Source organism: Vulpes lagopus, chromosome 24, assembly GCF_018345385.1.
Source record: "Vulpes lagopus strain Blue_001 chromosome 24, ASM1834538v1, whole genome shotgun sequence".
In the NCBI taxonomy this organism is placed as follows: Eukaryota; Metazoa; Chordata; class Mammalia; order Carnivora; family Canidae; genus Vulpes; species Vulpes lagopus.
The window spans coordinates 54,197,110-54,339,459 of NC_054847.1; the positions used below are offsets into that span (position 1 = coordinate 54,197,110).

Here is a 142,350-nt window from a genome sequence, read left to right on the forward strand (position 1 = left end):
GTTTTCACTTTGCACATGCAACTAAAGCCCACTAACTCTGCAGCTCTGGGTGTGGCGGGCCCAGCGAGAGGGACCCAGGAAAGGTGGGGGGAGCGGCCGTGGCTTCCGTGGGGTGTGAGATCTGTGGCATTGGGCCTCCAGACCCTGTTGGTCACGGGTTGCCAGGTGGCGGCTTAGTTCTTCACTCCTGCTCCTGACACAGAGGGCTTCATTTTCACTTTGCACATGCAACTAAATTTCTAAAATGGAATTTCTGGGCCGAGGGGTATGTGTGCATTTTTTGTTATGGTACATATTGCCAAATTGACTCCATGAAAGTTGTACTGAGATACATTCTTACAGTAAAGTACGTTGACAACACCGGTCTCCCCTACTGGCCACCAATACGTGCATTGTCCTTCATTTTTGCCAACCAATGGGTGAAAATGGTTTAATTTGCCTACTTCTTAGCAATCAGGGTGAGAGCATTTTGTGCTTCCTTTTCAGTGAATGGTCAAGTTAATGTCCTTCGCTCACATTCCCATCAGATTGTTGGCCTTTTTTAAAAGATTTTATTTATTTATTCATGAGAGCCAGAGAGAGAGTGGGGGGGGTGGGCAAAGGGAGAAGCAGGCTCCATGCAGAGAGCCCAGTGTGATACTCTATCCTGGATCTCCGGGATCACGCCCTGGGCTGAAGGTGGCACTAAACCACTGAGCCACCTGGGCTGCCCTGTTGGCCTTTTTCATATTGCTTCATAGACACTCTTTGTTTTGTAAAGACATCATCCCTTGCTTTGACTGACTTCCTGGAGAGTGGACTCTGAGATGGAGGTTTGCAAGCAGGGATTTACTGAGGTGTGTGCCTGGGAATTACACCTCCATGGGCCTGAGGGAGATGGAAATCGTCCTGCCTTCCTTACAGAGGCCAGGGACTGGGTTTTGCGGATGCCCCTGCTCCCACTGACCGATCCACAGATGCTGTGCCTGGCACCTGGAAAAGCCATGGCAAAGGAGCTTCGGTGGGGAAGGACAATCCTGGGGGCACTGTCTGAGCCTTGACAGCAGCTGGAGCACAAGGCCCCCCCTTGCCCTCTACTCTCCTGACCCGTATGAACAACTGCAAATATGTTGCCCATTTTCTCATTTAACTTTTTTTTTCTAAAGATTTTATTTATTTATTCATGAGAGTTTCTCATTTAACTTTTAAATATTGCTCATATTTTGGGGGGATTTTCTTTTGTTTTTTTCTATGTGGATTTCTTTCAAGATAGTTAAATCTGTCACTTGTTCTTCCTACAGCCTCTGAGCTTTGGTCCAAACTCAGAAAGGCCTTCCTTACTCTTGAATAATATCTAAAAATTCTCCCAGTTTTCTTCTGGTACATTTAGGATTGTATTTATGAGTAAAGACTTGAGCCCTCTAGAATTTAGTCAGCAGTGAAGCAGGAGCAAATGCAATCATTTGTTGCACCTGGTTACCCGGTGACCAGCACTATTTTCCCACAGCCTGGCCACCTCCTGCCGGCCCTATAGCTACCTGTCTTTATGTCAGTCTCTGAAATTTAAAAAAATTCTATTCCTTTGCTCTTCAATCGGGGCAGGGATATATATATATTAGTAGAATTTTAACTTAGAAAAGTAATACATTAGGAAGAGATGGGGAGCCCAACATTGGCTCAGCAGACCGCTCCATCCATTAGACCCCCATTGTTGGTCATTTGCCAACAACCCATAGGGGCAGGCAACAGGCACAAATGACCACCACCCCCTCCACCAGTCCCTGCCCCCACTGAGCACATCCAGCCTGAGTGGCATGAAAGGGGTGACTAGGCCACATGAACGGGGTGCCACAGCACAGAAGGCAGTGGCAGCTCCAGAAAACAGTGTCTCTCAGCTCACGTGGTGGCTGCTGCTTACCTCTAAGTTGCTGTTCACTCTTTCTGCTCCACACTTGTTGACTCGCAAATCACACTTTGAAAAACAGTCAAAGAAATTACAGTCTTCATCTCCTGTGCAATTCTGCTCGAGAATTTCCCTCATTTTAGGTTCAAAAAAGGCCATGTCCACATCGATGGCCACCACCTGTAACCCAAACAGCACATGGCCATCAAAAGGACTCCAAGGCTCAGGGGAGTGGGAGCTGGCGCATCTCTGTTCCCACTTGCAGTGCAGGTGCCAGCAGGTTGCGGGATCACAGAACCCTACCTGCCGGAAAGAGAAGCCCAGGCCATGCTGCAGGGCTCTTGCTTTATTCACACAAGCACGTGGCATTGACCATATTGCAAGGCTTTTGTTGCAAAAAGAACTTTTGCTGGTGAAAGCCTAGATTTGGAACTATAGCTGGAAGTATCATTTTTCAACTTTAAATACTTTTTCGGCTTTAAAAGTAGAATCTCTGAGGGGCACCTGGGTGGCTCAGTCGGTTGAGTGTCCAACTCTTGGTCGGGTCATGATCTCGGGGTCCTGGGATCCAACCCCGGATCCAACCCACTCAGTGTGGAGTCTGCTTGAGGATTCTATCTCTCTTGCCCATCCCCTGGCTCTCTCTCTTTTTCTCTCTTTCACACACACATACACACACACACACACACGTATAAATGAATATTTAAAAAAAATAGAATCTCTGAAATGGCTTAAAAATAAATTCCTCCTCCATTGCTGTATCATTTGGGTCTCTGACCCTCAAGGATTAGCATTATAAAAGCTGTGAGACACAGATAATTTATCCCCATAAATATAAACAATGAAGGAACTGACGTCCCAGAGTCTGTAAGTGTGATGGTGAAAGTGGGTGGCAGGACCTATGCTGTCTACTTACAGTGTATCTGTGGCCCGAGTCAGCTGGTTTCCTACTGACTGGTTGGATGGACACATGGCTGCAAAAGGCAGCATCAAACCTCTTGCATGAGGGTTGATGCTTGTGGACCCTGATCCAACAGCATCAAATACTAAATACCACTGTCAATGTGAGCACGTGATCGACTCCCTGGAATTTCAGATTGATCTTCTTGGCTTCAAACCAACTAGGCTTCAAAACCAGTAAAAAGAATACCATCTACATTATGCAGATTTTCCTCCACCACCTGAATTTTTAAAAAATAATAATAATAAAAAGGATTATCTCAAACCTGATAAAACCTGGAGTCTGCCCAAATCAAGCAGTTCATAGCTTCAAGGTATTAAAAAAGCTTTCTGAAGACTTGATGAATTTTCTGGAGCTGGTGGTGTCTCACAAGCCTTCACAGGCCACCCTCCAAACGTGAGCCCTTCCTTCTGCCTTGGGTAGCATCTCAACGAGGGCTCCCTGGCTGGGGTCCATTTCCTCTGCAACTTGGCAGAGTTAGAAGCTACATTCCCCAGTTTGGGATTTTTGTTTTTCACTCAGGAGGGATGCCAGTCGGTAGTGAACTTCCTTGGGAATGATTCAGTAGAACAGAAGAGAGAAAATAATCTCTTTCAAAATATATGGAGAATAATGAAAATGAAGAACAGGGAAATTTTCCCTACTTAAGAGCTTTGTTTAGTTACTAATTCAGGCACAGCAAACAGAAATTACAATTTTAATCCATTTCTCCTATTTAGCCAAAAGAAATAGCTACGTTGGCTATTTACCTTAGCTAATACAGGAAAAATATACTAAGGCTGTGCTCATGAATCTATTGTCTTTTTTTAAAGATTTTATTTATTTATTCATGAGAAATACATAGAGACAGAGGCAGAGATACAGGCAGAGGGGAGAAGCAGGCTCCCTGGGGGGAGCCCGATGTGGGACTTGATCTCAGGACCCCAGGATCATGACCTGAGCCAAAGGCAGATGCTCAACCGCTGAGCCACCCAGGCGTCCCAGATCTATTGTCTATATAATTTATTGTCAGGGCTCCAAGGTTCCCTTCTTTCCATCCTTTCTGGCAACCTCCCATGGCCCCCACATGTCCTTTCAGCTCCTGTGACTTTTCTCTCCCGTTTCTGATCTTTCCCTTCTCATCTCCCAGGGAGAGCCAGATTTATTTTTTTAATTTTTAGCGTGCAGTGTAGAAGGGATTACAGCTATTGTAAGCATTAACTCTACGCATCTAAAATAAGAACAGGAACCAAGCCCACCATAAAACCTGCACAGGGTTTCTTCAATCATGTTAGGAGAATCAGCACATTCTTCCTGCAGGAATCACCTAACTCACATCTTCATCAGACTTTATGCTGGCATCCAGCTAGAAGGGGCTGATGAGAACTGTTTCCTCCTAAGTAGGAAACACGTCTGGCAAAAAGGAGCACCTGCTGGAGATGGTTTGGGGGCATGAAGCAAGGATGTTTCCCAGGTATTCCTTTACAACCACTGGGTAAATTCTCAGGACCTATAAGTGGGGACTTATAGAGAAAGTGAAGGACTGCAAGTCTCTGAGTCGTACCCCCAGAGTGTCGGACCCAGTAGATCTTGAGGGCAGGGGAGGGCAGACAGAGGCAGATAATTTGCATTTCTAACAAGTCCTCTGGTGATGCTCATACTGCTGGGTTTCACTTAAAGTCGTGAAATCATAGGTAAAATTAACTTCTTGAATGTCCACGTCTGTGAGGAGGTCAATGATGGTGGGGTTGGCCAAGGGGGATCTCTGTCCTTCCTCCCCCACAGCCACGCCCCCCCAGAAGAGCTCAGGCAGAGGAAGGGCCTGTGTGCCCCAGCACGGTCCACAGGGTACAGTCTGGGGCCAGGGCAAGAAGTGCAGCTATTATTTCACTGGACAAATATTTCGCATCCATTACGCACAAGACACTGGAAGGCATAACTCTAGGGCAGTGCACAAGCCAGCAACATGCCATGTTTCCCTTTCCCCAAGGAAGACCTGTCAGCCCCGCCGCCTTCCTACAGCCTTTCCCGGGAACTCAGCCCAGACAGCTTCACAATCCCCTCAACTGTTGCTGTGCCTGTTGAGTTCCACTCACTGACACTCCATGACACTTGTTGTCAGATGAGCCCTGGTCCTAGAACTGCCAGAGCGGACACACCACACTTCCTTTCCCAGGGCCCTGGGGTGCCCAGGTTCCCAGGACTTCACTGAGAAAGAGAACGGTGGTGCTTCGTGTCCATCACATAAACTTTCTGCTCATGAACTAGGGAAGCTTGGCTGGGACTTCACCTCGGAAAAATATGCTGGCGGGGTCCTGGGTGTCCCTCCCCTTCACAGCTTGGAGCATGGCTAGGGGTCTTGTGGAGCTCAGGATGTTGCAGACGGAGCTGAACTCTTCCAGAGCTCACCAGCCAGCGTGCAGACCCTCCAGGAACTTCCCAGAACCTTCTGGAACCTCTCAGCTCTTTCCCTTCCACACTTGGGGCCACCCCAGCTTATCAATCTCTCTGGAGCAGCCAGGGAGAAGGCGTCAGGACCAAGCAGTTTGGGCAACTTGCTGCCCCGCTCTTTATGGTGACAGAGGCTAGACTGGAGAGGGGTTTACACAGGGGGCAAATTTTGTTTCCTAGGTTTCAGGCTGTTGTAAGAAGGCATTCCTCTGCTACCTGCTGCGGTAGGTAGTACCAGTAGGTAGTACCTGGCCGGCAGTAACAGAACCCTCCCCCACAGCCGCCTTCCCAGGCCTACCCCACACCCACAGCTACTTCTTAAGGGGTCCCGACATGCACCCCGGCACAGGGTAAGGACACCTGTGTTAGGGCACCCAGATCGCCACGGCATTAACCTGACACTTGGGTTTAGCCTAGCTGGAAGGGATGGGGGGGAGCTGGGAATGACGAGGGAAATGGGAGGGGGTTAGCTCCTAATAAAACACTGGAGTCCCTCCTGCTGCTTCTCCACCACACTCAATTCCTTGTGCACCTGCATGGCCCAGAGGGGAGGCAGACTTCACCTACCCCACAGAGCAGCACAGAGGCAGACACCTCCCCCTAAGAGATCCCTCTTAGATCTTCTTAGATCTAAGAAGCTGCTACGCTGCTTTGGAGAAACCAGAACAGCCATTAGGGAGGACAAACCTGGCCCTGCAGGGTCCCCTGCCCCTGCCCCTGTCCCTGCCCCTGCCATAGGCGCCTTCACTATCATTCCTCACCCTGGGTGCTGCAAGGTACGCAGGTTCTTCAAATCCTCTCAACGCCCCCCAGGAAGGTGCTCTGGCGGGTCCGGGGTGTCCAGGCCGGGAGGTGGCACACGGTGGCAGCAGTCTCCCAGGATTGCAGACACCCCCTCCTAGATTCTCTGCCCACCCCCACCCTCCCGGAGCCACTCACCGTAAAGTCACTCCTGATGGCAAAGTTTTCGGGCTTGACATCGCACAGGTGCAGGCGGTGAGCAAAGTCATCCTCGAAGTGGCTCACCATGTCCAGGAAGCTGAGCGCCATGTCGCTGACGGCCCTGGCCTGGCCCCGGCCGCCCCGGGGGACCCCCGCGGCCCCCTCGAGCGGGAAGAGGGCCCGGTGGCGGGGGCTGCCCGCGGCCAGGTACTCCACGGCGTAGAAGTGGCCGCAGGAGCCCAGCACGGGCAGGGCGTGCCGGCTCAGGTCCTGCAGGAGGCTGAAGAGCACAAACTCCTCCTGCTGCAGCAGGGCCCACAGGCTGGCCAGCTGGCCCCGCCGCCCCCGGCCACGCCACCCCGGCCACAGCGGCCCCAGGCTGCCGCCCGACAGCTCCAGGCCCAGGGCGTTCCTGACCTCGCCGGCCACCAGCAGGTGCAGCTCTGCCTCCAGGGCGTCCGGGCCGCCCTCCTCGGCCGCGTCCTCGGGCAAGCTGAGCGGCTGGAAGCTGGAGAAAGCCTCCTCCTTGGACTTGAGGATGATGGGCCGGCCGCGCCAGGTGGCCTGCAGCACCTTCTTGCCCCGCTCGTAGTACAGACAGCGCTGGTACCGCAGCTGCCCCGCCACGCACAGGTCCTCGCAGAGGTCGCCCACCAGCACCCCGCCCTGGTACTCCTGGCACTGGAAGGAAGGGAACAGTGGGTCACAAGGCGGGAGGGGCCGAGTGGTCACTGGGCAGGGAGAGGTGGGTCCCTGCACACAGATGCTCCTTGGCAGCTGTTGAGACAAACCCCACGCGTGTGAACGTCATGGGCTGAGTAATTAAGTGGAATCATTCAAAGAGTGTTTTATATTTATCACATTATTTAAGCAGGCCCAGGTCTTCAGTATCAGGAGGCCCGGTGAGATGTGGGGCCCCCCCACCCCGTCCCCATTCTGGCCATGTGATGCCGGAAAGGCCTTTCACCAGCTGGTGTCACTTCCCTCAGCTGCAGAGGCAGGGCTGGCCAGGCCAGGATCTCGACGCTGGCCCCACCACCCGGCCTCCCTGGGGAGACTTGAACGGCCAAGTCACACCTTGGAAGGTGGGTCCCCAGCGAGCCTCACCTGGTGCCAGGGCCAGCCACGGCAACGACCCTCTGGGCAGGCAGCCCTTCGGCCTGCTGTTTGTGACACCAAGCGGTGTGGCCTATAAGGCCAGGGGATCTGGAAGGACTACAGGGGTTCAGAGGAGCATCCTCTATAGGGCACAGGAGTTAGAAGAGGCCTCGTGGCTGGTTGTGTCACCAACAACAGCTTTTCGGAACACAGGAGCCCTTCTGGAAGTGAAGGGCATGTTGAGTGCCTGGCGGCGGGGAGGAGGGTCCGGGGGCCCTCAGATGGGCTTTCTCCTAAGCTTCAGCAGCTCTCAGGATGGGTGCCACACAAGGGGACCCAGTGACTCCCACACACACAACCACCACCTATAAACATCCCTGAGAAGACAGTCAAGCCAGGCCCTGGCTGCTGGTCCTGCCAGGACGAGGACAGGAGGGAGGGCAGAGCTAGAGCAGAATAAAGTGAAATGGAGCATTGTTGCTCTGTTCTTTTTTTAATTTTTCAGGAAACCTAAGGGCACCTGGGTGGCTCAGTGTTGAGTATCTGCCTTTGGCTCAGGGCGTGATCCCGGGGCCCTGGGATCGAGTCCCTCATCAGGCTCCCTGCATGGAGCCTGCTTTTCCCTCTGCCTGTGTCTCTGCCTCTCTCATGAATAAATAAATAAAATCTTTAAAAAATATATTTCAGGAAACCTAAACTGCTAACCCCATTGTTATTAGGAGCTTCCCTCCATCTGTTCCCCCACAGATGTGTCTTTTCTTCCTAGAAGTTCTGCAGCACAGGAGACAGGGGCTCCCCTTCGTTCTCACCAGATGATAAGACAAAGGGAAGCCACCACGCTGTTTCCTTCACTCTATCTTGTGCGCTACAAGTGCCTTGAGTGACCAGCTGCAGCTGAAGAGCAGTAGAGACCATGGGATGTGGCCAAGAGTCACAAACCTGGATGTGGCCAAGAGTCACAAACCTGGATGTGGCCAAGAGTCAAAGCCAACCCTGGCCTGGCTCTGCCGTGACATCCTGAGCAAACTACTCCACCCCTCTGAGCCTCTGACTCCCTCCCTGCATCACCTGTCTGCCTCCCTTGCTCGGTTTTTGGACAGGCGGACTGAGAAAAGTATGTGAAAACCATTCATTTATTCAAGCACAAGGCATCACAACATGGCCCTCCAACAATGGCCAGCTATATGACTGCACGCTTTCCAGACACTCTGGTCCCTTCATGCTGGCCCCCTTTGTATCATAAGCAGCTCAAAGTCAGACAACATACTTCCAGTGCCAGGGTATATGAACAATTCCAAAATCCTAAAAGCTCTGAAAACTACAACTTTTTCATGACTCATTGAGACTCATGTGGTACCAAAGCCCAACTGAAAAGTTGCAAGTCTGTAGTCTGAATGTATTCAACTCGGTATGAATTTCCATACCTTACACTGCAGAATGATTCATTTGATTACTGGTTCTGCTTCATATGCAACATATAAAGTAAATGATTCATATTATTTTTCTAATGCCCAGAAAAGCCTGACTTCAAAAAACATGCCTGGTCCCCAAGTGTTAGAAAAAGGACTGTGGACCTTTCTAAATACTCTAGTTTAATTGTTCCAAGCAAGCATTACCAAAATGCTTATTTTTTGTATTTATTTATTCATGAGAGACAGAGAGAGAGAGGCAGAGACACAGGCAGAGGGAGAAGCAGGCTCCATGCCGGGAGCCCGACGTGGGACTCCATCCGTGGTCTCCAGGATCACACCCTGGTCTGAAGGCAGCACTAAACCACTGAGCCACCCAGGCTGCCCCCAAAATGCTTATTAAAAAGAAATACTCCTAGTTCTTAAAACAAGTATCTGGAATTTCGGGACCATTTCAGGCCTTAGCTGGACAAGAGCCGGAGAGACCCAGGCCACACCATCTCACCTGATCCTGAGGCTTTCTGCTGAAGGAGGCTCCCAGGAGCCATCTCTCCTCTGGGGGCTTTCAATCTTAGTATTATCACCTTGGGTGGTGGGGGTGTCACACTGACCAAACACAAGGATGTGCATGGTCATGAATCTGACCTGGAGCTTGGGAATGCTGCCTTGTTGTCTTTGGCAAACAGACCCCCGTGATTAAGCTGTGTTAATGAACACCCACAAAACTGCGTTAAACACACGTGATGCTGTGTTCATCTTGCAATTTAACGTAACACAATGCTGGTAAAATGCCATCCTTTTAATTCCAAGCTTTGGGGTCAAGAAATGAGTGTTGAAAAGATCAGGACCCTTTGAGTCACTCACTCTCTGCTCAGAATTGCTTCCATTTTGCCCCTTATAAGAAATAGCAGCTGACTCAGGCTCTCGGAGACCTCTCAGAATATTCTCAGAGGGAAGGTGGGGATGAAAAGGTGAAGTGTTCTAGATAAGCAGGAGCAAAAAAGATATGAATGATGGAAATAATGTGGGGGGGCATTCATTTCCCTTCCCTTGTTGGTAGTTTTTTTCCTACTCTATCTTGTATTCGCAGAGTCTCATATTTCTTTAGTAAAACAGATCAAAAAACATTTTTTAAAAAATTTCGGGGATCCCTGAGTGGCTCAGCGGTTTAATGCCTGCCTTTAGCCCAGGGCGTGATCCTGGAGACCTGGGATGGGGTCCTACTTCGGGCCCCCTGCATGGAGCCTGCTTCTCCCTCTGCCTGTGTCTCTGTGCCAATCTCTCTCTCTCTCTCTCTCTGGGTCTCTGTGCCAATCTCTCTCTCTCTCTCTCTCTGGGTCTCTGTGCCAATCTCTCTCTCTCTCTCTGGGTCTCTCATGAATAAATGGATAAAATCTTTAAAAAAAAAAAAGTCCTTATAAAGCCCCCAAATTCCTTTTTGCATGATTCCAAATCATTTGATTCAATTCCATAGACATTTTTGGAGTGTTGTCACATTTAAAGTCTAATAAAAAGTGCTTTTGTATGAAGTACAGAACAGGAAAAGAAAAGCAGGTGACAGAACCGGTCTGGTGGGAGGAGGTGAGTCCTGAGCCGAGAGCTTCAGAATCCTGGGAGAAGCCAGGGTAAGAAGGGAAGAGGCAGATGGGGTCCACCACACTGTAAGCGGGGACTATGGAGGCATCGATCACGACAGCCCAGGGCCTTTACTTTCATCCCTAACTGTGGCTGAAATTGCCACAGGAGAGACAACTGTGGGCTCATAAGACAGCTCCACTCCTCTGGGACCGGAAATGGACAAGGCCTTGCTGCTTGGGCCACACCTGGCCACCTTCAAATCAACAAAGTATCTCTCTCAAATTAACCTGGCCTATGTGAGCTGAGCCACTTTCCAACTACAGGTACCAAGCTCAGGAGCTCACAGAACAGAGGTGGTTGCCTTCCAAACTCATGAATGAGAGCTGAGTATGACCTGTACAGGGGTAGGTTCACAGCCACACTTGGCACTGGGCACACCGGGTTTGCCTCCCATCTCTGCAGACCTAGGAGCTGGTGGCTTCTGCCCAGGTCTGTAGCATGCTGATACAGGGTCACAGGAGACCTGTGAAGGTCAACCAAGGTCATAGATACAGAGGACTGGGTTGTCTCAGGGGATGCTACTTCTCTCCTACCCTCTGCAGCCCTGGCCATTAGAAGGCAGAGGGGGTGCGGGAGGGGGGAGGGCGGAAGGGGGTGCGGTGGGCAGGGAATCCTGTTCCTGGACAGATGCACCTGAGCCCAATTTTGAAAGCCTAATTGCAGTGTGCCTAGCAGATGCAGGGCAGGGGGGGCAGTTCCACTGCAGGAAACAAGCTGTGCAAAGAGCCAGAGTTGCAAAGTAGCCTGGTGTGTTCAAGGGCTTGGAAAGCACAGTTAGTACCAGTAACTGTGTGTGACAGACTGAGCTGTCCTATGAAAAACTGCCATGTCACTGCCAGATAAAAATGCTTCTACCCTGCAAGAGCCAGATCAACCTTCCCCAGGGGACAACCCACCTTCCCCAGGGGATCCTCATCTCTGTCCTCCACCCCCAGCTCCCAGTCCGACAGACTCACTTGCACTGTCCTCTCTCCCACCAGCTCCCCACAGCACAGTGTTTTCTACAAAACTATCCTGCATTGATGATATTGAGTTTAAATCAAATTAAAATCTATATGGTTTTGCCCCTGCAAATTTGGATGGCAATTCCCAACAGGAGTTACAAGATATTTTGAACAATGGTATCATCATCGAATTGATCATAGAGCCTATCACTTTTGGAGGGGAATGTTATTTGGGGTGTCTTTCTGAAGTTTAACACATTAAGGTATAAGTGCGCCTCCTGCATGGTTTATGGGGTGCAATGTCGTGCATCAGGAAGGCCCCAAGTGGAGGAAGGTGCCCAGAACCCCAGAGGGCCTGCCAGCTACCATAGGGGAGGTCTCAGGTTTATGACCAAACTTCTGGTACCCCGTCACCTCGTTCGTCATAGCGGGTAGTTTACACTAGAGCAGGGTATACACGGTGTGGTGATTACAGAGCTGCTCTCGTCACCATCCTTTTGGATGATGTGCTTTTGGCATTTCAGTTCCTACTCTCTTACAGAACGTAAAATTCACCCACTGCAGCTATGCTGGTTACCAGTGTTGGAATGAGTCTGCAGGATCTTTTTTGCATGTCTGTGCCTCCTAAACAGGGAGAAGAATTCACCTAGCATTTTTTAACAAAACAGTGAATTTAAAATACAAATTACAAGTTTATGAGCTAATTAAAAATTGCCATCATGGTAGAGACAATAGTGAACTTATTTTATGAGCAGCACATCCTCCTGAAGTAGCTATGTTTTAACTCAATAAAAGTGGTTTATGCACTTTAACTCCGTGTTTAAAATCACTTTTCTCTGAATACAAGGAGGAGCTGCCAGCATGAAGACACGTGCACTTCTGTGCCCGAATGTGTAGGCATACAAAATCCACAGGTATCATGTTTTAAAATAAACTGAAAAAAAAGTTAATAAAGTCTCCTTGAAGTTGACTGGCATTTTTTTAATTACTTAAACTCAGGGTGGATTTGTGTTTCCAGACTGTCTGCATGCACACAAACGCACACTCCTAGAATTCTCAATTCTGGTAGGAATGTCTTAGCGGCTGTTCCTAGAATCTTTCCAGCTTGTATCATGGTTCTCAGGCAAAAACAAAACCTGTCCACTGAGTCTGGGAAACTGTTAACAGGGTCTCAAAGGTCATGCCTAAGGGCTGGGTTTCCTTTTGTGTATTTGTTTTTGTTTTTAAGGAGCATGAAGTCTCTACGTGGTGAGCAACATAGCACAGGATAGAACTCCTTTCCTGAGCAGTTAGCTGTGCACTGCAGAATCTCTGAGCATTTAGCCAGTCTACTGTGCAACCCCTCTTGGCCCCTGGATGGCTTAGAAGATACGCATTACAAACATGGCCAGAGCACTCAGGAAAATAGAGTCATTCCCTGCTACAAAATCTTTCTGGATGCTGTAGTCCCCCTGGGGCCACGGGTTTCTACCACAGCAAAGAAAGATAAGCCTGCCCTATGAAAAAGCAATCTCCACTGGAGGCAACTAAATTAAATCACATCAAGACCTAAAGAGCCAAAAGGGAGTTAAGCCTTCTGACTAACAGAGCCTGTGAGCATATTTTTGAGATGCCCTGAAAATGATGTGTGGTGGAAGGATTAAAAATACCTCATTGTTACTCAGGGTTTTCATCATTGGGGAAGCCACCTATTGTCACGGAGTCTCTACTGTCACACTGGACAGGAGTCTCATACTGGCTGCACGACATACCAACTGTGTGAATCAGGATAAATGACGCTACCTCTCTGAGGCTCAGTTTTGCCATCTGTGGCATGAGGATCATGTAAGCGCATCCCTCGCAGAGGTTACTGAGGGGATGAAGTGAACAAACACAGGGAAAGTTACATAGCCCAGGGCCTGCCCAGAGTCAGCACAGCACAGCAGCAGCATCTATCTCTCTGCCTCTGTGTGACAAGCTCTGCCTGTAGAACCGGGAGCCAGGCTTGGTGAGTGTAACCCTCACCAGCCTGGGATGGGCCCTGACACAGCTCACTAGAAAGGAAGGGCTCTAGAAACCATACAGAGAAGTCAAAGATGGCTTACAGATGTCTTGAATATGAGATGGGCTGAGAAGCCACAGCACAAAGGAGCACAGCAGTCTGACTCAAAAAATCCAAAGCTAGAAGGTCCAGGGCTCAACTCCTTGGAAAAAGTCCTGTTGGCCCTTCCAACTCTCTCCTCTTCCAGGGCCACAAAGTGTGCTGAGCTCCCTGGGCAGCCAGGGTGCCGCGTGAGGCGGCGCCAGCAGGCCCGGCTCCCAGCTCCTGAAGCTCTGCACCTGTGTCTACAGGCTCCCCCTGGGCCACCGGTGGTACCTGTCACCTCGAGGCCCAAGACACCAGCAGGAGTTCAGGGCTCCCCCTGGCTCTGCCGGGGAGGGAGAGGGCTCTCTCTGGCTCCGCTGCAGTGACGCCCTCTGTGCTTGGTATTCAGAGGGAAAGCTAATGAGGGTCTGGAGAGCAGTCAGGAAAATCATGGCCAGTTTTCTTATTAAGGACAAAAGCCAGGCAGAATGAATTGAAAGTGCCTGGGAGCCTAGAGACAGAGGGTCGATTCAGCTTGAGTCCTGGGCAGCTACAATGCCAGCCTCTGCGTGGCAGCCAGGGCCCAGCAGCGCCTGGGTTGTGCAGACCGAGGTGCTGTTCAAACCCGCACTAGTTCACAGAGTGCTGGAACACAGTGAGCCAGGGTGCTGGGCAGAGCGAACACCCACAAATCCAGAATGGGGAAGGTGAAAGGGGACGAGGCAGGGAGAGAGGGAGAGAAAGCCAAGCCCTGAGCACTTGTGAGGAATAACGGCCTTGAACAGGGTGTCCAGATGACGCTCCTCAAAAAATCTGTTCACAGAGACAACACCAGATGATCTCCAGGAAGATAGACAGAGGCAGTATTTCAAATTGTTCTTTTGGCAATAGGCAAGATTGGGAGCCTTCGGAAGCAGAGCCCATATCTTCAGCTTCACGTCAGACTCAAAACAACCCCAGCTGGCTGCCATTAGAGATATATTGGTAGAGCCTCTAACCAGAATCGGGTTTAATTTATGAGCTAGAATGCTGGGAAAGTTATGATTAGCAATTACCTAAATTATATTAGGCCATATAATTTCCATTAGTCCTTTTCCCACTTCACCAAAGATAAATAAATGAAAATAGCATTTTTATTTTAATGTAAAAGATTATATTACTTTTGTAAACAGGTATTCCATCCTGGAGAAAAGCTGGAATTCCAGCCTGGAGAAAAAGCTATTTTTCTTCATTAAAATTAGTCAATCAGTCCCGCAAAAACAGAGGTGGGGAAAGCCTCGTAAAGAGAATTTTTGTATGGGTAGCTGAGAAAGTTGATGAATTGTTGCAAGGTAAAGAAAACTTGATAGAACTTCAGTGTCACAGTCCATAGATGATTGATAATAGATGACTGAGAGATAGGATGGAGGGGATCATTGATGAGGGTCCCACTGGCATTATGATCGGTTCACAATGACACATGTCAGACTCAATTAGGGAATGTCATTTCTTTTAGTTTGTATGTTTCACTCACTTCTTTAATCCTTCCAATCTCACTTAATTTTTTTTTAATTTTTAGGCTATGAGATTTTGAAAACCTACAATCTCAAAAACCCCACTCATACGTAAGCAATTGGACTGTGCACGTCCCATCGTTTTTTGAGGATTTCTTAGAAAACAGATCATTTTTCACAGCAAATGCTTCGATGGATGGTCACTGTCTTAGGAAGCGAATACTCGTGGTTGCCCCTGTCTTCACCTCTTCGGCTTTCCTTTCGGGGACTCCTACCTTTATCCCAGGCTCCTAAAGCGCATAATCTTGCGGACCAAACGGAGAGGCCGAGGAGCGGCCCCCGGTGGGACTGAGCGGAGGAGCATCGCGCCCAGTGCGCGGGGCAGCTGCCCGCCCCGCCCGGACCCTCGGCCCCCGCCTGCCGGGCCCCGCTCCCCGGGCGCGCTCTGCCTGGGGCCCCGGCGGCCGCGCTGGGTCAGGGGCGCCTGCACCCGTCTGCGCGGGGCTTGGCGAGGCGCGCCCGGGCTGGACTCCCGGAACCGCGGCTGAGCGAGGGCACGGCCGGGACGCCCGGAGCAGACCCGCAAACTTTCCGGGCGCGGCGCGGGGGCGCGGGGGCGCGGGGGCGCGGGGGCGGCGGGAGAGCAGTCGGGCAGGAGCAGTCTTGGGACAAAGGACCAGTTTTGGCGACAGGGAGAGACCCCTCCGCGCGCCCACGGACTCGCGGGCAAGAGAGCGGGTCGCACGCGCCGGGCATCCCGCGCGCCGTGTCCCCCCCGCCCCCGCCCCCGCCGGTGCCACGACCGCGCCCGACTGCCCCGCTCCGGGCCCGACTGCCCCGCTCCGGCGCCGCGCTCCGGGACCTACCAGCGCGGCCAGGATGCGCCGGCTCTTCTCATCCGTGCAGCGCTCGGAGAGGACGCCCGGGTGCGCGCGGAGCAGCAGCGCGGCCGCCAGCACCCAGCCCGCCGTGCACGCAGCGCAGGCCAGCAGCGCGCCCCGCCCGCCCCGCCCGCACCGCCCGCGCCGCCCGCCCGCGCCGCCCGCGCCGCCCGCAGCGCCCCGGCCGCCTCCGCGCCATCACCCGCCGCCCGCGCCCCGCGCTCTCGGGGCGGCTCCGCGGCCCGGCCGGCCCGGCGGGGGAGGGGGAGCCCGGCGGCCGGGGCGGGGGGGGGTGGGGCAGGGCGCAGGGGCCGCGCGCCCTGCTCCACCCGCCGCTCCCACCACCTTTCCCACTTTTTTTTGCACCTTTTTCCCCCAAGAAGACCAGTCCCCTCTCAAACAGAACCCGCAGAACCCGCGTGGATTTAAAAGCCCCCGCCCCGCCCCGCCGCGCCCCGCGGGTTCAGACTCCCGGCCCCCTAGTTAACACCCTTAATCCGGACAAGACCTCCGCCCCCTTCTCTGGGCGGCGAGCCCGAGCTCTCTACAGACCCCGCACCCCGGGTGCTCTCGGCTGCAGTCTACCCCCCCCACCCCATTGACCCCTCTCCGAGATTCCTCTCTCCTCTGAAACCAACTTGGGTCTCCTCCGGGCCCTCCAGGGGGTGACCCCCCCCCGCGGCGTGCCTAGAGCCAGGGTTTGGGACCTTGCGGACGTCTCGGCGACACCCCACACACATACACTTCCCGGGCAGCCTCCTAACCCACCGCGTGGCCCAGGATGCCAGAGGACGCCAGGGACGGCCAGTGCCACACTCTTGAAACGTTTCCGCTTACCCTGGCTGGGGGGGGGGGGGGGGGGGAGCAAGCGTTCACTAAACGCCGCTAAATCTGTATTTATGTATATTTGTAACATCATCTGGGGGGGCAGCTTCCATGTTCAAATCCCAGTCGTTATACAAAATAGGCGGGCGCCTCAGCCGACAGAGCTGTCTCTGGTTCTTGCCAGCCCTCTCCACCCCACCCTGGGCTGCTCCTCTGTTCCCTGGAAGGCTTTCTCCTCTAAGGAGGGTCCGAGGTGGGTGGTGTCCGAGGAGGTGAACTGCCACAGCTGAAGGCCTCTGGAAGCTGCACCCCCTGGGTGGCTCATGCATTCGCTGTGAAAGCTTATTCTTCGGTGGTTCCCTTCCAGCCCAGAGCAGATCACCCTCCTGCATGGTCTGTAACCGAATTTCCATTCCTGGGTGTAGGAATAACAGGAACTACTCCAGCCTGATAAAGCACTCAGTGATCATCCCTGGGGAACTGGCTTCTTAACCTTGCACATTCTGCAACTTACCGTTTAACCTTCATGGCTTGCTGGTAGAAGTCTCTAGAAATTGTGAAACATCAAAATAACAAAGGCCACCAAGTGAGCACTTTAGGTATAGGGCCAGTGTTCCCTGATGCAACAGACACTCAGATCTGGGGGTCACTTAGATAGCAGTGATGTGAGCCAGAGTCCCTCTCCTGCCACTGCCACCCTGCTTCCCAGGGTACACCCCAACAGAAGCCCTGCTGGGAGGATTTTGGTAAGCTGGCCATATCATTTCAAAATAATTGTGGAGCCCGGAAGACATCAGAGGCTATTGCTCTAAAATCTTGACCCAATGGTGCAAAGTCGATTCCTTTTCCCAAGAATCTGGAGTTCTGGGGCAGGAAAAGAAGGAAAAATGAGGTAAAGACGTGTGATCACTTATCCTTTACAACCTTGGGATCAAAATCACAGGAGGAAAACAGAACTTGAAATCAGAGTTAACAACATTGCGATTTGCAAAGGTAGCTTTTACTTTTGTTAAGGTTTTAAGAATGTCAATCACACTTCTTTTGGCGTTTTATAAAGAAGAAACGGAAGAACAAAATTATAACCCCACAATAAAGAGATCCTTTAAATATTCAGCATTGTTTTAACACAGAAGTTACAGTACTTGCTAGACCAAAATAAAATCCTCAGAATGCAGGACGATGGAGGCTGCCATCCTGCCGTACAGTTTGCACACTGCACAAAGCCATGGAGAGGTGGATGGCACTGAAGTCCACCAGAGCTCAGCCCCCCAAACCTTTTGTCCCCCAGGGGCCTCATGCAGGGACATGAAGCTATTGAATTACCTGTCCAAAGGGGGCTTTTTGGGGTATTCACATATAGGTGACTCATAGGCCAGCTGTACCCTTGATGCTAAAGATATTCCCCTAGAGCTGCAAAAAACAAACAAATACATCCATAATTGCGTTAACAACAGAATGTGAAGCTTTGGCTTCATGAACCAAGAAAAACAAGTTAGGTCTCATCTCCCAGAAGCCCTGCCTGCTGCACGTTGGTGCCATCAGCACGTCTCTGCAATTGTGCTGCATGATTCAGAATGACTGGCAGCCTTCGTGGGGTTGGCAGGGGGACCGCAGGTCAGGAATAGGGGTATGGGCAGAGCTGGGGAGTGGCTTGGCCCGGCGCCTGCTTCACATCAGATTGATTTGAATAGGCTCTGACTCCTTAAAAAAATTTTGTGAAATCCAAGAACTACTTCCACCTACTCCCTTACCTGAGCTATGAAAATGAGCCATAATATTAGAAATGGCTGGGCACAGCGATCCCTCTGGCCATGCTGCATTCACACGGAGTGGTTTTCCTCTGACTTGAAGGAGATGGAAATTTTGCTCCACATGCCACCCGAGAGAAAGGTCTGCAAGCAGATGACAGGCCACCCTGTCCTAGAGTCCAGGACCCATGCCCTGTGCCCAGGCCTCAGGCACCCACGGAGAGGAGGAAATGCAGCATGTGATCAGGGTTTGCTCATTTTAAATAAGAAGTTAGACTAGACTGTATTAGTTCATTTATTTCTTCCACTAGATTGGAGGCTACTTGAGGCTAAGCACTGTCTCATTTTATGTTGTAATCCCAGCACCTCATCTGGTACCCAATACAAAGGAATATCTATTTGCTGAAGAAAGGAGTGAAAGGTCAGAAAACTTTGAGATTCTCCATGGAATTCTTCTTGAAAAAGTTCTTTGAACACATAAATATTTCTTTCTGATTTCCTGAGGCTAAATTGAGCAATCCAGCACATCACAGGGTTAGGAATATGTTTGAACATATCCTTTGGGTTCTGAACTCATCTATTGACAGTTGAACTTGTCACCAAGAAAAAATATAAGCATTTTCACTTATAGGCCATTACTAGGGGAAAAAAGATAAAATTCTATAGTTTTCCGACTTTGATTATACTAGACAGACAGGTTTCTTAGTGCATGATTCTGCTACATTTCCATATACATTGAGCTTGTAAAAATATTTTTCTTCCTAAAAGGACTTGGATAACAACAAATATGCCTGTTTTTAATATAGTAATTGATATATTCACATACATTAGCTTATAGTATTCTCTGAGCAACCTGGCAGGTGGATCGTGTGAATGCCACTATGGAGTATTTCATAGAAAAGGGCATAACCTCTTTTATAGGACCTGTTAGTGGCAGTGACAGTGTTAGAGGCCACTCACCTGCTTCTAGGCTTGAGATCAATTCCTGTTTTGATGCTGGTTTTCTGGTCCTCTCTAAAAGTGAGAATGTAAAATGTTCTATATGTATCACAATTGTTTGTTGACATATCCTGCCACAGGCCAAGAAAGTTTCACACATTTTGTTGTCTTACCAGTCATTTGCAAAAGTTATCATTGGAACAAGGTTTTAACTCATGCCTTCCTACTATCTGTCTCTGTTTCCCATCCCAACAGTGGCTGCCATGTTTGCCCGATGGGGAACCACAGAAAAGGGGAGGCCACCCTTCAGAAGACGGCGTGTTTCTGTTCACTTGTTATCAGGTTGTGGGGTGAGGGAGGGTAAGTGTGAAGAAAAGAATGGATAGTCAGACTTCCGACTCCAATAAATCTCTCCTCAAATACGTTCCACACTTCAGAAAGGCAAACGGCACTATCATTTGGATTTTCCTGAATCCATGTACTTACTTTGCTCTTATCTGAAGTGAGATCAGCCCTAGTTTTAAAATGCAAGTTGTGTTTGGAGAGGAAGGAGAGGCGATCCTGTATCTGAGCCAGCCTGGGTTGGGGATCAGGGTTTAGGTATCTCTAGGAATCCTTTACAACCAGAGGCCAGGGTTCCAGAATGTGAAGGAATAGAAGTTAGGATGTTAAAAAAAAATTACGATCTTGCCTAGAGTCCTCAGATCATATGGTTTATAAAGCTCAATAACCATTTTACCACAACTTAGAATACAGCATTCTTGAATGCACTGGGCAAGGCTGATGCATCAGGATTTCCCTTACAATACACTTTATAATAATAACAAGTGGGAAGAAACCCCAATGTGGATAGTAGGGATCGGTTAGATAAGCTTCCTTCACCCCTAAGTGGAAAACATATGCCATCACCAGAACCTGGGACGTGAAGTCTATGTTGACAGGGGAGGGATCAGAGAAGAACTTCCCACTTTCCCCTCCCTTGTCAGCACACACTCCACATTTCTTCAGGGAATCAGCCCTCTCCTTCTCAGTCCCCAGGGTTGATGTCTACAGACAGTGGCAGGGGAGCCTGCTGAGGACAGCAGGCACCTTCTCCAAACAGAGGGGTGGAGCCCCAAAGGGCCACCAAGAGACAAGGGGACTCTGTTCTTGTTGGAACTGGTGGGAAAGAGAGAGCTTCTCCCCTCACCCCCAGGTGGTCAGGGTCTGTGGATGCAGGCACCAGAGACCACCCAGGAAGAACCTGCAGGAGAATGATCAGCCTCCAGGAAGGATTCCTGAGGACTTGATTTGAGCACCTGACTTTTCAGTTGCCCCTTTGTGGCTTAGCAAGCATGTGCTGGTTTTCTGTCATTTATGATGGAAAGAGTCTTGACCGGTACAGACGCTTATAAGATGTCACTGAATGAAGAAGCAGGTTTCAAAACATTATGTCCCATCCGGGGCACCTTTTAAAAATCCAAACCACATATTTTTGCATGTACACAAAAACTGATGGAAAGAGACACCAAATTGTTTACAGTATTATATCCAGATGGAGGAAGGACAGGTGCTTTTATTTTTTATGTCAAATTCCTAATTTGATTTTAAGACAACCGCCCATTACAAAGAGAGATAGTAAAAAAAAAAAAAAAAAGGCATTGTTATTTAAGATGAATCACTGCAGGAGAAGCCAATCTCAGAATTCTGGTATCCGAAGCTTCTGGTCTCATCAGCTGCTGTGATGCTAGACATCCGAGAACTACAGGCCTGGGCTACCCTGAACCACTTTAGAAGTGCAAGTTCTTCATCTTCTGTGATCTCACAGTCTTGCTCATTGTTCTGTAATAATGCTTAACATGGTAGGAGTTCATGCATTCATTCATTCACTCATTCATTCATTCTATAAGTGCCACTACTTTGGTGTCAAAGATGTAGAGGTGAAAGAGCAGGGTCTCAGCCCTCCTTTGGTGAAAACAGTTATTCTTCAACATGGGATTCTCTGCAGGAGGATATGCTGCTTCTCTGCCCTTCCCCATGCCCGCTGGCCACCCAGGACCCCCAAGGGTCCCTGCCAAAAGATGGCCCTCAGCTGTTGTTACCAAACCCCTGCTGATCCCAGGACCACCTGCTAGGTGTTGCACTCCAAGCATGCACAGTGACCCTGAAAAGGATGGGCTGTGAGCCATGGTGATGGAGGGGTTGCGGGCCAAGCCACAGAATTAAATCATTTTTTTCTGTTTCATGTCTGTCATCTTCCAGGGGCCAGAGGAAATCTCTTGTCATCCCCCCAGAAACTGGGGACAATGGCTCTTGCCCATATAAAGAGGGCAAACAGTTCCTTCTGTTCTAAGGGCGGGCAGCCTGCTAGACCAGACATCCTCCAGCCCATGTGGTCTCAGATTACTGGGTTCCAGTCAGCATCATTAGTCTTTAACAGATTTATTGAAGCATAATTTACATGCATAAACTCTCCTCAGTTTTAGGCATATAATTCAATGACTTCTGGTAAATTTACAATTGTGCAACCATCACCACATCCAGTTTGGAACATGTCTATCACCCCAGAAAGATCTCTCTTGCCTGTCTACCTTCACTGCCTGTTCCCAGCCCCAGCCCCAGGTGACCATGAGTCTGCTTCCACACATTTGTTTTTTTCTAAACATTTCATATAAATAGAATCGTTCAATAGGTATCTTTCCCCCCTAGTTCTTTGCACTTAATTCAGTTTTTCTGAGGTTCATCTATGTTATGAGGTATCAGTACCTCATTCCTTTGTACTCATGGATAGTATTCCATTCCACAGAGATTCACCATTTGATGGACATCAGAGTTGTTTCCACTTTTTGGCTATTGTGAATAATGCTGTTTTGAACATGTATGTCTGTGTCCTCACATGGAACATATGTTTTCATTTTCCTTAAATGCCTAAGCATGGCATTCGTGGGTCTTATGGCAAATTTATGTGTAGCTTAAGAAACTGCCAAGCTGTTGTTTAAAGTGGTTGCATCACTTTACATTCCCATCAGCGATACACAAGGGTTCCAGTTTCTCCCCATCCTGGCCAACAGCCGTGACGCTGGTGATGGCCATCGTAGTACATGTAAAGAGGCCTTTTCTTGTGATTTAAAAATGCTTTCCCCTAATCAAGACTCTTCATTTTTATTTTCAAGGACCAGAAGTGGCCTACGATGTATGCAACCGTGCCTTCATTGTCCTGCAAGTAGGTCCTGTGATAATAGAATCATATTCTGGAACCTGGAGTCCAGGTCCTCTCTTCTTCACAGCACTGCCTGGTTTGAGGTGGTGGAAAGAGCCTGCATGAGAGGGAAACCATGGCTTGTCATGGATTTGTCAGTGGACCTGAAGCCCGAGAACATGGAGCACCATGTCCTTTGTAGGTGCTGCAGAAATCCAGCTCTGGCGAACACACACGAGCAGTGTTGTTTTTTGGTCTTAGGACACCAGCGATATTGGTTAGTGAACTAAAAACGGACAGATGCTCAGCCTTATTTCATTATTTCCTATACTGTTTTTAACGTCATACATCCGGAACCACTTGCTGCAGCCTTTGCGGGGCCGTTTTGTTGAGGTCTTTGTTGTTCATTAAGGTTGGCCAGAAACCTTTGCACAAAATGAATCACGGTGTTCCTCACAGGGGTCACCTTGGTTTATAAGCCTCTGGGGTTCCCTAACCACCTACAGTTGCACCACATTGTTTGGGACAAACTTTAGGAAATGTCTAACCTTTTTTGGCATCTCTTCTCATATTTTCATTTCAACTCAAGACACAGCTGCTTGGTGGGATTTCCCTCCAGTGCAAGAGGGATGGGAGTAACCGTGCAGATGCTGGTCCTTCTCCCTCCTGCCCCGCACCTTTTGTCCAGCTGGCACTTGACACACAGACTGTCTTCATGTGAGCACATGTGAAAGATCCCTATCGAGCCCATTCTATTCACATGGAAGCACGTCCCAGGGAAAAAATGTATCATGCTACTTGGCACTGAGACTCTCACACAGGGGTCCTTAGCAAAGGGGGACATTCCGGAATTTGTTATTTCCCTTTTGGCAAATGACATGCAACTCTTTGCAGAGAGCAGTGTGCTTCTGTAAAGCAAACCCGAAATAGTCTGCAGCTCTAACTGCTCACCTAATTAAGTAGGTCTTTTTCACTGCAGATGAAAGGAGAAGGCTCTCAGCTCCCTGACGGGTCTGAGTTGTTAAAATCAGAGAAGTCGAAATGTTTTGGCTGCGGCTGCTTTGCCAAATAACCATCCTGAAAATACTGGTCATCCTGGAATTAGATTTTATTACCAAGGGTCACTAAGTGTCAGCAGGGAGCAGCCCAGGTGTCAGATCACCCCAACTTCCCCTCACCCCCATTAGTCCCAGCTCTCCAAGTTCCGCTGAAAGATAGTAGTGGCTTTCGCGCTATTACATAGAAGAGGTTGTGCCCTCTGAGCCCGCTCCCCAGAAAGCATCTCAGGGCCTTTGATCCGCTCAGATAACTTCCACCTTCTCTGGTCAGGACACTCCTCTGGGAGCTTAAATCCACCAATGATGTCACAGTCCACCCAGTTACCTCTTAGTCCAGAAACCCAGGGTGATCCTTGGTCCTACCCTTCTCTCACACCTAACACTGGATTTTTTTTTTTAACTAGACTATTTTTTAGAACAGATTTAGGTTCACAGAAAAAAATGACAGGTTTAGAGGTTTCTCTTGGATGCACAATCTCACACATTATCAAGAACCTGCCCCCACCCCAAGTGGTGGTACTTTTGTAACAATGGATGGACCTCCATGGACACATCAAAATTACCCACAACCCAAGGTTTACATTAGGGCTCACACTTTGTGTTGCACATTCTATGAGTTTGGACAAATGGACAAACAATGATCTGTATCTACAATTATGATACGGAACAGGGTATTTGCATTTGCATTTGCACTGCCCCAAAAATCCTCTGTGCTGCATCTATTCATCACTCCCTCTCCCCAATTTCTGGCAGCCACTGATCTTTTTACTGTCCTCATTGTTTTGCTTTTTCCAGAATGCCCAAGTTGGAATCATACTGTACACAGCCTTTTCTTATTGACTCCTTTCATGTACTACCGTGCATTTAAAGTTCCATCATGTCTATTCATGGCGTGATAGCTCAGGGATTTTTTTTTAACACTGATTACCCTTCCATTGTGTGGATGGACCACAGTTTATTTATCCATTCAACCTACTGATCCTCCTCTCCTGTCCACACCCTGCCACTGTCTAAATACCTTTCTGAGATACCTATCTGGTTGTGTGCCTATTCTACAAATCTGGTTCTTCCACTCCCCCGGGGACTTCTTGAGGGAAAAGCAGTGCTGTGTATCTTGAATTCCTCAGCTTCCAGCCCATGGCTCTGAGCAGGTCCTCGGATGTCAGTGGGGAAGTCCCACCAGCTCCTCTCCTTGACCCCACCTCGAGACTGGGAATCAGCAGAAGGTCCTTCGGAAGAATACTTTATAGACAGTGAACTTGTGGGAGACGGCACCCCAAAAGACGCTTAAGGGAAATGAAGCAGTTTCAGAAGTTGGCTAAAGAATTACAGCATTATTTCTGTACTGTCCCCGCAGATACATTTGCACAAACAAGACACAGAAACAAGAAACTTTCTCATTGTTTAAGGTTTCTTCTTCATATCCCACCACTAGCTACAATTTTTTACAGAACTAAACAGAACCTTAAAAAAGGCAGAAAAGGGAGCCATGAGATGATTCACTAAACAGCAGGTACCTTAATAAGTTTTTAAGCGAATTCTGGCACTGAATAAATAAGCAACAGAGAAAAATAGTTAAGGATAGACTATGAAAATGGTTCATAAATAGATTGATGGTATTATGTATTTTTCTTTGGTGATACTAATTTTTAACAATAAAACAAGTGCCTGAAAGATATGTGTTTTCCCATTAGAAAACATGATTTTTTAAAAAATTATGGTAAATATATAACATACAATTTGTCATTTTAACCATTTTTAAGCATGCAGTTCAGCGGCATTAAGTGCATCCACACTGCTGTGTGGCCATCCCCACCATCCATCTCCAGAACTTTCTGTCTTCCCAAACTGAAACTGTGTCCCTATTAAACACTAACTTTCCCCTCCCCCAGCCCCTGGCAATCTCTATCCGACATTCTGTCTCTAGAAGCTTGACTAATTGAGGTACCCCATAAATAGAATCATACAATTTTTGCCCTTTCGTGTCTGTCTTATTTCACTTATGTCCTTAAGATTCATCCATCTTGTAGCAAATGTCAGAATTCCCTTCCTTGTTAAGGCTGAAGAGCATTCTGTTGTATGGATAGACCACACTTTGCTTATCCATTCATCTATCGACACTCGGGTGGGATTTCATCTTTTGGTTCTTATGAATGATGCCGCTGTGAACGTGGGTATACAGAGATCTGCTTGGGTCTCTGCTAGAACACAGGATTGTTTAGTAAAGAAAAATATAAGCAATAATGAAAGAGAGCCTTCTGGTAATGCCTGGTTGCCTCTGTGAAGTCAGAAAATGGACTCTCTAAAGCATAGGGTATGGCTGTTCTGATTGCTATTAATATAGACCAGTGGTGCTTTCTTAAAAAGCTATAAAAACTGTATTTTACACGCCTGCCAATGCACAGGATTACTCAGGATGAAAATCGCGTATGACAAATGCCAGTCAATGCAAGTAATCAAGTAATTCCAGCCGGAATAAAAGTTGCCTTTCATCCCTGCAGGCCAATTAGCTCAACAGGGTCTTCACCCAACTCCCTGGCAGCCAGCCTTCCTCCCACGCTCCCCAGGCTCCCTTTCCAAGCTCCCTGCCAGGCTCTCCTCATTCCATCATCTAAGTTTTTCCCTTATTCACTCACTCCTCCTGCCAAACGCACTTAATCCTTCCTTCGCAGACTGCAGTTGTAATGGGAAAGGGTTGCGGAGTTGTCTATGCGCCTTCCGTGCCCTTTCACAAATGCTGTGGTTGTGGATCGTAAATTCCAAGGGGGCAGGGAGGGAGCTGGTTTGATCTGCTCTGAGCTGGGGAGTTGCCCGTGGGTCCTGCTCCTCTACAAGCAGGGAATGGACAGGGACATCCCAGAGCAGGTCCCGGCCCCCCACCCTTTGATGCACCTGTCCCATCAGAGGTCAGCATCTCATCAGCATAAAGAGCCCCAAAGGTCCTCTCACCAGGGGGTCACATCACAGATTTCCAGGTGTTGTCTTTTTGCTTTTTTCACAGCAATACCCCTGGCTCCAGACATTCTTGGCTATTCTCACAGCTTCATCACTTTCAGTGCCAAACAATAGCCTCCTTTCTAGGTGGTCAAGAGTCCTGTTTAACATTAGAGCTCCAGAGTTCATTCACTAAGTCTCTCCTTTCCTGGCTCAGGGCGGCCTCAGGCCAGAACATCTGCACGGAGGAGGGGCCTGTGATCTCTCCTCTTCCTATTTCTTAGTCCCCCTCCTCCCCAACTTGCAAATCAGGGTGCTTTGGTTTCCTTGCAATCCTTATGCGCCACCGCCCAAAACTCCTTTCAGGCTTTTCCAGAAGTGGTAGTAGTAGGCATCCATGTCTTGTTCCCACATTATTTTATTTCCTGTGACTTCGTCAAATGTTTTCTTTGTGTAACTGAAGAAATCGTACAAATGTTACTGGGAGCTGTAAGAAATTCTGCTCACATGAGGGACTTGCAGGGACTTAGGGTTTAAATAGCACAGGGAATGCTACATAATATTGCAACAACTTCGGATGGTGACAGATGGTAACCAGACTTATTGCAGTGACCATTTTGCAATGTATATAAATACCAAGTCACTAGGTGACACACCTGAAGCTAATACAATATTTATGTCATTTATTCTTCAATTAAAAAAATAAATTAAGAAAGTGCATGATAAGAATCATCCATACACGTCCTGATAATTAGCTTCTATTGTGTTATTTTTATTTTTTTTTTTAATTTTTATTTATCTATGATAGAGAGAGAGAGAGAGAGGCAGAGACACAGGCAGAGGGAGAAGCAGGCTCCATGCGCCGGGAGCCTGACGTGGGACTCGATCCCGGGTCTCCAGGATCGCGCCCCGGGCCAAAGGCAGGCGCCAAACCGCTGCGCCACCCAGGGATCCCCTATTGTGTTATTTTTAAAGGAGCAGACAAGACAGTAGAATCGACTCGTGTGAGTGTGTGTTCCATGCTATGAATTTAAGTACATGTATAGATTCACGCAGCCTTATGCACAGAATAATCCCATCATCCATGCCCCACCAACTGCCCTTCTACATTCGTCTCTACCTCCACCCCACCCCCTGGTAATCACAAAGTTTTGTCCTTTAGAGAATCACTGAATCTCACAATATAGATTCATCATGAGAGATCGGACTTTTTGAGAAGGTTGTAGAAATGGAACCATACATTTTTGAAACTGGCCTCCTTCACTCCAACATAATGTTTTGAGATTCATGTAAGTCTTTGCATGTATTAATAATGTATTCCTTTTTATTATTATGGAGTTGTATTCCACTGTATAAACGTACCACCGTTTGTTGAAGAATGTTTGTGTTGTTTCCAGTTTGGGGTGATTACGAACTGAGCTGCTGTGAATATTCGTGTCCAGGTTTCTGTGTAAAAACACATTTTTATTTCTTTAGGAATTTCATACCCAGCAATGGGATCACTTAACTTTCTTAGAAGCTGCCAAAATGCCTTCCAAAGTGGCTGTACCATTTTACAATCCCACAAGCAATGCTGAGAGTTCTAGTTGCTCTGTATCCTCACGAGGCATTGATGTTGTAAGTATTCTTTAATTCTAGCCATCCTGGCAGGTTAAATTCCCTGCCCTCTTGGAATTTGCTATCTAAGACAACATTGGTATGAAGGGGCACATGAGGCTTATAGACAGCAACTGTGGTTTTAATTTGCATTTCCCTAATATCTGATGATGTTGAACACCTTTTTATGTGCTTATTTGTCATCACATATTCTCTTTTGTAAAATGTTCAAGTCTTTGCCTGTGTTTTATTTGACTTTCTTACTGTTGAAGTGGAGAATTCTTTACAGATTCTGGATGAAAGTTCTTTACTGGAAATGTGGCATGTAAATATTATCTCTCAATAAAGAGCTTGTTTTTACCAGACAGCTGGTCTCACTTTTTAAGTTAATTTTGAATAAAGCCTGAGGAGGAAGATCCCTTTGCTGCATATGGACATCCAATTGTTCTAATTCCATTTGTTGAAAAAGGCTTCTTGATTTGAAATTTCCATTGAACTGCTTTTCTACCATTGTCAAAAATTTGCTTGGCCATATTTATGTGGATCCATTTCTAAACTCTATTCCCTTCCATTGATCTGTGCGTTTATTCCTTTGCCAATATATATTGTTATGATTACTATTGTCCTACAATAAGTCATGAAATTTTAAATTTGTCTTCACTATTTTAATTCTTTTGTCTTTCCATATAAATTTTAAAATTAGATCGTCTATATCTGCAAAGTAATCCTGCTTGGATCTTATTTGGAATTGGATTAAATCTGGAAATCATTTTGGGAAGAATTGACATATTTACTATTTTGAATCTTCAAATGTTGTTTTTCACAGGTATCATTTATCAAGTTAAGATGCTTTTTTAAAATCATCAATGGATGCTGATTTTATCAAAGGCTTTTCTCTACATGTATTGATATGGTCATATGGTTTATCTCATTTGATCTCTTAATGCAGTAAATTAAAAGTATAGATATGCAAATATCAAAAAATCTTTGAATTCCTCTGAATCCAATTTGATCATAGCTTATTATCTTTTTTATGCACAGTCAAATTTAGTTTGTTAATATTTTATTAGAACTTTTCATCTGTAATCATGGGTAAAATAAGTCTCTCATTTTCCTTTAATAAACTGATTTTTCTGGTATGGGCATCAAAATTATAGTGGCCGCATAGAATGATTTGAAGAGCACTTCCTATGGAGGAGTCTGTATAGGATTGGAATGATCTGTTTCTTGAAAATTTAGAAGACTTGTGTAAAATCTTCTGGACCTGATGTTCTCTTGTGTGAAGATTTTTAATTATACCTAACTTTCTGTAGTAGTTACAGGACTGTTTGGGTTTTCTATTTCTTATAGACTTCTATTTCTTCTTGAGTCACATGTAGTAAGAGTTTCTGATAGCTCCTCTATCTACTTCATGTCCTCTTTTTCATTTGTAATATTATCTACTTTTAACTGCTCCTCTTTTCTTTAAGTAATCTCCCAGAAGTTTAAAAGACCAACTTTTAGCTTGATCAGTCTTCTTATTGCTTTGTTTTCAATTTGGTAATATATAGTCTTTTTTTCATTATCTCCTTTTTTAGACTTTATGAAGCTCTTTTGTTCTTTTTCTAACTTCTTAAATTGGAAACTTAGTTCACTAATGTGATACTGATATGTCTTCTTTTTAAAAGATACAAGACTATTTAAGGCTATAAATATATAAATATTTATACAAATATATGATATAAATATAAAGTCTCTGAAAGGATCTTGTTCACACTACCTGCAACCTTACTGGGATAAATCCCACTCAGTTATGCTATATAATTGTTTTTATATATTGCTAGTTTCCACTGGCTGTTCTTTTGGGGATTTTTGTGTTAATATACTATCAGGCATATTGGTCTATGGTTTTCTTGTGCTCTCTGTCTAGTTTTGGTATCAGAATAATACTGGTTTCATAGAATGATATTGGAAGTATCTCCTGCTCTTCTATTTTTTGGAAGAGCCATGAAGGATTGGTATTAACTCTTCTTTTAATGTACGGTTGAGTTCACCAGTCAAGGTAACTGAGCCTAGGCTTTTCTTTGTGGAAAGTTTTTAAATTACTAATTCAGGGGGGATCCCTGGGTGGCTCACCTGCCTTTGGCCCAGGGCACGATCCTGGAGTCCCAGGATCGAGTCCCGCATCGGGCTCCCGGCATGGAGCCTGCTTCTCCCTCTGCCTGTGTCTCTGCCTCTCTCTGCCTTTCTGTCTATCATGACTAAATAAATAAAATCTTTAGAAAAAAATAAATTACTAATTCAATCTCTCTTTACTTGTTATTGGTAGATTCAGATCATTCTCACTGGTCTCTGTCTACCTAGGAATTTATCCATTCAATCCAGTTTATCTAATTTGTTGGCATACAATTATTTATAGGATTTCCTTATCATCATCATAAAAGAGTGGTGTCTCCTCTTTTATTCTTGATTTGAATAATTTTTATCATCTCTCTTTATATCTTGGTCAGTCCAGCCAAAGATTTATTTTACTGATCTTCCCACAGAAGCAACTTCCGGCTTTGTTATTTTTCTCTATGGTTATTTAATTATTCTTTTTAATGTTTTACTCTCTATTATTTCCATTCTCCTGCTTGCTTCAGATTTTTCTTTTTCTTATCTCTGAAGGTGGAAGATCAGGTTATGGATTGAGATCCTTTTTCCTTTTTAATATGGGCATTTATCACTATTAATTTCTCTCCAGTCACTACTTTAATTGCATCTCATAAATTTTGGCATATTGTGTTTTGGTTTTTTTTGGGTTTTTTTTTGTGTGTGTTTTGTTTTAATTCATCTCAATGTATTTTCTAACTTTGGCCAATTGTCCAATGTATTTCTTCTTTGGCCAATTGATTACTAAGGAGTTTGTTGATTTTATTTATTTTTTAAAAGATTTTATTTATTTATTTGACAGACAGAGAGAGAGCAAGAGAGCACAAGCAGGGGGAGTGGCAGAAGGAGAAGGAGAAGCAGATTCCCTGCTAGGCAGGGAGCCTGATGCAGGGCTCCATCACAGGACCCCAGGATCATGACCTGAGCCCAAGCCAGACCCTAAACTGAGTGAACCACCAAGTGCCCCTAAGGAGTTTGTTGTTTAATTTCCACATATTTGTGAGTTTCCCAAATCATTTTTACTTCTTGATTTTTTTACTTCATTCCACTATGATCAGATAACATACTTCATATGATTTCAGTCCTTTTAAATGTACTGTGGCTTGTTTTGTGTCTAAGATGTTATATCTTGGAGAGGGTTCCACATGTCATTGAGAAGAATATGTTTTCTTTGTTGTTAGAGACAGTGTTCTTCTACATGTCTGCTCAGTGTAGTTGGTTTTTGGTGATGCTCAAGTCTTATATTTCTTTATTGATCATGTAGCTGTTCATCCATCATTGAAAGTGGAAGATATAAGTCTCCAGCTATTACTATTGAATAGCCTGTTTCTCCCTTCAATTTTGTCAGTTTTTACTTCATGTATTTTGGGGTTCAGTTGTTAGGTACACATGCATTTACAGTGGTAACATCTTCATGATCATTTACCTTCTTATCACAGCCCTGGCCTGTGACATGAACTCCTGTCCTATTTATCTGTGTCCAGAAAGATAACTAATAGGCATCGCAAACCTAACCTGTCAAAAACTGAGCTCCTAATATTCCCTAACTATTCCTTCTGCACGCTTCTCAAGCTCAGTTAACAGCAACTTCATTCTTTGCATTGCTTAGGCTAAATTTCTTGGTGTCATCCTTGAATTATGTCTCTTACCCCCAAATTTAACCCATCATCAAATCCTGTTGGCTGTACCTCCACATATATCCAAGATTCAGTCGCTTACCATTGCCCTACTGTCACCCCAAGCTCCATCCATACCTCTACCTATAGCAACCTAACTCTTCACCCAGCCTCCATCTTGCCAGTTCATTCTCAAGAACAGATAAATATTTCTCTGCTCAAGGCCCTCAATGGATTTCCATCTTGCTTACATTAAAAATTAAAGCCTTACCTTATTCTACATGATGTGCTCTTAATCACTTCTCTGATCCCATTTCTTAATTCTCCTTCCCTTATTCTCTTTATGGTGGCTCCTCTGGCCTCTTGCTGTTCTTTGGATATACCAGACACATCTCCATCTAAGGATCTTTGCACTAGCTGCTCCCACTCACGAGTACATGGTTTGTTTGGTTTTTTTTCCATTTTGTCATTGCCATATCCAGTGTCTAGATTAGTGCTTAGAACATGGAAGACACCTGATAAATATTTATGGAGTAAATGAGTAGATGCATGGACTCCTCACTCAGCCTGGATTTGGTCCTGCCCTGATTTTACTCCTATGGACATCTAGATCATCAGTCTTGGACAATGATGATCCAAAGGCAATGACTGGGGCAAGAGCAGGGAGCTTACATGGGTTTTCCTTTCACCTATTCTCCCCTGGCCAACACCAGCCACCCTCTGTGGCTATAACCACACTCAACCTATTCCACTCCCACACCAGCCATGGGTCTCCCAGGGAATTTGCATTTGCTTATTTGTTGTTGTTTTGATTCCATGTTTCTCTCTATAATCCAAGGTTCGTTAAAGGAAAGAGTACCCAAAGTCCATGCTCAGCCTCCACATTAGCAGGAACTGGAAATTCCTCCTCCATTTGTTAGCTGGTGTTTCAGGACCTTACAGTTGTGGAACAGGAGATGGAAAAGAAGTGAGAAACAGTGCTACAGACTGTGCATTGCAAAACTCCGTAGGGTGACTTTCACATGCATATGGCAGCCTCTTGAGGATGCTTATGATTTGACACTGAAGTTCTCTATGTATGGCATATTTCAAATGCTGATTTCGTTTATTAAGAGAAGCGTTTATGAGCTCTTCAGAGATAACGTTCCCAGGGCTCTTACCTACAAGTTACTTGATTATCTGATGCTTTCTCTGACTGTCTGCACTTTGTGTTCTGCCCTTGCTCTGGGATCCCCTTCCCCACATGCTTCTCTTGGGTAGATTCTCACTCAAGATGATCCAGTCTGGTTCCCTCCTGCAGGATCCACATCTGGCCCACAGGAAACTATGGAAGCAGATCATTTCCATTCCAGCCACTTCCTCTAGTCTGCTTAGGGCAGCCAGTGCTGTAGGGATTGAGCCATAAGCTTTTCCAGCATGAATCAGACACTTACATCAGTAGACTCATGACAAGCTTTCCAAGTGGCTCCAGGTCTGTCAGGCACCACCTCTTCTCCTCAGTGGGGGAAGGGAGAACAAATATGCAGCACTCAAACAACGTACTCTAAAGAACTTCTCATCAACTCTCTCTTCAATCTCTCTGAACATCTTTGGCTTTGCCTGTGGAGGTGAGAAAGGACGAGGTTAATCTCGGTAGGGACTACTTTGGACACCTCCTGTGCAAGTCCTTGGCTGCAGTGGCCCCAACACCAGGGTGTTAGAATATCTGGACCTATTGCATTGTTCTCATCTTATAGGTTTACGTCACAACTGCAAAGACTATAGAAGAGTCACACTTGACATCTGATTACACACATAAAATAAGACAGTTATCAACAAAAGGAAGGTGGGAAAGAAAGGCTGAGCATTTCTACTGATGTGAGCAACCTGAAAAGGAAGCCTGTGACTAAGTCAAAACTCACCATGCAGAAACACAGACCCCAAAGTGTTCATCTGGGGCACTGCAGAGTTGGACTTTCCAGACGGGTGTTTGATTGGGGTTCATTCATTTCCCAAGAGACTCCTCCACTAGTAGTACCTGACACATGGGGGAAGCTGAATAATGACAGCCCCCAACAAAAAAGGCATCCACATCCTAATCTCTGAAACCTATGATATGTCACCTTATATAGTAAAGGAGACTTTGCAGGTGTGATTAAGGGAAGAAACTTGGAGAAGGGAGAAGGGACTATGAGCCAAGAGAGCACAAGGTGCCTCCAAAAGCTGGAAAAGGCAAAGATGTGGATTCTCCCCAGAAGCTCTCAGAAGAAACCATCCTGCTGACACCTTCATTGTAGACTTCTGACCTGAAACCTGTAGGAGAATGAATTGCTCCTGTTTTAAGTCACTAAGTTTTTGTTAACTAGTTACAGTAGCCACAGGAAGCTAATACACACGATTTTTACTGACCTGAAGGTAGGAATATTCTCAAGGCATCCCAGGCAGTTAGAGAATGGGCCATACCGATAGGACACCCCTTGCATGTGGATGCTGAATGCAAGTGGGTGTTCAGCTGTGTCCTACAGATTTCCAGCATACTCAGAAACCTGAGCATTGAGCCCTGAGCACAGTAGGCTCACTTAAGGATGAGTTCCTCACGTTCATAAAACCAGGCTCCAATTCCTTTTGTTTCTTTTTAGAACACAATGAATAATGACACTTGAATTGTGAGCGACAACAACTGTTTACAGTTTGAAAACCTGCAAAATAACCCATGAACAGATTGCGTCTCTGAACTCAATGCTTCATTTATCTTGCCTGCGTTCACCCAACGGGAAACAAATGTTTTAAAGGGGAATAAAACTTTGTTCAGTGTTCCTGGTAGCATGTAACAACTGAACCCCATCTGTTCAATAAAAGCTTTAATTGGAAACTCGTTGTCTTTACTTGTATTGAGGGAGTTCTCGAATCCACCAGATGGAAATGTCGCCCTATGCCTTGGGTCTTAGCACACTAGGATTACAAAACACGGACACAGCTCCTCTTTGTATTTAGTATTGTGGCACAATCCCCCACTCTGCTCAGTGCTATAAATCTGCCTACCCTATGGTGCCCCCAGTTGCTTTTCAGCATCTCTGATGGAGTGACCTAGGGCCCCCACTGTCCACTGGCTGCAGGCAGCACCCCAGACCCCTCAGCTCCAGCACCTGTTGCCCATAGAATCCCTCAGCAAACCCTTGCCCATCACGAAGACACCGAGGTCTCCTCCAGGAGCTGACGTTGGGGGCTCAGGTGCCGGGGTGCCACTGGCCTTGGGGAGCAGGCAGGAGAGTGGCTTCCACCCTGATCTGCAGCAGCATCTACAGAAAAGCAGTCCCCCCAGTCTAGCCCTTGTTCCACTCCACACAGGCGCTCACACCCCATCTCACCGCATCCCTCTACAGACATCTCATGCTCAGGGTCCGAAGGAAGTGCAGCAGGGATGAGATCCTCCTGCTGCCTATCTTCCCCGAGGTGCCCCTGGCTCCTTCACAGCCCATTACCCTCTGGAAAGTGCACAGAAGTCCCCTCACATCTTCCCTGGACAGCCTCTCCCAAGCACACAAGCACACTGGGTAGGCAAACTTGGATCACATCAGTGGCCCTTGACCCAGGAACCTTGGGAGCCTCAGGAATCTTGACGCTCAGGCTGCATCCCAGACCTGTCACACCAGAACAACTAGAAACCCTCAGGGACATGATCTGGTTTTTAAAGCTGCCCAGGGCCCAGGGGATTCTTCCAAGAGGGGAGGTAGTTCTCGAAGATAACCAAGAGCCCGAGCTACAAGTAATCCTGCGATAGGGGATACCGATGGTTTCTCCAATTTTATTTTCTGTAAAATTAAGTACAGTGAAAAGCTAAGTGGGCTTTCAAAATGAGGCAGCACACTACACATCACAAGGAGACAGCAGACGCCCCTGAAATGAAGCCCACATGTCTTCTGGAATGACCTGAGGCAGCAGCTGGGACCCAGAGCTGGGTGGGCCTTGGACGTTTTGCCTGGTGGTTCTGGGCAGCTCTACCATCCTTCATGAGCCCAGGCTAGACCCCAGTTTAGGGGGCCTGAAGTATTTCGAATTTACAAGTTCCCTGTAAGAAGACAGATACAAAATCACGAATAAAAACTCCCTGGGTTCTAGGAAGCTTCCCCTGCACTCACAGCTCTTCCCAGGAGTGCCTGGCCTGCTGCCCGCACAGCAGGGGATGGGAACCGTGGTTACTGCACAAGCCCCACATGATTCCACCCGAGTGAGGCCCCTGGAAAGCCCCATCCTGGCACTATTCCACCTATACTTTTGTGCCTCAGAGATGACCCCAGAGACAGCCTGTGGGCTGGCAAGTTGTGCCATTTCTCACTATCAGGCCAGCAGCTGCTTTGGCGCCATGAGGCAGCCTGACAGCCAGGGGTTTGCTTTGTCCTCTCCCTCCTCAGTGTCTCGTCTCCGTTAGTATTCCTCTCCCACCACTTTTTCCTTCTATCTGTCCTCCTATTTCCTCTTTCTCTTTCTCTTCTTCCTTCTGGAAGCACTAGTAGATGCCAGGAACTGCTCTGGATGCTGATCATCGGGGAGTCTGTTTGGCTGATTCTGTGGATTGACCTGCCAGAGGGATGGGAGCCATCGGGCAGAGGGGGAGACCTGGGGAATGGTCTGTACTGTGCACACGAAGGTGACTGCGAGGGGCACCCGGGTGGCTCAGCAGTTGAGCCTCTGCCTTCAGCTTGGCATGATCCCGGGGTCCTGGGATCCCACGGGGAGCCTGTGTCTCCGTCTGCCTATGTCTCTGCCTCTCTCTCTGTCTCTCATGAATAAATGAAATCTTTTTTAAAAACAAAGAAAAAAAAAGAATAAGAAAAAAAATAAAAACGAAGAAGAAGAAGAAGAAGAAGAAGAAGAAGAAGAAGAAGAAGAAGAAGATGACTGCAAAACGCACATTTACCAGGTTGCGTAGTGTCCCCCAAATTCATGTCCACTTGGAATCGCAGGGTGTGGACTTCATTGGAAACGAGATCTTTGCAGACTGGGAGGAGTTCTGACTGAAGGGGTGGGGGCGTCCTTATGAGAGAGGAGAGGACACACAGGTGGACACGGAGACAGAGGCACCCGTCGCAGTGGTGCCACTACAGCCAGGGAAAGGCCAGGACCACGCAGAGCCAGCAGATGCTGCAGGAGGCAGGGAGCCTCCTGCCCTGGAGCCTTCAGAGGGCTCACATCCCTGCCAAGGCCTGCACCTCAGACATTTGGGCTCCAGACCCATCAGGAGGCGGGTCACTCCTGCTACGTACGCGGTGTTCAGTGGCCCCAGGAAACTCACGAACAGGTAATTAAATGATTTGAAAACAACAGTCCCAAGATAAGACCCAAAGGCAAAGGGCAAGGGAGCAGTAACGCGGTAACACACTGCTTTACCCCAGACCGGCTCAAAAGGATGCTCCGAGCCCCGCGTGGAAACCTCACCTGGCCCCAGAAGTGACAGATATCTGACAGCAAACAGCAAATGCCATTCTCTGGGGTTTGGATATTTTCCTACGTCCAAAGAAAAGACAGGTTCGCCAGCGCCTTTGCAACTTTTGTGCGGTAAATACACAATGCACAGGATTGTGCATTTGCCTCCCTCCCAGCTCTTCGCCTCCAGCTCGTGGACAGATTGCTATCACCTAAAACACACAGAACTCTTGATATGTGCTGGAATGTTCAGCAGTTTCAACTTTCTTTTGCTTCGCCAAGGGTTTTAATGCTGTTTATATTCCGAAACAGGATAGGGTTGTTTTTTTTTTTCTCTCCCCCTCCCTCTTACATAAAATACAGGCCGGGAAAATAGCTTCAAACTGCCAGTGAAATGCCAACAAATGATGAATTTTTAAAGTCTCCCCAATACATGGGTTCCTTCTCAAATAAGACAAGGAAAGGTAACAGACGAGTCAGTTGATCACAAAATGGAAAACTGAACTCTTTATCTCCTCACCGTCCTTACATCATAAGAATAAACTGTACTGGCTTAAAAACAGGCAGAAATTTAAAGATCACAGACCACTAAATACAACTCGTGAGAGCTGTTTTGGCAGAAACGTACTGTGAGTTATCAGTAAGTGGGTATAATTTTTGTTGAGCACACATGTTTCTGTTATGTTTTATACCCTTTATTTTAAATCTAAAGTCAGCTGCAGTAAGTGTTGCATGCTTTTAATTAAATTCAGCATTTGGATCCTTTCTAAATAATCAGTGCAAGATGAGGAGTCGGGGGACATGCTGAAACATTGAAAAGTTCTTTCTTGATTAATCAAAATATAATCCTTATATATTTGGGTGTTCTTAAGTATCAATGAGAAGTAGATAGTGGTATTCTTGCAGCTGAGAGAGGATTATAAACCCAGGAGGCTCATCACCAGCTCAGAGGTGAGTCCAGACAATGGGCCACCTTACAAAGGATGAGAAATCCCAATTAGCATTATTAGTTGCAAAGCTCCAAAATCAGTTTGAAATTCTTACAGCATTTAGAGATTCATACAGGTGAGTAGAGTGGAATCAATGCCAAAGACTAAAATAAAAAATAGTTTTTATCCACATCAGTGTCATAATAAAGGTATATGTGTAAGCAGAATCCCGGCAAGTGAGCTTGATCACCTGTCTTCCTCATCCCTTATTCCAGACCTTTCTACTGTGGCAGAATGTGACAGAGCCACATGTTCTACCTCACCCCTGTGCCTGCGTGGGGGGTGAGTCTTGCAGGTCTCCAAACACTCTTCAGTTTTCCCTTCATTTGATGGGTCATCATGTAACCTCGACTCTCTCTCTACTTTTTCAGGCACACTCACAAATGCAATGCCACAGTTTTTGTTTCTCGGACAAGGTAACACTTTTCTCCCAAGTACAGAGAGAGAAGGACTTTGTGAAGTCTGCAGTTAAAAATGCCTGAGGTAATTAAAATACATTTTGGACTGTTTCCACATCTCTGCTGTTGTAAAGAATGCTCTATTGAACAGGGGAGCACAGATAACTTTTCAAGATCCTGATTTCAATTCTTTTGGGTAAATACCCAGAACTGGGATGACTGGATCCTATGGTAGCTCTAGTTTCAGTTTTTTGAAACAACCTAAATATCCACTGATGGATGAATAAATAAAGGAATGTGATACATACGTGCAGTGAGATATTACTCAGCATTAAAAAAGGGGGAATCTGGGGGCACCTGGGTGGCTCAGTGGGTTAAGCCTCCGACTTGATTTTGACTCAGGTCATGATCTTGGGGTTGTGAGATCGAGTCGCACATCAGGCTCCAGGCTCAGCATGGAGTCTGCTGGGGATTCTCTCCCTCCTCCTTTTCTCCTCCTGCTCATGTGCTCACTAGCTCTCCCTCTCTCTCTCAAATAAATAAATAAATAAATAAATAAATAAATAAATAAATAAATAAATCTTAAAAAAAAAAAAAGAAATCCTGCTGTTTGTGGCAACATGAATGAACCAGGAGGACATTGTACTGAGGGAAATAAGCCAGACACAGAAGCACAAGTACAGCTCAGTCCCTCTTACATGAGGGACTGAAAGTAGTCAGACCCACTGAAATAGGAAGGTAGGTTAGTAGATACCAGGGCCTACGGGAAGGGACTGGAAATCACTGCCCAGCAGTTAAAAGTGCCAGTGATGCCAGGTGAATAAGCCTTAGAGCTCCGTGGCCCATAGTTAGCAAAGCTGTAGAGCACACTTAAGAATTGATTCAGAGAGTAGATCTTCTCTTAAGTGTTCTTACCACAATAAAAAAGAAACTGGGAATTCTGTCAAAGTGAACTTTTTTGTATAAGACGCAGCTGTTTTCTAAAGGCAAAAATTCATGGATTCCATTGTCTTTAAGAGTTTTTTGCTAAGAAACAGGGTGATGCCATCACAACTGCAGACAGAAGGCATTGGCCTTCTTTGCCACCCCCACTCCACCCTCATCGCACATGATACATCACATTGAGAAAAAGGAATAGAAGGGTGGCGGGACACAGAGGGAGAAAATACTGTCTCACGGTGTGCTCTGAGGATCAGATGACCTAAGGAATGGAAATGGGCTCTGTGAACTATTAAATATGGCAAGTTTGGAAACAGTGCTTTCTAGTAGGGTTTCTGCATTTTCCCTATATTCAATTAACGCAAGAAACCCAAAGGGAAGTTACGACAATTTAGTTTCAGACTAAGTCTAAAGATCTAATTCAGCGATACCTGGAAACAGAAAACCATCTGGAAGCTATGTAAATACTGTCACACACCCAGCTGATAACTGCATCTCAAAACCTGTTAAGGAGAGGACTCCTGGGTGGCTCAGTGGTTGAGCATCTGCCTTTGGCTCAGGGTGTGATCCTGGGGTCCTGGGATTGAGTCCCACATCGGGCTCCCTGCATGGAGCCTGCTTCTCCCTCTGCCTGTGTCTCTGCCTCTCTCTCTCTCATGAATAAATAAATGAAATCCTAAAAAAACAAACAAACAAACAAACAAAAAAAAAACAAAAAAAAAAAACCCTCAACTCAACCCTGTTAAGGAATTGAGAAGGGGCCTTTTCCTCCTTCTGTCCAAGGACCATGTATATGCCAAAATTTTGGTTTGCGTTGAAATCTTGGGTGGGGGGGAGGTTGGGAGGATCTTGGACTTCCTCTTTGCCTTGTCTGGAATTGCCATAGCGTTAGATTGCCTACAGATATTTAAAACTTGCAAACGTAGGATTTTATGCATTTATTCCTAGGTCCAGCCTCCGATGATGAGTAAGCAACTGTGAGCTTGCATCTCAAGCCTTTCCAGTAAACATATAATTTTGCTTAACAAGGCAGGACAGCGAGGGGCAAGGGGGAGCGTTCTAACTTTTCTTCCAAATCAGTGCAGCTATAAAGTACAACTGTTGGAGAGCAATCCAAGGCAGGCGCGAGGAAAGAATAGTTTTATCCCTCCATTTGTCCAATCACTCTTCAAGTCCCTAATAAGCACCTACTGTGTGCCAGGTACTGGACTTGTCAGTACTTGAGACTGAAGTGCAATGTGTTTAGTTACAGCTTCCTGTTGGCATGCCACGACCGTGGCTTCCAGAACATTCTTTCTAAAAGTGTTCCATTGCGAAGATCTGTGTGTCGCTAGAACGTATCAACAAAAGTTTACCTCTGAAACACCAAATGTTAAAAAAGAATATCTAGCATTAAACTGACAATAAGGCTCCTGTTCAGATACTAGCTGCCTAAACCCATCTTTATTAAAACAAACAAACAAACAAACAAACAAACACAAGGCTAAGAATGCCTGCAGTAAAACAGAGAACATACTGTCCATACTGCCTGAATATGACACCAAAAGACAACAAGGCAGGATCTAACTATAACCATAGGCAGGGGTTACTTAGAGCCCCAGTGCTGGGATCAGAGACACCGACTGAAACAGAAGCCAAAATCTGAGAGACCCAAAACTTCGCCCTGGACCTTTGAGCCTCCAGGGCTCCCCAGTTGCTGTCACAAACAATGGGGTGCGGGGCCTGACAGACATGCTAATCCTGAACATCCTGCAGGTCAGAGGAAATGCAAACATTTCAGGCTGAAGAAAGGGCTTGGCTGATGCCCTGGGAATGAAAGCAGGGCAAGAGAGGAGGCCAGTTCTGGGGGGGGGGGGGGGGGGGGGGGGGGGGGGGGGGGGGGGGGGGGGGGGGGGGGGGGGGGGCAGGCTTTACCAGCTGCTTCAGGCTAAGGAAATGTAGAGCCCTGCAGAGCATTTGTTGCTGCTCCATCCTGGTCCTAGCCTTCTGGTATTTTGTTTTTTGTTTTTTTTGTTTTTTTGTTTTTTTGCCTTCTGGTATTTTGGCTTCTCCTCTCTGCTGTCCTACTTGGCAGGTATTTTCTTAACATAGTCCCCTCGTGTGTCTCTGCAGCTACGGTGCTGGAGGGTAGTTACATACTCCAAAGTAGCCTCTGTGCCCAGGAAAATTTTCAGTGTTCCAGAGGGATGGTTGCTCCCGTGTCTGTGTGTTTAGGTAAGCTTAGCTCCACACAAGTGACTGATATTCTGGATAATCAAGCTCTGACTCATGCTGGGAACTGGAAACGGTGGTAATTGGAAGTTGGATCTAATGCTCTTATGAGTGGGTCTGGAATGAAGAGTAAGTCATAATGCTTAGAGTCCCAAAATTCTCAGAATAAGTCACATCATTTCTCTTTCTGAAGCACCCAACCCCTGGTCAACTGTCCACATACCTCTTTCCTCATTTTCTTTCATGGTGGCCCTGTTTCCAGAAAGTCCAGCAGAGAAGAAGAGAGAACAACTTACTTAGCAAAGGAAGCTCAGATCAGATTCCTTGCTACAAAGCCATCCGCAAAGCATCCTTTGGATTGCAGGGCCACCTGCTGGGGATTCTGAGCTGTGCACACTTAGGTTCAAATATCGGCTCCTTTACTGAATAGCGGTGTAAGGCAGTGGTCTGCAGTCTGAGATACCTGGGGTCACAGGAGAACTTTTAAAGGAGGCCTCAGAGTTTTAAGGGCACCAGTTTCCAGCTGCTCAAAGTCCACATGTCCTCCCTCACAGGGCAGGTAGGACTGGTACTTGCTATATTTTTCACGGAACCCTGCCTCATTCCAGCAATAATCTCACTTATAGACATCTGAACTAATTTCTTAAAAAGCCCAATAGATATGATTAGAGGATACATTTCCAATAAGTTACTTTCAGTATCTAAAAATTCTTTGCCAAATGTATATAGTTGACCCTTAAACATGGGTTTGAAATATATATATATCCACTCATTTGTGGATTTTTTTGGATACGGTACAGTTCTGTAAATATATTTTCTCTTATATTTTTAACATTTTCTTTTCTCTTACCTTATAGAATATAATACATATAACATACAAAATATTTGTTAATCAACTATTTATGGTATCTGTAAGGATTCCAGTCAACAGTGGGCTATTAATAATTAAGGATCTGGGGAGTCAAAACTTACAAATGGGTTTTCAATTGCAAGGGCAATTGGTACCCCTAATGCCTGTGTTGTTCAGGGGTCAACAGTAATACCTTTAGGTGGGGTTTAAGATTTTATTTATTTATTCATGAGAGACAGAGAGAGAGAGAGAGAGGTGCAGAGACAGAGGCAGAGGGAGAAGCAGGCTCCATGCAGGGAGCCCTATGTGGGACTTGATCTGGGAACTCCAGGATCACGCCCTGGGCATGACAGGTGCTCAACCACTGAGCCACCCAAGGATCCCACCTTTAGGTGGTTTTCATCAACCACGTATGATGATTATGATGAGAACTTAATCCAGAAAAAAAAAAACTTTAACACTTAGAACGTTTAGCTATAGAAAAGTACATATTAATTTAAATTTCCATACATATCCTCCTGCAAAGAGGTATGATAGGATCATCAATAACAGACTATGAAGTATTAAAATGTTTGATGGTTAATATATAAAGCCCAAGAAATAACACGCATTGGTGAGAATGTGCAGAGCAAGGAACCTGTGTGTGCTATTAGTGGGCATGTAAATTGGTGCTATATCGGCAAAAAAAAAAAATGGTGACATTGATAAATTGGTGCAAAATGGAAAACAGTATGGAGGTCCCTCAAAAAATGAAAAACAGAAGCATCATACTATCCAGTAATTGCACCTCTGGGTATTTACCCAAAGAAAACAAAAGCACTAATCTGAAGCCATACACGTACCCCTTTATTTACTGCAGCATGATACGGGAGGAGCCAAGCGTCCATCCACAGATGGATAAAGAAGCTGGGAGATATGTATACAATGGGATGTTATCCAGCTATATAAAAAAAAGAAAAGAAATCTTGCCATTCACAATAAACTGGATGGATCTTCTTGGTAAGACAAAAACTTTGTAATTTCGTCTTTACGTGGAATCTAAAACACAAAGGAGAAACAGTCTTAAATGTCGACAATGAAGTGGCAGTAGACAGAAAGGGAGGTTGTTGGAGCTTGTACAAATTAGCTGAAGGGGGTTAAAAGGTACAAACTTCCAAAAAATAAGTAAGTCACAGGGATGTAAACGGCAGCTTAGGAAATAGTGAATAATGCTGTAACAGGGACGCCTGGGTGGCTCAGCGGTCGGTCAGCCTTTGGCTCAGGGAGTGATCCCGGGGTCCTGGCATTGAGTCTCATGTTGGGCTTCCCGCAGGGAGCCCCTTCTCCCTCTGCCTGGGTCTCTGCCTCTTTCTGTGTGTCTCATGAATAAATAAAATCTTTAAAAAATAATAGTACTGTCGTGACTGTACGACAGACTGTAACACACTCAGGCTGGCGAGGGCTTCCTTATGGTGCTAGTTGTTGAATCAGGTTGCACCCCTGAAACCAATACATTCAAGGGCACGTCTACTTCAATTAAAACCTTTTTTAAAAAAACCCAAAGACAAGAAAAAAAGGAAATGGTTAACAACGAATAATAGACTACTGAAAATAGACATTTGCCCCCAAGATAAAAGCTCTCGGTACAGCTGGACTTGACGGAGAGGGAGAATTGGAGCACTGTCCAGTATTCCCTCACTTTTCCAACCTGATCAGCAAAAAGCCTTACACTGAGACATTTAAGGGGAGCTCTACTGCATGTGGGAAACTACATCCTTTGAAGCCATTAAACTTGCTATTTTTTTAAAAAGGAAAGAATGCGGGAGGGTTACAGGTTTTGCCCATTCCCGCGGAGAGGATCACCTGCCCTGGGCCCTGCGGTCACACAGGTGAAAGCTTAGAGCAGTAAGTCAACACGGGCCTTTCCGCCACCGTGTCCCGCGATCTCGGGGCCGGCGACCCCAGAGCCAAGCTGCAGCAGCTGGCACCGCCGGACCCTCCCGAGCGGCCCGAGAGCGGGGGGCGGGCCCTCCTGAGACCCGGGGACCTCGGGGCTGCCGACCCCGCCCCGCCCGCCGGGACTCCGCAGGCAGCCGGAAGCGGGGGGCGGGAGAAAGGTCCCAGCCCGGAAGTCCCGCCCCCCGCACGACCCCTGAGCTGCGGGCGGGGTGGGGCGACGGCGGCTCTACCCAGAAGCCCGGCGGTTGCTAGGCGGGGCGGGGCGAGACGGGGCGACGGCAGCCCTCCGGGCGAGGCGGGGATTGGTGAGCGGCGGGCGGGCGGGGCGGCGCCGGCTCTCCAGGTGAGGCCGGGGGTTGGTGGGCAGCGGGGGACGCCACGCCTGCCCTCCGAGCGAGGCCGGGGGTTGGTGAGCGCGGCGGCGGGAGGCGGGCCCGCGCCGGGGGCGTGGCCGGGCACGTGCCGCGGAACCGGCGCGGCGGCGGCGGCTGAGGGGTGAGGGCCGTTCGCGGGCCGAGGCGGGCGCGACCCAGGGGGCCTCGCGGAGGCCGGAGTCGCGCCTGGGCTGGTGGGAGCGGGGCGGCGGCCTGGCCGGAGCTCCGAGCGCGGCCGGCGGGGACAGGAAGGGAGGATGTCCCGGTTAGAAGCCCCCGCGAGGGTCCGGGGCGCGGCGGGGAGGACGCGCCCTGGACCGCCAGCTGCTGGCTCCCGACGCGGCCCGCGGGAAGCGAAAGCCTCTCGTCGTGCGGCGAGCCCGGGCGGGGTCCGGTCGGTGCGGCTCGGGGGGCCCGGGGTCGCGAGGTGTCCGGCCGCGTGCCGGGAGGAGGGGCTGGGGAGGCTCGCCCGCCGGTGTGTGTGTGTGTGTGTGTGTGTGTGTGTGTGTGTGTGTGTGTGTGTGTGTGTGTGTGTGTGTGTGTGTGTGTGTGTGTGTCGCCGGCAGGTTCCCGCCGGTGTGTGTGTGTGTGTGTGTGTGTGTCTCGCCGGCAGGTTCCCGCCGGTGTGTGTGTGTGTGTGTGTGTGTGTGTCGCCGGCAGGTTCCCGCCGGTGTGTGTGTGTGTGTGTGTGTGTGTGTGTGGCGCCGGCAGGTGTGTGTGTGTGTGTGTGTGTGGCGCCGGCAGGTTCCCGCCGGTGTGTGTGTGTGTGTGTGTGTGTGTCGCCGGCAGGTTCCCGCCGGTGTGTGTGTGTGTGTGTGTGTGTGTGTGTGTGTGTCGCCGGCAGGTTCCCGCCGGTGTGTGTGTGTGTGTGTGTGTGTGTGTCGCCGGCAGGTTCCCGCCGGTGTGTGTGTGTGTGTGTGTGTGTGTGTGTGTGTGTCGCCGGCAGGTTCCCGCCGGTGTGTGTGTGTGTGTGTGTGTGTGTGTCGCCGGCAGGTTCCCGCCGGTGTGTGTGTGTGTGTGTGTGTGTGTGTGTCGCCGGCAGGTTCCCGCCGGTGTGTGTGTGTGTGTGTGTGTGTGTGTGTGGCGCCGGCAGGTTCCCGGGTCACGGGCCTGCTTACTCCGCTGGTCCTGCGCGGCCGCGGGTCTCCTGGGCCGGTTACGTCACGTCGCTCCGCAGGAGACCGGGAGTTCCTGGCGGTCCCTGGGGCAGCGCGGGGCCGGCGTGGTTCGCCCTGGCGCGGCGCTCTTACCTTCTTCGGGGCCTAGGGAGGCTGCGGTTCTGGGTGGAGGAGGGGGCAGGCTGGGACAGAACAGCCCAGAACTGGGTGGGAGGGCGCGCTTGGCCCTGGCACGACCTGCTTCCCTGGGTTGCTAATTCAGAGAAAGAGCGAGCCAGCCCTGCGGACTGGGCTGCCGGGCCGAGCCGGCCGCCCCGCCCACCCGCCTAGTCTTGGGTGCTGTGCCACCCGGTAGTTCTGGCTCGCGGTGAGCTTGCGCGGCCCGATGACCGGTGGTGCCCAGAGCGGTGTGTGGTCACCGACGGCTTCTCAGTTTTCATGAGCGGGGATAGGTGAGCGTTGGACCTACTGGTGCTCGTGAAATGCCTCCCCAGCGGTCGTGGACGGTCTTGTCTTTCAGATAAAAGCCTCAGCTGAAGCAGGCCGAGCCTCCCTGCTGGGACGTCTGTGACTGTTTTATGCCACGTCATGGGTGTTTGAAGAGGAGGAAGGAGGCCCTGGGAACGAGTAGCTTGATCTGTCCTGACTGAAACCACACTCCAGGGCTGAGGTGACTTCCTCAACCTGCTCAACAGCTGCCACGCCTGGTGTCAGTGTAGATAGAGTCACTCCTCTGTTTAGCAGTCACCAGGGAAAAACACTCTGACTACAGCGTGTGGGTACACAGGCTTGTAGAACTAGGTAGATGCCACAGGATCCTGTGGCTATAGCTGCATTTCTGAAATCCTCGGTATCACTGTGGTACAGCCGAGCTCTGCCCACTGCTGCGCTGGGCCGTCTCGCCACTTGACGGAAACTGAGATGTCAGTGCGAGGAAGGAGAGAGAACCAATTTTAAAGTCCCCAAACCAGAATCATTTTTGTTTGCTCTTCATTCCCACTTTAAAGATGGCTGGTCAGATGACCTCGTTTCCCCTGTATTTGTAATGTGGAGCAGAGTGTGTTAGGTCTCACACATGGGAAACCATGTTCCCAGTGCACCCTGGAGAGAGGCTGTGGGCTCCACGAAGGTTCCTTTATCTTAATGAGGCCTCTGACCATCTCTGGGCTCAGATTATCGACTTTTAAACACAATTTATCTGCCTCCCTTCTGTTTTGATTGCTGTGTTAATGGGTTTGTGACCGTAACAAACAGGATGTGACATTTTTGCTGAGATCCTTGGAATGATTATTTCCTCTGTGGTAATAGTAAATGGGAAGTTCTCTATGTGCTTTAAAAAAAAAAAATGTTAAGTGCTGGTAAATGAGTGTTACCAGGAACTACTTAACTTCTGATTTTCATCAGATTGTCTTCAACTCAGGCCCTTCCTGCAGTTACTTGCCATTTTTACACACAATTTTGTGTGCATTTTCCTTGTGAAAAAAGAACAGATCACCCTGAGCCTCTAACTGCTTCCCCAAGCTTGTGTGTGCATAGTGATCTCTGCTCACTTCCTGGAGTCCTCATGACCGCTGGAGGGCGGAGCAGCGCTTCATCCACCTCCACAAATGCCTTCCTGACCACGCTCAGTCGAGCCCATCCACAGGCAGGACTGACAGGCTGTTTTTCCTTCCAAGAACCTTCAAGGTGGTCTGGTTGAAAGATGTCGGCCCTCACTACCCTGTTTAAGTATGTCGATGAAAATCAGGATCGCTACATTAAGGTAAGGGAATGTTTATTGTAGTAAACATTAAAATCTGGTTCAATGCAGTGGGGCTCAGAGAAAGTTTCAAGAAACTAATAGGAGTTGTGCAATTTAAATATGAAGACTATCGTCTAGATAGAGTGAGACAGATACAGCGTGATCTCACATATATGTGGAATCTTAAAAAGTTAATGATACAGAAACAGAAAGTAAAACTCTGGGGGCTGGGAAATGGGAAGATGTCAGTCCAAGGGTACAAACGTTCAGTAATACTGTGTTATATGCTTAAAATTTGCTAAAACAGTAGATCTTACTGATCTCTCACCATACAGAAGAAATGGTAACCAAAAAGTGTGTGTGTATCATCTGGAGGTCTCCTCTGTTGCCTCATTCCAGTATGCAAGTTATACTTTGGGCTTTTGACAGAAAATCTCAAAATATATTTGTTTCTAGAAATAGCAGAGCTGATCAGAGATTTTAGTTTAATCTCCATCTGCAATTTCTTGTGGTAGATATAGACTAAAGAACTCTTAACTTTTTTCTGGCATTTCATCTATTTTGAATGATTTGGTAATGTAAATAAAATCTTTTTCTTGACATTAAAGAATTGTGCTTTGCAGTTATTTTTGGAAGACACATTTCAGATGAAATCTTTAGTTCTCATTCTAAAAATTATATTTTAAAGAACTTGGCCATTGTGAACGTGAATAATAAACTAACTTGGACTTTGAAAATGTTGGGTACTTTGTTTCAGTTGTGATTTTGTCAGATTCAGTTGTAAATTTATTTATGGAACTTTGTACATTTCACATTCATCTTGTGCTTAATGGTTAAAAATACACATTCTAACATTTTTCTGTTATGCTGTAGTTCTGCATACAGGGTCAATAAAGATAGTTTTTTAAAATCTTAAAAAGCAAATGCGATAGCTCTTCTCTTTGCTATCTAGCCATCATATTAAAAAAGGACTGGTTGCAGGTAGCAAGTCAACTTTGGGTGCCTAAAACCTGGCAAATTTATGAATATCTTTCTTCCTTAAGGAGCACCTTTTTAGAATCCATTTTTACTTCCTATCCACAAACAGAAACTCGCAGAATGGGTTGCCATCCAGAGTGTATCTGCATGGCCTGAGAAGAGAGGTGAAATCAGAAGGATGCTGGAAGTTGCTGCCGCAGACATCAAGCAGTTGGGTGGCTCTGTGGAATTGGTAGATATTGGAAAACAGAAGGTATGGCGCTGGCATTCTTGGAATTACAAAACCACAATGAGCAGACCTACTTGAGGGCCCAGCACGTTCTTTTTTTTTTTTTTGGACTTGCTTATTTGAGAGAGAGAGAGTGAGCTGGGGGAGGGGCAGAGGGAGAGTAAGTCTCAAGCAGACTCCCAACTGAACACAGAGCTCAATGTGGGGCTTAGTCTCACGACCTTGAGATCATGACCTGAGCTGAAATCAAGAATCAGACACTCAACTGCCACCCAGGTGCCTTGGACCCAGCATGTTCTTAAACTTCATCGTTTGCTTCAGATAATCTTCCTGTCTTTAAACAGAAAAGGCCTGATTTTCATACTAAACTATATGATTTCCTTAGTTGGATGGGGGCAAAATTTTTGTAATACCCAGCAATTTTCTCCAGGTGGGAGAGCTCTTGAAGTTACTCAGAAGTAAGTTAATTTGGGGTGCCTGGGTGGTTCAGTGAGTTAAGGATCTGACTCTTGATCTTGGCTCAGGTCTTGATCTCAAGGTCACGAGTTCAAGCTCTGAGTTGGGCTCCACACTGGGTGTGGAGCCTACTTAAAAAAAAAAAAAAAAACAGCAGCAAAAGAAGTATGTTAATGTCATGGTCACTCTTAGAAAATCTCTGGGATTCCCCCCTAGAAAGCAGTGTACATTCAAACTAGGAGCATGCACACTGAACGTGTAGATGTGAAAGTGGTGAAGACCCCCATTCACCACGCTGTGTCCCCTGCATCCCAGGGAGAAACAGCACTTTTTTATGACTTGGTTCCTGAAAAAAGAGCTGTTTTTGTATTATACTGGCCCAGCACAGGTTTCTGACAAGTGACGGTTCATTTTCTTCCTGACATGAATGAACCATCTCACTAATAATACATTATTCTACTTTTTTAGTTTCAGATGATTTCAAGTCCCATGCTAATGACATGTTTCATGTCCTATATTTTCTAAGTTTGTAGTATTTTTTTATATTGCAAAGTGTGACAGAGTTCTCTTGCCTGGTGATTTAAGTGTCCGTTGGTATCATAGCCTTGGGGGGTTTTTTTTGTTTGTTTTTTTGTTTTTTGTTTTTAAAGATTTATTTATTTATTCATTCAGAGAGAGCGAGAGAGAGGCAGAGACACAGGCAGAGGGAGAAGCAGGCTCCATGCAGGAAGCCCAATATGGGACTCCATCCCCGGTCTCCGGGATCACACCCCAGGCTGCAGGCGGCGCTAAACCGCTGCGCCACCAGGGCTGCCCCTAGTCTTGGGGTTTTATGTTTGGACATTTAGCCACATTTGGTGTTTTCAAAAATAGAAGAACCCAGAGGCCCAGATGGGCTGTGTCTCCACTGAGCACCCACAATCAGTTGATGATGAAGGGGGTTCACACATGGACCACCTGATTGCCGGTCCATTATTGTACGTATGAGATTTCCTTTGGCCACAAGTGTAATAATTGACTTAAGATGTACTATAGCTTTCCAGCACTTTTCCCCACCTGTGAGAGAATAAATCAAGGTTCTTTGTATTGTTTTATTGGAGAAGCATAATTAATTTGCTTCTCCTCCATTTTTTCCTAGTATATGAAAAAAAAAAATCTAGGTGACAAATAATAAGACTTGTTTCATTACAATAGAATTATTCTATTTAACACTGACGTTGGAGTGCATTTCTTCAGGAAGGACAAAAGACACACCAATGACTGCTATACTCTTGAATTACATAAGACCTATTTTTTAAAAAAATATTTATTTATTCATGACAGACAGAGAGGCAGAGACAGAGGCAGAGGGAGAGGGGAGAAGCAGACTCCATGCAGGAAGCCTGATGTGGGACTCAGTCCCGGGTCTCCAGGATGACACCCTGGTCCAAAGGTGGCGCCAAACCGCTGGGCCACCGGGGCTGCCCCATAAAACCAATTTTTATCAAGGAATTGATAGATTTCATCACTGTTAGAAAAGTTCCACAAAGATCCTTGTACCATGGGGTAATAGCATGTTGGAGCTTCTCTTCCTGTGGTAGCAGTGTCCCATGTTTTAGGAAGCCATGATGACTTGGGGCAGTTGTGGAGGTGGAATTGGAGTTTATCATGTGTACACGCAGAAGCTGGAGCATCCTCAGGCTTACGGGGGAAAGATGACATTTGGAGTTCCAGGTCCTGGTGACGGACCTCAGAGCATGAGTCTGGTGGGTCAGGCTGGAAGGCAGGCATGGGCTGTGGGAGAAGCTGACATGGGGCTCTTTGGTATCAAGCCCACTGCCAGGGCTGGTGTGGTAACGTCAGGTCCAGCCCCTCCGCTGCCCAGCCACTGCCCTGGCAGTAGGACAGAAAGGCTGCAGGGCCAGGAGATGGGGGGGACCCGGTCACCAGGGGCCTGGCCTCCAGACAAGTGCTCAGAAAGTGGGAGAGTCATGAGTCCTCCCTCACAAACTGGTGAGGGACAGGAAGTGAACAAAGCACTTGGGACGGAATAGGGCCCATTGGGAGCCGGTACAGTGAGTGTAGGGCTGGGAACTGGACTAGCATGGTGTCCGTGGGGATGGAACAGAAGCAGGGAGACATGTGGAGCCCTTGCCAATGACTTGTGCCCACACAGGTACTCTGGTAGAGGAAGGCATGGTGCCCCTCAAAACACCTGATGGTGTTGCTCAGCCAGACATCATTCTTTCATGTCCTGAGAAGTTAGGGGTACCCAGGCAGAGATTTGCAACATGAATTTCAGTACAAATTTACCTGGGGGCCCAAACGGCATCTTAGATAAAAAAGGTGAAGTATTGGAGTATTTCAATTATATAGAGTAGAAATTTACTTAGAGAAAACCTGTCATTTAAAAATCATTATTTTCCTGAGGCCAGTGCAGGGCCAGCTGCAACTATAGTGCCACGTGTTGTCATGTGTGACCAAGACAGTGAGTTGAAGGAATGATTCTTTGCCCCCTGTGGCTGGGGCTGTCCTTCCGGAACCTGCGGGAGAACCCAGCCCTGCAGGCGGTTCACGTGGACAGGTGACCTTGGATCCCAGGGCTGAGCATGGGTCCCCTGGGGTCCCCAAGACTTAATGCAGTGAGCATTTCTGAGTGCAGTTCATTGGCAGGACAGATCCTGCTAGAGTCCCGGCAGCCTGGCCTGTCAGCTCGAGTATGATCCGCTCATTACTGGCTCATAGCCGCCCCCCCCCCCCCCGTTCTTGGGGTCCCCCATTCTTGGGGGTGTGGGAGACGGGTCAGGCGTGGGAAAGGAGCCCAGCAGGAGCACCGGCTCTCACTCTTCCCTTCTGTCTTGGTCTGCGTCCTTTTCTGTGCACACTTCTGACCCACAAGCAGAATTTTAAACATGTATCTCCTGCTTTAAGACGGTGGTAGTTTTCATCCATTATTTTAGAAGATAATGAAAGTTGTATTCAGCATCTCGTACAAATTTAGCCTTCTTAACATTTTGTTAATGTAAAATTTAAAAAAAGAAAATCAACCTTTAAAAATTCAACAGACATCCCGCCGGCGCGAGCATGAGGCCCGCCCAGGGTGGCTGACTCTGCCAATAAAGTGGGCCTGCGCCGGCGCCTGTCAAAAAATAAAAAAATAAAAAAATAAGAATTCACCAGACTGCCTGCAGTTGGTGAACATGACACGGTCTCAGTGCTCAGGATTTTGGGAAAGGAATTTCCTGTTCATCACTGACCCGGTAGAACACTGTGTTCTTGACCTCTACAGTACCAGCTGCTTGATGAGAACAATAGAACAGTGAACACAAAATAGAAATTCTCCAGGTACTTTAATAACATCTACTAGAAGCACCAAATTTTTAAAACAAAGGCTGTCTTCAATTGGCTCCTTCTTGATTCTTAGCTCCCTGATGGTTCTGAGATCCCACTTCCTCCCATTTTACTTGGCAAGCTGGGCTCTGACCCGCAGAAGAAAACCGTGTGTATTTACGGACACCTAGACGTGCAACCAGCGGCCCTGGATGATGGCTGGGACAGTGAGCCCTTCACCTTGGTGGAGCGTGATGGTAAGGGATGCTCTTCTCTGGGACAGGAAACATCTGGAGGAGCCTTCCTGCTCTCTTACCTGGGGGCTACACTGTGTCTCTCAGAGGTTATCCTTCCAGAACAAGTTATTTTTACATCACGTGGCAGTTGGGTTCTGGAAGTTGCGCACATGTGCACCAGTCACTGAAATATCACTGTGTCAGAATTGGGGTTGAGTGAGATTTGTAGTTCTCTCTTGATGATGGTGCATGGTGGGCCCTATGTATGACCAGGTTGTCTGCCCCTAACTGTGACGCACTGGTTGCAGAAGTAGATTTGAAGTAACTAGCCAGCTAGCAGTGCCCTCCTGGAGCTGGCTCTGCCGTCCATGCCCGAGTCAGCAGGAACGTGTCTGCTAGAAGGGGAGGGGAACTTGGGAGCATCCACGTGGCTTGCTCTTAGGTTATGGTGAATTTTCTGGTAGATCCTAACAGTAGTGTAGGAGGGAGACTCGGGGCTCCTGACAGAATTAAATTGGGGCTTCTGATTTGAAGAGGGGGTCTTAGGATGCTGCATGTGGTTTGCTACGCTACCAGGCGTGCTCCAGAAATACACTTTCTTTTCTATTTCATTGTGATTGTAACTGGAATTTGCTGATTGCTATTCTAGGCAAACTGTATGGGAGAGGTGCGACCGATGATAAGGGTCCAGTGGCCGGCTGGCTGAATGCCCTGGAAGCCTTCCAGAAGACAAATCAGGTACTTCAACCCCGTCTAACTACCTGGCTCCATCAGAACGATACAAAGCAGGGCTGTTTTCTCCTGGAACGGCCTGTAGAGATTACAGATCACTGGGATATGAGAAAGCAAGGTCTCCCAAAACCTGTGTATCAGCACAGTGCGATCAGATATAAGGCTATAGGTTTGTTTTCCGGCTTTAGGAATTGTAATTGTTTTACAGTCGCTCAGAGGTCGTAGTACTGATGACTCAGCAGAAATCCAGCCAGTGCCTGAAATTCCAGTTTTCAGCCACTGATTCTACCTCTGGGACAGCAGACCTTGAGGCCACATCCTGGGCTCTGTGGTAGTGGGCGACTCCTAGCTTTCTCAGGGAGTGGTTTTATCCTTCTAAAAAGTCCTTATTTTTTAGAATATATTTCCTTAGCTGTAAAATACTGCTCATGTCTAAAGTTTGTAAAATAGAAAAGTAGAGAGGAAAAAGATGCCTAGAATTCCAGCAGTTAGAGACTTTGTATTTTGTTACTTCATGATCTCTTCAACTGTTTTTAACCTAATCCTGATCATTGTGTACAGATTTTGCATCATGCTTTATCTCGTACGTGATAAAATAAAAATATCAAGACAAGCATTTTTGTCAGAGGGTAGAGTGGTAGATCTGAAAAGGGACTGGGACTCACTGGTCCAAGTGTCATTTTGCACAAGAGGGAGCTGAGGCCCAGACCCTCCGACAGACTGGACTTGGGGACTGGGAAGATTCCCTTTTCTCCAGGGCCCCTCGGGATCTGGAGGTGACCGAGGGGGAATGGCTGTGTGCAGGGCAGAGCTGCCAGGGTCCCAGGAAAGGTTTCATCTGAGAGACAGAAGGGGAGAGGCAGTGGGGAGTGCGGGGAGCTGTCCAGGGGCAGTTCTGAGCTAGGCCTCCCCGGATTTGCGTCCCTGTGGGGCCTCTGCTGCTCTGTGGCCTGTACGACCTTTGGCGAGTCACCTCGCTTGGGTGCAGCTTCATTTTCTCACGTGTGTAAGGCCACCTTCCTCCCTGCATGGTGCTGGGGAGACGGGGCCTACAGAACAGTGGGCGGCATCTCGCGGTTACTGTCCGCTCCTCAGAAGGCCCTCCGCGCATGGAGAGGCCGTGGTGCAGAGCGCCTGAAATAGGAGCGGGCCCCTACTTGCTCTTGCGTGCGGGGTGGTGACTGCTCCCTGACACAGGCAGAGGCTGGTTTTGTCTGTGTCGTGGCACATGCCATAGAGAGAGCAGCTCAGGCTTCCTTGGAGACCCCTGGTTGGCGTGTGGATAGGATGTGCGGTCACACTGTGGACTCCTCCTGGGCAGGAGTCCTCAGTGAGGTTGTAGCTGCAGCCGGATCCGGGCTCGGCCCTTGACGGCCCGGCACCCGAGGACCGAGGATCCCTGCCAGGCACACAGCCCGTCTGAGTGGTGGGTCGTGAGGAAGTTGAGGCTTTGACATTTGTGATTGCAGAGCACTTGGTGACTTCATGTCCCTAGTGTTCAAGAAATAAAAGGACCTGAGAACTGAATGCCTCATTTCCCTTCCATAGGAAATTCCAGTCAATGTCCGGTTCTGCCTGGAAGGCATGGAGGAGTCGGGCTCCGAAGGCTTGGACGAACTGATTTTTTCCCGTAAAGACACATTCTTTAAAGATGTGGATTACATCTGCATTTCTGACAATTACTGGCTGGGGAAGAAGAAGCCCTGTATCACATATGGTCTCAGGGGCATTTGCTACTTCTTCATTGAGGTATCCTGCATTTTCCGCGTTTCTTCCTGTTTCTCTGAGCCTGTAATCTCCTTTGTCCTTTGTAGCGCGCAGCTGGTCAGTCCTGGAAGGCAGCCGTGCAGGGAGAGGCCCAGAGCCTTCTCTATGTGCCAGGTCTTCTGTGACACCACTTCGGGGTCCTCCAGCCACGCTTAGTTTCTCACCACCTCAAGGCACAGGGGGTATTTGGAGAATTGGCTGGGAGCAGTTGAGGAAGGATGAACTGCCACTCGCCCATTTCAGAAGGTTGACTTCTGCAAAGCACTATAGAAAGACTTACTTTGATAAAGTAAGATGTTCACATTTCAGCCCTCAGGCTCTGCCTGGACCAGAGATCACGAGGGACCTGGGTGGTTGTGGCCCACACGGAAGCCTGGCACAGGCATGGAGTGGGAGGGCCACGGACAGCTGAGCCCGGGTTTCCTGCACAGACAAGGGGGGTCCTAACACATAGGGTGACTGATGCCTGTGAGGGAGTGTTGTGCAGGCTGAAAGTGCCAGAATCCTAACTGCTGCCCTGAGCGCTTAGTCTCTCAGAATGACTTTTCTCAGGTCCGACCCGAGAACCCAGTGGCTGTGAGTCAGATGCTTCCAATTTGCCATTTTACAGGTGTGGAGAGTCAGGCCTGGCGAGGCTCCAAAGCTGACCCTCGTCACAGGCTGTGGGGTGTTGGGGGGCCTGGCCCCAGGTCCTCAGGCTAAAGGTCCTTGCAGGCTACTTTTCATGGTGGGTGTTCCCTCTCAGCAGAAAAGCGCAGGGTCTCCACGAAGCCTCCAGAAACGGCTGAGTGTTCTCACCCATAGTCAGCGTTTCCAAGAGTATATTTGTCATTGCTACCAAAGTTTTATAATTTAGGAACTGCCTTGCTTTCCTCCTTGAGGGAACAAATCTTGATTTTGAAAATTGTTAGGTTTCGTGAATGTTTTTGGTTCAATTTACTGTCACACGATCAGGCTAAGTTCCCACTGGATAGCAGCTAGAGTGGTCTCTTTCCATCCAGGTGGAGTGCAGTGACAAGGACCTCCATTCTGGCGTGTACGGGGGCTCGGTGCATGAGGCCATGACGGATCTCATCATGCTAATGGGTAAGCACGGTTTCAGTCGCTGTTCAGTGACTTGGGAGAGAAGTTGGAGTGACCTTGTTTCAGGCTGTCATCAGCATTTGGCCCTTGTCACCGTTCTTTGTGGAGCACCTGAGTCTCCTTCACTTTCTAACTACTTCCTTCTGCTCTCTGTTCCCATTGAAAGATGGACATGCTTCATTTCTGCCTGTCTCCCTGGATTCCTCCATGTGTCATCAAACCCTGCCTTGCCTCCAGGACCCACCTGGGGCAGCCCCTAGTGCCATCAGGCCCCATCTGAGCCGGCCTCTAGGATCACGTGACCACCCTCCCCTGAACACAGTTGTATTTTCCGTCCCTTGGAGGGCACCGGCTCTATTTTCCACCACAGCACCCCAGCAAGGGCTCCTTCAGGCTCAGCTCTGTGGCAGTGAGGCCCAGCCCAGTCCTTCTGGCATCCTGCTAGTTTAAGCCTGGACATAGCTTTGCCTCATCCACATTTGCCTAAGTTCTGTTCCCTTCCCTCTTGGATAACAGGCTTCCATATGTGCAGCCTGTCATCTCTGGGCCCGGAGTCTACTTTGTTCTACTCATCCTTGCCTCCTTAGCTAGGGAGCAGCTGGTTTCTTGTGGAACGTGTATTTAAAAATACTGATCAGTGTAGCAGCTTTTATAGGAAGCCTGCTGCACAGTCTGCGTTCTGGTCTGTGACTGTGGACAGTTCACCTACCCTTCCAGATCAGGATCTTGTGTGTTAAAGTGGGAAGATGATACTGCTCACCTCACTGAGTTGTTTACATATGTAACTGATTGTTGGCAGGCCATGCTCGAGAGCTCATGTGTGCCCAGGGAACATCACTGCAAAGCTCTCAGTCCTCCTGCACCCTGGGCCCCAGTGGCTGAGGGGTGGGGGGCCATGGTCTCTGGCTTGTGAGCACAGCTCTGTTTGTGCCACCCGCTGCTGAGCACTCCTCTTCTGTGCCCTCCCAGGCTCTCTGGTGGACAAGAAAGGAAAGATCCTCATTCCCGGCATCAGCGAGGCAGTGGCCCCCGTGACAGAGGAGGAGCTGGAACTCTACGACAAGATTGACTTTGACATGGAGGAGTACACCAGGGACGTGGGGGCAGAGACTCTGCTGCACGGCTGCAAGGTGCCTTGTTTGTGTCCACATGTCCCCTATGTGCCCACCGTACCCTGTGCGGGGGACCCGCCCCCTCCTGTGGGAAGGAGCCAGAGGTGCTGGCAGAGACCCAGGCATATCTGTGTGTCGGGAGCCCTCAGATGGTACAGACATAGAAAAGCAGCACCTTACTGGGCTTGAAATTAGAATTAGGAGCTTTTTAAAAATGTCATATGTTGACTTTTGACAGCCTGGGAGCTGGAGAATGTGTGCAGAGAACACATAGTAGCAGGTAGCTTTTGCCTTATTTGCGTTTCTGGAATCATTGTGTACCACTGGGATCAGAGGTGATTAAGGCTAACCCCACAGCCAGTCCCCAAGGTGGGAACCATTCGCATAAAATGCATTAGCCTAGATCCTGGCTCCTGAGTCCAATAGGCAATGGTAGTCAAATTGTAGCAACAGGCCCTAGGGTGCAGGAGGAATATGGCCAGGCCCAGCCCAGGAGCTCCGTTTCTCCAGGAGAGGAACGCACAGAGAAATGTAAAAGAGTGTGGAGGCCAGGTGCCTGGGAGGGGTGCAGCCTGAGGGGATGGGAGGGGTGTGGCCTAAGGAGGACAGGAGGGACACAGGCGAGTCTAGCTGCTCGTGGGGAGGGCCAGCTGGAGGGGGTTGGGGATTCAGACTACAAAAGCCTAGCTGCAGGCCTGTGACACCCCAAGGAACCCATGTGCTCCCCTGGAAGATGGTGGATGTGATGGGTTCGAACAGAGGGATGATGATCAGACCCGCCTTGCGGGCAGACTGTTGGAGGGGTGCTGAGGGCTTGGGGCTGGGGGACTGGTTGTGCTGCTGCAGGGGCCACCCAGAGCTGGCAGGGACGCACGGGGGAGAATTGGTGGGCCTGAACAGAGCAGGAATCCCGCAGGTGGAGGCACGGGTGGGGGCCTTCACAGGGCGGCTGGCAGTGGGATCCTGAGGCCAGAGAGTAGAGTGTTTGTGGGGAGGGGGGGGGGGGGCCTGAGTCTGGGAGAGCTGGTTTCTGAACAGACTTCAGTTCGCTCCCACTGTGGCCTTCGAGTTAGTGTCTGTATTGGGAGGTGTCTGCATTAGGGCCATGTCTTCCTTCCAGGTGTCCCTGAGCCTGTTTCACAAGCAGGAAGTCCACACGTTAGGTGGCCAAATCACAGGAGCCCCGGGGCCCTGTCAGGTTTCTCTTGCCAGCCTGTCATTTAGGGGCCTCGTGTCCTCTTGACTCTTCAGGCGCTGCTGCTGGGATGCGTGAGGTGTGGGAGGTGGTGGTCTCAGTCCTACACTGGGGAGATGAGGGCCTGCCTTGTGCCAGCCCACTTGGCAGAGAGTGATGATGCTCAGTCTCTCGTCACCTGGCCCAGGACAGGGTGGGCAGTCCTGGCTTTCCTCCCAGTAGGAAATGCCCTGGGGGAGCCAGGGGGCTCACAAATGGCCTGCTTCTCCTGCCCTCTTCCTCCTGGCTCCTGGCATCTCTGGTCCCGCAGGAGCTCTGAGGTCTGTGGGACCACAACTTAGCCCTGAATTCTGCGGGGCTGGTGAGAACCCCACGGCTCTCAGAGCCAGCGGCAGCCCTGAGCTGCAGTGAGGCGGGGAGATGCCACACTTGAGGCTGTTCGGAGTGTGGCAGTGCCCCCCATTGTGGTGTACCCCCATAGCAGGTACTAGAGCACATTGAGGGCAGGCTCATCTCTCAGCCTTCCGGGGGCTGTACTTCCTGCCTGGGATTGTGTGGACCCTAGGCCGGCTGATGACCAAGAGGGACATCTCAGATGACACTGCCGCCTCCTTCATCTGCAGACAGTGCTATCCCCTGCCCCCCTGTGTTTTCTGCAGAAAGACATCCTGATGCACAGATGGCGGTACCCGTCTCTCTCTCTCCATGGGATCGAAGGCGCCTTTTCTGGATCTGGGGCCAAGACTGTGATTCCTAGGAAAGTGGTCGGCAAGTTCTCCATCCGGCTGGTGCCAAACATGACTCCCGAAGTTGTCAGCGAGCAGGCATGTGATGGAGCTGGGATGCGGGGAGGGGCCACAGCAGAGACTCGGAGCACAGAGGCTTTTAGCAGGGCACCAAACCCCAGACCCACACTTCCCACTTCTTGACTCTTGCCAACTCAGTAATTACTAGAATAAGCAGTTCAGAAACTGGTTGAAGATAAAGGCCACATAAAAATCCTCACATATGACCTTTGTCACTGCTGAGGCATGCTATAAATCTGACCTGTGACCTCATCCTAAGGCTTCAGGGCAAATGCTAACTTTGGGCTGAATCTGTTAAAGTGAGAATCCACAGGAGCCGCGTCTGGGCCAATGTGAGGAGCGGAAGGGCAAGACTCCAGACAGGGAAAATTCTGGAGGTTCACAAACATGGGGGCGGCCACCCGCCCTCATCTGAGAGTTCCCCGAGAGATGGAATCAAGGACTTCCTTAATGAGAGGAAGTGGGGACTGAGAGGTCACCAGCTGTGCCTCAGTGGCACGGGGCTCCACTGTTGGTCTAGATGTGGTTATTGTAAAACAAATCAAGGAACATTTTTTTAAAGACATTTAAATTTTATCACATGGGAAGATCTGTGTAAAGGGTGAATTGCTGGAAATGAAAGCATTACCATTTACCTTTAAGTAGCTGGATTTTTTATCTAGGTAAAATCCCTTTTTTTGTTACCACAGTTAAGCTCAGTGTCAGCAGCAGAAAGTGAGGCCCATTGCAGACTCTGTAGACTCTGTGTAGACTCCATGCAGATTCTGGGTGGACTCTGTGTAGACTCCATGCAGACTCCAGGTGGACTCCATGCAGACTCTGGGTAGACTCCATGTAGATTGACTGCAGGGCCCCCGCAGACTGCAGAGCACCACAGGGCAGACCTCTAGCGCTGGATCAGATGCAGGCTTGGAATCCACTGTGTCTTTTTTGTGACCCAGGTCACAGGCTACCTGACGAAGAAATTTGCTGAGCTGCACAGCCCCAACAAGTTTAAGGTGTTCATGGGCCACGGTGGGAAGCCCTGGGTGTCTGACTTCAACCACCCTCATTACATGGCTGGGAGAAGAGCCTTGAAGACAGGTGAGACTTCTCCCGGGGCCACATGGGCCACACTCGGGCTCCGGACTGGCCTTGCTGGTCGGTAGGTGTGCAGTGACCCCCAGCCCCGCAGCCTCACAGCTCACCGTTTCTGTTGTCCTGTTCGCCCCCAGTGTTTGGCGTCGAGCCCGACTTGACCCGGGAAGGTGGCAGTATTCCTGTGACTTTGACCTTTCAGGAGGCCACGGGGAAGAATGTCATGCTGCTGCCTGTGGGCTCAGCTGATGACGGCGCCCACTCCCAGAACGAGAAGCTCAACAGGTCGGGGCTCTGGTCCCCCTCTCCAGTCCTGCCCCTGGGTGGCTTTCCTCACGGCTGCCTGTGAGGAACCCCAGGAGAGCCCCAGGGTGCCCTCCAGCCCCTCCTGTCCCCTCCCTGGCTGCTCCCTCCCCTACCCCCCACTCCCTGTCAGGCTGCTGGGAGAGGAGAGCAGCGGGGGGTGGTCTGTGGTTACCCGAGGGCAGTACTCTGCTACCATAGTCCTTGGGCAGCGAGCGCTCAGCGAGCACTTCTGGTGGAAGGCAGAGACGGGGCCGTGGGGAGGTGGCGGGTCCTCACAACCAGCTTTGGCCAGTGCTCTGTGTTTGTCTCAGGACATCATCCAGGATTCCTAAAGAACCTCCAGTTATGCCTGTTTGGAAAATAAGTATGCTTGCTGGCTCCATGAGCCCCTTCTAGATGTTCCTGGCCTATGCAGACATGATGGGGGCTCTTTGGCCAGCAGGGATGAAAGGTTGGCCCTAAGCTAGCAGCTGCAAGGAGAGGTCCAGTGAGCAGGGGGCAGCTGTGTACAGTATAGGAGGGGCTGAGGAGGATGGAAAACAGGAGCCTCTGGGGGCCACAGGGGTGGGCTAGTTGGGGCTCAGACAGAGGCCCAGCAGGCCCTGCTTGGAGGGCAGCAGGCAGGGGGCGGAGACCCAGGTGTCAGGGCTTGGGGTGAAGCCTCTTGCCCAAAGGGAGGGGCTGTGATTAAAGTGAGGCTTTCCTTAGGAAGACCTGGGAGGGGCCCCGTGGGTTCTGTTAGACCAAGACCAGGACTGGTCCCCAGTGGGGCTGTTGGACTGATCCTGCACTTGGGAACCTGGGAGCCAGTTCTCAAGGCCCCAAACCGAGAGGGTAGAATTCCCAGAAAGAATGCCGTGTGCATGCCTGCACCTCTGGACAGCAGCCAACATGCTGGCGTGTTCTTCTCCATTAGGCTTAACTACATAGAAGGAACCAAGATGCTGGCTGCGTACCTGTACGAAGTGTCTCAGCTGTAGGAGGGAGCGGGTCCCCTCGCCCATGGAGCGCCGTGGGAGGAATTGCTTCTGCCCTCGCTCCACCCCGAACGCTCAGGAGGCGGTCAGTGCGATGGTCTCCGGAAAGTAGCCAGGATCTAACAGCACACATTCGTCGGAGGTTCTGGTTGCCGTCCAGCTGGGCTGCACGGGGGGTCTTCCTTCCTCCCCCCCTCTGCCTCCTGACTCTGGCTCGGGCACACTTGGGAGATTTAGTCAGGGGCACGTGATGCCTCAAGGGGCCACCCCTTCTCGTCCCTCTCCCTCGTATGGGTTCTGTCCTTGTCTCCAGCCTGAAACCAGTACTGCTATTTCCTATCTTCTCTTTATGATGATTCCTCAAAACCTAAACCTAACCGTAAGGATTACTTGTTCTCAGTATGTGCTACCAAATAAAAAGGTACAAATGAAGCCTCTTGGGAGCGTTCCTGCCCATCCGACTCACTGGTGGGGGCGCAGGGAGGGGCTCACCCCTGCCTCCTCTGAGCAGTCCACACGAGGGATGGCGGGGTGCTGGTGGTGTTCACTGGGTCCCCCCACATCACACCGAATAGGACAGAAGGGGGACGTTGGAAGTGGCCCTTGGGGCCCTGGGGCCTCTCTCTACCCCCTCATGCCCCAGGTTCTCTGCAGTGCCCTGGGGAGCCCGTGTCCCCCACAGCCTCTTCCCCTTCTTTCCCATCCCTCTCCTGACACCACTTGCCCACCATGGACACTCATGTGGCTCATTCCTTTGAGCCACCTCTCGGGGTCTGCGCGCTCTACCTCTGGTTTCTAGTTGGGGGATAGAGTTCTGTGCAGGATGGGATGGTGTTCACCAGTCAGCTTTCCAAAAGTTCTGTGCCTGGGGGAGGCTCCAAACTGCTGGAATCCAAAGCTTATCCTGTGTTAACTCCATTGCAGGAAGCTGGCCACCAATAGAAATACAGCCACCTCATCTCACGTAGAAAAAAATAGAACTCCCTGACTCTAGGGAGAATGAGCTGAGCCTCTCCCACCTGAAGGAACTGGAGTGTCTCCACATGACCCAGGGAAAGTCAAGTTCATTCTGCCCTTGTTCCTCTTGGTAATGGTGTCAGGAAAAGGCGACAGACATGTCCAAATCCTCGACCACAGGTATGAGTGAGGACATAGACCAGGCCGCTGTGGTCACGATGACCACTGACACGTCTCCCTGTCATGTCCTCACAGGCGGGCCCAGCTGCTGTGGCAGCTCTTCTGCCCCTGGAAGTCCACTTTCCTCTGCATAGTCCAGACTTAGCACCTGTTCCTTATCTCAGGAGGTCATGTGGCCACTCCCAACTGCACCAAGGCCTCACTAGGGAGGAGAGGAACTGGGAGTACCCAGCAGTTATGCCATGACATTGGTCCCAAGGCAGCCAGGGAGGAATAAAGGCCGCAGAGCCCCGGATAGGGGAAGGATTCACGGAATACACTTTGTTACTCATTTTTCAGAGAAAAAAAAAATTTTAACTATTTATTTATGAGAGACAGAGGCAGAGATTCAGGCAGAGAGAGAAGCAGGCTCCATCCAGGGAGCCTGATGTGGGACTTGGTCCCGGGACTCCAGGATCACACCCTGAGCCGAAGGCAGATCCCCAACCACTGAGCCACCCAGGTGTCCCATTCAGAGAAAATTTTAACATCTGCAGCAGCCTCTGTGGCATCAGGGAGTGTGCTGTGTGGGGCTAGGAAGTAACCCTAACTGAATGGTGTTCACGCCTTCCTGTCTTTTCCTTTGCACTGCTTCCCATCAACACGCAATGTGGGCCAACTCGGGCTCTCAGTGAAGCCTGGTACAGCCCTTCCCTTCGCGTCTGTGGCCAGCATCATCCATCACCTGAGTTAGGGAGAACCTGTTACTCTCTGGCGTAAGACAATGGTCCCTGTATGGAACGATGCATACAAAGAGGGTTTGCAGAATTCTGCTGACCTGTGTTATTTGAAATGGTCTTTGTGGAGAAGCTGCCTCCATGCTCACCTTGAGAAGTCATTTAGGAAGAAGAGAAGTTCCTTGGAGTAGCAGGCGGTCATGGGTAAAGCCTACTGGAGAGGGAACAGTGTGGACTGTCCAGATGCTTGATGGAGATGGTCCTGTAGCCCCAACATGCACATGGGAGAGATCAGGGGCCACCCTGCCCACAGTAATCCTCGGAGATCCAGATTCACCACCTGGCGTGCTTTGAGAGATCTCTCTAGGTGATTTGGAGACAGCCCAAAAATTGTACATTGAAGTCCTAACTCCCGGTATCTCAGAAGGTGACCGTAGTAGGAAATAGGAACTTTGCAGATGCAATTAATTATGACGAGGCAATTCTGGAGTAGGGTGGACCCCGACCCAAGATGACCGATGTCCTCACGGAAGGTGGACACTTGGGCACAGACAGGGGGACAAGGGTGTGTGAGGATTAAGGAAGAGGTTGGGTGGTGTGTTTGCAAGACAAGGGATGCCAACCAGCCAGCAACCAGCAGAAGGCAAAGAGAAGGAGGCCCAGAGGAGGCTCCCCTTCACAGCCCTTAGAAGGAACCAGTCCTGCCCGACACCTTCATCTCCTGCTACCAGCCTCCCGAACTTCCAGCACCAGGTTTCTGTTGTTTCAGGCCCCAGTCTGTGGGATGTCCTTGCAGCAGCCTGAGCAGCGCTCGTGAGGCTGACGTAGCTCACATGCAGCATCGGTCACAGGGGCCTGCAACAACAGAGCACAGGCTCTGCCACCTGTTCAAGGTAACAGGCTGTGCTCCTGTGGCCTTGGGCATGTACGCTTACCTCCTCTCAAGGGTCACCACACATACCCCCACATATACCCAGTGAAGCACCTGTTATGTCACCCACGGCCTGAGCCACCCCGATGGCCTTCAGGAACATCAGATGACTTCCCGGCCACTACCTCATCCCATCATCTGTGCATACGAGATGCATTGTTTCTTCCTCTGCCTTCCAACTGAATGAATATCTGAAGCATCTTTGTTTTCCCAATGTGAATAGGTCTACTATACCAGCCCCGTCCTCCTCCCGGGGGCAGGAATGGAAGCACAGACCAGCAGTTTGCGGAGAGACAGCTAAGGTGGCCAGCTGAAGGCCTCTATGAGACCTTCTCTTCCCCTTTCCTTTGAGGTCCAGGGAATTCCTAGGGGCCACAGAACTCCAGCCCAATGGATCCCAAACTTGGAAGAATGGTGAGTCGCCCCTCCCACACTCAGAGGCTGGGGGACCAGACACTAGACTAGACTTCGTTTGCCTAGGGAGCGTGTGTGCTGTAGCAGTGTGCCAGGTCAGCAGAGCGGATGCTTGTGTGGCCCTTGAGATGCACCACTGGAAATGTTCTTAGGTGCTCGCTGTCTCCTCTGAGGGAGGTGGTCTTTGGAAGATTTTCCAGTAGCTTATGCAGTGCCTGGCATGTGGTTGTGCCCGGTGAGTGCTGGAGCCAGATGTGGCCTCGGATGAGCCCCCAGAGCCTGCTCCAGGTAGGGCAAGCTAGGACAGATGACAGGGTGCTTCTCCATACTCATTTTTTCTTCTTCAAAAGGTAATATTCATAATAAAACCACAGAGCAGAAACTCTAGCTATTGAATGCAGAAGGTGAGGTATCACTTAGAAGAAGTGATAGAGGGATCCCTGGGTGGCGCAGCGGTTTGGCGCCTGCCTTTGGCCCAGGGCACGATCCTGGAGACCCGGGATCGAATCCCACGTCGGGCTCCCGGTGCATGGAGCCTGCTTCTCCCTCTGCCTGTGTCTCTGCCTCTCTCTCTATCTCTCTGTGACTATCATAAATAAATAAAAAAAAAAAATTAAAAAAAGAAGTGATAGAAGATAGAAGGTGTGGAGACTCCTACACATTCAGGTGCAATTTGCTGCCTTTCTCACTAAACCCTGAACTCTCCCCCGGCCCCCAACGTTCATGTGCATAGTTTTGGAGTAGGGGCCCAGGAATCTGCAGTTTAAGTGTGTTATTCAATTAATTTTAGTAACACACTTAGTTTTAAGTGTGTTATTCAATGAGTTTAGTTTTACATACTAAAACTCACAGATACGCAGATATACATCACCGCGTTGATTTTAGGATATTTTCATGACCTCGTGAAAGAAATCTTGTACCCTTAACGATGACTTCCCGATTCCCTGATCCCTACCTCTGGCCCTGAGGAAGATTCATCTGCTTGGATCTCTTTTAGGGCTCCCTATGGTGCAGGCAGTCAGCTACTTAACAAGAAGCATTTCTGAGGGGACAAAAATAAAAGTTTATGATCAGAACAAACTCCCAACTCTGTTTTTGAGTCTAGAGGGCGATCAGTTGAGAAGATTTTTCTGGATGTTAGGTTTGGAGCATCTTTATTTTATTTATTTTTTAAAGATTTTATTCATGTATTCATGAGAGACACAGAGAAAGAAGAGAGAGAGGCAGGGACACAAACAGAGGGAGAAGCAGGCCCCATGCAAGGAGCTCAACGTGGAACTCGACCCCAGGACTCCAGGATCACACCCTGGGCCAAAGGCAGGTGCCAAACAGCTGAGCCACCCAAGGATCCCCTTGGAGCATCTTTAGATGGTGCAGTAGGTGTGATTCTGATGAATTCCGGCTTTGCAATTGGAGTGACGCTGGTGGTGGCGCCGGGTGTTCTAGTGAACTTCTTGCATGGCTCATGTAGCAGCAGGCAGGAAATGGTGCCTGCACATGAACCACTGCGATGATTTCTCTGAAGTTTGTAGCGCTTTGGGGAAAAGGGAAGTAGTTTTAGTTCTTAGTGATTGTAAGTCAGAAGGGTGGAAGAAAAATGCGAATATTCATATGGAGAGTTGTAGCCAGTTTTTGGAGGAAACAAAAAGAATCTGGGACCCAGTCTGGTCTATAGGTGAATAACAAAACCTCAGGGATGGTGACTAGGGCTAGGACCTGATAACAGGTGCACTACAGTTCTTCACCGAAACATGCTATTGTCTTCACCGCCACCTCCATTTCTATCAGACATAAACACAGTAGAATTTATTTGTTGCTAACATAAGTCTACTCGCATTACACTGGACCTGGGCATTTACCTAAGTGCAGCAAGAGTAGCGATTGGTTGTATAGGTTCTTTTTAAGTTTGCTTTGCCAGAACTTTCAATAAAGAATCTCTGATTAGACTTTTAAAGTCTCTCTAGACCAGGAACTCAAGCCAAGGACTTGCCACCATTCTTCTCCTGCAGTACCTACAGATTTGGGTGAATGCCTCTCTTCTTGAGGCTCCCCAATATATATTTTTAACTAATTATTTGTTATTGAATTATAATTAACATACAGTGTTATTTTCAAGTACAAAATGTAATGATTAAACAAGCCTAGACATTACTCAGTGCTCACTGCAATAGCAAAGTCACCAAAAAAATGTTATTACTGTAGTATTGACTCTATTTCCTAGGCTGTACTTTGCATCTGTCAGTTATTTATTTTGTAACTGGTTTGTACCTCCTAATCCCTTTTATCTATTTCACCCATCCCCCACCTCCTTCTGGCAACTGCTATTTAAGAGTCTATTTTAACTGTAACCCTATAAGCAAGGGACCAGGCTGGTTTTGTGGGGGCTTTATTGGTTTGATAAAATCAACTTTAGTTCCTTTAAACTGGTCATATCTGATTCTATGCACATCATTCTCAAATATGACAATCCAGTCAAGACCTTAGCAATTAATGTTTTAAATTATATTCTCTCTTAAAAAAAAAAAAATAAATAAATAAATAAATAAATAAATTATATTCTCTCAGAGGAAGAAAGATTCCTATTTAGTGAATGCATTTGCCTATACACACACACACACACACACACACACACGCACACATGAATTATATTGCCATGAAAATAAGAGCACTCAATAAGAATTTACAAATTCTGGAGGGATCAGGCAGGGAGAAAAACATAAATATTTCAATTCTGTTTACAGAAATGATTTATCAGATTACTATAAGTTAAAGATAGTTTAGGAAAAGAAAAGGGAAAAGGGTTTCCTTAATCCTAAAGGAACTGGCAATACTTCAAACAAAAAGTTTTTTAAAAAATGATAATCATCCTCAACAGGTCGCTTAGTCCCCTGTAGTTAACTTTTTGTTTTGCTCGATTCTGGTTAGAAGTTTTGTGACCACGTCAGCTCTTTCTTTTTCTGGAAATCCTTGCTCAGCCCAGTGGCAGGGTCATGGAGCTCTTCTAGTGATGCCAGCATAGAGCATTCTTGCTGCAGCTGATTACAGATATTCTGGGAAAAGAATCAGAATGAGGCAGTAATGCTAATGACAAAGACAGAAAAATAACCATGGTTAAAGATGTATTGAAAGTTCATTTTGAAATGATGGAATTGACAAAGAAATTTGTTTATTTCTGAGGCACACAGCATTTAAAAATAAACATTGGGATTATGATGGATTATAAGTACAGTAAAAACATGGACAGATTTCTAGAAATTTTATAGAGTATTTTAAATACTTATATTAGTAACCATACAAATATAACCTAAAGAAGGTTAAACATCACTTTTGTTTGATAATGCTTTTTTATTTTTAAGATTTTATTTATTTATTCATGAGAGACACAGAGAAAGAGAGAGAGGCAGAGACACAGGCAGAGGGAGAAGCAGGCTCCATGCAGGGAGCCTCATGTGGGACTTGATTCCGGGACCCCAAGATCAGGCCCTGGGCTGAAGGTGGCTCTAAACCACTGAGCCACCCGGGCTGCCCTTGTTCATGCTTTTTATGTAATTTAACATATCAGATAGGCCTAATTATACATAGTTTAATATCACTCCCAAATCTTTGAGATTTTTCCAGGGATCCTCTTAAAAAGCCCAAAACTAGTTATAGGTCAAAAAGACTTCATTTAGAATTTGACTTTTGGAAGTTGTCAAAAACATCCAAAGGTTTTAAACTTGGTTAAATATTATCAAAGGTCACTGTGAAGTAATACTTGATTATCTATTTAACCAGAGTGATAACTTCAAATTTTCAACGGCAAATCAGGAATTTGCATAGTTTGGAAAAAGATAATAACCCCCCAAACTTTAGTTCTTTTAATACTGAGAAGATTCGACTTTCTTAAGTAATCAAGGACCTGATTAAGCAACGTAAAGAACAGGAAGTTACTTTAATAAGGCACATAATCTTTATTTTCTGGGCAGATTAGTCAACATGTGAAAAACAGTCTTTTACAATAATCCAAAAAAGTATTGTCCTTTTAATAGAGAAAGATTATTAAATTCTAGTGTTACATAGGCACCACTATACTGTTGATATGGAAGCTCTTTTAGAAAAACTTGTAATAAATTCATTTAATTTTCACCAGTTTCACCACACAACATAAGATTTTCTTTTTTTCCCCCCAACTTTTGATACTTGTTTCATTTCTATTTTTTATTCTCCTGGTTTTTAGATTTTGAAACAACTTTTAGATAACCCCTAACTAGGACAAAATCACTCTTCTTTGAGTAAGAACATATCTTCACACCTTATATACTTTTTCTTATCAAAAGCACACCTTACTTTCCTTGTGTATTTTGTAAACAGAGTTTATTTCTTTAACCTAGTTATTCTTAGCAGTTTCACTTATATGCATGGATTAGAATTCTTAACCTTTGTAACTTTGATAGCTAGTGAACATGAGGAGGTAAGCAGTTGTAAGCTGGTTGTTACATGCATATTCTGTAGTAAATTAGCAACTTTATGAAAACATCATCATAATTTCTACAGGCCTGTGCTTCCTCACAGTACAATTTATTTTCAATGTAGCAAAGGAATATGTTTACCAATAGATTCATATACCTTATATCTCTGTAATAAGAAGCCAAAAGTAGATAAACTCATATTTAAAACATGTTTATAAATTGTATCAGTATTTTATCTTATTTAGAAATGGTCTCGATATTTAATGAGTATACATAATTTAACTTAGTATAAGATTTTGGGAACTTTTGAAGCAGATGTATTTTATAAAACCTAAGCACCGTGTGGGTTTATCTGGGAGGAGAATGGAGGTAGGATGTGCCAGTCCTCTTGGACTCTCAGGGCACCCACACAGAGCTCCTGCCTAAAGGGGCAGGCAGGTGGATTACTTACGGATGGAGAGCCTGGACCAGCTGTTGTAGTCTCACTAATTCGGGGCAGATAAGAAATGCTGCAGTAGGAGCAAGTAAGCCCCACTGCACCCCTCCCAGCCCTGTGCACAGAACGATAGGCAATTCCCATACACTGGGTGCAAGGGACTCGTCCCCAGAGCACTTCTCCCTGCTGGCCCCTGTAATTCCTCAAATGCCCCATATCTCAACTGCTCTTTCAAGTGATTACAATCCTCCCCATTCAGAAGTGCTCTTGTTGGAACAGAGGCACCTTTTCCGACTATGCTTGATGCCCCTGAGAAGGACCACACTCAGCTTGGGCAGCCACTGACACACAAAGTTGGGGATGCTGTTCCCTGTCTACCCCTGAAGGAAGGGGGTACAGAACACCCTGAAGGAGTGAGGAGCTTGTGAAAGGAAAGAAGCCAGAGGGAGTGTGCACAGGTGGAACCTCCCAAGGATTGTAGGATGATGAGCAACCCCAGCACCCCAGGCTCCCGGAGTCACCATACTGACATTGTGGGTGGCATCCTGTTACCTAACTGCACACCCTGTACTGTGTGCAGTCAATGGTCTCTGCAGGAGCACTGGGTGGGGCAGTGACCTAGAGCCCAGACCCTACTGACCTAGCCCTTGGTTTAGATCCTGGACTCACAGTGCTGGGCCCACAGTTATTACTCTATCCCTTGTCCTGGTCTTGGAGGCTGTGGGTATCTGGGACATGGACGTTTATGTCTTTTAAGGCACAGTAATTGCAGCTCACAGCCTTTCAGGGAGTTCTTCTTCATGCTAATCCTGCCCAACCCCTGGACTTGGGAAAGTGTGCAGTGAGGCATGTTTCCTGTGCGTCTGTGTGTGGACACTGTTCACTGAGGCTTGCACTGGGCCAGGCTGGAGAGCCCTTGCCTTTCAGGAGGCAATCACTGTAGGGACTTCTGATCAAGATTCATTGAGTTCACTCTTGAACTCTCCCATCCACTCCAAATACCCCAATTACATGTGCTCTAAATTTTTAATTAAAAACACATAGACTCAGGGGCATCCCAGGTGGCTCAGTGGTTTAGCACCGCCTTCGGCCCAGGGCATGATCTTGGAGACTCTGGATCAAGTCCCACGTTGGGCTCCTGGCATGGAGCCTGCTTCTCCCTCTGCCTGTGTCTCTGCCTCTCTCTCTCTCTCTCTCTCTCTCTCTCTCTCTGTATCTCTCATGAATAAATAAATAAAATCTTTTTAAAAAACACATAGACTCAGAAACATAATAAATATCCCTACTGAACAAAAACAGAACCAAACCTACAGAGGTGATCTGGGGCTGAAGCTGCTGCTTTGCGGGACTTTGGGTCCGAAACAGGCCATGGCCTCTGGAAATGAGACTCCCACAGAGTCATAGGACCAATAGTGCCCCGCACAGAGGGCAGCCAGGGCCACTGCCATTGCAGAAACCGAGGGACTGGTGGGTCTCCCTGCTGGTGACACATCCCAGCCTCACTGCACAGTTTGGGAATGCTAAGCCACCAGCTTAAAACCTGATCCTAGACCAGGGATCCTGAAGTGCCAGGTGGAAGCAACCTTATCAGTCCTAGGCAGAAATAATCATGAAGGAGAATAAAACAGCTGTCATTCATGTAGAGTCTGCAGGTGAAGATCCCAAAGAATATAAATTCACAGTAAGAAAGCCCACAAATTACTGAGAAGCGAGTTTATATCCTCTGAAACGCAAATAGGACATGTTTAAAATGGATGCAAATGATGTATATTTAAATTCAAGAGATTGGTGATCACATGTAGAAGGCCCATATGAGCCAGGAACAGACAGATATGAAACACAACCAGTTGGAAGTCCTGAAAATGGATATTAGTAATTGGAAAAACTCTATGGTTCAGGTAAATGCATAACTGGCCACAGAAAGGGACTAATGAGTAGTCTTCAGTTTGCTAAAGGATGCTGAGGACATGGAAATATGTCTGACACATCACAGTAAGGCCGAGAACACTGAGGAGTAAGAGAAAATCCAAAATCCCTTTGGGGAGAAGGGGAGCAGGCAGTCGGCAGCGATGATCCCCCTGCATGAGAGGTGCTGGTTGTAGATGCCCCGGCACCCAGAGGGCCTCCCCATTCAGCTGCAGCAGCTGGTGTGCACTGTGCGGGCACAGAACTGGGGGTTGCGAGGCTGTGGATTATGGACAAGGAAGGAGGGCCTCATGCAGAACGATGAGCAAATCCATTGGTGGGTTTTCAGGAAACCCTGGAGACTCTTGAGATTGCTGGGAGGAAATGAAATCAGCCCAAACTTGTATTTACACTTCCCTTGTTCATGTCACAGCTGAAATGGTCTTATCAGTGGACAGGTTTTGCTTTTTTCCATGCGGTGTTGAGATAGTAGTGGCATCAGTGAAAGTCCCAGTATCCTTCAGATCTGTGCCTGTAATCGCTCCCTCAGTGTTGGCTGGGGTCTTATTCTGTGACAGGCACGCGGGGATATGGAGATAAGGGAGGCAAAGGTCCTGGCCCTTATACAACTTATGTCCAAGCAAGTCAGATCATTATTAAGTGAACACAGAACAGAGTAGGAAATCATGAGAAAATAAAGAGCAGGTTGTACTGGGTCAAAATGCATGTCCACCTGGAACCTCCAAATGGGACCTTATTTGCAAGTGGGGTCTTTGCAGATGTAATCAGTTAAAATGGGGTCCTACTGGAGTGGGGTGGACCCTAGAGCCACTGCCAGTGTCCCTCTGAGAAGAGAGAGGGCACAGAGACACACCCAGATGGAGGTGGGTGGAGCTGGTGTGCAGATCAGAGCCTTGCAGCTGTGAGTCGGGACACCCCCCGCCAGGATGGGGAGCTGGGCCCCCAGGATGGTGAACCAGGCCCCCCAGGATGATGAGCTGAGCCCCCAGGATGGTGAACTGGGCTCCCCAGGATGGCAGCTAGCCCCACTCTCTCACAGCTCACTCGCTCCTGGAGAAGAGGCAAGGAAGGCCTCCCCTAGAGCCCTCTGAGGGAGCGTGGTCCTAACTTCCCACTGCAGAGCTGTGAGAGGATCCGCTCTGCAGCTCTGAGCCACCCCGTCAGTGGCACTTGTTCCAGTAGCCCTAGGGAACTAATATACAGGACGGAGAAACTCCTGCCGGCTCCTCAGGGCTCCCCTTGTTCCTGAACTTTCATTTTTTTTTTTGAAATAAATTTTATTTTATTTTTTTATTTTTTAAATAAATTGATTTTTCATCGGTGTTCAATATGCCAACATACAGAATAACACCCAGTGCTCATCCCATCAAGTGCCCCCCTCAGTGCCCGTCACCCATTCACCCCCACCCCCCGCCCTCCTCCCCTTCCACCACCCCTAGTTCGTTTCCCAGAGTTAGGAGTCTTTATGTTCTGTCTCCCTTTCTGATATTTCCTACCCTTTTCTTCTCCCTTCCCTTATATTCCCTTTCACTATTATTTATATTCCCCAAATGAATGAGACCATATAATGTTTGTCCTTCTCCAATTGACTTACTTCACTCAGCATAATACCCTCCAGTTCCATCCACGTTGAAGCAAATGGTGGGTATTTGTCGTTTCTAATGGCTGAGGAATATTCCATTGTATACATAAACCACATCTTCTTTATCCATTCATCTTTCGATGGACACCGAGGCTCCTTCCACAGTTTGGCTACTATGGACATTGCTGCTAGAAACATCGGAGTGCAGGTGTCCCGGCATTTCATTGCATCTGAATCTTGGGGTAAATCCCCAACAGTGCAATTGCTGGGTCGTAGGGCAGGTCTATTTTGAACTCTTTGAGGAACCTCCACACAGTTTTCCAGAGTGGCTGCACCAGTTCACATTCCCACCAACAGTGCAAGAGGGTTCCCTTTTCTCCGCATCCTCTCCAACATGTGTGGTTTCCTGCCTTGTTAATTTTCCCCATTCTCACTGGTGCGAGGTGGTATCTCATTGTGGTTTTGATTTGTATTTCCCTGATGGCAAGTGATGCAGAGCATTTTCTCATGTGCATGTTGGCCATGTCCATGTCTTCCTCTGTGAGATTTCACCATACTCAAAGATAAACTCAAAATGGATGAAAGATCTAAATGTGAGACAAGATTCCATCAAAATCCTAGAGGAGAACACAGGCAACACCCTTTTTGAACTCAGCCACGGTAACTTCTTGCAAGATACATCCACGAAGGCAAAAGAAACAAAAGCAAAAATGAACGACTGGGACTTCATCAGGATGAGAAGCTTTTATACAGCAAAGGATGCAGTCAACAAAACTAAAAGACAACCTACAGAATGGGAGAAGATATTTGCAAATGACATATCAGATAAAGGGCTAGTTTCCAAAATCTATAAAGAACTTATTAAACTCAACACCAAAGAAACAAACAATCCAATCATGAAATGGGCAAAAGACCTGAACTTTCATTTGTCGTACTTTGTGTTGGGCACCACAGGCCGCCTGCAGACGCCTGACGTGTTCGGGGGGCCAGGCCTGGAACCTGCACGCTGCCCTGGGCTCTGGTCGTGAAGACGAGGAAAGCCTGTGCTTTGAAGTCAAAGCAAGTTCTCTGTGAGCTCCAGGCTGACATTCAGAAGTATGGAGGTGACTAGAGGTTTCTGGACAAACTGCCCAGCAACTCCCAACACCCGAGCACCTCGCTCGCTCTCCCCGGTCAGCCCCGTTTCTGGGCCTGGTCTGGGTCTCCCTCCTCCCCACCACCCCGGGGCTTCCGGGTGCTTCTCTGTTCAGCTGCCGCCAGCACCCTGATTTCTGTCGTGCCCTGAGATCCGTCAGTCACCCTGCAGGTGCTTCCATTCATCCTGAAAAGTAGAAAAGTCGGTCAGGTGAGCTTCAACGGGAGAACCCTGGCCCCCGTCTACGCACAGCCCAGAGGCCCGGAGACACAAAGTTGGCCTGGGAGTGGGGGGCAGGACCACTGATGCTTTGGGACCTGCCCCCCAAGACTGAAGGCCGAACCCAGTCTGGGTGCAGAACCAGGGGGAGTCTGGCCTCTGAGGAGCTCCCATCCAGCTCCTGCCGTGATGCTGCTGTTGGGGCTGGTGCCCCTCAGGTGTGACCTGGGGTACCTGCACACCGTGGGAGGCAGTAGGGCCTCTCCCCCCTCCCCTCCCACCTCTGCTCCCAGCCTGCCTGGGCCCTGCTTGCAGGTGCTGGGAGCTGGCACCCTGCCAGGGGTCAGCAGGCTGCGGAAGTGCCGCGGAGCAGGACCCTCTGTGCGGGTGTTTGGGCCAGGACCGGACCGCCTGACTGTGGGGAATACAATAGGCCCCAAGAGTCCCTTCTGTCGCAGGCGGACAATGCCTGCTTTCTCCTTCCCTGAGGCCTACGTGGGGCGCAGACCAGAGGGAGGGAGAGAACCTTGCAGTCCCCAACAGCTCGATCATGGGACCAGGGTCTCAGGCCCAGGATGGAGCACTGTGTGCTCAGGCAGAGGAGGGTCCGATGCCGTGCAGGACCTCGGGCCTGGGCCTCCGGAGGGCATACGGGTGGGCCTGTGCCGCCTGCACCCTGTGACCACACCCAGCTCCTCCTCTGTCCCCTGGCTTCTGGCCGTCTCTGCTGGAGAAACTGACGGCTTTGGGATTTTCCAGGGAGTTCTGCTCCTTGCAAGCCTCTCCTTCACCCAGGCTCCCTGTGAAAGCCACGCCCCGGGCTTGCTCGTTCTTCCAGACTCATTGCCAGAGCTCGTTAATCTCTACAGGATCACCCGGTTCAGTTGAGCACCTGCAGGGGAATTAACAAGACTCCAGAGAAGCCTGGGATTGGGTTTGGGATTTTATTTTGAACCCTGTCATGGTGAGATAAAGTAGGTGAATCCTAACAAATTCATCTAAGCAGCCACGGGGCAGAGCAAGTGCTGTAGGACTGTGACACAGGCCTCCCCAGGAGACTAGGTGAGTAGAATTCTCGGTGTGCACGTCCAACCTGGCCTTGAAGTTTCTTACAGGCCAAAAAGGGTTTGGTGGATGGGGAGGAAGCTGGGGCACCAGCCTGGGGCAGGAGGGCAGTAGGGAGGCTCTGAGGAGGTGGCGCTGGATTGGGGCTGGGGGGTGCTTTACATCGCAGACCTGGGCATGACATCGATAAATCTCAAGAGGTAAAGTGTTTAAAAATAAGATTTAGCACAGGGACACTTGGGATTTTGTTCCAGATCAAAGAACGACCAGCTGGAGTTAGCAGAAGCCTGTGGAGAGAGCAAGGTTTCCTCTGGGCCACCCCTAGCCTGGGGTTGGGCAACCTGCTTCCCCGAGAAAACAGGTTCTGCCTCCATGACCCCACGCTTCACCTTCCTGTTCCCTGGCAACCTTCTAAATCTGCAGGATTTTGTTGGGTGATTAGTTCAAGATCAAGTGTGACTATAACACATGGAGACAAACAGGAAGGAAAAGGGACATGAAGGACTCTGGAGCGGGGCAGACATGCCGCCCGGGGTCCCACCCCGGATCCAAGGGCTGGTGCGCAGAGTGAGTGCCCGTGGGCCTGATGGCGAAGGACAGCAGTGCTCTGTCCCTGCATCCATCTGCCATGCAGGGATGGGGGAGTCTTTCTGGAAGCTCAGTCCTCAGCCTGAGAAGGGAGGTGGTTCCCACTGAGACTGGAAAGATCCTGGGTCCTTGCAGTCATCCTTTACCTTCTTTGCCCGTGGCACCCTCTTCTTCACCAAATTCCTCCTTTTATTTTTCATCAGAGAGGAGCATCCAGCAAGTTTTCATAAAAGTTCAAGTATTAATTTAGGTGTATCAGCTGTGAAAAAAATAGCCTACTCCACTTCAAAGGGCTTTTCGTGGGTGCCCAGAGCTCCATCTTCCTGCCACTGTGGGTCAGAGGACTCATTTCCTCAGAATTTATTTGTAACCTTTGGCTTCTGGCTCTGCAGCCACAGAGCTGAGCTGGATCCAGCCGCACTCCTACCAGAACGCAAGGCAAAGGGATCCCGCTCAGGGAGGCCCACTGGCACCATCTACTGGGCCAACCGCTTCATCTGTTCCTGAAGGAGCCCGGCTCCTTTTATCGTATTTTTACCTGCTGCTTCACTTCCTCTGTGGACAGGGCTTCGATGTATGACTGCTATTTTTGTGCCAACTGCATTGCGCTAGAACTCACAGGCCATACGGTTCACCCATTTCAAGTGTGCACTTCTAACGCCTTTTAGGATATCAAATTGTGTGGCCACTGCCACAATTTCAGAACATTCCAGAAAGAACCCCCTGCCCACCAGCACTCACTCTTCCCAGCAGCCCCAGGCAACCAGCAAGGCACTCTCCGTCTCAGGATTTGCCTCTTTTGGACACTTCACATCCACGGACTAGTGCATCTGTGGTATCTTATGTCTGGTTTCCTTCACTCCGTGCGGTGTGTTAAAGGTTCTTTGGTGTCGTGCATGTGTCACTCCTTCGTCAGTTTTCATGGCTGAGCAACATTCCCTCGCATGCAGACACCACATCTTGTTTATGCACTCCTCCATGGGCGCTCACTTGCACGAGCTCTACCTCTTGGCTGCCACGAAGAACTCTGCCCCAGGTCATCCTGGACAAGTTCCTGTATGGCCCGCATGTCGTCACTTCTCTTGAGCGTGTACCTAGGAGTCGAACTGCAGGGTCATACGGTGACCGTGTGTAAGCATTTGAGGGCCTGGCAGCCTGGCTTCCACAGCAGTGCCTCAGTTTACATCCTCCCCATCGGTGCAGGAAGGGGGCACTCCCTTCACATCCCCACCTATGCTTGTTCTTATCTCACTTCTTGATTTTAACTGATCCTGGCTCATGGGTGTGAAGTGATTTTCACCTCCCTGATGCCTAATGATGTTGAGCATCTTTCCATGTGCTTATTGGCCATTGGTATATTTTCTTTGGAGAAATGTCTGTTCAAATCCTTTGCCCATTTTTAAACTGGGGTAGTGTGTATTTTATTAGGGAGCTGCAGTTTCTTGTGCTGTCGACACAAGTCCTCACCTTGACCCTGCTCATGCCCAGAACCAGAGGCCAAGAGGAAATCGTCTGAAATGGTTCTGTTGTAAAAATGTGCAAAAAACCCAGAAGGAAGAGCTGGGTGGGAAGAAGAACATTAGTGTAGCTCTGACCTTGCTCGGCCTACCCTCATCTGGACCTAATTTTTCTGCTCTGGGCCCAGCCTGGAGCCTACCGTGGGGATGGAGGGATGGCTGGGAAGTGGCCAAAGGGGAGGGCAGAGGCTGGGGTCTCAGGCACGTCCCATGTTTACAGGCAAGGTAAGGAAGGGTCGCTCAGAGACAGAAGCAGAGGGGCCAGAAGGATTTGCAGGAAGACCAGAGAGATGGGCTGAGGTTCCCAGGCAGAGAGAGTGGCTAACAGTATCTAAGTGATTGCTAGGGCCTCTGTGTCATTTATCACAGCATGGCTTATGAGTTTCTTTTGAACGTCCTCTACCTTCAGGAGCAGACGGGAGAAACCCACAATACCACACAGGATTGTAGAGAGTCCTTACAAAATATATATATATATTTTAAGATTTTATTTATTTGAAAGAGAAAGAGAAAGAAAAAAACTGGGGCCAGGAAGAATGGAGGGAGAGGGAGAGATAACCTTGAAGCAGACCCTCGCTGAGCACACAGAAAGCCATGGGGCTCGATCCCAGGACCCAGAGATCACGATCAGAGCTGAAATCAACAGTTGGCCACTTAACCGACTTAGCCACCCAGGTGCCCCCAAATATTTTTTTTCCTAATAAACTGGTTGATCATACAAAAAAGTTTTATTTTGTTTTGAACTGCTTCACACTAATCTCTCTTATTGCCCTTACCACCTAGGGTATAGAGTGCCGACTTCTTTTCTCAGGAAGAGAGCCAATAGGAAAGATTGCATGGCAGGGAAAACCTAAAAGAGAAACTTGGTGCTAAAAGACAAACTTGTTTACTTGATTTCTGTCTTATTGAAATTATTTTTAAGATTTTATTTATGTATTCATGAGAGAGGAAGAGACACAGGCAGAGGGAGAAGCAGGCTCCCTGCAGGGAGCCCGACATGGGACTTGATCCCAGGACCCCGGGCTCCCACCCTGAGCTGAAGGCAGATGCTCAACCACTCAGCCCCCCAGGCATCCCTTATTGAAATTCTTAAGCATTGAAAATGAAGCATTTTGGTGGAGACATAGCAAAAAATATATTTCCTGTTCTACTACTTTTGTTATTTTAGTCCAAATGGCTGGAAGCAGCTGTGTCAGATAAAGTAAGCTTTCTTGAAGTATTTGGAAGGTTAGAAGTCCCAAATCTGGTGTTTATTTTTGCTGTCTCTCCCCTGTGGCCCACTCCAGGCATCCTCTCTTCTTGCCTCCCTGCTGCTGCTCGAGGGAGGCATGTTCTCTCCATCCTCACCACCTGCTGGGCTGTTGGAGAAGGTCTTCCAGTACATTGATCTCCACCAGGATGAGTTCGTACAGGTAGGAGAAATGGTACACGCAAAATGCTTGCATGACAGACCCTTTGGGTATCTGGGTAAACGAAGTCTTATTTGCGGGGAGGTGTGCATTTCTTTTTTTTTTTTTTTTTTGCCTGAAAACTTAAGTCCATTTAAAATGTCTGTGGCTCCTCAGTGAGTTAAACGAGTAAATATTTGTCAGATTGAGGGAAGAGATCCTCTGCAGCCTTTCCTCCTAGAGAAGGCCTTCCTAGCGTGTTGGTCAGACTGTCTGAGCAGTGAAGATGCCCGAGGAGCCCACACTGGCCCTGGATCGTCCTCAGAACGCCCATTCCCCCTCTAGAGGGGCCTTTGCTGAGGTCCCTTCCTGCAAGGCCTGCTGAGACACCGCCCACCCCCAGGACACCTTCCCAGAGCCATTCCACCTGCCTACAGCCGGCTTCACGTCCAGAGTTCTGCCAAGTTCAATGTCAACGCTGTTAGGTAGCCCTCGCGCAACACACACTTCGTCTCCTCCCTTGTAATCCTCTAACTCACTACATGGCAAACTGCACATGGTGTGGGTGCACATCTTGGGGGAGAAGAGCTGGAGCCTGAGGGCGAAGACCAAGTGGAAAGGGAGGCTGGGAGCTGAGGGATGGGGGCAGGGAAGGACTGTAGCCACCATCAGCCTGCAAGTCCCCTTCTCCTCCGCTGACCCTCTTGTCCCCGGGCACATGGTATGTCCACTGCAGCCCGGGGACTGTGTGACATGTCACGGAGTTTTGGACACTGAGCCCCCATGCCCTGTGTGGCACACAGTTGGTGCTCAGTCTGTGCATACTGGATCAATCAGCCCCTTCTGGCGATATTCATGTGCGGACCACTGAGAAGAGTTCATGTCTCGTGCTCTCACACAGAGCTGAATGGCCAGGCCGCTGGTCCTACACTTGACCTTCACGGGATCTTTCCTGATACTCCTGGGCATATTTACTTGACATAATGCTTCCTGGGTTCTTGAAGCCCACGTGGGGACTCCACCTGTAGGTTGGAATTAGCAGTGGAGAGGGACAGTGTGCGGTGGAGATGTGTGAATTTGGGTCTTTGAGCCAAAACTCTTCTTTCTGCAACTTCCTCACATGTATCCAATCTGTTACCTTTAGGGATTCCTTGACAGCATCTGCTCTGTAAATTCCAGCTTAAGAGTGTAAAAATCAGTACTCCTTAAGGTTAAATTCATTTCTTCATAATAAAAACAAAAGTGCTACACCCAGCAAAGAGATCAAACTAAAATAAATTGGGGAATCCAAGATCAGTCACCCAAAGTATGTGTGGTTTTTGTTTTTTTTAAATAAATAAATTTATTTATTTATTATTTATGATAGACATAGAGAGAGAGAGAGAGAGAGAGAGAGGCAGAGACACAGGCAGAGGGAGATACAGTCTCCATGCTAGGAGCCTGATGCAGGACTCGATCCCGGGACTCCAGGATCGCGCCCTGGGCCAAAGGCAGGCACTAAACCACTGAGCCACCCAGGGATCCCCAGTATATGTGGTTTTTAATAAAAATGGTGGCTATCCCAATATGAACAACTCAAGCGCCAATAGTGGAATGTGATTGATGATTATTAATCTCCAATATTAGTTGGTGTTTATTGAGTGCCCAGTAGGGGCCAGGCATTGAGCTAAGTCTTATGCACATTGTCTAATCCTCGCGGAAAGGAATGCTTGTTTTCTTCCATGGTTCCCCTCACTTTAGTGGCCAGATGTGTGTGTTTCCCACACATCAAGCAACTGTCTAGTTCTCTGGACACCAAAGGGGCACCTCACAGTGCAACTCCCTCTGACACCCCCTGCCTGGTGTGAGCATCACCCTCCTACCCTCAACGCCAGTGGGGGATGCCAAGTCGCACGTAGGTAGAGAGGCCCCTGGTTACTTACATATTCCAAACTGGGGCTCCCACAAACCCACTCAGGGCCTGTCATTTGCTACAGCAGCTCCAGAACTCAGGAAAACAATTATGTTTGGAGTTTGTTATGTAATTAAGGACATGATAAAAGGTAGATGTGAGCAGCCTGATGGAGAGGCACACAAGGCAGGGTCTGGAAGAAGCTTCTGTCCCCCTGGGGTTGGGGCATGCCACCCTCCCAGGCTGTAGTCACCAACCTGGAAGATCTGTGAACCCCATACTTTCCGGGGTGCTGGTGGAAGCTTCATCATGGAGGCAAGATAACCTACAGCTCCTCTTCCCTCCCCAGAGGATGCGGCGGGGGCAGGGAGCCCCCAGCTTCTAATCACAGCTTGGTCTTTCTGGTGAGGCAGCCCCCACTCCGGAGCCCACTAGAACTGCCCCATTAGAACACAATATGCTCCCGTCTCCCAGGAAGTTCCAGGGAGTTAGGAGCGCTGTGTCGGGAACCCAAGACAGAGACTGAATCTCTGAACAAAATATGCTCCTAGCACCTTTATCACATACGAAGTTAGAGGTCATAGGGGCTCTGGCCAAGAGCTCAGGACAAAGATCAACATGTGTATTTCTTGTCGTGTGACAGTATCACACTCATGGTAGCCTGCAGGTAGAGAGCTCCGCCCTCCTCGTGTGTAGGAGGGAGCTGAGGCTACCAGCTTGAACACATGCGAATCCTACACCTCCAACGGGTGGAACCGGGTACAGGAGCCAAGGCCCCCTGCCTGCCTAGCCCTGGGGACACCGCCTCCGGATTCGGGAGGTGCCAGACCTGCATGCAGAGGATGGTCAGGGGAGCCTGCAGCCCAGCTGAGGCCACTGTGTGGTTCCTAAAGTGAGTTTCGAGGACCAGAGGCCTCCAGGGCACTTGTGGGAGGCCCAGAGTCCTGCATTAGGGGCTGCCAGCCAGCTGCTCCCGGCTCCTAATAAACCGGAAGTGGTGTTTCCAGCGAGGCACAGGCCCGGGTCCTGGAAGGCAAACTTCGACCCTGCCTGTCCTGCCCTATTCTTCCTTCTTAAGCAGACGTGTCTACCTCTGGTTCTTGACCACAGCAGCCCACCTGGCAGTTACTTTGGAATATTGCGTGTTTGCCCACTCAGCCTCCAGCGCAGGTGGGGAGCGCTGGGCACCTGGTACCTCCTGCCCTCGAGGCACCGCTCGGTGAGGTGTGTCCCACCTAGAGTGGACGCTGACCCCCCTCAGGCAAATCACCTTGTCACCTTTCCTTCCAGACGCTTAAGGAGTGGGTGGCTGTGGAGAGTGACTCGGTCCAGCCCCTGCCCCACCTGAGACAAGAAGTCTTCAGGATGATGGCCCTGGCGGCAGAGCAGCTTCGGTGCCTGGGAGCCAGCGTGGACTCCGTGGACTCGGGTTTTCAGCAGGTGCCGGACGCCCCCTCCCCGCGACGAGCTGTCGTTTCTGTGCATCGGCCATGCCTTCCCTTGGGCGTGGCAAGACTGGGACCTGCTCCCATCCGATCCTCCACAGAAATGCCCCCATAATCTCGATTCCCAATAGGGCTAAAAAAAAAATCTTGTCCCAGACAAGTCGGCATTACTGATTTCTCGTGGTGTCGGGGCAGAGGGGCAGGCGAGAGCGGATGGAGTGGGCGAGCAGAGCCAACCTTTCAGAAAGACCCCCCCTTTCCCGTACTAGTCTCATCCTTCACATGTGGTTTAAATTTCTCCTAAATTGTCCCTCCCTATGTTCACATGTACCTTTCTCAAAGGATCCGGTCTTTCATCAGAATCCCCGCTTATCGCTGTGTCCCGGTGATAAAGGGCAATCTTTTCATTTAAGCGCCGGTGGTGCCTCCTTCAGCACGGCTGAGTCTCCCCAGTGGCATGTGTTTTCCAGAACCATGTCCATCTAATTTAAGCCACCTAAGTCTGAATTCATATTGAAGAATGTGCTTAATTAAATTTACTGTTTGTCACTATGCATCCAAGGAAGCACTTTACTTTTAATTATCTATTACGTTTTAATTCAGTGTCTCATGGCACCCATTTTAGAGGTAGATAAAGTGATGATTAAAAGAATTATGTGGGCATGACAAAAACCCAAGGGTAGAAACAGGACTCCTGGTGTCAAGTCTGAATTTTCTGGGAGAACTAAACAACATTTTTTTTTTTAATGTGATGTTTTTGTTTGGTTGGTTGGTTTTTTCTTTTTTTATTTTGCAGCTGCCTGATGGTCAGACTCTCCCAATACCTCCCATCATCCTGGCTGAACTGGGGAACGATCCAAAGAAACCCACTGTGTGCTTCTATGGCCACTTGGATGTGCAGCCTGCTAGACGGGAAGATGGGTGGCTCACAGACCCTTACACACTGACAGAGGTGGATGGTCAGTGGCGCATCAGTGCTGGGTTCTTTGCAGATAAGGGACTCCCCACAAGGCTTAGCTATTGAAGATGTGACTCCTGTCCCCAGCTCCAGGACTTACCCTGTTTCTTGTTAAGAATGAACAGAATACTACCCGTTTCACAGTCCACCAGCTGTCCAATGAGGCTGGCTTTTTTCTCATTTGTGAAAGACCTATGCATACGTGATGCATGCCCCTGGGTGAATTGACTCCCATGATGGCAGTCCTTGGGAGGAAGAAGTTGTCTAAGTCACACATTTTCCTTTTTTAAAAACTAAATGTAATTATGTTTTTTTAAAGAAAAGAAGAAGAAAGGTTAATGGAGATACACTCATACCCTTTTTTCATTCTTCTACTAATTATAAAATCTTGAAATGAGAGAGGCTATGTTATATGACATCCTGCAACAAATCCTCAGGTCTGTTTCAACGAACTTGGATAAAATAGCTAATTCCCAGTAAGGCCAAAGGGATATGCATATTTCAAATTAGTTTATATTATCTGATTAGCTGATGGCCATACTATTTGTACATAAGAAATCAGACTTTTTGACCTTGGAGCAAGATTTGTGCCTGGAAAAATAGGAAGCACTATTAAAATGATTTCCATAAAACAACCTTTGTTTTTAACTCACTCAACTTGGCAGAGGTATCTGTGCTTTTCTAAAAATTCTTCCCTCATTTTTAAAGGAAAACTTTATGGACGAGGAGCAACAGACAACAAAGGCCCTGTTTTAGCATGGATTAATGCTGTGAGCACCTTCAGAGCCCTGGAGGAGGTAGGGAACCAGCCATGTTTGGGAAGGGATGATGTCGACAACAGTGACTGTGAGGACAATGATGATAATGACGATGTTGGTAGTGAAGGTGATGATGACAGTGATGACAATGATGATGGTGACAATAAAGGTGATGGATAATGACAATGGTATTGACAATGGAGGTGAGGATGATGATGATGACAATGACAATATGAAGGATGATGATGACAACAATGATAATGATGATGGTGATGAGGACAAAAACCATAATGATGATGATGATGTTGACAATGATGGTGAGGGCAGTGGTGACAACAACAATGATGATGGTGATAATTATGACAGTGATGATGAGGACAATGACAATCATGACAGTGATGATGACTAGGATGATGAGAATGACAACAACATCAATGAAGGTGATGACAATGACTATGATGGCAATCATGGCGATGATAATGACAGTGAAGGTGATGGCAATGACAATGATGATGATGACAACGATGAAGATGATGACAACTTCCTTCTCTTCTATTCCTCCTCCCTCCCTCCTCTCTCTCCATTTCTTCCCTTCCTTCCTTCCTTACAAGGAAGCAAGTAATATTTATAAGAAAGTTCCCATATAAAGGCCAAAATCTGCTTTGCTTTTTAACTTTCCACTCTGAAACATACATAATCACAAACAAAGCATAAGAAATGTTCACTGCTGTTGGACAAATCAGTTGATCTCTCTGAGCCTCATTAACCTAACCTGTGAACTAGGAATAGTTATTTCTGCCTCAGAAACCTGGCATGGAGTAGGTAAGGTAACACACAGAGGAACCCCAGTGCCTGTGAGTGCGAGGCCCTTTATGTGGGTGGGCTGCTTCTTTTCTGGTGCCCACTGTTCTTCCATCTTCCCCTCTTCTCCTGTGTTGCTAATTGAGCACTTGAATACACCTCACACCACTGGGTTAGTTAACTAAGAGGCAGACAATTATTAATACCCATATTGCATAGATAGGGAGGTGAGTGGCCAAAAGGTAAAATGACTTGTCCCAGGTCCCTTGTATGTCAGTGACAGAGAAGACACCAAAACTGAGGCCTGGCAGTTAGTTGGTCTGTCTTCCTCCCCCAACACATAGTGGTTACTGGTGTGTATTTAATTAATCACATTTTACCAGAAAATTTTTAAGCTTTCCAACTACTTCTCAGCAATTGTTTTCTAGTTAAATGTTAAAAAGAGCTTTCAAATATTAATATATCAGAACTTTAGCTTCACTTCTTAAGACACATAGAAATAAATGTGTGCAAGGGATACACTTGAACAAATCATTATCCCAAAATGTCCTTAACCAACTGAATGACCGAAGGTCACTTACTTTCTAATATATAATCCTCCACTCATCCTGCCTTTGTTAATCTTTGGTGAGTCAATCCCACTCATTAAAACTAATTAGTATGTTTGTGCTATCGTTTATCTGAATAGAATTACTTCTAGAGTTCTCCTGTGTGTGTTTTATGCTCCAGGAAGACTTTGACCTTCCCTCTCAAAGATATGAAGTTATAAATTATAAAGATACAAAAAGATCAAAACCAAATGGGGGAAAGGCACATTGTAAAAATTTTAAAGGAGCTATTCTGTGCCCTAATATTAACCAGAGGAAAAACTTAAGTTCCATTTTGCTGTAAGATCAAAGCTTTGAATAAGTTAAAAGGCAGATAGAACTCAAAGCTGAAAAATAACAGATACTTGAAATAAAAATTATCCTGGGGCTTAAACATTAGACAGTCTTTCAAAGGAAAGAGCTCTCATTCATCATACTCAGAATTATGAGGACAGAAAAGAGATTTGTAATTGAATAACCTTTCTCGAAAGGTTCCTTCTGGGGAGAAGGAGGAAAGCGTCTGTCTCCGAGGAGGCCCAGCAGAGCTTCGCAGCGTGGGTATGGCTTTTCCTGCAGGAATTCTTCCCTGGAATCATCCTTTAGGGTTCACATGGAATCCAGCAGGGTCATGCTGGAGGCCAGACACTGGGTCTTCCCTTGTATTCTCCTTCACACTCTTGGTTATAACTCCTTTGCTGTGAACGGAGCTGTGGGGAATGTGGACAACCCGTACATTGAATGTGTGTAATAATTAATGTATTTATGTCACATGCAAACTAATTCTGGATCTGAAAAAGATGAATGGGCAAGTCGTGCAATTTTTCTGACAGAATGGTTTGTCCTGTTGTTCATTTGATTCAGGATCTCCCTGTGAATATCAAATTCATCATTGAAGGGATGGAAGAAGCTGGTTCTGTTGCCCTGGAGGAACTGGTCAGAAAGGAAAAGGATCGGTTCTTTTCCAGTGTAGACTACATCATAATTTCAGATAACCTGTGGCTCACCCAAAGGAAGCCAGCCCTCACTTACGGGACTCGAGGGAATAGTTACTTCAGGGTGGAGGTATTTGCAAGCCCCCTAAGGTGGAGGGAGGAGTCCATCCTGGGATCTTGGCAGGAAGAGAGAAAGCTCTTGGGAGAGCAAAGTTCTGACCTGGAGACATGGCCCTGGGGCCCACAGGTCTCGGGACTGGGGGATTCCAGAAGCTTCCCACACCCTGGGGCCGTTCTAGGATTCAGGGATCTGTGACTCAAACACCAGAAGGCTTAGGAGGCATGGCTGTGGAGTTTGGGGGTGAAAAGAGCAGTGCACGGGGGTGAGGAGACTGCCTGGTCAGGGGCTGGCTGCGGTGCCCTGGGGAGGAGCTCCAGGTACACAGATGGTCGGGGGAGGGGCAGGGGTGCTTCTTCCGGAGCCTCTTCTGTGGAGGTGCACAATGGCTTTGCAGAGAGAAGACTTCCGGAACATTTGTGTGTCTTGCTGTAGTTGGCCTCTGGGTGTTCCACTGAGTAGGAAGTTTGCTCACCTGCCGAGGAGCGATTGCTGGAAGTGGTTGCCATGCAGAATGGGTGGGAGGGCAGATTGGAGTACGATCAAGTGTCAGGTGGGATTCAGAGTGTAGAGTCCCCGTGCCTATCCAGTTGGGTGATTCTTAGCAGCTATGCTCAGTAGCCAGAGATGGACAAGCAGGCGGGGTTGCTGCAGGGTTGACTGAGGTCATTCTATGGGAAGTGAGGGAAGAAGAAGGAAAAAGTGAAGCACAGTACTGACACAGACAGGTTGAAGCAATGAACAATGTGGGGTCAGGGGACACAGGAGGACAACATGGGGGGAATTTGGGATGGGTCAAGTGAGGCCAAGAGCAGGTGAGGTGCAGGAAGTGACAAGAGAATGGGTGAAGGGGGATGAAGTTGGGAGTAGAAGGTGGGATAAGGCAGCTTAAGGTTTCAGAGGTGGAGCTCTGCAAACCCCAAAGTGCTTTAGTTAGTATGACCGCCCAGTGAAACAAAGGTCTTAAGCTGAAGTGACTGAACAGGCGATCCATCTGGCAGTGCTTTAGAGATGGCCTGGAGCTGGTGGGGGACCAGCCAGGAGGGAAGACAGAAGGAAGGAACCAAAGAGACAATTTAAACAAAACTCGTTAGGAACTGGTAGTGTATTGGATAAGGTGTGCACAGAAGTCAAAGATCATTTTAAGGCGACAGATTTATAGGACTGGGGTCACTTCTTGTTTTGGAAGTGGGTGGGCTGGTAGGGAGTAATCATAGGAGAAGATGCTGAATTCCCTCCTACATCCATTGAATTTCAGACATTGGGAGCATAACAAAGTATTATGCACCACCAGCAGCCAAAATCTTTAGGTCAAGTGAGTAGGTGAAAGGTCAGCCCTACAGGGATGAGTGTGTGTGATGTGGAGACTGTAACTGAAATCTAGGGAGGCAGTTCTTGAAGTTCTGTGTGTAGAGGAAGAATGAGCCAGGGCCTGAGCTCTGGGGTAGGAGGCTGGGAGGAAGTTACAAGTGGAGACACCAATAGAATTATAAGAAAAGAATAAAGAGAAGACGGTTTCTGGGAGGAGGGTTGAGTGACAGAGGATGGGCTACCTGGACCACTCAGAGAGGGGACTGCTGGCCCCAGCAGTGCTGTCTTAGGGGAACAAATGGGTACAGAAATCAGTTTGGGGGATTCAGGAAAGAATGAGACTGAAGACATGGGAGGAGTAGATGCTCAAACTCCTGTGACTGGGAGGCACCCACCCAGTCCTGGGGGACAGTGCATGGGGCTGTGCGCAACCACGTGAAAGCTATCGCCAGAGCAACCACAGAGGTAAGTGCCTGCCTTTTCTTTCTCCTGTCCTATAGGTGAAGTGCCGAGATCAAGACTTTCATTCAGGAACCTTTGGTGGTATCCTCCATGAACCAATGGCTGACTTGGTTGCTCTTCTTGGTAATGTCTTATTTCATTTCACTTTAAAAAAAAAGATTTATTTATTAATTTGAGGGTTGGGATAGAGGCAGAGGAAGAGGGAGAGAGGATCTCAAGCAGACTCCCTGCTGAGTGTGGAGCCTGACATGGGCTTGGGGCTCCATCTCTTGACCCTGAGATCATGACCTGAGCTGAAACCACAATTCAGATGCTTACCTAATTGAACCACCCAGGCGCCCCTTCATTTCACTTTTTAAGCATCATGGAACCTACTAGAATGCATTTCTGTTTGACTCCATGCCACTCTCTTCCCTTGGCCTCCAAGCCAGTTCTGAATAAGGATGGAGTAGAAGAAAAATCATAGTCTTAGCTTTCCCTCCTTTGGCTAAATGTTCCTTAGGTTTATTAGGTCCACGTTACGTTTGCTGATGGACCGAAGCTCTTCCTCAGTCCACCCCCATTTTCTTTTACTGGGTATTGTGATCTGGCCATACTCGGGGGCAGAGAGAGACCTCTGGGGAAGCATCTGGAAGAAGCATCTGAAGCAAAGGCTCCAGCACCATTTGGCTTCTGTTTCCAGTTCTGTGGCCTCAAGTGGCACAGAGAGGCCATCAGTTTGCTCGTCTCTGTCTACTCCTCACCTTCTGTGGTGTGCCCGGAGTTCACAGGCAGAAGTCATGTGTACGTGTATGCTTTTCTAGAGAGCCAGTTTGCCCACCCTGACCACCTCGATTCATCTTGTAGCTCTTGCTCGCATTTAGGCTGGATCCCGGGAGTGAAGGAAACTGCGTCTTTGGGAGCCTCACTTGGAGGAGCCCCTTTTACAGTCCTGGCAGGGACCCTGCACTTTTATGTTCATCATTTGGTGTTCTTTTTTTTTTTTTTTTTTTTTTAAAGGCTCTCAGGGAAGCTTCAGCCCCACAATACTTGGATCTGTCTCCTTGGCATAAAGGGTACCTTTATGCAAATTTTACCACATGTCCCTTTGGGGCAGACAGTGCCAAAAAAAAGGGCATCTATTAGCAAAAGTCTCTTGTCTTTCTGTGTTGACACAGCTTTACCCCTGCCCCACTCGCTTGCATCCCTTTGGCCTTGGCAGTCTCTGACGGGGCAACTGGGCCACCTGTTGGGAGCTGTCCTCAGGGTCTTCAGGACCATCTTTAGTTGTAGAGCTTTGTGCTCCTTCATTCTCCAAAGTGAATAATGAAATCTGTGTGTCTACCTGTCATGTGTGATCTAACTCTGCAATCTATCTTTCATTTATCTCCCATCTGCCTATTCTTTCCATCTACTTATCTACCATCAATTTCTTCCTTTGTGGCCTTCTAGTTTTCCTAAAATATAATTCTTGGGCGATATTTCCCATACTGGACAATTTCAAATGGAATAAATCCATTTTCCTTCAAAGTGTTTAAAATGTTTCCAAAAGAATTCAGATAGCATACAACTCAATATTTTGAGGAGGAGGGAAAGGGTTATGTTTCTGTTTTATCAGAACTAATTTTCTCTTCCCTAGGAATGGCATCATCAGATGTTTATGGTACATTTCAATCTCCCCCCAGTAATGATTGCTGCGTTACATTCTCTTAGATGGTACGGTTTCACCCAGGCATGGAATTCCACTTAGTCCTGCAAATGCATATGGCTCTGCTAGGAAAAATCAGATTGGAATCATGAACAGAATGAAAAGCATATGGCTTCACTTTCTTTAATTTTTGAGACAAATCAAATAATCCATAACAAAGTGATTCTGGATTGGATCATCTATGTGGCTTTCATATGCTTTGTACAAAGACCTAAGGGCATGGGGTTGAGCTTCGGCACTGATGACAGGCAGTAGCGTCTTGGCTCCTGTGCCTTCCATCAGGGCCACTGCAGGTTAGGGTGTCCTGGGAGAGCTGGGCCTGTCGGGTTCTCCTCCTGCATACTGGCAGGTGCCCTAAACATTAGTCAGGGAGCCTCCTGCTGCTGTGTGACCTTGTGCAACTTCCCAATCTCTCTGTCCCCTATTTCTCATCTGTAGATCCTGATAGCCAGGGTCACTAATAGGTTATACATGTTTATTGAGTGCCAACCGTGTGAAAGGCGCAGGAGTCTCCAACCGGGAGACACAGGGTGATGGTGGGGGTGCAGATACCCAGTTTGCACAGAGCCCTCAGCTCCTGGGCTTTTTTCTTTGAGGACATTCACCTTCCCTGAATGCTCCTAAAATCCACAAAGCAGGATTTGGGCCTGCTTTGATGGCCCCAAAGATCACTGGGCCCAGGGCACTCTTCTAAGCACCAACTACACCATAGTATTAAAATGTTAAATTCTGAGAGGACTCCTGGGGATCAGGATTACATTTGCTTCCTGTGTGCAGTTTTCAAAGGCACCACCCTCTGGGCCTCCTGTGCATTTCCGGGCTGGGCTCCTGGCCGAGGAGGAGGGGGAGAGGGAGGAGGAGGGGGAGGCGGCGGCAGCAGTGGCCTGGTTCAGGGGATCATGATTTCAAGTGGGAAATGAGGAGGGGGGGTGGGGAGATGAACTCCTTCAGCAACATCCTGTTTTTTTGGGAATGCATTCAGTGTTGAAAAACCCTGGCAAAGAAGTAACAAGAACAGGGCGTGTAAGGCAGAGGCCTGGCCAGCACGCCGGGCGCTTTCCCACCACCGGGTCCTGCGGTGACCTCTCGCAGCCCTCCCTGGAGCAACCCCTGCTGGCGGGTGGAAGGGGCAGGGAGAGGAGGATATGCTCTCCCCTGCTCTGGGGACACGCATCTGCTGGCAATCTTTGCAGCCCGCAACTGGGAGGGCTGCCCTGCGCCCTAAGGAGACAGGATCCTGATGCGACTCCATCCTGAGCCCCGGCCGGGCCAGTTGTGCTGGAGAGGTGCAGTGAGTGTGTAGAAAGGCCACTCTGCTCAGACCCCAGCTTCACTTGCTAACGACCTCTGCCCTCCCACCCCCCACGGCAATACCTGCAGGGCCAGCTGGAATGATAGAGAAAATGTCTAGTCCTGGGTCGGGACATGGACGCTGAGCATCCTGGCTGCCAAAGTATTTCAGGTCTTACTGATTGCCAACCTTGACCCTCCCAACACTCTCTTCCCACTGCCAAGGCTGCACAGACCCTCTCACACCACCTCTGGGGCCCAGCCATGCTGCTGCGCTGGCTTTCCAGTGCCCCTGCCCCTGCTTGCAGACCCCCAGCTGTTTCTTTACCCTGGGTCTGTTCCAGCCACATCACCAGCAGGGGCTGCGTCTCACCCGTGTTTGCAGCTCTGTTCTCGCATCTGAGAATGTCAGCAGAAGTCGAGGGACAGGCACTTGAGGGAACACTCAGTGATGATATTACTGGTGGCGCTTTTATGTTTGGTTTGGATTTTGCTGAGGTCACGGAGGGTGGACTGCAAAGCACTGACAGCCAGGCCCAGCCATTGGCACCCAACTTATTGACTTGAATTTTACAGTGGGTTTGTAGCATCTATTTACTATATTCTACACTTGTTTGGGCTAAATGCAGAGAATTCCACAGCTCAGTACTGCAGGGAGGCTTGTACCTGCACAGTGTGGTTGTAGACTTTTGGCTGATTTATGGGGGGGCAGGGGTAGGGGCTAGGGAGGCCATGTTTAAGCCAGAACAGTAAAAACTTCCCTTCTCATTTTGCTGCCTCAGCACCTCAAAACTTGAGGTTTTGCTTTCTGGGATCATCTCAAAGTTCTGGGACACCCAGTATATACTGCCATTCCTGTTGGTTCTGGAAGGGTGGTTACTTTGGATCCTGTTGGGTCTACACGGAGAGCCAAACTACCTACTGGTCAGCCCAGGGAGAGTCACATTTGTCATTTAGCCTGTGCACCAAGAGATGGCGCTGTTGCTGATGAAAGTGGGGTCTTCAGGAATGTTCAGGTCCCCAGGGCTCATCAGGTGCCTTGACCACAGCAGGTTCCAGTAATGAGGGGGCACAGCTGGATTCTCCCAGAGCCTGCGACCCGGGGCTTTGTAATTGTTCGCTGTGAGACCAAGATTTGAAAACATGGTGGTTCATGATGGTTTTTTGACATTGTCAAGTTATAGTCCCATTAAGAATGTGGAGCATAGGGCACCTGGGTGGCTCAGTGGTTGAGCGTCTGCCTTCGGCTCAGGTCATGATCTCAGGGCCCTGGGACTGAGTCCTACATCGGGCTCCCCGTAGGGAGCCTGCTTCTCCCTCTGCCTGTGTCTCTCTGCCTCTGTCATGAGTAAATAAGCAAAATCTTAAAAAATAATAAAATAAAAGAATGTGGAGCATATTTTTTATGAAGTGTCTTTACTTGAATGAAAGGTCCCAGGTGGCCTGAGGATGAATTTAGATGCCCTGGATACATTTTTCACCATTTCTGCTAGTCTCTTTCCTACTTTGAAAAGTATGTTCTGAAGGTAGTGAGCAATGTTCACTAAAGCTCCGCTTCTACTTCCTCTGTAGATATTTGATGATTTCACCCCCACTTCTATTAATCCTCAAACTCCTTCCTAAATAACGGACTAGAATATCTGCTTATTCACTCTGAAGGCATTTGTGGTCATGATGTAGGCCTCCTAGACTAGACCTCAAGATATTATGCTTTTGATCAAAGGTGAGTCTCTATCATATGATAGTGTGTGTAGGGGAGAGAAGCTGAGAAGGAATGAGGATTTTTGGTTCCTCAGGAATGTCTGTATAGGCCTATACATACGTATTTAAGATTTTTAATAGTGAACATACATTGCATCTTAACTCAGGATAAAGCAAAATTTCAGAAAGAACCTATTTTGTGATACAGAAGGTGTGATTGAGAACTGGTGTAATGCAGGTAAGCCATCGCCTATGACCTTGTGTTTCCATCTCTCCGTTGATGAGGTGGACAGTAAAATGGATCTGCCTCAGCCTCAGCCTGTGTGGGGACCAGCTGCTTCCTCCAGCCATCCCCCTGGAGATGTGAGTGGTGCCAGTGGCTCTGCGAGGGGGACCAGGGCCAGTCACGAGGCCCACTGTGGCTCCTGGTCCTGCTCCAGGCCCAGAACATCCACTCACTCGTACCTTCTACCTGGCTTTGGTTGCAGGGAGCCTTGTGGACTCATCCGGTCATATTCTGATCCCTGGAATCTATGACCAAGTGGCTCCTCTTACTGAAGAGGAGAGAAAACTGTACAAAGCCATAGATCTGGACCTAGAAGAATACCGGAACAGTAGCCGGGTTGAGAGATTTCTGTTTGACACCAAGGTATGGTCCCAGGTTGATGGCTAATGTGAAAGAGGAAAGGCAGTAATAAATCCTATTTTTCCAGTTCCTGATTTACTGTGGGAGGCTCACCTGCACATTTCAGAACTGAAAGCAGATGTGAATTCTGAGGCAGATTTGTCCTTTCACAGCCACTTATTTCCCTCAGGTCTAGAGCAACCCAGACTTTATCTGGGGTCCAACTGGCCTCAGGTGCATAGCCTTGGGGCAATCCCTCATTTCACATACACGTTTTCCAGGGCTTCTTAGACTCAATCCCAGCTATCTCTGCTTCCTATCTCCTTAAAGGCTGAGAACAATCTGAGATTATTCCAGCCCAAAACCCCTAATTGTTCATTTTAATAGAATTAAGAGCCTTAGGGACTAATCTGTACATTGCTACATCACTGCCTCAGGGTAGTCAGGAAACCACAGCCCAAAGCCATTCATTTCTGGCAAATTTGGATGTTTTCTTTCTCCTTCTTCTTCTTGTTTTTACAACCTTTGCCTGCTATGGTGAAGGATGGTTGTGGCTGGTTCTGGACGGGGCTGCCAGGAGAGGGAGAACCAGGTGGAACAGAGGCAGTGGAGTTTATTATGGTGAAGTGTATCCCTTCCCCCGGACCATAAGCAGAGTTCTTTGCAGCTTTCTGAAAAAGAAAATGCATTTACTATGCAACTGAGTGTCGTAGTGATTGGGGACAGAAATTTATAATCAAGCCTCAAATTCTGAAAGCTCCTTTGCCATCTATTAACTTCAGAGCTTGGGTGAGGAGGGGCCTGCATCAGTGGAGCAGGTTGGTTGGAGGTGGGGAGGGGACAGCAGAGGGTCTCAGGGCCGGAGGGGAAAGACTGCCTGTGTTATTGGTCCAGGCGTGTCTAAGGAAGGTGATAATTAACTTGTCATGAACGCTGGCGGAGATTTACAGGAGTCGGTGATACAAGCAATACAATTCAAAGAGTTTTAATCAAACATTCTTTTGTATAGTAAAAATAATTTTATTTTAATTCAGGAGGAAATTCTAATGCACCTATGGAGATACCCGTCTCTTTCAATCCATGGGATTGAGGGTGCGTTTGATGAGCCCGGAGCTAAGACAGTCATCCCTGGCCAAGTTATAGGAAAATTTTCAATCCGTCTGGTCCCTCACATGAATACATCTGTGGTGGAAAAACAGGTAACAAATGTGCATTGTTCTTCCTACGGCACCATTTCTGAGCGTCACATCCCACAGTGTAGCGAGCTATTCAGTTGTTAGTGCTGAAGTATCATTTCCCCCCCAATATAACTGGAACAGATGTCAAGAAACCAATATAATTTTTGTTCGGTAAAAATCTCTTTCTGCAATTATACGCAATTACAGTAGTCAGATAAATAACCATTTGAGGTTGGAGTGATGGGAAGTATTTTTACATTAAACAGTTGACATAAAGGCAAGATTGGTTTACACACAGATGGAGAAGCTGACTGCCTATGGCCGCATGGAGCTGGAAAAGCTCAAACCCATAGTTAGTTTGCCCTTGTTGTCTGAAATCAACACTCTGAAAGCAGCTGTTTTAATGAAAATGTTATCTGGAAGGAGTTACATGTCTAAATTATCAACCTGTTGTCAGTTTACCTCAAGTTCAACAGAAAGAAGGCTCTGAATGAGCTCCAGGAATGCCTCATTCCAAATCTCTACAACCCCTTGACCTCCTTTATTGTCTTCTTAGCACTAATTACATCTTAAAATGCCCTCCTTCCCTATCTCAGTCCCTGTTTTTCTCCCTCCCTTCCCCCGTTTTGGATGCATCATTTCTGTTTCTCAAAACATGGGTTCCATCAGGGCAGCCCCCTTGGTCTTGCTCACAGCTGTGTTCTCACACCTAGAACTGTTCCTGCCAACATGACAGGAATTCAACCAGTGTTTGTCAATGGAATGAATGGGAGGAACGTTTCAGGGTGTGAGGAGTTTTTCTTGGGAGGATTTCCATGGTAGCCACTGGCCTGGAGCCCAGGGGACAGAGGAGGATGCTGACAAAAGGCTCCTTTATAGCTTAGCCTGGCATCACCGCCCCTCCCCCTTTGCAGGAATTTCCAAATGCCTAATGTTCCGAAAATAGTCATTAAGGTCCTGACAAGTCCGAAAAGAGGGATATCCAAATTGAGAAGTTATATTGTGTTTCACAATGACCACTGCATTAATCATCTGACACTGTGGTCAGAATGGGGCGGGCGCAGGGCTGAGGATTGGAGGGTCCCTGGGTAGAAGGGGTATGGGACCAGGGTTTCTTTCCATGCTGAAGGCCTCAATCCCAGAGCCCCTGCTCACTCTGTCCATCCTCTGTGAGGACGAGGGTAAAATCACAACACTTGGACCTATTGAGCTGGGATTTCAGTTTCTTGATGAAAGATTGCTGCATATTCACTGCATGAGAGAATAACCTGAAATTTTCTCTTACAACTGAAAATGTTCCTTTTCAGGTGAAGCAGCATCTTGAACACGTATTCTCCAAAAGAAATAGTTCCAACCAGATGGCTGTTTCTATGATGCTAGGACTACAGCCATGGATTGCAAATATTAAAGATAATCAGTATCTTGCGGCAAAAAGAGCCATCAAAACAGGTTAGACTTGGAGTTGCCAGTTTACAGTGGGACCAGAGTGTGGTGTGTGGTGGGGCAGGGGAGAGGAGAAAGCAGGCACGGTCAGAATTTTCGTTCAGCTCTCCTTTGCCCCTTGGCTGTGTTACTGAATGTCGGCTACACTCCAGGGCTCTTTTTTTTTTTTTTTTTTAACCACCAGGGCACTTGATCCACACTGTCTCCTGACCCCCTGACAGCCCCCCCAGTTGACAAAGTCTGTCTGGAAGAGATTAGGGAATTTGCTGAAGGGCACCCAGCTGGAAGTGGCAAAGCCAGGTTCATGTCTGGAAACCTGAATTTTGGGCAAAATGATGGTCTTGCAAGCCTCTGATACTTATGGAAATGATGGCCAACATATAAAAATGCCCTTTAAAAGGCTCAGCTGGATTTGCATGAAAGTAAAGGAAATCTGGGGTTAAAAATAAAGGAGCTAGGGGTGCTTAGCTGGTGCAGTCATCTGACTCTTGATTTCGGCTCACGTCACGCTCTTGGTTGTGAGATTGAGCCCCGTATCAGGCTCTGGGCTCCCCACTCACTGGGGAGTCTGTTTGAGATTCTCTCCCTCTCTTTTTTCCTCTGCCCCACCCCTCCCATAGGTGCATGTTTTCTCTCTCTCTCTCTCTCTCTCTCTCTTAAAAAATCTTATTGGGCAGCCTGGGTAGCTCAGCGGTTTAGTGCCGCCTTTGGCCCAGCGCCTGATCCTGGAGACCCGAGATTGAGTCCCACGTCAGGCTTCCTGCATGGAGCCTGCTTCTTCCTCTGCCTGTGTCTCTGCCCCTCTGTGACTCTCATGAATAAATAAATAAAATCTTTAAAAAAATCTTATTAAAAAAAAGGAGCTAAAATATAATGGAGTGAGAGGCTGACCCTGGGTTGCCCTGTAGGATTTGTTCATCTTGGTCACAAGGAGGTTTGGGTTTTTAGGTCAGCAGAAGGTAGGGAATAGGAAGTGAGACTCACTATTTAAAGCAGGGCATCCCCCAATCACCCTTTATAGCTTAGCCTGGCATCACCTCCCCTCTCCCTTTGCAAGAATTTCCAAATGCCTAATGTGATTAGGGAGGGGGCTGACCACAGATCCATCCTCACAGGGTTTGGGTCTTTAATCTCCACTCTCCATGTGGTCCAGTTCTGATGCAAACAGCCCCACGGCAGGCCACCTGGGATTTTTCACAGAGAGGCCTCCTGGGGATGCTCATTTTATAAAACTACCAAACACAAAAACTGAATTCCAGCCTATCTGACTCTGAAACCAGTGATGTTTTCAGAGCCACTCTGCTTCCCTGGAGGTAGGGAGGGCAGCATAGCTTTATTTGGAATTTCTTTGGTGGTGCCTATTTTGACTGCATATACTTCCAAGGCCTGGGCAGGGTCCTGTTGTTGGTGAGCACAGGACACATCCCTGGGCTCCACCTGCCCAGGCAGGGAGAAGATCTATCCAGGCTCTTTGGCTTCCGCAGCAGGAAGGTGACGCTGCCAATTGCAAAACAGGGGACTCTCTAAAAAGCAGGGGGACTTTCAGAAAAAGCCATGTGGGGAAACACTATGGACTAATGGCACTCTCTCACAGGTGAGGCCTCATGCCGCAACCCTAACAGAGCACAGCTGGAATTGGAGGTCCCCACCACTAACACTTGGAGCACTAACACTTGATCAGGGTTATCTGTACAAAGGACAGCGACATTAAACATTAGAGGACAGGTCTGAGACTTGGAGCCATACTTTTCTACATAATTATTCCTACTACTCCCATTTGTAGCAGTATTTTACCAGTAAAATTTGGTCAAGAAAGGAGGAAGAAAAGTTCTTAGGAAGGTAAATGTAATCCCAGCTGAAGAGTGATGTGTGATTGAAATATCAAGGTCAACAGTAAAGCCCTGAAATATTCTTGCAGGAATGCACAAGGCACCTTGTGGTTTATTGTGTGTGAAACAAGTTCTTCTAACAAAGCATATCATCTTTACTAACATTCACACCCTAGTCTGTGGATAAAGAAGACATGGCATATTACCTTTGTGTCTTCATTTAATTTTGCATTTCCAATCCATCACTGACAACTCATCCTCTCGCCTGGAAGGCTTGAACTCACCACTCCTTAGAACCTAGGATATCCATTACATTTATTTCATGAGATACCTTGACAGTTAAGCACAAACACCACAACATTCAGGTGATAGTTGAATACAGCTGTTTATTTGTATACTGGTTACACCACCAAAGAAATCCCACTTTCCAAATATTTAATTCATGAAGCGACCATAAAAGTAGGTACATAGTCTTGTAATACTCCTGCCAGAAATGCATGACCTCTTCCAACCATGAGAAGATATCAAACAAGCCCAAATGAAGAGACACTTTACAAAGCAACTGATCAGAACTCTTCAAGAAGAGTCAAGGTCATGAAAGACAAGGAGAAACTGAGAAAGTTTCACAGACCAGAGGAGAGTTAGAAGTGACAATATGCAGTGCAGGATTCTGGATTGGGTCCTGGAATGGAAAAAGGGAAGCACTGGTGAAATTCAGATAAGGTCTGAATCTAGTTAATAATATTTTTCCAGTGTTAACTTTCTTTTCTTTAAGATTGTACGATAATTACGTAAGACGTTAACATTACAGAAAGTAAAGTAAGGAACATATGGGAGCTTTCTCTGTACTATTTTTGCAACTTTTCTATAAAATCTACAATTCAAAATATAAACTTTATTTAAAAAGGTTTTTTTTTGAAGTGGGTAATTATAAAGAATGCAACCATGGTTTTCTTCGTGACTCTATTGTCTTCAGAATATAAACTGCATGCTATCAAGAAGCTTACCTACCCCAGACACCAAAGTTAATGATTAAATAAAAACAAAAAAGGGAAAGATAAAGCCAACACTACACTTGAGAAGATTATGAGGGGTGGTCTTGTCATTATTTTATTCAAATGCATTCTTTCCCTGTGCTTCAGTGTTTGGAACAGAGCCAGACATGATCCGGGACGGATCAACCATACCAATTGCCAAAATATTCCAGGATTCCATCCAAAAGAGTGTGATGATGCTCCCGCTGGGTGCTGTGGATGATGGGGAGCACTCTCAGAAGGAGAAAATCAACAGGTTAGTGGATTCCTGTCAGGCGCCGATTCTTCACTGCTCAAAAGCCAGGTCTCCACCTGCTATATATTTTAGATTGCATTCACATCACCAAATCTTCCTATTTACATTGTAGGCGACTTTCCCCCATCACCTGAACCGAAGTAACAGTGTTTCTCTTTATTTCTTCCTTTGTTAGGTGGAACTACATAGAGGGATCCAAATTATTTGCTGCCTTTTTCCTAGAGATGGCTAAGCTGCATTAATAATGATGAACCTTCCAGCTTAAATCTGACCTGACAGATACCTTCTTCTGCACACCTGGACAGGAACAGAATCTAAGTAACCAGAGAATTTCAGTCTGGGAAATAATGCTTTCCTTCCCATTTAAAATGCCTTAGGACATTTGGACCAGAAATAAAATATCTTAAAGGCACAGACATTGGGAATGGTATACTGTCCCCATGGCACACCTTTCTAAAGTCACCGCTACCTGCAACATCTCCCCCAGTTTGGCTCCAGGAGCCCCAGGATTGGACTCACTCTTTCCTTGGAGCACAAGGACATTCCTCCATTAGACTCTCCCTGGCAATTTGATAGGTCTGATCACACCAGTGTGCTTTTAGGTTCTGAGGTGCTCATGACACATCATCATTCCGTACAGTGTTTATATCAACCTTGCTTTTACCACACATTTCATTTATTAGTAAAACTGTTGGTTCCACCACTGGCTACCATGATTTCCCTGTGGGTTCATTTGTAGAGGAGTAACTAAAGCATGATGTCACATTAACCTCTTGCTTCCCCTTCATTTATTTTGCCTGCTTCTTGGAAAGTTCTGAAACAGAAATGATCAGTAGTTGTGTCCTTATGCCACTTGGGATTCCCTGTGTGAAGATGAGTACTTTTTCTATTCCAAGGTTCTTTACCTTTTCTGGGATTGATGCCAACCAACCACCGCTCCGGCACCCTATTCTTTGTAACCCACCGCTGAAGCCCGCCCCCCCATTCTGTGCATATGTAAAGTCACCACTGCAGAATCAGTCCTGATAGAATTTCTCTCACCCTGTTGGAATTTTACTTCAGTGACTACATCTAAATTGCTCAAAGCTTTTAATAGCATCAGTTTTAGATAGAGAACGAATCTAATCAGCCCTGACATCAGTAACACATTCTAAATTTAAAGCCATCAGCTAATGCTGCATTCAGTAATCATTTTAGTTAACCATCTTGTTTGGCTTGATTGCATTTGATGGTGTAAACAAACAAACAGAAAGAATATAATTTTTCTCCAGTTGAGTGTATGTAAACAAATCAATTTAATCTTTATAAATTCATTATTTAAATCACATTAATGGAGAAGGATTTAAGAGTTTATTAAAAGATGTTTCTCTTATGATTCCAAATAAAATCAAAGTGTAACACATTTAATCTCTTCCTGGGTTCTTGAAACGTTAGTTTTAAAATTTGCAAAACCACATCCAAAAGGGCTGCATTATAGGGCCAGTGATCCAGCTTTACCCTGAGTCTCATCACAGCAATGGACTTGGATGAGGTGTGAGTCTGGAGGTATCCATGAGTGACCTGCTTTCTCTCTGATGCTAGAAAACATCAATTCCTATTTCTTGAGTATTGGCAGGTGTTTGATACTTTGTTATGCTTGGTTCATGCTTGCCACATTATGTTGAATCATGTGATGTTTGGATCTTGTGGGACCTACCTGACGTATTCCGTAGAGTTCCCAAGAATTAATTGTAAGAGGTTTATGATGCCAATTTATATTCTTAAAAGGGTGTTCATTAGTGAATGAACAAAAACTGGCTGTATTGTAAGCACTTCTGTGATGGTGTGGGCCACAGTGCGAGAACCTCGCTGCACTTGCAGCTGGAGCGCGGCAGTGGCCAGGACACATAGAGGACTTGATGTGGCTCTCTTCTCCCTCCATTTGTTCACTTCACAGCCTTTTCTCAGTCTTTATGTTAGCAAGATGCCCGCGACTGCCAGCACAGCCCCACCCAGCTCCCTTTCCTAAGAACCCGACCCCCTACCCTCCTGCATAGTTCCTATCTGAAATTGGACGCATCTCAAATGGAAACAAGTCTTATTCATCCTCCCAAACCTGTTTCACCTCCAGTGTTCCTGGACCATTGGAATCCTGACTGTTCTCTGACATTTCCCCTCTTTCAAATCCAGTTCAGTATCTAAACCTGTTGACTCCATTTCCACTGTCACTTCCCACAGCCTGAAGGCCAAATCCTAACTTCTGCTGGGTTATTGCAAAGCCCCTCCTGAACCTCTTTGCATAAATGCAGCCCTCTCCCACAGAAGTGTTACACTGCAGTATGTACACCCCAGCAAAGTGCACTGCACATAGTAGATGTTCCATGTTGCTTGCTGAAATCTTCCTTTTGAATCTGTAGCTACATTTTTGAATATCCTCTAGCAGGCCTGCTGTGCCCTGTACAGACCTCTATCTTTATGCTCTTCCTCTCAGGCTCTTCCTAGTTGAAATTGTCTTGGGAATAGCCAGTGCTGGGGAAAAGCACATTAGGATGTCACACTGAGGCGCCACTGACTGATAATGGTTCACTCATGTGTATCCTGCTGGGCAGCACTTGTGTCTTCACGAGGATTCAGAGGCCACAAAACAGCAGTCTGTGAGCTCCAGGCGCCATTTACCCTGTTTCATGTGGCCTTCACAATGTCCTACATACTTCTGAATTGGATGCCAGCATTTCGAAATTAGTAGACTGATTTACACAAAAGATTTCTCTTGAGCAACCACAAGATTGGGCCACACTGAGCTGCTGTTCACGCAGGTTGGCGAACACACTGAGCTGAGAGGTGGTGCTAAGCACAGTGCCTGGCCCATAATATGCACTCAACAAATTTCTAAGATATGGAAAAGAAGGAAGCTCACAAAAGATGATGATGCTATTCAATATGGTTTCTTACTTCTACTGATAGCTCCTTTCACTTCAAAAAATACCTCAAATGCCATTTTATGATAGGGCCAAGTGACTTTTAAATACCATACTATTTTAAATATCTAGCTTAAAATGTATTCAACATCATCTAGCTTTTGTCTTTTAATCTTTTTTGTCTTAAGTTGTAATATTAATTATGTAATAGCTAAAGAATTAAACAATGATTTGAGGTCTTGATTATATAAGATGAAATATTTGTTTCTGTGATGATGTATTTATGTCCGATCTAATGTAGTTATCAGCCTTAAATACCCATGCCTTTCATGACAAGCAGTAAAACTTAAACCAAATATGTGCCTAATCCTTGCACATATTATTTTTGTTCTTCCACTGGCCAACTCTAACATCCACATTCTATTTTGTAGAGCTTGTGACATTCAAGAAAGATAATCTTCCTCTTTAGTACATTAAAAAGAACTTTCCTCTTTAGGAAGCAAGCTCTGGGAGGCAGAAACTGGGTTGGGTACAGTCTATGTTTTGCTCAGCTGCCCAAAGGCACAAACAATTGATGACGTACAAAGAGAAATACAAGAGATTTCCTAAAGAAAAGTGATGCATTCTTTCTTTTCTAGCATGATGTGGAAGAAAATGGCTGGTAGGTGTAATGACTATAATTTCTTAACAGTTATGATAAGTAAATGCTTCTGAGCTTTTTTAGCTTGGATAAATTGAACAGAAAAAAATGTTCATTACATGGAAAAATTTTATTTAAAAACATTATGCTAGTATAATTTCTTATCCAGAATGAAAAAAAGATGTCAGAAAAATTATGCCTTTGACTATGATAGAAAATGTGAAGTTTGAAATCAATCTCACCTCCCACATTAAAATTCAACCGAAACAGCATTCAAAGAGAATGTAGACTTAAAATTCTAGCGTGGGTGGTTAAGTGTTTGTAGCACATTCTGACTGTTCTTGTAGGTAGGCATTTCAATGTAATGGCAGAACATGTTAATTTGAAGGAAATTAGAACTTTAAATGACACTGTTAAATTAATTACTCATCAAAATTGATAGTCACCAAAAATGACCAATGCTTTCTCTCAAATTTTAAATAATTATAAGCAAATAAAAGAGGTCATAAAAACTTTATTTAAAACTCCACTCAGAGAACCAGAAAACAGGGAATCCTAGGTGGTTCATTAAGTTAAGTATCTGCCTTCAGCTCAGGTCATGATCTCCTGCAGAGGGCTCCCTGCTCAGCAGGGAGCCTGCTTCTCCCTCTCCCTCTGCCCCTCCCTGCCGCTCATGTTCTTGCTTGCTCTCTCTCCTAAATAGATAAAAATAGATAAATAAATAAATAAACTTAAAAAAAAAAAAAAAAAAAAAGAACCAGAAAGCAGAGCTCAGGGTTACTACATTAGCCAAAGTGAGGGAAGGGAGGTTCTGGAAAGAGTAGTCACAAAGGGAAACACCAAATTCTGTATACTTTGCCTAAATTGGCAGATGACCTCTGCACCATGCACATGTAGGGCAGATTCAAGCATCCCAGTTAAGGCTGAGGGAACTGAATGAGATTTCGGCTGCCACCATAACAAGAGACACAAAGTATGGAGTATGAATACAGCCAAAATAACTGCCTGTTAATACTTTGTCAACCACAGAAAACTTCTTCAGAGGAACATAACTGAATCCAGAATATATACGTTCCTTAAATATCTAGACTACAACTCAAAATTACTAGACATTTAACAAAGAGGAAAACATGACTCCTAATCAAGAGGAAATTACTGACAATTCCAAAATGATTTATATATTGGAATTAGCAGATAAAATGTGAAAGCCGCTATTATAGTTTTGCTCAAAGACGTAAAAGAAAATATGCCTTCATAAGTAAACAAATAGGAAATCTCATCAGAGAAACAGAAAGAACTGAATAGAAATTTTAGAATTAAAGGTACAATATCTGAAATAAAAAAAAAATCACTAGCCACTTCTAACAAGTGATTGGAGATAACACAGAAGAGAAAATCAGGGAACATAGAAAATAGATTATTCAATCTCAAGATCTGAGAGAAAAAAATGAAAACAAAACAAAAAAGGAGAAAGCCTCAGAGAGTTGTATATATATATTTGACTGGAGTTCAGGAGAATGAGAGAATAGGGAAGAAGAATATTTGGAGAAATAATAACCCCTAATTTTCCAAAGTAGGTGAAATACATAAACTTATAGATGTTAAAAGTTCAGAAAATACCAAGCGGGTTAAGCATGAAGAAAATTATGGCCAGACGCATCGTAATGAAACCACTGAAAGGCAAAAATAAAGAAGAGAAAAATGTGAAAGTAGTGAGAAAAAAAAAAAAAAGGCAAATTACATATAAGGAAACATCAAAGGAAGGAAAGATCTGAATGATGTCTGCTCCATCAGAAACAAATGGAGGCTGAGGACATGATCATTTTTAACAAAATCTCTGTGAGCAGCACATGGGGCTAAGACACTCTTTTTTAACCATTCTGGCAATATCTTCTTTTTAATGGAGTATTAGTCAATAACACTTCATGAAATTATTAATATAATTAGATTAAGGTCTCCCACTTTGTTTTCTGCACTTCATCTGAAAACTCTTTTGGAAATCCTTTATATTGTATGATAAAGGAGAGCAAAATAAAAAATGAGTGCAAAAATACAAGTAAAGTCTGATTATTAGATAAAAGCATTGTATCAGCATTAATTTCTTGATTTTGATAATTGTATTCCTATATAAGAGTCTATCCATGTTCTTAGGGCATGTACACTGACATGTGTAGGGGTAAAAGGGCATCATGTTTGTAATCTATTTTCATATGGTTCTGAAAAAAACATGTATGAAACAATGAAGTAAATATGGTAAAATGTTGATAATTACAGAATCTGGTTGGAGGAAACATGGGAATTTTTTGTACTTTCAAATTTCAAAATAAAACATTATAGAGTAAAAAGAGATGAGGTCAGAAATGAAATGTTCTCTAAATTCTAGTTGAGTGTGAATGATCAGCTTGTATGAAGGCTTTTTTTTTTTTTTTTAACTTAAGGAAAACAGACACCATCACCAATTTACATGAGTAAAATGAGGTCCCATTGACTTCCTTAAGGTCACATTATGATGTAAAAGTCCTGTTTCAGCAAAATAATGATGAAAATGATAAACTCAGATTTTCTTTCAAGGCTCAAGAAAGATTCTCAGTTGGTTAAGGGTCTTAGGCTCAAGTCATGATCCTGGGATGCGGGGGCTGGCTCCCTGCTGAGTGGGGAAGTGGGGAGTCTGCTTCTCCCTCTGCTCCCCCCTCCCCCTGCTCTGCTCCTGCCCTGCTTGTGCTCTCTCTACAATTGCTCTCTATCAAATACATAAGATCCTTTTTTTTTATTTTAAAGATGACATGTTAACTAACCCCCCCAAGGTAATAAAGGTAGAAATCAATCACCCAAAGCCCAACAGGATGCCTAATCCATATGGAGAACTGCACTAGCTACTGTTATTGTTCAGAGAGGTATCACCATGTCACACAGGACCAACACTGTCGAAATAGATATTTCAAAGTTCGTAAGTACTACATTTTCAACTAAATTCTAAGTACTTTTTCAAGCGAACTCTTTGGAGAAAGAATCTAATCACTCATCTTTTACCAGTAATGTTTTCACTCAGTTAATGTTGGTAAATGGTACAAACATAGCATTGACAGGCTAGTCGTCTAAGGAGACTTTCCCACGTATGTCTCTAGAACTTTTAGTTCACGGTTACCGACCTGGGTTAGGGCAGTAGACTGGCAAGGGCGGCTTCGAGTCTAAGGCTGAACCCCACCGTCACTAGCTGTGTGATCCCGGAGCGGCTGGCTCCTCTAACCTGCAATATCCGACAGTGGGACAGACAGGAGGATTCACGGGGATTACAATGTGGAACGTGACCCCCGTAACAAGCATGAAAATCACTTTAAAAAATATCTTAAAAGGGTTATCATCACCTAAATGTTTGCATTCTTAAACAGAACAGGGCTGGACTTCACCTTGAGAGATGATTTGGTTTAGAAAGCCCATCACCACAATGATACGACCAGGACTTTTAAATCCATTTGCTTAAAATGACCTAACTGCCAAAGTTTCAACGGTGTCCCTGGCACGCGGGAGCTGCACGACCCGACCCTGCGTGGCCTTCCCTGCTGGAAAAATCATGCCTTGGACTAGGATAGAAAATGTGAAGTCTGAAATCATCTCACCCCCCACATCACAATCCAACCAAAACAGCATTCAAAGAGAACGTAGATTTAAGATTCCGAGCCGCCGCGGCCAGGCCGTGCTGGCTTTCCCACCGCCGTGCCGCGTCCTGAACGTTAGTAGAAACAGCTCGTGCGGGGACATTTTTAACACCGAGGATTTCTCCAGCTTCTCCTGCCACACTGGCGAACCGCCACAGTCAGCATATTGCCCCCCCGTGGCTTCCCAGGGCCTGCGACCCCGAGGGTCCCTCCCGGAGCCGCCCGAGTTTTCCTCCGACGCTGGGGCTGCGCACGCGCCCGGCCCAGCACCCGACCCCCGGCCCCCGGGACGAGGGCTGCCGGCCCCGGTCGCTCCCGCACCCCTCGGGCCGTCCTCGGGGCCCACAGCGACGGCGAGCGAACGAGGGGCGGAGTGGGGAGGGGGCAGGACCCGCCGGCAAGTTCCTGCTCCCGCGCCCTCTGGAAATCCCAAGGGGCCCTCCCGGACCGACACCGCGCGCCGTCCACCCTGACACGCATCTCCCCTCGCCGAGATTGACTCCTTCGGCCTTCCGTTTTCCTCTCGGGGGAGGGAGGGACTTCCGGTTTCTCTCCGAGTGGTTTCCGGCAAGAGCTGATGGGCCGAAAAGAAGGCGGCACACGGGTCGGCCGGCCACTCGGGGCAGAAACAGGGAACTCGATGCGCTTTCGCTAAACCAGTTCCGGGACCCTGTTTCTTGGTCGTGGTGTCCGGCGCTCGGGCCACCACGGAGGCGACCTGGGAACCGCCGGAAGTCGCTCGAATGAGAGGCAGGAAGTCCCTCCCCTTCCTCCCAGAGGGAAGACGGTGAGCCGGAGGAGTCAGTCAGAGGGGCGAGCAGGAGCGATTCCGTCGGCAAACAGGTAAGTTATTCTCTGGCCGGGGCGGGGGGTTTGGAGGCGGGGACCGTCCAGCGTCAGCGCAGGGCCTGGGGGCGGTGGCTTGAGGGCCCGGGCCCGGGCTGCTGGGCGCCGGGAGCCCCGCCAAGGCCCTTCGCTCTTCCTCCTCCCCCCTCCCCCCGCCTCCGCCCCTCCCCGCTCGCCGGTCCCTCCCGACGCCGCCCAGCCTCGCCCGGCACACGCCCGCCGCCCGCGGCCCGGCCGCCGCCCGGCCTCCGCTCCCGCCCTCCTCCCTCTCACTGCGCGACAGCCTGCGGCGGGGCTCGCGGGCCGGCGGAGCCTCGGCTCCCCCGCGGGCCGGCTGTCAGCACCCCGTCGCGCAGTGGGGGTGCGGGTGAAGCACCTGCCCCAGCCCCAGCCTGGAGCCGCGGCCCCGGCCCCGCCGGGTTACCGTCCGGGCGGTGGTTTCCTCCTCCTCCTCCGCCCGCCTGCTCCCGGGTCACCCCCAGATGCACCGATGCGCCGCTGCTGCCCGCGCCTCCTTCCGTTAAGGACGCGGGAGCCCGGGAGCAGCGCGCCTGCAGGGGAGGGTCCCGCGCCTCGGCCCGGCGGCTCTGGACGCGGGGAAGCCCGGGGCTGCGGCGCGGCGTGCGCGGGCGGCTTCGGCCCGGGGGGAGACCCACCTCTTGCCAGCGCCAGCGCCAGCGCGTCCTGAGCGTGCTCGCCCGCGTCCTGCGGGTCGGGCTGCGGGGGGTGCGTCCAGGAGTGCTGACCCCTGTCGGCGAGCTGAGTTTTGATGGCCCTTCTGTTTCCCTGGGGAGTTGAGGGGCTAGGAAGGGCATCTCGGCAAGGTTAGCATCCCTCCACACACGTGCAGGAGGTCTTTACTTTGCAGGCGATCACAGCCCTCGCGGCGACTGCGCTGTCGGTTTGCCGCCCGTGCCGCTGGATTGAGTCACAGTGTGCCCCGCCGCGCGGTGACGAGTCCGGTCCAGCGGGAGCACCGCCCAGGGAAGGGCCCTGCCATCGATCGGAACTTCATTTCTGATGCATCCTCTGTATGCTTCATTTAGCTCAGCAACCTCGTAGACTAGGATTTAGTTATTCCCTTTTTGCCAATTAAAACTCAGATTAAAAAAAAAAACTCAGATTAAATACTGCGAACAAAGTTAATGTCAGAATTCAAATCTCAAATGCTTGTTACTCATTCTTCAAGTTTGTTACTCGAGATAACGAACGCCTCTTGGCATGTCTGATACACAGTGTGCAAGGTTCTCTAGGAGCGGATGTCTTCCTGCGTGATCTGCAGGCAGGTGTGATTGTGGCTGATAACACGGTTGCCACTGTGCCTTTGTAAAAACATTTTGGGATAATTTCAGATTTACAGAAAAGCTGCAAGACAGGACAGGGTCCCACCGGTATTCAGCAAGGCGTAGTGACTCCACCTGAGCAAACAGTGGTCCTTGCTTATTTCCACACACCACTCTAGGTGCTGGCGTTAGATTTCAGGATCTGCTTAAGGAGGCAGATACAGAAACAAATACAGTGCCTTTTGCTAAGTGCTGACATGGAAATGCACAGAGCAAATGGTGTCTGCCTGGGAAGGAGTGATGAGGGCTTGCAGGGGACGGGGTTTGGTTTAGGTCTCCAGGATTAGTGGGTATTCACTTGCTCCATGGGACATTTCTCCGAGCATTGACTTGAACTAGGTTTGTGTCGTTAGAGGAGAATTCGGACCTTTATAAATTAGACTCTCACATTTCAAAAGAAGGGGTTTGTATGACAGGTTTTTCAGGTCTCATGGTGGTGAGATTTCCAGTTCCTAAATCCATGAATAGAAGTAGAAATTAAGCTCTTTTCCTTAGGCAGTAATGGAAATGTCTACATCTATACATTTTAGAATTCTTCTTCTTCTTCTTTTTTTTTTTTTTTTAAGATTCTATTTATTTGAGAGAGAGTGCAAGCAGGGAGGGAAGGGCAGAGAGAGAGGGAGAAGCAGACTCCCTGCTGAGCAGGGAGCCTGATGAAGGGCTCCGTCCCAGGACCTTGAGACCATGACCCGAGCTACCCAGGTGCCGCATGTTTTAAAATTCTTTGTTTTCAGACTTAAGTACATCTTGTGGTTAGGTCACACATGCTCTTTATGCAAGGATGGGGCACAGTTCTTTTTCTTTTTAATATGATTTCCTGCTTTGTAGTTTGGCAACATGATCCCAATCTAACCGGTTATCTCTCAAATACTTACGTTTTTTTATTGCTGCTTTTAAAATATTTATTTATTTATTTGTGAGACACACACACACACACACACACAGAGAGAGAGAGAGAGAGAGAGACAGGCACAGGCAGAGGGAGAAGCAGGCTCCATTCAGGGAGCCCAATGTGGGACTCGATCCCTGGTCTCCAGGATCATGCCCGGGGATGAAAGCAGGTGCCAAACCGCTGAGCCACCCAGGGATCCCCCAGTTCTTCTGAACTATAATGTGTGTGTTAGATCCTACCCCAGACATTTGAGTGAATGCCTTAGCTTGGCTGCTATAACAAAATGTGATAGCCTGGAGAACTGACAACACAGGTATTTACTTGTCACAGCTCTGAACATGAAGTCCAGGATCAAGGTGCTGGTTCCTGGTGAGGCCTCTTCCTGGCTTACAGATGGCCACTTATTCCGCTGTGTCCTCACATGACAGAGATCGAGACAACTTGGGCCTCTCTTCCCCTTCTTATAAGGACATTGATTCATCTTAGAGACCCTACCCTCATGACTTAATTTAAATCTAATTACCTCTCAAAGGTTGCACCTGCAAATACCTTCACGTTGGGGATTAGTGATTTAACATAATGAATTTTGGGGGAGGACACAATTCAGACTATAGTAGATGGGTTTCTTGGAGATTTTGTTTTTAAGTGAAATTCCTCATGTACAGACATGATATGGAAATAAATAGAAAAATCAGCATTTGTATGGTTTTTGCTAAAGCAAACACAATTTTATCTAGATAAGACATTTTAGATATATATGTGTTTTTGAAGATTTATTTGAGAGAGAGCACAAGAGCATGAGTGAATGTGCAGGGGTTGTGGACAGAGGGAGAGAGAAAATCCTGAAGCCGACTCCCCACGGAGTGTGAAGCCAAGGTAGGGCTCCATCCCAGGACCCCAAGATCATGACCTGAGTCGAAGACTGACTGAGCCACCCAGGTGCCCCTTATTTTAGATATATTAAATGTGATTCAGAGACCAGTTGAAGAAAAGAGGAAATTTTAGTTGTTTCATTTTGATGAAAAAGAAAGATGCGATGAAATACTTGGGTGGTCCTTTCACTTTTAGGCCTTAAAGAAGTGACCGCCTTCCTAGATTGGTCAAATCTTTCTCAGGACTGTGGCAATGATCTGTTCCAGTTCCCTGGTTGTCCTGTAAGGAGGCTGAGCGCCCACAGAAGCTGAGTAATCTGTCTCCGAGTTTAGCGGCAGAGCAGGGATTAGAATCAGGCTTCCTGATTTACAGGCCAGTCTTTCTGCTTCCATCAGGGGTTCTCCAAGTTAAGGTGCATCAGAGTCACCTGGGGAGCTTATGAAAATGCTCAGCGTCCCCTGGGCTTCTGATTCAGCAGGTCTGGACTGGGGCTGAGAATTTGCGTTGCTGACAGGTTCCTCCTGGGTGACATTGAAGCTGTGGGCTCTGAGATCACACTTTGAGAGCCCTGGCCATACACAATGTTGCCTTTAATCTCTTAGGAGAGTAAGTAAACTCCCTGGATTTACACCAGTGTAACCTTTTCCCTGGTACTCAAAGAATGGAGTTGTTTAATTTTGTGTTACCAATCAGCAGTGTACCAAAAACATAATGATTAAATGAAAAAAAAAATTAAAAGGACGAGAAATATAGTATTTCTTGGAGGGAGTCATTTTGGCATTTTCAAGGATAATTTTTGGAGATAATTCTAGAGGTCAGAACCACTCATTATTGAAGAGAAGTCACATGAGCTCTGAGGACCTTCCGTCTTATCGACATTTGCACTTAAAGAGTGTCTGGGTTAATTGCTAGGTTGTACAGGAGTGAAAAATTACTTCCAATTTTATTACTCTATGCTTTTCTCTGTTGTGTTCTGAAATGTTCATTTCTTATATATCAGAATCTTATCAGGCCCTCACACAGTTATGTGCCCATAGTAGATGTTAAATAAATGTAAGTTGAATTAAAAAAAGATTAAGGGGGAAAATAAAGTAGAACATTTTTCTGGAGAGATTTCAGTGCCCTAGGAAAATTACTATACTTTCTACATTATCACAATTACGGGCTTTTATGGAAAAGTTATAATTTATTCCAGTTTAAGCCTTATTTGCAATTATTTGGATTTTTTTTTAAAGCACAATTTTGGAGGACGCAGCCTGTTTTTATGTTACAGTTAATGAGTGATTCATCTCATACCTTGTGTATCATTCATCATTCATCTGAAATGATTTATAAACACTTTATACTTTGAAATAACTTAAGAATTACAAAAAAGTTGCTAAAATGGCTCAGAGAGTTCCTGTATACTTTTCAACAAGCATCCGTTGATTAGCATCTTATGCATCCATAGTGCAGTTATTGAAACCAGATAGTTGATAGAATTAATCTAAAGACTTTGAGGTTCACCACCGTGTCCCTTCTCTGGTCCAGGGTCCAATCCAGGAGCCCACATTGTATTAAGGTATTCTGTCTCCTTAGTCTCTTCCAGTATGTGACATCTCCTTTTGGCTTTATTTTTAATGACCTTTATGCACTTGAAGAGTGCTGGTCTTTTATTTTGTAGAAAGTCCTTTATTTTGGATTTGTCTGATGTCCTTTCATGATTAAATGGAGTGTGAAGCATTTTGACAAGAAGACCACGGTGGTGAAGTTGTGCCCTTCTCGGTCTCTCGTATTGGGACGTACATGACATAGATATGTCTTATCACTGGGGAATTTTAACTTTGATCTCTTGGTTGAGATAGTATGTGATAGCTGTTCTCTAAAGATAAATATTTTCCCTTTGAAATTGATTACTTTCATTGCTTTACTGATTTTTGGTACAGAAGTTTAAAAGAAATGAGCATATAATGTCAGAATCCTTTGAGCCTGGTCCCAATTATGAGAAATTTCTTATCTCAGGAGGTTTATTATTATTTGTCAGACACAAACATAGCATGGAAAGGGAAAAGTGTAGGCTCTTGGAAGAATGGTTATTTGCTCAAAAACTTGTACTTGATCTTGGTCAATCTCAGTTTTGAATTGGCAGGAATGGATGCTATTTGTCCCAGTTCTTTTGCTGTGGTCCTGCAATGTCTCACATTTGTCTTCCAGTGTATGACTTTCCATAACTATACTGCTTTTCTTAAAATTCTCCCTAGAGCCTTTTTGTAGAAGGTAGATACACTTCAGTTCATCACAAGGTGCTGTGATGCACCTTGTATGCTCTAAGTATTCTCCTACTTCCCAGCACTTGGTAGTGCATAGTGCATGTGTTCTTTTTGTATACCATGGTGAAGTGCTGGATACATTACATATACACATCTGTAAGTTGGTTCTGTTTTTCAAAATGCCCGTGCCTTTTCTATCCCAACCAGAATAATTTGAAGCTATATATCTGGTCTGTCTCCCAGCAAAGCTTGCAAGCTCTCTCTCCTTGGATTCAGGGAACAGATCTCTTTCTGTTTACCAGTGACTTGCTTGGTACCTGGCACACACAAGGCACTTGATATTTATGAATAGATGAATATTTATATGTGCATTTTGTTAGTAGAATATGCTGAACATCTTCTCACATTAACAGAGCTGTGTAATCTGCATGGTATTCCAATGTATGGACATGCCATAGCAGCTTCATCTTTAACCCATCCTGCATCATTGGATATTAGGTTGTTTCTAATTTTCATATTATAAAGAGCTTCATGCTGAATATCCTTAAACACGTATTTTGTCCAATTATTTCTTGTAGAGTCATTGATAGGTCAAATGTATATGTACACACATAGAGAGTGTGTACGTGCATGTGTGGAGAGAGGGAGAGAGAGACAGAGAGAAAAATTACCTTCTAGGAAGGTGTATAGATTTATATCCCAACCAGTACTGTTGAGAATGACAGTTTTCCCACACTTTTTCCCAATGCTTAATTCTCTATATTTTTAAAAAGACTACATTGAGTTTTTGGGATTTTTTAAAGGATTCTTCCTGGAGTATGGTGGGTTGGGGATCATAGTCTAATTTGTTAATAACTTTCCATGTTTTCACATTGGAGTTTTTCAGTTTTTTGTGTGCCTCAACGAGAGAGCAGAATAACTCCCAATAAAGGCCTGAGTGGTTAACACCTAATCAGTATTTTACTTGGGGCACTTTTTGTATCCTCACAAAAGTTATAGTTGGCTATAACTGGTCTTTACCAAACAGGAAACGTTTAAGAGTGGGATACATTTCTAAATCACATCAAACGTTTTTAAGAGTGGGATACATTTCTAAATCACATCATTCAAAAAAAATCAACTATAGGTCAACTGTAGGCTTAAAGACAGCAAAACTGTGGAACTTTTAGAAAACAAGGTAGGATAGTAGTTGTATGACTCTGATATAGAGAAGAGATTCTAAAACAAATCACAGAAGACGCAGACCATAAGGGAAAAGATTCATAAGTTTGACAATATTAACATCAATAACTTGTGTTTATTAAACCATCAAGTGAGTGAACAGGCAAGTCACAAGTGATAATAGGTATTTTCAGTACACATTAGTGATAAAAGGTTGGTATCCAGAAAGGTAAATGGCAAATCAATAATAACAATAGAAAAATGGGCAAAGGACCCCACCTCAATAGGCATCTCACAAAACAGGAAACCCGAATGCAAAGATTTTCAACTTAATTGGTAATTAGGGAAAGGCAAATTAGGATGAAAAAGGTATATAGTTTCACACACATTAGGTTGGCAACAGCATAAAAATCTGACAATATCTGTTGTTTGGGGAGGAAACAGCTGGATTGCTTATACCCAACTGATAGGAGTGTAACTTGGTACAATAACTTCAGAATTATCTTGTAAAGTTAGACACCAGTGTATCCTTTGACCTAGTAATTCCATTTCAAAGTCTTTATCCTAGAGCAGTGCCTCTAAAATGTGTTCCCAGGATTTCACGGGAACTTTGTAGGCAGATTTTGGGCCTCACCCTACACCTACTGAATCAGACTTTGAGGATGGGCCAGCTTAACAAGCTCTTCAGGTGAATGGGTACATGCTAAAATTGGCAATTCACTGCCCTCTAGAGAAACTGCTGGACTTGAATGCCTGGCGACATGTACAAGAATGCTCACTATTGCACTGGTAAAAGGAAAAAACTGGAAGCAGTGTACATCACAGGAGAATGGATAAGTTGTACTAGACTTCTATAGTGAAGGACTATACGGTAGTGAAACTGAATGGATTTTAGCTGCATGCATCACCAGGGATAAGTGTCAGGAAGGTCATCTGGGGGAAGAAAAGATACTTCCAGAAGAATATATATACTATTTTTCATTTTTTTTTTTAAGTTTGGAAATGTGCAAAACAAAATTGTATACTGTTAGAGGACTATTTGCTAAAGTAATTAAGAAAACAGATAAGTTACAGACACAAAGTCCATGTCCGAGGAGAGCTCTGTAAGTATGAAGAGCGAAGGTGGTGGGGGCACCGAGAGGGACAAAGATAAGTATTTAATTTTCTTAAACTGATCTGCACCCAGGGATTTGTTTTCTTGTGCTTAATAACTTTCCCATGGTAAAATTGTTTTTTATATCTACCAAATATTTAAAACACAAACATCCCTGCTTTTTTTTCTTTTTTGCAAAGTCTGTCTGCATGGGACTATTCACTTTTTGTAAAAAAGATATGATGAGGTGATCATGGTAAAGACGTGTTTTTGCAGGATTAGGATATAAACTTTCAGGTGTAGAGATTTCAAAAAAGAAAATTGGTTTTAATGATAACGATTGTTAATACTTGCTGAGTGCTTACTGCCAAGTACATCATGCGCTGAGTTTATTATTTATTTATTTTAACGATTTATTTTTATTTATTTATGTTAGACATAGAGAGAGAGAGAGAGGCAGAGAAACAGGCAGAGGGAGAAGCAGGCTCCATGCTGGGAGCCCGATGTGGGACTTGATCCCGGGACTCCAGGATCATGCCCTGGGCCAAAGGCAGGTGCGAGACCGCTTGAGCCACTCAGGGATCCCCCTATTTTTATTTTTTTAAAGATTTATTTATTTATTCATAGGAGATACAGATTGAGAGAGAGAACGAGAGAAGCAGAGACATAGGCAGAGGGCTCCTCGTGGGGAGCCTGATGCGTGATTCGATCCCAGATCCTGGGATTGAGACCTGAGCCGAAGGCAGGCGCCCAACTGCTGAGTCACCCAGGCATCCCTTGTGCTGAGTTTATACAGTGAGGTTGTGTGGGCCAGTATCACCAGTACAGGAAAGTAAAGGTAGCTGTGGGCTTGCAAGTGCAAGTGGTAGAGGCTCTCTGATCTGAAACACCCTTAGAAAAGGTCAGAGCAAGAATATAATCCGACAAAACAGTTAATGTCTGAGAGTGCTGGAGTTAGGAGAGAAAAAGTAAAAGCAAAGTGGGGAGTGTAGGAGACTGGTAAAGAGTCTGTTTGCCCCATTTGAAAAGTTACTTTGTCTTAGGTTTTTTCCTAAGCCAGTGTACATGACTTTATCTGCTAGAATTAGCCGATGACAAGTCCCTAAAGCTGAAAAAGTAATAGAATTCTGTTTTAGTTCTAAGGATTGCATCTTCCAGGTCATTAGAAAGTGGTATTAGGCCAGAGGATTTAAGAAATGATACTTCTTGGCTTGGGCAGTTGGTTGCTAAAAAGGGAACTTTGGAGAAATTTACCTTTGCCTGTTTTTTCTTCACCTTTGATAATTTTTTTTGAGTGTCCTATTTATCCCATATTCTGAGGACTTTTTCCTTAAACATTGCTTGCACTGAAAATCTTATTGAAAGCCATCATGGTATGACATTCACTCCTTGAAATTAACAAGTATAGGAAAAATAAAAATGTGGTTCTTGAAGCCCTATGTCAAATTATATGTCCTATGGAACCAAATAGCACTACTATTTTTGTTTGATATTCAGAGTGTTAAAATTGTCTAAATCAGGAGAACTGTCAAATGTTTGTAATTATATCATGTCATACTTTCTAGCAAAGTCAGCTCCTCACTAAGAAGTTGACAGCCTACGAGAGTCCCTCCATAGCAGGGAAGTCTGCATTTCAGACACATGGAGTGCCTGTCAGAGATCCCTTATGGGCAAATGTAGAACACAGCCTTCTTAAAACTGATTTTAGATACTTCAGCTTTCCTAGTTTCTGCTGCATTTTGCTGAAGCTGTGTAATCTCAGTCATAACTCTCAGTGTTTTGCAATGTGTTTGTTCACACTTTCTTTTATTTTCTCCTATATGCTGTGCTTTTTGTCTTGTAAATACAAACAGAATAGCATTAAATAAAAACAAGTAAGGTAGTAAGCCTAGTCAGGAAAAGACATTGTTTAACCCAGTTGGGAGTTAAACCAGTGTAATCATCCATTGTAACCAAAGTCCAGCTTTCTTGTCACTTACTAAATATAATGGAACCTTGGTGTTTGAAACCTAGAAGCAGCAACAAATTGCTGCTTTTTTTTTTAAATATTTTATTTAAAAAAAAAATAAAGATTTTATTTATTTATTCATGAGAAATGGGGGCGGGGCAGAAATACAGGCAGAGGGAGAAGCAGGCTCCATGCAGGGAGCCCGACGCGGGACTCGATCCCGGGACTCCAGGATCATGCCCCGGGCCAAAGGCAGGCACTAAACTGCTGAGACACCCAGGGATCCCCCAAATTGCTGCTTTTTAAGTGTACAATTCACTTTACATTTCTGCTGACTGTGAATTATGAATTCGAATTTGATATATAATTATTGGATCAGTTTATTATAGAATGAGAAATCATAGGAGTGCATATAATTATAAAGCCATTAGAATTTAAACTAAGGTGGTAATGTACTTTTAAAAATAGCTTAGAAAATTTAGATCATTAGGAATGGTAGGAGAAATTATTGTCTTTCAAAAAATGAGATCAAATGGTTTTCATTAAGAATCTTGTAGGTCCATCATGTGGTTTTGGGTATGGGTATGGGACTACTAACTTTTGTCCCCATCCCAGACTTTCTTTTTTCTTTTTCTTCTTCTTCTTCTTTTTTTTTTTTTACAGAGAGAGAGAGAGAGAACTCCAGAGTGTGAACTCGATGGGGGGGGGGGGGGCAGAAGAGGGGGCGAGAGAGAAAGAGAGAGAAAGAGAAAGAGAGAATCCCAAGGAGACTCTCAGCCCAGTGTGGAGCCCTGTGCAGGGCTCAGTCTCACGACCCCGAGATCATGACCTGAGGCGAAATCAAGAGTCCCACACTTAAGTGGGACAGAACCCCCCAGGCACTCCTGGACGTTCTGAATCAGAATCTCTCCGTGGATAGGACCAAGGGTTCAAGTTTTGATGATTAGGTGAATTTGTAAGGGATTGATATTGTCTATAATTTCCTTGTTTTACAAATGTGGAAGTAATAGCTCCAGGTGTGCTCTTCAGGGATAGTTGCATTTCTCAAAGGTTTTTTAAAGCCTGAAAGCCTTCCTTAATGGTCTAATGATAAGCAATATGATCATTGTGGGGTTGGTGTGTGACAGAGGAGGCTGGCTGCCCACCTAAATCTGTCAGTTCTTCTCTTTCCTAAGACAGAGCTGCAGGGCTCCAGGTCACATTTTTCCGACTCTGGCAGGAAGCAAGTATGAGTCAAGTGGTAGGTGCCACTTTTCAATCAAGGCTTTTTTTTTTTTTTTTTTTTTTTTTCAATCAAGGCTTTTAAGAAGCAAATGTGCTGCCTCTTTCAGCTCCTCTGTGTCTGTCAGCTGGATGCAGGGAAAGAGGAAGCTCTAGGGCAGGCCTTGAAGGTGGGAGGAACCAGGATTCCAGGATGGACCTGGACCTGACTGCCTGCAGACCAGGAACACTTGCCCTGGAAATCTTCAAGAGTGAGGCACAAACTTCTGTGTTTGTGCTTGGCCCATTTTTAAACTCACTTATTACAGTAGTAAAAGTGTTAGGCGTTACCTTCTTGCTGCGTTGGTTCTAGCTTCTGTATCCAAATCAAAAAGGAAAAGCAGGTTGTGAATATGTAGAAAACTAGTATTCTGTAGTTATCCTCCTCCACAGATATAGTTCTGTGATCTGTTCCTTGGAATGTGGAAGCATGATATTACAGAGTTGGGGTCTTTTATCATTCTGCCCTGTTTCATAGATGTGTGATCTGAAGGAAGCTCCTACCCACATGTGAATATCCATAAATGGGACTTTGTGAGACCAGCCCGGATGGGCTGCCAATAGCAGGGAGGGGACTGATTTTCAGAGCATTCTTGTTTCAGAATGAACTCAGAGCTGAGAATCCTTATTTATTCCTACTGATTTTTTTTAAGCATTTATATAATTAAAAGAAATTAGTAAATGAATAAGATATGATGTAGAGTTTTCCAAGGGTTAAGTCATTTGCCTACTTGATTGTTTTTGCTATATTTTATACCCCAGTATTTTAATCTCACATATTTTTTTAAACTGGACCTTGTCATAAGAAGTAATATATTAATATATGTGAAGTCCTAGGTTGGTCCTGTGTTTTTTTCCAATCCGTGGTTGAATAATATGTACTTATTTAAAAATCCTTGCTTGTGGTATGTAACTTTATTTTAAAATGCCATTAGTGATTTTCTGTTGCACTTGGGAAATATTGTTCACATGAGAAACACTATTTTTTAGTAACTTCAGTGCTTCATCCATAAAATTTGAATAGAAATAAATGCAGTCACCTGGAAACTAGCAGACACACTGTGTCTGAGGAGGCTTTGGCTGCAACATTTTCCTATTAAGAAGGTTGTTATTCTGTTTTCCTCATGTCTGTGTTTGTGGTCACTGACGGATCACAAAAACAGTGTGTCTTAACTATTTGCAGACTGCGTGAAGCAGCATCTCCTAGAGTTAGTGAGCGGTGGGCCTGCAGAAGCCAAGAGCGTGGCATGAAGGGGAATCCTGAAACACGCTGATACTCCAGCAGAGAAAGCCCCTTATGGTAACCCCCTGGCCCAAACTCCCAGAGGACAGTGAGGCTTGGAAGGAGCTGAGAAGCACCACTGAATCACCGATTTAAATGATTTTGGGTGTATTAGGAAGAAGGGCAGTGAGGAACTCATTCACATTTCCCTCTTCTTCTTCCAGTTGCTCATATTCTTTTTTTTTTTTTTTTTTTAGTTTTTTTTTTTTTTCATATTCTTTTCCTAAGTGTGTGTAGGGTGCCACTGTGGGGGCATTTTGGGCACCGTCAACAGGAGGGGGTACTTTGTTGGAGGGGTGCCTCTGCCATCTCTGTGACTGAGGAAGTAGGCCAAACATGTTTTCACTCCCCTCACAATTGGTTTTAAAGTTCTAGAATTTACCTAAGACATTGCACTTATATCACCTTAGGTTTTAACCTCTACAGTCATTTTGGTAGCTTGTCTCCTAGTGTACAAATTAATACTTTAAGTCTGTTTTAATATTTGTCTTTTAAGGTGAGAATGGAGCTTCTTAATTCAGGTGTTCCAGAATTTTGTAGACAAGTCTTATGCACTGTAGACGTTGAAACTGAAACAGTCTTTTTGGTTTTCCTTTTGAAGAGTCTATCTTTGTATATAGTCCAGTTTTCTCTCCTTTCTTTAACCATATTTTATTTTTTGCATTCATTAACACCCATGTCAGCAGGCAGGATAAATAAAAGCAGGCAGGAAAAATAAAGGTGATAGAATTTGTGATGAATTTATTTTCCTAATTTGTACCACATCAGGTAAAACAAAAGAAGTATGTTAAAATGGTCCAAAAATATTCTTTTTTTTTCAAGAAAAATGCAGATAACTGAATATTGCTGAATTTATTGCAGAAATTGAATTCATACTTGTTATTGTTGTTTTTTTTAAAAAATTTTTTTTATTGGAGTTCAGTTTGCCAACATATAGCCTAACACCCAGTGCTCATCCCATCAAGTGAAAAATAATCATTTTTAAAAGACAGTTTGGAGGTTATTTAACCTCTCATTTATTCATTTTTTTATTTTAAAGATTTTATTTATTTGAGAGCATGTGTGCATGAGTGAAGGGAGGTGCAGTGAGGGAGAAGCAGACTCCCTGCAGAGCAGAGAACCCGATACCCTGATGTGGGGCTAACCTTCTCATTTGTCATCCTAGTTAACAGTGAGATGTGAGAGACACAGAGTTTTAATGAAAAACAGCAAAATCGAAGTCAGAAGGAGAATTTGGAGGGAAACTTGAAAATGGAAATGAAGTTTTACCAGGTGTAAATCATGAGAAAAGGGGTAAGAAAAGTTATAGAAGAATGCCAGCACTTTGTAATGAATGGCAGAGTAGTTGCAGAAAGAACCTTCTAGGGCAATGAAAGAATCCACAGATGTGTATGATTGCAAGCGGCTCTTAGTTGCAGAGGATTGGACTAGATGGTACGGACAGAGCTCAGGTGTCCAAGGACAGAAGATGGAAGCGGTGCTGACCGGATGTAAGGATGCAGGAAGTCTTGTGATGCCTCTTAGCAGCATGTTATCACAGTGTGCTGTTATACATCATGCCTCTGTCAGGAAACTGATGTGTTAGCCGGTTCGTGGCCTTTTGCTTGGGACACGAGGAAGGTTTATCTGTTGCAGATGGTTGATACCATTGAAATTTTGTAAGATTGAACATACATTAACCAGCTTTGCTAGGAATAGGAAAATACTTCATACTCCTCTGAAGTATGACACTCTGTTGGCGTTGGCGTCTCCCAGAACTTTTTAAGGCTGGTGTGGAAACTACAAGTGGACAGGAATCAACAGATACCAACAAATAGTTTTTTCCTTCTAATGGCAAAGGAGTCAAAACTTTTTAGTACAGGGGCACTCAGGTGGCTCAGTGGTTGAGCGTCTGCCTTGGGCTCAGTTCGTGACCCCTGGGTCCTGGGATCGAGTCCCACATCAGGCTCTCTGTGGTGAGCCTGCTTCCTCTTCTGCCTACGTCTGCATCTCTTTGTGTCTCTCATGAATAAATAAATAAAATCTTTATAACAAACCTAAAAATGTTTTAGTACAGAGACACAGCTACACTAGGAAGGATATAATTTGCAGTGGGCCCTCAATTGGAAGTGAAGTCTAAATGGGAGCTGCTAGTTCCTATGTAGTTTTCTGTCAAGTCTAAGAAAGTGATCTTTTTTTTTTTTCTTTAAGAAGCTTTATATATATTTGATCCCCTGACAGTTCCTAGAGATGTGGCAGAGATCTTTGTAAGCCATCTATTTGAAACAAACTCTTTTTTGTTTTTTTTCTTTACTTTTTATTTGGAGATAATTTGGAGAGTGTGTGCACTCTCTTTACGTGTGTGTGTGTGTGTGTGTGTGTGTACACCCTTTTTTCCCTGAACTTTTTTGAAAGTAAATTAACTATATTATGACCCTTTACCCATAAATCCTTAAGTGTATATTTTCTAGAAATAAGTATATTCCCCTATATAATTAAAGCATTTAATTATATAAATTCACATTAGTACTTACATTGGGGTTCTCCACAGAAACAGAACCAATGGCATATTAAATGTAGACACGGAAAATGACATTTATTAATAGGAATTGGCATGGGGGCACTACTGGGGTTGGGAAGACCTCTTTCGCTGGTAGAGAAGATGCATCAGAGTTTAGGAACTCAGCATCCCCAGCTTTATTAGGGTCTTCCTTCATGTCCCCATCCCAGGGTTTGGGGCTTGGATCCTTCCCAGTTAGCACTCTCAGAGTAGCAGTGTACCCCTGAGAGGCTGCCCATTCACTTTGCTTTTGGATCTAGCCAATCTCTGAAGGATGTTCAGCATTTGATAGGCAGCACTTTCCGCCCTGCAGCTGTAGGAGATCACGCTTTCCTGCAGGGCACACTTGGAAGCTCTCAGGTCATTTATGCAGTGCTTGAGCTGGGACTTGACTCTCCAAGCTCATCATTTTCTTTCATTTTGTCCAGCAACATATGGGCCAACCAACCAGTCATTATATTCCTTGGTTTTTCAGAAATGTTACAGAGTCACTTAGCACTTGGATTCATATAAGTGGTTGATTAGGAGTATCCAATGCAGGTATTTTGTGTATCTGTAATCAGTTCTCATCATAGACCAAGTATAAGCACTCTTTTTACACTGAAAACAGAATCATTAGCATCTTTTAATCCAATCAGATTAGAGAGCCAATTCTAGAAATCCCAGAACCAAGTTAGAAAATTTATCCTTTAATATTCTCCTCTGGAACCACTCTGTACAAAAATGTGTGTCAGGATTTCAGAGAAACAGTAGGCTCACATATATGTGTGTATACAGATGAGCCCCTGTCTTATAGGGGTTGGTTGGCTTACACGACTGTGGGGGCTAAGAGCCCCACAGTCTGCTTTCTGCAGGCTGGAGACATGAAAAAGCTGATGGTTTGATTCAGTCTGATTTTTAAAAGCCTGAGAACCAGGAGTATTAAGGCAGGAGAAGATGGATGTCCCAGCTCAATCTAAAACCAAAAACCAAAAACCCAAAAACAAATTTGCCCTCCTTCTGTCTTTTTGTTCCATTTAGGCTCTCAGCAGATTGGGTGATGCCCACCTACATTGGTGAGGGTGATCTTTACTCAGTCTGTTGATTCAAATGCTGTCCCTTCCAGAAATAGCCTCATAGACACACCCAGATGTAATGTATTACTGGCGATCTGGCCATCCCTTAACCCAGTTAGCTAACACATACAGTTAATCATCACAGTCTTTTTCGTCAGTTGACCTAAAATGTCCTTAATAGCATTTTTCCTTGCCATCACAGGATTCAGTCTGCGAATAGGCATTGCATTCAGTTGTCCTCTCTCCTTTGCCTCCTCTAATCTGGAATGTTTCCATAGTCTTTGTCTTTTATGACATTGACATTGGTGAGGAATGTAGTCCTCTCCATTTTTTTTCTTTTTAAAATCTTTTTAAAATAAAATATTCCTCACCTTGTGTTTGTCTACTGTTTCCTCTTGATTAACTGCAGGTTTTGCATTCTCACCTGCATGGTGCATGGGTGTCCTGTCCTTCTCAGGGTGTTCTGTCTGGAGGCATACTATGTCTCTCTGCCTTTCCTTGAAAATATTAATTTCACAGCTGTTGCTGATTTATCCACTGGACAATTACTGAGGTTTTCAAAAAATTCTTTCCTTGAAACTGATAAGCAGTTTTTGGGACAATGCTTTCATACCATTCAAACATTCTACATATCAGGATGATTCCCCACCCTAGACTTAGCATCCATTGATGATTCTTGCCTGAAGCAGTCTTTGCTAGTATGACTTTCTATCTTCTTCACTCCCTCCATATTTACCAGTCGGCCCTCAGCATCCTGCTATATACACAGGGCTGTCTTTTCCCATCGGTTCATCCATCTGCCAACTATGAACATGGACTTGTCCATTCGTGTGTCTAATGGTGCTTAATTATTTGGTGCTCACATTGTCCCAGATTTGGCCAGGAGGAGCCCCTTCCAGCTGACTCTTGTGTCTGTGTTACATCATCATCATCATCTTTTTTAAACATTTCTTGGGCAGCCCGGGTGGCTCAGCGGTTTAGCGCCGCCTTTGGCCCAGGGTATGATCCTAGAGACCCGGGATCGAGTCCCATGTTGGGCTCCCTGCATGGAGCCTGCTTCTCCCTCTGTGTCTCTACCTCTCTCTGTCTCTTTGTGTCTCTATAAATAAATAAATAAATCTTTAAAAAAAAACATTTCTCCACTTTATGACATAATAAAATGTTCTAGGCTTATATTGTACACCTACTTTGCCCCAGCCCTAGAATCTGCCTTTTCTTGAGGCTGCCAAGTTCCTTTTAGTGGGAGTGGTGTTAGGGGCCAAGATCTGGTGCTAAGGGTGTATTAATTGTTTCTGCCCACCTCCCTCTGTTCTTGCGTGTCAGTGTAAGGTCTCTGAGTGCTTCCTCAGACATTTACTTTTTAATAAGTTCCCCATATCTTTCCTTTTATTTATTTTGATTCAGAGTTTAGTCCAAGAACCACAATCATAAATGTGTTTCTGTCTTAGAGCTTCTTTTTTTTTTTAATTTATTTTTTATTGGTGTTCAATTTGCCAACATATAGAATAACACCCAGTGCTCATCCCATCAAGTGCCCCCCCCTCAGTGCCCGTCACCCAGTCACCCCCAACCCCCACCCACCTTTCTTTTCTTTTTTTTGAGTGGTCAATTTCCATTCAACCGTATGTAGAGATTTTTAAAAAAGCATCCCTGTCAGTTGTCTTCCCAAAGTAATATGTTTTAGAAAGTATAGGAAAATGCCAGGAGGAAGAAAAGTGACCCATAATTTTGCCACCCAGAGGAAATAAAAAAACTATTAACTTTGGTATATAAACGGACTTGGTTAAAACTACCTCCATTTAAAAAAATTAATACTGAAGCCTTTTCTCCTTTCTAAATATACTTTTTTAGCACTCAGATCTTTGATACCTAATAATTTATATTCCACATGTTCTGAGACTTGATAGTTTTTATATCGTGTGTTAGCTTATTGACATTTGGAATTACAGTGTTTCCCAGATTTCTTCCCAAATTAGCAGTTTCTGTCTTTTTTCCCTGCAGCTCTCTGATGAGACATTGTAAACCCCCCCCCCCCCCCCCAGTGGACCTGGTGATGTGGTCTCAGCAAGAGCTCTGGAACGTGTCTCTTCGTGGGTTTTTGTTGTATTTCTCCCACATTCGCAATTTGGAAATCCCTTTTTTCTTCCTGTTTTTTCTGCTGGAATGAAAAAAAAAAAAAAAAAGAAATCCATACCTAAGAGTTCATTTTCTATTGGTTGAGTGTGATATGGCTCCTTACTGTCACTGAGGGGTTTTCTCCTTGAATGCAGGGGTCTTCTTCCTCCTCCCCTCCCCTCTGGCCCAGGACGCTGAGGCTTAGGTGCAGTGGTAGGTGGTCGCCACGGGGGCTGCCTATTGTTGGGAAGCTTGGGATGAAAACAAAGGCTTCCTTCTTTGTACTTTAATGTTCTCTTTCACTAGTGTTTAAAATTTTTAGAGTAAATGGATTACGTGTTTCTTTTTCTTCTCCTCCTCCTCGTTCCTCAGCTTTCAGTATGCCATGTGCTTCATTTCATTCTCTTGCCTTTTGATAAAGATAAAAGGCAAATTTGAGTAAAGTATACTAACTTTTATCATGGAATGCTTTTTTTATGGCTGTATTATAAATTCTTGAAAATAAAGGGTCTAATGGAAACACTTAATGAGAAAGTATAGGGGCTCTATCACATATACCTCCCCCCCCCTTTTTTAGTGAATAGACCGTTTAAACTAAATTAAGTAAAGGATATAAATTCTGTTGTTTCAGTTTTAATATTTCATGACTGATTTTATAGATGAAATTATATTTTACAATAAATAGGAAGAAGAATTTATACAGCCTGTTCTATTTGATGTGAAACAGCAAATCCCATTTCTCTGCAGTTGTAAAGAAAATTCATTATAATGTCTTTAGTTGTAAGAGATGGTTTCATTGTGATTAGTTACATTGATAATAAAACAACCTTTTCAAATGGCATAAGATACCAAGGATCCTGTGTGTCTGCTTTTAATGGCATTGAACTTTTTCATTCTCTACTCAGTCTTCATTCCCCTTCTTTTATCCTGTTTTCCTGTTCCAATAAAACTTTTATTTCTTTAAAATAAATTTTAAAAAATTGGTAGAAATACTAACAAGCATTGATTTAAAAAAAATCCGTTGTGAAAGATATATTAAATTTTAACATTTTGTGTAAAATATTTCTGACTACAAAAAGCTGCATTTGTCAGAGATGGTTGATATAAGATTATCGTAAAATTAACTTTATTACTGAATCAATTTAATGTATTTGGAAAATAGTACTTGAAGTGTAGGAAGATTAAAAAAAAAAAAAAAAAAGAAATAGCCAGGTAAGAAGGCTGAGCTACTTTTACAGTTTATCTTGCCCCATGGTTGGTTGTTTTATGTTGATTTTAATACATTTTCGTAAGTAGTGTTGGAAAGGTGGAACTCTTTGGTAATCAAAGGGATGATGGTCTTTTAGTATGGTTTTTTAGTGATTGTTTTAGCTCTACCATAGGTACCAAGCACATATTCTAATTTTTAACTTGCAGGCAAAAGTGAATTGGATATTGGAAATAAAACATGTTTCCCTAGAATAGAAGCAAAAATCTGTTCTGATTTGAGTGAGAATTTTTTTCTCTGTCAAATAGTTTTACTTTACTCCTACCCTTTGGGCTGGGGAGCACATAGTTGGGGCCTGCTTGTTCAGTGTGTCCCTGGACACTGGCCGGGGAAGGTTCTTTGTTGGGACTAAGCTAAACATGGTACATGAGATACTTTGGAGTTGGAACTTAATCAGGTATGAGGAGTCCTGCGGCCAGTGTCCCCTGGATCTTCTGAGCTTGCATGTGTCCTGCTAGGGGAAGGAGGGGGTCATGTGGCCTTTGGCCAATGCATGTGTTCACCATGTGAGCTGCCCCATTGGATTTCGCGACTGTTAGGAATGGAGGCTGCTAACATTTCAGAGTCTAGCTGGAAAGGAACTCATGGCTACCATTAGTTCTGGGGCAGGTTGCTCTCTGAGCAATCCCTGGGGCCTATACAAGTGAGTGTCTTCTTCCAAAATGAGCAGGTTTTTCAGGAACCATTAAGACATTCCTTTTATTCCATAAAAATCTAAATTTAAGACTCTTCCTCGTCTCTTTATTAGTTAGCTCTTTAATAACTCTTGACTTTGTTATATCAGTTTTTCATTGTAAGCTGTATCAGATCTGGTTTTGGTAGTGAAAGAGGTATAAATGTCAGTTGATTAAAGTTATAAAATCTTACAGAAGTTTGATAAGATTTCTGCTCTTGACATGCATATTATACAATGTATTTCAGTGAACACGTACTGATCCCCTCTTGTGTACCTTAATCTTAATGTGCTAGCACAGAGGATTCTGTGGTTAAAGGTTAGAGCACATAAGAAAGGAAGTGTATAGAACATACACATAAAGGAGGGTGAAACTGAGCCATTGTTATTTTTGACAAGGTGGACAGAAGGGCATTCTATTAGTTCTCTGTCCCTATGTAACAAATTATGTTAAAACTCAGTGACTTAAAGAAACAAGCATCTGTTACTCCTGGTTCTGTGGATTGGGAAGGTTCTGGCTCCTGGTTTCTCCAGCAGTCAGGTTGTTATGGGGGCAGTGGTCATCGGCAGTCTGACTTGGTGCTGGAGTAGCTGCTCGCCGGCTGGTAGGAGCCCTGTGTTCCTCTCCGGCCCATGATGGGAGCTTAGTCTCCTGCCCCACACAGAGGCTGCATGAATGTCCTCACAGCAGGCAGGCCAGAGAGGGGGCCCACAGAGAGCCTGTGCCTTTCATGACCTGCTCTCTGGAGTCAGACACCGTCACTTCCACTTACAAGCAGGTCAGTGAAGCCAGCCCACACAGAGGGGACAGAATGAGGTTTCTGTCCTTTGAAGGGAATGTCAGACAATCTGTGGACTCATTTTAAACTACCACAGGCCTTTTCCTGGGTGAGGAAATGGACATGCTTACCAACTTACTATGTAGGAATGCACTGTGGCCTGTTCTCTGGATAAGGACGTGGGTTTTACTGGACCGAAGTATTCATGCACTGGTCTGATGGTACACAAACCATGACTGTGGATACATCCATTCCTAGTGGTAAAGCTGCCTCTGGTGTTATCTAGTGAATGGATTTTAGGGTGCTAAATTATACTCTATTGTCATGGAAGAATTCATTCAACTTAGAGCATTTTCATAGAAAATCGAGGTTTTTTTTTTTTTGTGTTGTGGTCTCTGTTACAAATTGTAACTCGAAAAATGGATTGGGTGATACTTTATTCATTTAGATGATAGCATAATGGTAAGTCTGGTTGGAAGTGGCAGGTAGAAGAGATCTGAGTAGTCCACTGGTTTCCATGTATTCCTGTCCCATTCACCTGTGACTTTTGCAGCTCATAATAGACTTGTAGGAAGTCTTACCTGCCTTACCCTGTCCTTCTGGGAGGAGAGAATACCTACTGTCAGATCTTAATGACTTCTGGAGTTCATCCTTTTTTGAACTCCCCAAAGGGAAAGGACAAAAGACCATTGGGAGTTTTTATATATGCATGTGTGTGCGCACCTGCCATGCTGCACTCACGTGTCCCCTGCTGTGATTTTACTGTTGGCCTGGTGCCAACAGGTACTCACCTCACACTGCTTGCACTACTAACGGGGGTGAATGCAGGAGGGATGAAGGGTGAGGTGCCATGGAGTGGAAACAGGAAGGGTGGTTTCTAGCGTGGGTGGCTTTGTCACACCAGTGAGAGGTGTCTATGAGCGTGTAAGAGAAAGGAGGAGCATGCATGAGCCAGTTGCTCGAGCTCATTTAACATGTAAGTGTCAGAATAGAGAAAAGGGATGAAGAGAGAAATAAAGATGAGTTTGGAACGGGTGAAGAGTACACCCTAAGTGAGGAAGGTGAAGGGAGAGACTTCGGGCACTCTGCCCAGAGTAAAGAGCTTGTGAAATGGTTCAGTAATCACCCTTCTCCTGTATTTGTGAAGTTCTTTCTTTCAAAGGCTGAAAGAAACTTCCTGTGAGCACTGGCCACCAGGTGTCATCAGAAGGCTGCTATTGATTTGTTTTATTTTGTTCTTAAAGAGTATATGAGTGTTTTAAAAAAAAGTACAGGAGTGTCTTGATTTCTCTCTTGCAACTTTTTAAATAATTTTAAACCATGGCAGAGACTGTGTCAATTAGAGCAGGAACTTACTTTTATGACAGATTCTTGGTGAGGTAATAATTTATAGGTGAAATTGAAGATGATAAAGTTACATGCAGCTTACTTGTTTCTTTCTTTCTTTCTTTCTTTCTTTCTTTCTTTCTTTCTTTCTTTCTTTTTTAAGTCAGGGAACAACTGGTTGGGAATTTGGATAAGGAGATAAAGTGCATGGAATTACGTGTTTAAGAATCTTTGTGGCACAGTGAGGATATGTATTGAATGGTAATTAATGGATTTGTATAGGAAACATGCTTTCAGAAGATGGGTTTAATACTGTATCCCATTACTTTAGCATAGACCCCTCCTGGGTGTTCTGAGTCTTGAAACTTTACTCTGGGAGGATGTATGAGACTCATTTTCTTTCTCCACTGGTACCAGTATTTTGCGAAGAAACAGAGATTATTTCTTACTTACTGCTGTTTGGCAGTGAGTCCCTTAGCTGTTCATTTGCTTTGTTTCTGAGAAAATTAAAGGTACTTTCTGGTTGGCTTTCCATAAATGTTTGTTGAGCGAATGAATGAAATTTGCCTCCTGAAAAATGAGCACTTAAACTGTCGTAGCTGGGTGAGTTGGATTCTCTCCCTCATCTCCATTGGCAGTTTGGTGCTTGTTCTCATAATCTTTCTGTTGAAGACTCTTTTGTTTAATTTACATTAGCATGAATGCTCTCACTTCTGTTTAATCCCCTTTAGATCACTTTAAGATATTTATTAAATCATTTTACTGACATCATTCTAGTTCTGGACCTTGTAACTTAAACTATTGGAAAACACTCTCTCTGCGTGTATAATTTTTCTACCTGTGGTGTGTCCTGCATATTGAAAAATTAATCATCCTAAAGTACTGCTGTGTTTTGGTGATTCCTCACTGGCACTACTGAATAAATTCCAACTTTCATTTCATAGCCTTGTGTGACATGGTCTTCGGTTGACCCCCTTCTTTTGTATAGTAGAAAATCAGCACTGTGGCTTTCTGGACTGCAGGCAGCAGTCTTGCGTGCTTGCATTGCAGGTGTTGTGTGGCTTTGCTTAATCCCTTTCTTCTACTTGAGTTGTTTCACTGCTGCTACCTGCTCTGTCAAAAAAAGAAAAAAGTAGTTTCAATTTCCTCAAGCTGTAGCTCATATGTTATTTCTGCTATTTGACCAGATACTCTGCTTGGAAGTATGATTCCTTGCTCATTGATACAGCTGTAGATCTTAGTTCCTGTCACACATGTTCATATGTGGCCTTGTATTAGAGTTCCTTTGTGTGTATGTGACATGGCTCATAACAGAACAAGAGCCTGGTAAGGGCAAAGAACACATCTGTAGCACGATAGTTCCCTTCACTCAGCATATATTTGTTGAATGTTTGTTCTTTCTTGATAAAATAAGATGTTGAATTATTTCATTACTTTAAAAAATCAGTTGGGTAGTAACAAGTGTAGAAATATTTCTCCTTTTGTTTTAAAATTTTGGAGGCTTATTATAAAAAAAAAATAAAATTTTGGAGGCATTCTATAGAAGATAAAGGATTTCGTTATTTTGAGTGTACACATTAATGCAGTGGTCACTCTTTTGTCTCAAAAACGTATTAGTAGGTGCCATCATTAGAACATTCATTCTGCTTAGGTGTGTGTGAGTTGGTGGTTGTTCTATGTTTTAAACCATGGCAGAGACTTCTAAAGATGAAACTCCTGCTAGTGTCCACAGTGAAGGTAGTAGAGTAGTATGCCATAGCAGTGTTGGAAGGGTAAGAGATGGCTGGAGTCATCATCGAAAGGAAGAGAATTGGGGATCCCTGGGTGGCTCAGCGGTTTAACGCTACCTTCAGCCTAAGGCATGATCCTGAAGTCCCGGGATCAAGTCCCACATTGGGCTCCTTGCATCCATGCTTCTCCCTCTGCCTGCGTCTTCATCCTGCTTCTTCCTGCCTGCATCTCTGCCTCTCTCTCTCTCTCTCTCTCTCTCATGAGTAAATAAATAAAAATTTTGAAAAAAAAAAGAAAGAGAATTCACACCATTTTAGACAATACATTAAAAAGAACATAAGTTATGCTATGGACATTTTCAAACATGTACATATACAGGCCTATACAAAAGGTGATGGAATAGTATATTGAATTTCCATGTAACTGTCACTCAGCATTAATCTTTATCACCACATAGCCTTCACTGTGTCCCTCTGCTCAACTCTTTTGAGGTATACCTCAGATATTTTTCATTTTACCTATAAATACTCAGAGAAGAGACATTTTTTTTTTGTATGGAAGAGACATTTTTTTTATAGCACAAGGAAATATTTGCTTATTCTAGTACCTTATATGTGCTTGGAATTGTTCTAGGCTCTTGGGATATAAAGGTGGATAAAATAAACCATGCCCTTACTTTCTAGCATGGGAAGACAAAAATAAACCAGACATATAAATAACCAGAACAGGAAAAAATTGATTTCATCAAAATTTAAAACTTTTGCTTATCAAAAGACATTAATAAAGTGAAAAGGAAGAAAATATTTGTGAAACTATGTATCTGACAAGTGATTTATATTCAGAACACATAAACATCTCCTCCAGCTCAATAATAAAATAGACAACCTGTGTAAGAAGTGGGCAAAAGGTTAACAAACATTTCATAAAACACATAACAAAGTATTTATCACCATCACTAGCTGTCAGGGAAATGCAGATTAAAGCCATACACACCTACCAGAATGACTTAAATTGCAAAGACTGACAGCATCAAATATTGGCGAGAATGTATGGATTAGTCAAAATGCTTGACATTGCTGGTGGCTGTGTAGAACAGCACAGCCACTTTGAAAATCAGTCAGATCATTTCTCATAAAGCTATCATACACCTCTGCTCCTGTAGTTCAGTATTACTATGCTTAGGTGTTTGCACAAAAGGAATGAAAATATATGTCCATAAAAAGACTTTGCAAAGAATATTCATAGTGGCTTTATCATAATAGCCAAAGAGGAGGAAACCGCTCAGGTGTCCATCGACGGAATTGTGGTATATCCATACAACAGAATACTGCTCAGCACCAAAGTGGAACACATGCACTGTTAATACACGCAATAAAGACATTGTATTGAGCAAAGGAGGCAGACCTTCCTTTCCCCCAAAAGGCCTGTTGTCCTATTCCACTTCTATGAACTTCAGGGCAGGCAAGACTAATTCATTGCAGAAGAATACTGGGCAGTGGTTGTCTCAGGGAGGGGGAGTTACCAAGGAGTGAGTGTGAGGGGCAGGAGAAGAATTTTATAAGAAGATGGCATGTTCTCTATTTTGATAGGGACATCCATGAGGGTCCCCTTGCAGGTCTCTGAACTGTTCTTTTTTGGTGCTTCTCCCTTCTCTGACTCTACCCGACAGACTCTAGCTGTCCCTTGACTCTGTTGGGAGACCCCTGGGCTCTGAATGAGATCCCCATTGCTGTGCTGTGGCCTGGGTCTTTTCTCCAGGCTGGAAGCTGGGACTTCTCTTATTTGCATCTCATCTCTGATCACTGTCCTTTCTTTCCCTTTTTTTTTTTTTTTTTTTAATTTTTAAAGATTTTATTTGTTTATTGATGAGAGGTAGAGAGAGAGGCAGAGACATAGGCAGAGGGAGAAGCAGGCTCCCCACGGGGAAGCAGGACTCTATCCCATGACCCTGGGATCAAGACCTGAGCCAAAGGCTGATGTTCAACCACTGAGCCACCCAGGTGCCCTGAATCCTTTAGTTTCTGATGTCCAAAGTGTTATGATGTTGTTTCATAGATTTTGTCTGTTTTTTTCTTTTTTAGTTGTCTAATGCAGGAGAGTAAATCCAGTCCCTGTGACTCTTTTTGACTAGAGGTGGATGTTCTGGATTGGGAAATATTTCTATTAAAAAAAAATGTCATATCCTTTACAGTGTAAGGCAGAGATTTTGTGTTCTTTGCTGTAGTTCTGGTATCTACAACCAAGAATACTGTTTTTGGGACAGATGCATGATTCATTCCCACCCCCCCTTTGCTCTTTAATTACGAATATTGACTAGCAGAACCAATACTTTATTTAAAGGAGCATTTTCTAAAGGGTTCTTTGGAACCTGTGGTCTCTTGATTCTTTATAAGTAATGAGTTCTGTAATGAAATTGGTTTGAGAAATGCTTATGTGCTGGGACATCCTGTGGTAAAGAAACTTTGGTTCAAACCAGAGTTGCCTAAAGGTATTTGACCAGGGGTATGTTTTTCCTGCCCAAACATCTATTAACCTCCTACTTAATTTATTTTCTGGATTGCATACTGGAGAAATGGTAAACCTCTTATAAGTGTGATGAAACTATGTACATTTATCTTTTTTTACTCTTTTACAGGAATGGTACACTCTGTTATTATAACACAGTACCAAATACAAGATGTTTTTGTGTTTTAGATTATATATGTAAATTTAGAATTTTTAAGCAGCTTTGTTGAGATATTCACATATTATACATGTTATCCATTTGAACTATAATTTAATGGATTTATCTTCACAGACATGTGCAACCATCACCACAGTGAATTTTAGAACACGTTCCTCACCTCAGAAAGAAACCCTGTGTTCTTTAGCTTTCACCCCCTGTCTTGCTCCTCACCTAAGGAACCACTGGCCTGCTTTCTATATCTATAGATGTGCTGATTCTGAACATTTCCTGTGAAAGGAATCTTACGCTATGTAGTTTTTTGTAATTGGCTACTTTCACTTAGCATTTCTGAGGCAATGCAGACTGTGGTGAATGTCAGTACCTCATTCCTTTATGTGGCCAAAGTCCCATTGTGTGGATATGGATGTACCTTATTTTGTTTTTCCATTAGTCTCTTGATGGACATTTGGGTTGTTTCCACCTCCTGGCTATTGTGAAGAATACTGCTGTAAACATTTGTGTACAAGTTTTTGCAAGGACATATGTTTTCACTTTTCTTGGGTGTATCCCTAGGAGTGCAATTGATGCTCTGCATGGTAACTCCACATTTGACCATTTGAGGAACCACTAGACTCTTCTCCAAAGTGGCATCACCCTCTTCTGTCCCCACTAGCATTTTTGTGATTATCCTGACTTCTCCACGTTCTTACCAATACCTGTTATTAACTGACCTTTTGATTCTACCTGTTCTAATGAGTATGAAATGGTATTACATTATGGTTTTGATTTGCATTTTTCTAATGACAGCTGATACGGAGTATGTTTTCAAGCGCTTTTTGGCTGTTTATCTTCTTTGGAGAAATGTATAGTCAGTCCTTTTGCTCATTTAGAAATTGGCTCATCTTTTTATCATTGAGTTGTAAGAGTTCTCTATATGTTCTAGATTAAGTCCTGTGTCAGATATATGTAAAAAGTTTTTCCCATTTTGTCAGTTATTTTTTTCACTTTCTTGATTGTGGCCTTTGAAGCATACAGTCGTTTTGATAAAGCCCAATTTATCCATTTTTTCTTTTGTTGGTTTTGGTGTCACATAAATATATTTTGTTCCCCACTTTTCACAGAGTCAAAGGGAACAGCCTTTATTTGGTTTGTCATTGTTATGAAAAAAGTAGTTAAAATAGTTAAAAGTAGTTCTCATTAGTTTTGAGGCCATAATATTTTATGGTTTTTTATTCACATCAAATCCAATGGCATTTGGCTGAAAATTCCAATCTTGGTGTAAAGTAAATGGAAAATGATATGTTTTAATTGAATTAAATAGCATAATGAAAAATAAAATCAATATTATTGATTTTAAAGCATTTTATTCAGTGAGATTCTTTTCTCTTCCCCAAATTTTCTTCATTAATCCTGCTCTCTTGCTGACATTTCTGTTTGTCATTAACCTTCAGATGGTACAGAATGGCTATTAGATGAGTAAACTGGTGATTGACAGTGGGAACAGGAGTGGCTTTTCATTGGTAGGAAAGTTTGAGCAGGAATAGTGATGTGTGATGAGAATGTGTATGTTGTTAATTAAGATATATTTAGAAAATAATGGTAAGTCTCTTTGCTGTAGGGGCAAAGGATGAAGCAGTTGTTATTTCCTTTTACACTGGAGCTTGGGCTTTGGTTGGGAGGCTGCAGAGGGGAAGGCCTGACTTCCTGGCTTGAGTCACAGCAGTTTTGTTTAATCTGTTTTACAGACAGGGGTTTGCTGAAATAAAATTTGAGAAGACGGTTTCTCCATTAAAAAAAAAAAGTAAACTGAAATGTACTAGTAGAGAGAATTGACACATGGGAGTTTTTTTGCAAGCTGGTTGAGAACACTTCTTCAGTCAGAGATGCCATAGTCTTGCTTCCTGAGCCAACAGTGTGATGATGTGGTGTTTCCCACATCTGACTTTGAACTTTTCATAAGGACTTGACACACAGCATCAAGTTCATCTCAATAAAAAGGAAATATTGAGGCTGTGATATTTTTTTCACTCAGCATGTCACTTTATGTTGACTTTTGGACAAAATATGTGCGTGTGTGTTCTCTATGTTGAGAGGTTTAATACCATGTTTATTTTGTGCACAGGTTATGAGTGCCAAGTGAGCTGCCCTGACATAAGCAACGTCACCGGTGCGTTATTAATGATGGATACTGAGAAGAAGCCGGAGAATGATGAGGATGAAAATATCAACAAAGAAGCAAAAGACTTGAGAAGTACTTCATCTCATGATGTTGATTGTGGGCCTGTATTTGACGTGATCCCAAATTCCTCAGAGAATCCCACCAGCAAAAGAGGTTTTCCAGAATCCTCACACTTTGGCAGTGTCGCTGTGGTGGAAGACGGAAACAAACATGCTTCCAAACGAATGAAATTATCAGCTGAGGCAGAGCACCTGGAGCCTGAAGAACAAGGCATTCACAGGCTAGAAACTTCTGCAAGCATGGTCCCAGAAGGGCATATTCCGTTAGGTGAGACAGCGAGGGAGACCCTCCTGAATGAATGCCCAGATGGAGGCACGCATCTTCCCAATGCCTTCTCCCCTCCTTGCAGTCTTAGCACTGTGGATGCTGTTTCTCCGAAAATAGACACTGAAAAAAAATCTGCTCAGGAAATGGTTTCCCTTGATCCGGAAAGAGAATCTCCTTTCCCCCTGACAGAGATCAGTGTTAGTTGTACCATTGGAAATGTAGATTCAGTTTTCAAGTGCAGCGTATGTGGTCATTTGTTTTCTTCTTGCCCTGATTTGGAAAAACATGCTGAATGTCATACGCAACAATCTATGGAACATACCTGCTGTCACTGTAGCCACAAAGCAGAGAGCAGTGCAGCATTGCATGTGCATGTCAGACAGACACATGGGCCACAGCAAGTCTTTTCTTGTGATCTCTGTGGCTTTCAGTGTGTGGAAGAAAACCTGTTGAATGCCCATTATCTCGGCAAAACGCATCTCCGACGTCAGAATCTTGCCGCTCGTGGAGGATTTGTACAGATCTTAACAAAACAGCCCTTCCCTAAGAAACCATGTGCCATGGGAACAAAAAATGTTCGCGTGAAACCAAGAGCTTCTAAACCAATAGCAAAGACAGGTGATTCAAAAGGATTACGAAATGTTGGAAGCAAATTTAAAGATTTCCGAGGAAACATTTCTAAGCAAAGTGGAAGTAGCAGTGAGCTGCTTGTTGAAATGATGCCATCCAGGAATACTTCATCAGAAAAAGTAGAGATCATTGAAGAAAACGTTACTTCCCTTGGCATAGCTCGAAACACTGAAAACCAGGATAAAAATAAAAAGTTAGGAGCTTTGGTCAGTTCAGAGGGTCTCCTAGAGAAATTTGAATCTACCAAAAATACCTTACAGGCAGCACACAGTGTCAGCGCAAGCTCAAGACCCAGACCCGAGCGAAACATCCTCACCTTGGGCAGTAGCTTCCGAAGACGGACTGGCACTTTTACCTTAAAAGGCCAGACCAAGAAAAGATTTAATCTCTTAGGAATTAGTAAAAGAGCAGCTAATGACACCCAGAGGATGTACATGAAACACTTTAGAACCCAGGTGAAGACAAGTGAGGCAGAGTCCGTGGCCAAACACGTGGAAACGAGTGGCAGTGTGGACAGTGTGTGTGTGGCTTCCTCAGAAAGTGCAGACCTGAAGCAGGACCAAAGAAGCTCCCATCGGGCGTGCTCCTTTAGCTCCGTGGTGGCGAGGCCAGCTGCCGATGGTCAGATGTGGACTTGTACAGATTGTGGTCAGGAGGCTACAAACAGGACAGAGCTGAAGACCCATGGGGAGAGGGCCCCCCCTGGAGAGGTGAAGCTTCACTGCCAGGCCTGTGACTTTTCCAGCACGTCGAGGAGGGACTTGGACAGGCATTCACATGATAGCCAGCACCAGCACGCTGCCGCTGGCCTCAGGTGTCAGTGCTGTTCGTTTATTTCTGAGGATGAACTAAGTCTCAGAGACCACATGAAGGAAAAGCACAAGATGGGTTTTCTTTGCACTCCCTGCAATCTATTCTTCTTGTCTGAGAAAGACCTGGAAGAACATGCAATGGCCGAGAAGCACGTTTGTTTACTGGTTCAACCAAAGACTTCTCAGTCCTTTAACAGTGATTTGGCTTTGCAGACCTTACCCTTAAGTTCTTTAGAATCTGAGAACATGAAAGATCAAATGAGCGAGTCAGGTAAAGCAGCTCAGGAGGAAGCAGGTAAGCCCAGGGTGAGCCATGGACACGAAGTAAGGCATTCAAGTAAGCCTCAGTTTCAGTGTAAGAAGTGTTTTTATAAAACGAGGTCCTCCACTGTTCTCACGAGACACATAAAGCTCCGGCATGGTCAGGACTACCACTTTCTTTGTAAAGCGTGTAATCTTTATTCGCTGAGCAAGGAGGGAATGGAGAAGCACATTAAGAGAAGCAAGCATCTTGAAAATGCCAAGAAAAACAACATTGGCTTAAGTTTTGAAGAGTGTATTGAAAGGGTGTGTATAGGTGCAAATGACAGAAAAGAGGAGCTTCACGTTTCTGGAAATGGAAGAATAGAAGGCCACATGGAAGGGGTGCAGTTGCAGGAGCCTTCCTGTCTTGAAAAGAGTGTACTGACTAGCAAGGAAGTGCCACAGCCTGGTGTAATGGCCAGGGAGGATGAAGTAGCTTTGACGGCTACTTCAAAGAGAGGGAGACCCAAAGGTAACATCTCTCGGACATGCTCTCACTGTGGTCTCTTGGCCTCCAGTATCACAAACCTGACTGTTCACATTCGACGGAAACACAGTCACCAGTATAGTTATTTATGCAAAGTGTGTAAGTATTATACTGTGACCAAGGGAGATATGGAACGTCATTGTGCCACTAAGAAACATAAAGGACGTGTAGAAATAGAAGCAAATGGCAAGCAAAGTTCAGATATCATTGTTGGCCCTGAAGGGGGTAACCTGGAAGCCTGCAGAAGGAATGTCATCTCAGCAGGTTCTGATGAACTTGCTAATAAGTCAGCTGAATCAGATACGTGCACCTCAGAAAAGCCAGGAGCAGAGCACGGAAATCCAACTGAAGTGGAAGTTGAAAATGTATTTCATTCTACAGATGGGGAAGTCAACAGTCACCTGACTGATAAAAAGGAACAAATGTCTCTAGAACCAGAGGACCCTCCTCAGCAGGGGGATGCATGCTCCCAAAGAGATGGTGTGGGTACAGGTGATAATAAGTGTGTTCACTGTGACTTTAATGCTCACTCTTCTGCTTCTCTGGAACTGCACATAAAACGGAAACATACAAAAGAATTTGCTTTTTATTGCATGGCCTGCGATTACTATGCTGTGACTCGCCGAGAGATGACCAGACACGCAGCCACAGAGAAACACAAGATGAAAAGGCAGTCTTACTTAACCTCTTCTGACATAGAAGCAAGTTCTGCAGATGTATCCAAAAATATCATCATCCCAGAGGAGCAGCATCAACACAGTTCTGAAGAATATCAGATAATTTCAGACCAACCATCTGAAGAAATTCTGAGATCTAAAAATAATGCTGATGTTTGTGTTTTGGATGAGGATACTAGTCTAGATGTGTCTAAGATACTCCGTGCTCCCCACTCTGTAGAGATTGAGACTGAAGAAGAATCTAATCTCAGTGAAGATCATTCCTTCTGTGGAAATTTCCAACAGCCCCTGGCCAAGGATAAAGCTCTGAAACCTGAGGAGATGGTGTCCTTTAATATTTCCTCTAATTGTGGCTCCCCAAGCAGATTTCAGAATGAAAATTCAGGAAGCTCCACTTTGGATTATGAGGCAGTAGAGAGAGCCCGTGGCACGTTGAATGACACTGGTGATCCGAGCACGCCTAGTGAGAAAGATGCTGGGGAGGCGGGGGAGAATGCAGAGAAAGGCCTTGGCAGACCTGGTGTAGGGGGAAGGCATCTGGCTGAAAGCACCATGCCTGTTGTGATGACAGGGACAAGGCAGGAGCTGGACCTGGAAAGCAGTGGTCAGAACGAGGTTGGAAGTGTGCAGAATCCGGAGGATTTGAAAGATAGTGGTGAAGACCCAGTTATGGAGAACAAGGAAATTCTGATGAATTCCCAACATGAAACTAAAATTATTTTGGAAGAGGACGGTCCAGCTTCTGATAGCACAGTTGAAAGTAATGATGTCTATGAAACTATAATCAGTATTGATGACAGAGGACAGGCCATGTATAGTTTTGGCCGGTTTGATTCTTCTATAATAAGGATAAAGAACCCTGAAGATGGAGAATTGTTAGACCAGTCTGAAGAGGGTCTGATAACAACAGGGGTGAGAATCAGTGAATTGCCCTTGAAAGACTGTGCTCAAGGTATGAAAAAGAAGAAATCTGATGGTGGCTCCTTTGGGGAATCCACACGAATTCGTTGCGATGATTGTGGCTTCTTAGCAGATGGCTTGAGTGGACTGAATGTTCACATAGCCATGAAACACCCTACAAAGGAGAAACACTTCCATTGTTTACTGTGTGGAAAGTCATTCTATACTGAGAGCAACCTTCATCAGCATCTGGCCAGTGCTGGGCACATGAGGAATGAGCAGGCCAGTGTAGAGGAGCTTCCAGAGGGCGGGGCCACCTTTAAATGTGTCAAGTGTACGGAGCCCTTTGATTCAGAGCAGAATTTATTTCTGCATATTAAAGGCCAGCATGAAGAACTGCTCCGCGAGGTGAACAAGTACATAGTGGAAGACACTGAGCAAATCAACCGCGAGAGGGAAGAAAATCAGGGCAATGTTTGCAAGTACTGCGGGAAGATGTGTCGAAGTAGCAACTCGATGGCATTTCTAGCGCACATTCGCACTCATACAGGTACGTACCCATCCGCAAACCTGCATTCACCTGTAAACTGCAGGAGGAGGGTAAAGTTGGGATCTGGAGTCCATGCTGCATTTGCTCATTGTCCGTCACCCTGGCTCACATGACCCGCTGTGTGGCACTCTGGGCATCGGCCATAAGTCAGTGTTGACATATAACATTTCCAAAGTTAATTAGGCCTTAGTGATTCCGAGGCAGGTTGTTTGACAAATTTCTTTTCATTTTATCAAAAAGCCTTGCCCCTCTGATGCCTTTGTTAAGTTTTCCCGTCTCTTAACAGCTTTCCAGTTGTTTCTGAGTCCTAATTGTTTGGTTTTCCAAGGTAGCTATTAAGTGGTACTGTGGGTTTCAGAGGACATATTAAATGGCTTTCGAGGAATGGAATAATAAAAATTTTCTTAGAATTTTAGGGATTTAAAATTATTCATTGCCAGATGGTTTATATCGAAAAGTGTAACTCCCAGGCAACAAGATTCTACTTTCAAGGATCAAAATTAGTGAACACTTTTCAAAGTTAAGATGTCCTGGGGATTTGGTTTTCATGAAGGCAGCACCTGATTTAGTTTCTGTGCTCTGTCAAATGTAGTGTTCCATTTTAATGTTTAATTTGGGGTGGAAATTTTTTTTTAAACTTTTTTTTGTGGAAAATGCATAAGCCACTGTTCTAAATTTATGTAAAAATTCACTGCACTGTTTCTATAAACCTGCCATACATTCTTTATTTTAAATAGACAGCTTTTCTAAATCATTGTGCTCTGCTTAGACAAGTTCTGTCTCCATGGTTGAATTTATGAGTGGATTTGAATAATAAATTCACATTTCAATGAACATATTTTCATTAAAACTGTAAGGTTTATTTTACTGTACTTTTAAATAATGGCTTATTATTAAAGCTATACTTTAAATTCATGCAGTTTTTGAAACTTAGTGCATGGTTACAAGGAGGAAGACAAAAGAGTATGAAACATGACTAGTTTAGGGAGATTAAACACAGATAAAAGTTTTTCATTGAAGAAAGAACAGGGCAACCTGCATAAGATTAATCTAGGTAAACACAAACATTGTACTCATGGTTCCAACTCTTCATGTGGTGGAACTGTTGTTGGGGAATAAATCCAGATACCCTTTTCTTGGCATTATTAATTGCTCTGTCACTGCTGTGCTCACTCATTTTATGAAGTGATCTGGCTTTTAGAAATCAGGCTTGTTCACGTGTGTAGAAGGTATGTACTTTCTTAACATGCCCTCTAAAGGCAGATAAAAACTGAATAAAACTAAGAGGAAGATGCTAATGGATCTCTTTTTAGAATTCTTTATGCAACTGTCTGGTCAAGACATGTTGCTTATAATTGATGTGTCCATTACTTGAATTCTCTTGTAATTATAGTCA

General features: G+C 46.0%; 4 protein-coding genes and 1 long non-coding RNA gene across 11 annotated transcripts in view; 3 read left to right on the forward strand and 2 right to left on the reverse strand.

The window, feature by feature from the left end:
- The window catches only part of DIPK1C (divergent protein kinase domain 1C), a 25,768-nt gene extending 3,441 nt beyond the window's left edge, over positions 1-22,327 (reverse strand). Inside the window, exons 1-8 of the mRNA XM_041739492.1 lie at positions 22,248-22,327; positions 19,277-19,330; positions 17,892-17,978; positions 17,083-17,115; positions 16,768-16,963; positions 15,729-15,884; positions 6,213-6,896; positions 1,898-2,062 (exon numbers count right to left, since the gene is read on the reverse strand). Of these exons, the coding sequence (XP_041595426.1) occupies positions 1,898-2,062; positions 6,213-6,896; positions 15,729-15,884; positions 16,768-16,963; positions 17,083-17,115; positions 17,892-17,978; positions 19,277-19,330; positions 22,248-22,327 (1,455 nt within the window). The remainder of the gene's footprint in view (positions 1-1,897; positions 2,063-6,212; positions 6,897-15,728; positions 15,885-16,767; positions 16,964-17,082; positions 17,116-17,891; positions 17,979-19,276; positions 19,331-22,247) is intronic.
- Positions 22,328-44,858: 22,531 nt separating this feature from the next.
- Positions 44,859-62,423, forward strand: CNDP2 (carnosine dipeptidase 2). Of its 4 annotated transcripts, none has more exons than XM_041739738.1 (13): positions 44,859-44,990; positions 46,508-46,657; positions 47,664-47,749; positions 48,816-48,959; positions 52,795-52,957; positions 53,586-53,674; positions 55,217-55,417; positions 56,437-56,521; positions 57,488-57,648; positions 59,485-59,649; positions 60,573-60,714; positions 60,846-60,993; positions 61,931-62,423. In XM_041739738.1, exons 3-13 carry the CDS (start codon positions 47,690-47,692, stop codon positions 61,992-61,994), a joined length of 1,422 nt encoding a protein of 473 aa, XP_041595672.1. In that variant the 5' UTR covers positions 44,859-44,990; positions 46,508-46,657; positions 47,664-47,689; the 3' UTR covers positions 61,995-62,423. The 4 variants fall into 4 exon arrangements, with proteins under 4 accessions (XP_041595672.1, XP_041595673.1, XP_041595674.1 ...); XM_041739739.1 differs by lacking the exon at positions 44,859-44,990 and adding an exon at positions 45,003-45,134; XM_041739740.1 differs by lacking the exon at positions 44,859-44,990 and adding an exon at positions 45,250-45,267.
- An 11,784-nt stretch (positions 62,424-74,207) lies between these two features.
- On the reverse strand, positions 74,208-88,559 carry LOC121482004. The gene is made up of 3 exons (XR_005985481.1): positions 87,459-88,559; positions 86,413-86,640; positions 74,208-74,902 (listed from the first exon to the last, which is right to left on the reverse strand). It is a non-coding gene; the product is annotated as an uncharacterized LOC121482004 (long non-coding RNA).
- CNDP1 (carnosine dipeptidase 1) lies at positions 75,743-101,201 on the forward strand. Of its 2 annotated transcripts, XM_041739735.1 has the most exons (12): positions 75,743-75,997; positions 79,392-79,517; positions 82,675-82,824; positions 83,626-83,788; positions 84,496-84,584; positions 86,795-86,995; positions 88,795-88,879; positions 93,923-94,083; positions 95,094-95,258; positions 96,545-96,686; positions 99,652-99,799; positions 99,975-101,201. In XM_041739735.1, the coding sequence occupies exons 2-12, from the start codon at positions 79,434-79,436 to the stop codon at positions 100,039-100,041; spliced, it is 1,455 nt and encodes a 484-aa protein (XP_041595669.1). In that variant the 5' UTR covers positions 75,743-75,997; positions 79,392-79,433; the 3' UTR covers positions 100,042-101,201. The 2 variants fall into 2 exon arrangements, with proteins under 2 accessions (XP_041595669.1, XP_041595670.1); XM_041739736.1 differs by lacking the exons at positions 75,743-75,997; positions 79,392-79,517; positions 82,675-82,824; positions 83,626-83,788 and adding an exon at positions 86,425-86,491 and having other exon boundaries at positions 84,536-84,584.
- A 6,518-nt stretch (positions 101,202-107,719) lies between these two features.
- Positions 107,720-142,350, forward strand: part of ZNF407 (zinc finger protein 407) — a 448,632-nt gene continuing 414,001 nt past the window's right edge. For all 3 annotated transcript variants that reach the window (XR_005985480.1, XM_041739732.1, XM_041739733.1), the window contains exons 1-2: positions 107,720-107,835; positions 136,212-140,954. Coding sequence is in view for 2 of the 3 variants with exons in the window: in XM_041739732.1 (XP_041595666.1) it covers positions 136,268-140,954 (4,687 nt within the window). In the remaining variant the exon portion in view is untranslated. The remainder of the gene's footprint in view (positions 107,836-136,211; positions 140,955-142,350) is intronic.

Coding starts and splice junctions, on each gene's coding strand:
- CNDP2 (XM_041739738.1), top strand. CDS start 47,690: ATGTCGGCCCTCACTACCCTGTTTAAGTATGTCGATGAAAATCAGGAT. Junction 52,958..53,585: donor CACCTTGGTGGAGCGTGATG/GTAAGGGATGCT, acceptor TTGCTATTCTAG/GCAAACTGTATGGGAGAGGT. Junction 57,649..59,484: donor CTCTGCTGCACGGCTGCAAG/GTGCCTTGTTTG, acceptor TGTTTTCTGCAG/AAAGACATCCTGATGCACAG.
- CNDP1 (XM_041739735.1), top strand. CDS start 79,434: ATGTTCTCTCCATCCTCACCACCTGCTGGGCTGTTGGAGAAGGTCTTC. Junction 94,084..95,093: donor GATTTCTGTTTGACACCAAG/GTATGGTCCCAG, acceptor ATTTTAATTCAG/GAGGAAATTCTAATGCACCT. Junction 99,800..99,974: donor CAGAAGGAGAAAATCAACAG/GTTAGTGGATTC, acceptor TTCCTTTGTTAG/GTGGAACTACATAGAGGGAT.